This window comes from Solanum dulcamara, chromosome 9 (assembly GCF_947179165.1).
Source record: "Solanum dulcamara chromosome 9, daSolDulc1.2, whole genome shotgun sequence".
NCBI lineage: Eukaryota > Viridiplantae > Streptophyta > Magnoliopsida > Solanales > Solanaceae > Solanum > Solanum dulcamara.
The window spans coordinates 8,169,572-8,313,750 of record NC_077245.1 but is presented as its reverse complement, the minus strand read 5'-3'; the positions used below and the strand labels follow the sequence as shown (position 1 = coordinate 8,313,750).

The 144,179-nt window shown below is 32.2% G+C and overlaps 8 protein-coding genes across 9 annotated transcripts; 3 read left to right on the top strand and 5 right to left on the bottom strand.

Moving 5' to 3' along the window:
- Nucleotides 1–19,135: 19,135 nt before the first annotated feature.
- Nucleotides 19,136–22,208, bottom strand: LOC129902867 (transcription factor bHLH96-like). Its single transcript, XM_055978301.1, has 3 exons — nucleotides 21,245–22,208; nucleotides 20,132–20,590; nucleotides 19,136–19,623 (listed from the first exon to the last, which is right to left on the bottom strand). The coding sequence occupies exons 1-3, from the start codon at nucleotides 21,734–21,736 to the stop codon at nucleotides 19,528–19,530; spliced, it is 1,047 nt and encodes a 348-aa protein (XP_055834276.1). The 5' UTR covers nucleotides 21,737–22,208; the 3' UTR covers nucleotides 19,136–19,527.
- Nucleotides 22,209–37,436: 15,228 nt separating this feature from the next.
- On the top strand, nucleotides 37,437–41,810 carry LOC129903491 (uncharacterized; the record flags this gene model as incomplete). The annotated part of the gene is made up of 9 exons (XM_055979059.1): nucleotides 37,437–38,234; nucleotides 38,688–39,143; nucleotides 39,267–39,443; nucleotides 39,611–39,721; nucleotides 39,857–39,952; nucleotides 40,080–40,543; nucleotides 40,626–40,761; nucleotides 40,924–41,498; nucleotides 41,585–41,810. Coding segments are annotated over 9 exons (3,039 nt in total), but the record flags the coding sequence as incomplete, so codon positions are not given.
- Nucleotides 41,811–42,553: 743 nt separating this feature from the next.
- On the bottom strand, nucleotides 42,554–44,664 carry LOC129904162 (uncharacterized). Its single transcript, XM_055979706.1, has 3 exons — nucleotides 44,490–44,664; nucleotides 43,763–44,373; nucleotides 42,554–43,004 (listed from the first exon to the last, which is right to left on the bottom strand). Exons 1-3 carry the CDS (start codon nucleotides 44,650–44,652, stop codon nucleotides 42,570–42,572), a joined length of 1,209 nt encoding a protein of 402 aa, XP_055835681.1. The 5' UTR covers nucleotides 44,653–44,664; the 3' UTR covers nucleotides 42,554–42,569.
- Nucleotides 44,665–52,369: 7,705 nt separating this feature from the next.
- LOC129903187 (E3 ubiquitin-protein ligase ATL15-like) lies at nucleotides 52,370–53,895 on the top strand. Its single transcript, XM_055978690.1, has one exon. It carries the CDS (start codon nucleotides 52,536–52,538, stop codon nucleotides 53,730–53,732), a length of 1,197 nt encoding a protein of 398 aa, XP_055834665.1. The 5' UTR covers nucleotides 52,370–52,535; the 3' UTR covers nucleotides 53,733–53,895.
- Nucleotides 53,896–54,984: 1,089 nt separating this feature from the next.
- On the top strand, nucleotides 54,985–56,380 carry LOC129904497 (putative clathrin assembly protein At4g40080). Its single transcript, XM_055980063.1, has one exon. It carries the CDS (start codon nucleotides 55,099–55,101, stop codon nucleotides 56,119–56,121), a length of 1,023 nt encoding a protein of 340 aa, XP_055836038.1. The 5' UTR covers nucleotides 54,985–55,098; the 3' UTR covers nucleotides 56,122–56,380.
- Nucleotides 56,381–62,656: 6,276 nt separating this feature from the next.
- Nucleotides 62,657–73,452, bottom strand: LOC129902204 (protein DETOXIFICATION 27-like). Of its 2 annotated transcripts, none has more exons than XM_055977299.1 (8): nucleotides 73,001–73,451; nucleotides 72,106–72,647; nucleotides 71,785–71,871; nucleotides 71,252–71,308; nucleotides 63,903–64,141; nucleotides 63,678–63,796; nucleotides 63,030–63,119; nucleotides 62,657–62,906 (listed from the first exon to the last, which is right to left on the bottom strand). In XM_055977299.1, exons 1-8 carry the CDS (start codon nucleotides 73,286–73,288, stop codon nucleotides 62,844–62,846), a joined length of 1,485 nt encoding a protein of 494 aa, XP_055833274.1. In that variant the 5' UTR covers nucleotides 73,289–73,451; the 3' UTR covers nucleotides 62,657–62,843. The 2 variants fall into 2 exon arrangements, 1 of the variants encoding a protein (XP_055833274.1); XR_008770060.1 differs by having other exon boundaries at nucleotides 62,749–62,906; nucleotides 63,030–63,106; nucleotides 73,001–73,452.
- Nucleotides 73,453–83,435: 9,983 nt separating this feature from the next.
- On the bottom strand, nucleotides 83,436–94,670 carry LOC129904533 (protein DETOXIFICATION 27-like). The gene is made up of 8 exons (XM_055980091.1): nucleotides 94,386–94,670; nucleotides 93,460–94,001; nucleotides 93,174–93,260; nucleotides 92,931–92,987; nucleotides 85,520–85,758; nucleotides 84,247–84,365; nucleotides 83,669–83,758; nucleotides 83,436–83,553 (listed from the first exon to the last, which is right to left on the bottom strand). Exons 1-8 carry the CDS (start codon nucleotides 94,644–94,646, stop codon nucleotides 83,491–83,493), a joined length of 1,458 nt encoding a protein of 485 aa, XP_055836066.1. The 5' UTR covers nucleotides 94,647–94,670; the 3' UTR covers nucleotides 83,436–83,490.
- Nucleotides 94,671–104,112: 9,442 nt separating this feature from the next.
- Nucleotides 104,113–119,164, bottom strand: LOC129902260 (protein DETOXIFICATION 27-like). The gene is made up of 8 exons (XM_055977413.1): nucleotides 118,743–119,164; nucleotides 117,521–118,062; nucleotides 117,335–117,421; nucleotides 117,194–117,250; nucleotides 116,723–116,961; nucleotides 116,341–116,459; nucleotides 116,120–116,210; nucleotides 104,113–104,587 (listed from the first exon to the last, which is right to left on the bottom strand). Exons 1-7 carry the CDS (start codon nucleotides 119,034–119,036, stop codon nucleotides 116,124–116,126), a joined length of 1,425 nt encoding a protein of 474 aa, XP_055833388.1. The 5' UTR covers nucleotides 119,037–119,164; the 3' UTR covers nucleotides 104,113–104,587; nucleotides 116,120–116,123.
- Nucleotides 119,165–144,179: the final 25,015 nt, after the last annotated feature.

The window sequence follows — 144,179 nt, the reverse complement described above, 5'->3', positions numbered from 1 at the left end:
TCTATCTATCTATCTATATATATATATATATATATATATATATATATATATATATTGAAAAATATGTTATTTTAGAGGACCACCTTGAGAAGGCCCCAAAAAATATTGGGTGTTTGTCCCGATTTTATTAGTATAATTGGGTTTTCCTTTTTCTAAAAGAAAAAACACAAAATTTTCATAAATTTGGCTAGTCCTTTCTATAAATAGAGACTCATTCCTTCTAACATGATAACATTCACAATGTATTCCTAACGGGATTTGAGAGTTTTGCGTGGGGGGAGAAACTGTAAGACACAAATAATACATTATCACTTGTGTGAACCTCTTTTTCTTACAAGTGAAGTATGAGGTTATTTCTCTCGATATTTTGTATTTTCATATTTATAGTGGATTCCTCATCTTCTATTGTGGATGCAGGTCGATTGACCGAACAACGTTAAATATTTGTGTCTCTTTTGGTATATTTCTCATTTGTCTTCTTACTCGTGGTCTTTTGAAGTTTGCTTTGCTAGCTTCCGTATGACACCTAATTATTTCGGTCCTAACAAAAAAGTCCAAATCAAACCCAAATAATTATTACTAAAATGAAAAAATTAAAATAAAACAGAATATATTTTGGTTCTACTTTAATATTTTTTTAAAAAAATTAAAAAATCAAACCAAAATTTAGTGGAATAAAAAAAATTAGGGATTTCTTAGATTTATATTTTTGCATTACTTAAGCATCCTTATCCCTAAGAAGAATTTGAGCCCACCAAAATCTTTCAACTTAAAATATTTCTGTAGGTCTTGTTTAGTTCCAGCTATGAGAGTTGTATTGCTATCTGTGACAAGCAAATCATCTACATAGACTAATACAATAAGTATATCAAAGTCAACTTGTTTAGTGAATAGTGAGTGATCATGATGACTTTGAACAAATCTCAACTTGACCAAGGACTCAATTAGCTTTAGGTTCCGCTGCCTAGGAGATTGTTTAAGACCATACAAAGATATATGGAGTTTGCAGATCTGAGTTCTATTTTCCCCCTGTCTAGCAAATTCATCAGGGATAGACATGTACACTTATTCTAAGAGATCTCCATTAAGAAAGGCATTGTGAACATTCATTTGGTGAATAACCCACCCTTTGGAGGAAGCAAGAGCCATAATTGTCCTTACAGTGACCATGTGAGCAACAAGACTAAATGTTTCACTATAATCTAGACCTTCAATCTCGCCACCTTACCTGTAGACTTATACTTCACCTTGTACACCCACTTATAGCCAATAAGATTCTTACCAGGGGTAGATCAACCAAGGACCATGTATTGTTATCTTCTAATGCAGCAATCTCCAGTTGCATATCTTGAGCCCACTGAGGATCTGAAGGTGCAGCCTTATATGATGTAGGTTCAGTGGTAGATGTGTAGGCCACAAGACAAGGTTCATAAGATGGCGAGAGATGATCATAGGACAAATGATAAGACATAGAAAATTAATAGGAATTGGATTTAGGATGAATAACAAAGTCTTGAAGCTAAGAAGGAGGTTTAGTAGCACTAGATGATTTCTTAATAGGGATAGAAGCAGTGGGTGAAGGTATAGTAGAAGGCACAGGGGATGAATTAGTAGTATGAATAGGAGCAAGACTATGTGACAAAGAAGGAGAAGTAGAATGGGACATTGGAGATGAATCTAGGAAATCAGATGAAGGGTTAGAAATATGAAGGGGAGAGGCAGGATCAGGTATTACTAGTGTGAGAACAGGAAAGATAGGATAAGATGACATTTGCATGTCTCTGAAAGGGAAAATATTTTCATTGAACACAATATGTTTGTTAACAAACTTTGACTTAAAATAAAGATCATATAGAAGTTAACCTTTTTTAGTGGAAGAATAACCCATCATGACAACAGGAATAGCTCTAGGAGAAAATTTGTGTTGAATCTTTAGACAGGTAGCATAGCATAAACAACCAAAGACTCTAACATGAGATAAGATAAGAAAATGTAAATAAAGCATCTTAAAGGCATACTTATAGTGAAAGACATAAGAGGGGATTCTATTAAGTATATAAACTGCAGCTAAAACATATTCTCCCCAAAATGTCAAAGGGATAGAAGCTTGGAACCTGAGAGCCCTTACCATATCTAATATAGTCATGTATGTTCTTTCAGCAATCCCATTCTGTTGGGGAGTGTATACACAAGTGCTTTGGTGAAGTATACCAAAAGTAGATAGCAGTGATTGAAAGGCATTGCTAAAGAACTCACTACCATTGTCAGTCCTTAGTGTCTTAACAGTAGTAGAGAATGAATTCTTTACTTGTATAAAGAAGTGTCACAGAACTACTATGATATCTGATTTAGATGCTACAAGAAACACCCAAGTAAATCTAGAATAGTCATCAACAATAGTCAACTAGTATTTCATTCCATTATGAGAAGGTATCCTGTAGGGACCCAGATGTCATATTGAACTAGCTTAAACACAGTATGTAAAGCATAAGAACTTACAGGAAAAGAAAGTTTAGTCTGTTCAGCAAGTTGACAAATAGTTTAAGGAGATTGTACTACATTATCTACAACCTCAATACTTGATGACTTCTTTATTATATCAACTGGAACATGACCTAGTCTTTGATGCCAAAGTGAGAGAGAATTAGATTTGCTATTTGAAGGAGAGCTGCAACTATTTGCTGTATGAGTAGAAGATAAGTTGGTGACACCATCTTGAAGAATATAGAGGCCCTAATCTTCTTTACCAATACCCTTAGCCTGACCATTGAAGAGATTCTGAAAAATGCAGAAGTCAGGAAAGAAGGCTGCCATATATTGTAACTCTTTGGTTAGTTGGGACACTAACAAAAGGTTACATTTAAAATTAGGAACAAATAGAACATTCCCAAGGAGTTCATCACCAAATACTTTACTGTTATGAACATGTGAGATGGACACAACATTTCCAGTAGGTAGTAGCACATGTCTTCTTTCAGATCTTGGAACTGACTTACAACTTTCTAATACATCAAGTTTATAAGTCATATAGTTTGTAGCTCCAGTGTTAACTATGCAAGTTTTATCTACATATTTGGACACTAAGAAAGATAAGACACTACCTGCAGTAGCTGTCTTGGCTAAGTGTTCTCCTCTACTTTCACCCCTTTGGCCAGCATTTTCATGATCTACTGATACTGATTCTATGTGAAGAAGGCTGCAGAAGTAGTTAGATTTGCAGGACTTTGACCATTCTATGATATACCTACACACTGAGTAACTTCAGCCTGATCACAATTAGAACTGGAGATAGAGTTTCCACTCTTTTTCTTTGATTTCCATCCAATTGGATATCCTTTAACCTTGAAGCATTGCTCTTTGGTATGTCCTCTGTAACCACAGACTTCACATAGAAGAAGTTTTTGTTGAGATTTTTGTGGTTTAAACTGATTTTTATAGTGTCCTCTTCCTGGATTGCCATCACCTCTTGGTTGATGTCCAAAGTTTCTACCACTATGGTTAGGACCACCTCTACTCTTCTAACTGAATAGAGTAGTACTTTCAATAACTCTAGGTAGAGCACTCTCATGAACAGTACTAGCTAAATTCCTTTGACTCTCATGATTTATGACTAGAAAAAAGGCTTGGTTCAGATTAAGAGCTAGAGTCTGCATCAAAATCTGTCTTCTAGCAGTTGAGTAAGACTCATTTAATCCCATTAGGAATTCAAACAACCTCTGATATTCAAAATGCTCTTTAAAATTCTTCGACTCATCACAAGAGCATCTTGGACAAGGCATAATAGAATCAAACTCATTCCATAAGCCTCTAAGAGTAATGTAGTAGTCTATTACAGCTATGGTTCCCTAAGTGAGATTATGAATCTCCTTATGCAGTTGATACACATATGCACCATTGATCTTATCAACCCTCTCCTTCAAATCACACTACATCTTGTGAGCATCTCTACTATAATACTACTCAATAAACCAGGTCTAACAACATTCATTATCTAGGAAAGCACTATAGCATTACATTTTCCCCAAACATCAGACAACTCAGCTGCATCAATAAAGCCTAACTTTCTTTGGCCTAAGAGTCTAATACACATGGATCTACTCCAGATTGCATAGTTCTCTAATCTAGTAAGTTGAAGAGAGATTAAGGAGCTACATGGAGTGTCATTAGGTTGTAGATACAATGGATGATTATGATCGATGATTATAGCTATATAGCTGGTTGGTCCAACAACTGTTTGTGTCGTGTTAGAGTTCAAGTTGTTAGTTCCTAGTGATCCAAAAGCAATTTCAGCTGTAACCATCCTTGTAGTCAGCTTTGGACTTCAATATCTGGAACTGATGCTTACTCGTGATTCGATTCTAAACTTCAACTTCAAATCTAAGCAGTTAGGACTCCTAAACTAGAACACACACTTTTCTTCTAGCCTACGATACTACTAGGCTCTGATACCATGATAAATCCATTAATGGAGATTGAGCACAAGCGGAAGAAAGAAGACTAAACAGAGAATAAGAAAAAGATGCAAAGAAGAAGAGTTTGTTTATTCAACAAGTGAAGGAGTTAGTTACATCTTACATAATACATCTCTAATGAGTTGTATTTATAGATCACATGTAGCACATGTAGGAGCACATGTAGACTAACTAACTTCTAACTACCTTCTAACAAACTATGCCACATCTTTCAAGCCAGATATCGAACCCACAGGGACCTTGATTAGGTAAACAGTTTCTTTCAAATGCCTCCACTAATTATAGTTATGCAATGAGGTTGAGATTGTTTGTTACTAATTTTCGGAAATATAAACACTTTCTCGAAGTGAAGACAATGCAATAATTATGTATATTAATCGGGCTTTAAGAGATTTCAGGGCTATAGCATAACGTGAAATCAAGTTTACTATCATTCAATCTTAGTTTCTGATGGGTTATTTAATTACTGATAAAAAGGGTTAATAATCCAATTATGGTTTTCCGACCTATAGTTGCCTATCTTCATTGCCAACCTAACTACATCATTGAGCGGTGATAGGTATGAAACAATAAAAATGCATTTAACTATCATCCTTTATCATAACCAAATGTGGTAAATAGGTATGTGTCACAAGCATCCTATCTACTAATCATGCTAACGTATGTTAGTATGAACACATTCCTTCCCTTCTTTGTTCTATCTACATGTCCTCTTCCGAATTCAAGATAAACAACATATATATCTTAATGCTGGCCAAACATCAAAATCATAATCACAAGAATGGAAGAGTAATTAGAATCAACAACCCATCTTCCACCAAGTTTAAATGCTATTAAATCATGTTTCGTAGCTATAGCCCCGGAATTTGGGTGTTTAGCTACTCATATGTAAATAACAACAACAAGGAATCAATTCCAAATACATTAGAACACACTAAGGTAAGAAAAGAACCTAAGATGTTTTTGTGCTTCTCTTCTTCTTTCGTCTTTCTTCTCTTCTCTTTCTGCCTCCAAAAACGTCTCCCTCCCTTGCCTTAGCACACCCCACTATTTAAAGTGTTCTCTCCTTTTAATTATTGAAGGGCAGAATAATAAATAATTGAAAAAGTTAATGGCGCTGTAGTGGCGCATCGCGCCACTATCGCGCCCAGAGAATTTCTGAAGAATTTCGCTTGGCGCTGCAGTGGGGCATCGTACCACTATCGCACCCAAAACATGCCTCAGTAGTTTGCATCCTGGCGCGTTGCACCACTAAAGTCTGTGCAGGTTTTGACGCTGCAGTGGCGCATCGCGCTACTATAGCGCCAGGACCATTTTTCCTGCCTTTTGTTTTGCAAAATTCCTGCATATGTTGGAACTCATACCTTATTTCACACTTGCTTGATATTCATCCAAAACACGACATTTGACTTCAATTATTTCTCAGAATGCCACACAACAATGGCCAAACATAGTGCATGGGCTTATAAATGCGCCCAAGAGCAATAGCTATATAGCTGGTTGGTCCAACAGCTGTGTGTGTCGTGTTAGAGTTCAAGTTGTTAGTTCTTAGTGATCCAAAAGCAATTTCAGCTATAACCATCCTTGTAGTCAGCTTTGGACTTCAATATCTGGAACTAATGCTTACTCGTGATTCGATTCTAAACTTCAACTTCAAATCTAAGCAGTTAGGACTCCTAAACTAGAACACACACTTTTCTTCTAGCCTACGATACTACTAGGCTCTGATACCATGATAAATCCATTAATGGAGATTGAGCACTAGCGGAAGAAAGAAGACTAAACAGAGAATAAGAAAAAGATGCAAAGAAGAAGAGTTTGTTTATTCAACAAGTGAAGGAGTTAGTTACATCTTACATAATACATCTCTAATGAGTTGTATATATAGATCACATGTAGCACATGTAGGAGCACATGTAGACTAACTAACTTCTAACTACCTTCTAACAAACTATGCCACATCATTTAACCATGATAGCTTTCTAACTCTACACTATGGTTAACACGTTAGCTCAATAAGATTAGTAAGGTAATGCCTAGCCCTCCTTGCTTGTACTTTTCTATTTGAAGTCCTTTTTCTTTATTAAAAAAAGCTAGTCGTAGACACACCTTGCCTAGCGGAATTGATTTAAAAAAAGAACAGAAGAGTCAAGAGACCTAAGACATCCCTAAATTCACCCACTTGCAATTTGAAAGGTTCAAAATTTTAGATAAATGTTGAATCCAAAATAGATTTCGATATTTTCTTCTGTGAATTCTTTTTTCCTGCAAAGTTAAGGATCAAAATATAATATATCAAAAAGAAAAAAGAAAATATAAAGACCTTAACCGTGCATGAGTTGTCATGTTATATGCTTCATGTATACACACCTTTTTCAATTATTATCGTTTCTATTGAATCGAGTTTGCATGACCACCTTATATAGTCTAGTTAGTATGCTCTATTAAAATTTCGTGAATAGAGAAATTACTTGTAATAGATCACTATAATAAGGTGGCAAATAATATGTATTCTTGTATTTTGTGAAAAACTCTAGACATAGACCCTCCAATAGAAATTTGGTTCACTAGTACCCCTTTCATTAAACTTTTTGCACACATTTGCCTCTATTGTTTACGAAATAGTTTACTTATGCCCTTTTTCACTAATGCGGAATAATTGAAAAGAATAAAAAAATGAAAATGTCCAAAATTGCCTTTCAAGTTTGCGAAATATTCACTATTTCCCCCTTTTTACTAACGGCTATGTGTTGAATCTCAATTTGTGTATATTTTAAGCCACAAAATGATACTTTTAGAAATTAATTGAACCTTCACTTATTTACTTCCCCTCTGAATTGGTTAAGTTTAACATTGTTATTTGAAAAGAAAAGGGAGCAAAATTATTGTCACCAGTATAAAACATAAAATTAGCTACCAGAATATCGATAATGTCCATCTAATTCATCGCTAAAAAACTTCTAGCTAATTAATTTTCTTTTTATTCATTACAATTTTTTTTAATAATTCTTTTCCCCTTTCTCCTATATTTCCCCCATTTCTTCAAATCGCTAAAGTAATTGCACCATTATTGTAAACATCAAAGATCAATAGTGATGACGGAGCTCGTCGAGCGATATTCAAGCTTTGCTCGCCAGAGAACCTAAATGACAAACTAAAAAAAAGTGAGGGAAAAGGAAAGAACGAGGACGAACGGATAAGCGGGATTGCCATTAATGGAGGTCAACTAAGACGACGAGTACTCCTCTTAGGGAAGATGAGGAAGAGCCGATGATGCATTTTATGTCATCGTCGGCAGTGTCAAATTTGAAGAGAAAAAGGTTATTCACCATCGATTGAACAATTAATGAGATTGACAACATGTGAATTCTGAGATGTAGTTTATTGATTGAGATTTGAGAAAAAAAAATCTCTTTTTGGTTTCAATTGGATTTGATGTAAACCCAATTTGATTTTTTTCAAATCTAATCAAATTCTTTTAGGGTGATATAAATACATGCCAGTTTATCTATAATTGACTTTATTGGTTTTACAAGTTTTTTAAATGAGAGTTTAAAAACTTGTGTGAAATCAACAATGGTGAAGATGGTGGTGACTAAGAGATGCACTATGAAAAACTGTCCAAAAAATTATGAAAAAAACAGCGATGGACTGCGTCGCTCAAAAAAGCAACGGAATTTGAGACGTTGTCCGTCAGTTTTTTTTTTGGGTGAATTTTTGCACCATATGTAAATATAATTAAGAATTAATTATAAAGTATAAATAGTGATGGAGTCCGTCGCTTTTATTACATTTTATTGATCAATTTTTTTTAAAATAAGCGATGGACAGCGCCTCCTAGTCCATCGCTTTTTTGGTCAAAATGGCAGTCAACTATTTAAAATTTGCGACGGATAGGGCGACTTGTGTGTTGCTTTTTCTGAAATAACATCTCAGTACGCGAGATTTCTTATTTTCTGCTCTCTCTCTCTCTGTAAAACCCCCTCCTCCTTCTCTCTAAGCTCCCAACCACCCGCCCCCTTCGCCGACGCCACTCCCTCCTCTGTCTCCATTATTGCCGCCGCCACTTCTCTCCGTTAGCCTTTTCTATCATTGTTAATAAGGTTAGCTAGTTAGGATTTTAATTTTGAAAAAAAAATAATTTGTTGATTTGCTAGTTAATTTATTTCATTTAATTTGTTTAATGTATGTTATTAACATAGTTAATTTGTATATGTGATTTTGAATTGGTGAATGTTAGAAATTAAATTTTGTGTCTTTGCTTTGATTTGGTTTTATTTTTTTGAATTAAATTGTGAATTGAATATTTTTTGAGTTGGAATTAAAGTGTTCTTGATGTTCAAATGTTATTAACATAGTTGGTTAGTTCTTGAAGTTAGAATGTGAATGAAGATTTTGGGGCTTTAGTTTGAATTGTGGTTATTTTTAATTAGATTGTGAATTGGGTTTGTTTTAGTTGGACTTGACGTGTTTTTGAAGATAAAAATTAAGGTTAGAACATGAAGTAATTAGAAGTTAGAATTTAGTTTTTTTTTATGTTTGGAAAATATTCAAGTTAGAAAAATATTGGGTTGAATGATTTTTGATGTTTGGTAGATATTCAAGTTATGAACTTGGACATTAGAATTTTTGAACTTAGATTTTTTTTTGGTTTGTATAAATTGTGAACTTTAGACTTTGGAACTAATTGTAACTTAGATACTAGAATTTTAGGATACTTGAATATAATATAGAACTTAAACTTAGAACTTGAATTTTGAACTTGAACTTAGAACTTTGAACTTGAAATTTTATTGACTTTAGAAATTTTGTTGAATTGTAGTCCTTATGAGCTAATTAAGCTAATTACAGTTAGACGATATTCAAAGTCATGAACTTAAACTTTAGGAATTTTGAAATTGAACTTTGAAATTTTTAGGTTTATATATGTTTGAACTCTTTAAACTTTAGAAGTTACTAGAACTTAGAAGTTCTTGTGGTTATTAACTTGAGCTTTAGATACTTGAATTTTAGGAATTCAGAACTTTATAAATTATTTTGGTTTGGATAAATTTTAACTTTTAAACTTTAAAACTAATTAATTAGAACTTTATGTTGTCATGAACTTGAAATTTAATTAGATATTTGAATACTCGTATTTTAGAACTTTAATTGTTTATACTTGAAACTTGTAATTTTGTTCTTATTTAGCTTAGAACATCTGACTTAAGTTAATTAGAACTTGAATTTTTTATAATTTGAACTTAATTATAAGTTGAATTAACTATAAGTTGAACTTAATTATTATATGAATTAATTAATTATAACTTGAATTAATCATAACTTGAACTTAATTATTATACGAATTAATTAATTAATTTTTTTTTGAATTAATTAGAATTTGAACTTAATTATAAGTTGAATTAATTATAACTTGAACTTAATTATTATATGAATTAATTAATTATAACCTGAATTAATTAAAATTTGAACTTAATTATAAGTTGAACTAATTATAACTTGAACTTAATTATTTTATGAATTAATTAATCATAACTTGAACTTAATTATTATATGAATTAATTAATTATAACTTGAATTAATAACACGTGTAGTTTTGATGAATTGTAGTCTTTATGAACTAATTAATTAAGCTTGAATATATGTAATTTTGTAGATGGATCATTGTTTGTGGATGTATAACATCCATTATGAAGTTGGTGGTGGTTTGAAAGCTGAATATACTGATGGTGTAAGAAGGTAAGTATTTTCTTTAAAGATTTATGTTCTGAAAAGTTGTTGGAAAGTACTTTAGATAGGATGGACGAAAATATTTCTGTTATTACTACAAAGCTGGAGAAGATCTTTCCATGTGGTTTTTTTGATGTAATGGAACATCTTTCGATTCATCTTGTAAAAGAAGCCCGCCTTGGAGGTCCAATTCAAACAAGGTGGATGTATCCATTTGAGAGGTAATATTTTTCTTATATAAGTAATTAAGTTATTTTTCTTATATATACTATAATTATTAGTATAAAATATATTGATATATATATTCAGAAAAATTGAAAGTTGCAAACAACAATTAAATAGAGAGGGAAGATCGAATGATCAATAGTTGAAGCTCATATTGCGAGAGAAAGTAGTGACTTTTATTTCTATTACTTTGGGGATGAAGTTCCATGTAGGAGAAATAGGCCTAATCGTAATGATGAAGGTGATAGTGATTCGATGTTTTCACCGATTTTAATTTTTAATTAAAGTGGCCGAGGATATAAACGGCGTGAAAAATGAGGCTTCACTACTATGGAAAGACAATCAGCTGTGATCCCTATTCTTCTTAATTGTCCAGAAATTCAACCATATTTTAAGTAAGTAGTAAATTATATTATCAAATAACATAGCAATAAGTGATTATTAACTAATTAACAACATTGTACATATCAATATCTCCTTGTTCGTCAACACGTGGAACAACGAAGCCATATATACGAGGTTTTCCAAATGGCTAAATGAATATGTATGTGTTAAAGCTTATATTGAATCAATAGGTATAATGTATTCATTTTATAGTAAATTGTATTATTTTGAGATCAATGTGGAACATTCGCCATTAGTGTGAGAGAGCGCACTTGGGCCTGTAACTCAAATTCTTAAAATGAATAAATATTGTGTGAATGGTTTTAAGTTTCAAACTAAAAAAGTTTCTATGCACAAGAAAATAAATAAAAGTGTGTGTGTGTTCAAGGTGATGTCAATGGTAATAGCCAAACTGTTGAATATGATGGTGTCATTCAAGAGATTATTGAAGTAGAATATTCAGGTTGGCCTAAAAAAAGATAGTATTATTTTGTTGTAAGTGGTTTGATCCATCACACAGAGGCACAAGGGTGGACCAACATCATAATATAATTGAATTTAAGCACACGAGATAATACAGAAGTTATGATCAGTTTATCATTGCCCAAAATGCTAAGCAAGTCTATTTTGCTCCATATCCATTGCATAAAGATGTGGGTTGTTATTAAGATCAAGCCTGTGGGAAGAATTGAAATTGAGAATATATTAGATGTGGCATACCAAAATGATGTTGCACTTGTTCAACAACAAGTTGATGTTGAGTTGGAAACCATACTAGAACATCCTCAACACATACTTGAAGAGGTTTCTGATGATGAACTTATAATGCAAAATGTTGAGGAAGAAGTAAACGAGAAATTGAATCATTTGAGAAGGAGGAATGGATGACAATGAATATAAAACAACTGAGGATGAGGAATGAAAGGATGACAAAAATGAAACAAGCGAGGAGGAATAGAGTGGTAGATTGTAAATAGTATGTAAGTTATTTATTTCGCTATCCCTAAATTTATTTAATTTATCTTTTTTATATATTGTATTGTTACTTTACATACAGATATCATCTGGTGATGGTGATAAACCCCGAGAGTATCTTGGGATTAGCCATTCTGGTAGGAGTAAAGAGAAGTCTAGAAGACCTATTGATCCTAAGGATATCCTAGGACATATTTCTTCAGTGCCAGAGATGCAGCACAGCCGAGCTAGTCCTACACAAAATCATGTTGTGCCTTTTGGGATTATGAATCCTTTAGTTTACCATAGTCATTTTCGCCGACCACGCGACGTTTTATTTTTTCATAGGTCAGAGATACTTCATATGATCAATCCTACTAGCTACCCACAAAGGTTATTGCTCGACTCGAGAGAGTAGCATCTTCGTCTACTCCATCTCTCACAGTTCCATCTCTCGAATCTCAATCTCCTCACATATCTACTCTAAGACTTAGAGATTCTAGTGTTGAAACTGACACTTCTACAGCATCAGCTTCACCTTCTTCTGTAACTATGCCAGAGACAGCACATGATGTGCTTGGATTAGTTACAAGGCAGAGTAACAGACTTGGGAGAGTCATGATTGAGCCTGATGGATCCTCATAAGTTTAATATTTTATTTATTTATTTGTGCTACATTAATAAATTATTCATTAACTAATTACATGTTTATTATGTGTCTTACAGGTGGAATCCTTCGAAGGAGGCTGCTAGGGCTCTTCAGAAGTGTGTTAGGAGACTATATACTGAGCCCTATCATTCTTGGCGGGAGATTCCAGACAGTATTTGTCATGCGATGTTTAATGCATTCAAGGTATATATATGTTTAAATCTATTTTTAAGTTAAGTTTAATATATTTAGTATAATTTACTTAACTAATTATTTAACACAATTTATTTTTTTCATACTTTATGTACCTGGGAGCCAAAATACAATATGGTCATTGTGACCATTTTTGAACGAAAAGCGAGTGTCAGACTGTCTAGCTGGCTATAAAGAGCTAGGGATGATCGGGCACCTTCGAGTTGGATGCTGACTCATATATTTAAAAAATTATACCGGTATTGGAATATCGAAGAATTCAAGGCTTTGTTCGATAAAAAAAAAGCTACAGTTAGTCTGAAGGGTGGCTCGGTGCACACCAGTTAAGTTTAAATTCATTTTCTTAAATAAATTATTTGAAAAAATATTATTTCATTAATTGTATTTCTATTTATAGGAAAAAAAATTGGAATGCACTTTCTATCGTCATGAAATCTTTAAAAAGACTAATGTGAAGAAAAAGACTAATGCGTCGGATTCGGATGAGTGGATGGAGGAAAGGGCTGAACGAGCCTATGTAAATTATTTAACATAATGTATAATATATATTGATTATAAATTTTATTTTCTAATATGCAACACATTTATAAGCAGTACATACGTGAGATGGAAGATTCAGTCTAGCTAATGCATGAATAGTCCATCAAATTTGGACAGAAAAAGTGGTTGGAGGGAGCCACAAGGACCGAATATATGGAGTGAGCGCTAAAAATGTTGTACGACGACTCTAATCAGGTTTAGAAGGTATTGGATCATCACGTCAAGCCGAGGCCGTTGACGGAGTTTAGATAGTTACTATATCTCAGCAAATTGCAGAACTTACACGCGCATTAACAGAATCTGAGGCAAAAAGGGTTAACGAGCAAAAAATTATGAATCAACAAGTTGAGCAAATCAAAGAACAAGTGTTCAACCTCGCCCGTCAGACTCCGCCCCGTTATTCAAGTGGGTCCACTCCGGAAGACTCTGACGATAGTGCTGAATTCATAGCAAAGAGTCTTAATTAAGTTCCCTATGTTAGTTTATGAACATTTGAATTTTTTTGTTAACTTTGAAAGACTTTAAATCGTTCTAAATTATGACTTTATTCGTTTTAACTGTTTAATTATGTTTGTTATTATGTATTTTTCCTGTTTTGTTTGTTGTTAGTTGTGTTGGAATGAACTGAATTGCTATAAAGTGAATTGAATTTTGATTACAGGTGGGCAGCAGAAACTGTATCTGCAGTAAAAAATATTGCAGGAAAGCGACGGACAAGGTCCTTTAGTCCGTCGCTTTTCTGCAAAAAAATTTAAATTTTTTTCCTAGAAAAGCGACGGAGAGTGACCTTATGTCCGTCACTTTTCTAGAAATTTTTTAGAACACCAAGAACAAAAAAGACGGACGGAGACCATTAATGCGTCGTTTATCTGGAAAAAAAATAATTTAAACATAAAACAACATAGTCCGTCGCTTTCTATTAAATAATTAATTTTTTAAAAAATAAAATGACGGACTCCATCATTTTTTTATTTATATTTTTTAATTAAAAAAAATTAGGGGTGACGCAGTCCGTCGCTTTTTGCGATGCTGTCTGTCACTTTCTTAAAAGCGTCGAGCAAAAAAGCGACGAAAGTGACTGCGTCGTTTTTCTGCCGAGTTTGACTAAGAAAGCGACGCAGTCCATCGCTTTTTGTGTCATTTTTTCACAGTTTTTTATTAGTGATGGTGAAGGAATTTGGTCTTCCTACGAAGATGAAAGATAATAAATAAGAAAAAGAAATTAAAATACATATATTTATGAAAAAAGATATTAAAAATAAAGTTTTAATATTAGTGTTTTGTGCTCACTCTCTCAAAGAGAATGAAATACACTCACATTACTAGCTAAGCATTTAGGAAGGTAACAATTTCAGTTTTAAACACTCTAGAGGAGTAATAGGACTCCGGCGAAGTTAGAGTATGCGGTTGAAAATTAGGGTATAGATTATGGGGGCTTGGCTATTTTATCTACTTTTTTTTTTTTTGGTAGTAAACTGGTCAAGTTCAAGAATTGAATAGTAGTAACTTTTTACTTCAAAAAGCGTTAGAAAGTTGGTCTTGTATTCAGAAGAAAAACAGAAAAATACATTATATTATAGTATTATATTATGGGGAGAATTGACAGTTTCGAGAAATGAATGAATTATAGGGAAACTGGTTTTCTTCACGTTAAAAAGCTGAGAGCTAGGAAGGTGCAAACTGCAGAGAAGAAGAAATTTTAAAAAGGTAATATATATATGGAACATTAGCTACTTTTTCACAAAGAGTTCTCACTTTTTTTGTATTCCCTATAATATAATACCCCCTAAAGCTATGACACAATCCTCTACGTGTTACAAATATCAAAGCATTAACGTTTCTTTCATCCTTACATCATTTTTTTTATTATTCTTTTGTGATGTTTAATAAGTATTTTATTATGTTTGCTCACTCCTAGACACGAGCAATTATCGAAATTTTCATTAAGCACTTTCAAAATATAAAAAGGTAAGCAGATATAAAATAATAATAAAAAAAAATTAACATATAGGAGTACTGTATATAATAATTTTAATTTTTTAAAAATTTTCTACCATTTGAAAAAATTATAAAAATCTCTACTCTCTCCTATTCTCGAATATATCATTTTATGCGATGTATAGATCGGATGGGACGTCACACAACTTATCGATCGAATACATCACAAAATGTGATGTATTAGTCAGATACATCACTTTTTGCGATGTATCAGGACGTCGGATACATCACTTTACGCGATGTATCGATTAAGACATTTTGGGATGTATCCGAATTCCACCAAATTTAAGAAATTTTTGTAATTTAGAAAAGAATAGAAATAACATGTAATTAGCGCTGAATACTTATCAACTGCCTTTCCTTTGAAAAAAACACAATTGTTGGCACTATTTACATATAAATTGTGTATTTAAGTAATTTTATTAATTTGAAACAACTTTTAAGAAAAATATTTATTAAGAAATTATTTAACTGTGTTAATTTTATTAATTATGTTTTGAAAATGTAAATCTAACTATTTACGTATTTATAATGATAAAAAGTGGAATTAAAAGAAAAATGATAAATATCTCTTGATTTAATAATTAAGTAAAAAAATAAACTATTTTTTAATATAAGACTCAATAGCGAATAAAATTTTAAGAAAAAACTTGAGTGGGATAGAGCTTAATGCTCTCACTTGAGTTACCACTACTAAAAAATCACAATTTAAATTTCTCATTACAAAATTTAGGAGATTATTTTATAGATATTTTAATTGAATTGTTACACCATAAATTTTTCAGTGAGCTGATTCAATAGAAATGAAATAAGAAACTTATATTTTATAACAAACAATTTGTCAATATCAATTAAGTTAAAGTGATATTAATCTTTATTTTTAATAATGTACTACCATGCGCTACCAAGCTCTATCGGCGCAACTTAGTGCCTTGTAGAAAGAAGAATTTTTCTGCAAAAACATGTCGACATATTTATCTATCTTTCGTTTGGGTGTTTCCACGCTTGATGAAAAAAAAAAACACTTGGAATGTATCACCCAGGAATGAAGAATTTTTTGGAAAAAAAAGATTTTTCATTTTTATTTTAGTTTTTATAGATTTATTATTATTATATAAATAATATTAAGCAAACGACCTTTTGCGACTCAATCAGTTGATATGCTTTCCGTCTCAAACAGGCGGAAATTTTCTATTTGCTTGTAATATCGGCTGTTCGCCTTTAGTTAGAAGTAGAGGTAGAAGGCGTCTTTTTTTCCACTCTTTTGAAAAGTAAAAAAGTATGGATAAAGTTAAAAAAGAAGAAGTAAATAAGGGGTGAGAAAGAAAAGCTTGATTATGAAAATTGAAGGTTAGGCCGACATTTTAATAAGCGGTACTAAATTGAATCTTTCTTCTGAAAAAGATGTTGTAAATTTATAACACCCTAATAATTCGAAATCGAGATAAAGTTATTGTCTTGAGTCTTGCCCCGATCCATTTGTCATCCCTGGCTTTGATTGCTTTTATAATAGAGTGAATTGGTCCCTCATGCATATCTCAAAATTCAAATAACATATATTCTCATGTATCACCATCGACCCCTCATTTAAAATGACGTCCTTGTAATTAACCATTAATGAGCAAAAGAGAAAATAGAATTTGGGGCTTTAATTGTAAAGCATGTGATTAAAAGAATAAGGTTAACTTTTTGTCAAATCCAGATTCTTCTTTCTCGTGAACTATCAAATGCATAGTTCAAACTTCATTTCCTTTTTTCAATCATTTTTTAATTTGACTAATGACTTAAAGATTCTGTTCTTTGATTATATGGGCTGTCTCCTTTGGTACCTTCCTAACATTCCTTTAACTCACAGTATATAGTACAGTAAAATTATATAATTACGTAATTACAATAATTAAAATTTGTAACTATATAAAAAGGCTAGACCTTAGGCTTGTTGCTGGCAACATCGATATCTTTCTACTATATTAACTTTTGTTTGTTGCACTAATCAGGAAGTGTTTATTTTCAAAAAGTAATTATGAATACATATTAGCCCTATAATCCAAAACGTTATGATAAGTGATTCAAAATTAAGAAGTGACATTAATTATATTGCATCTTCTAAGAATTAAGAGTTTGCTATCTAGTTGTTACTTTTAAGATTAGACAGATATCTTTGCGAGGAGAAATTCTAAGAGCTAACTAATTTAAATAGTATTAATTAAATAGATGGAAGTATTAAAAAAGGGCTTGAGAATTTTCTATTGTGGTATCTCTTGTAGTAGTATAGTATTATTTTTTTGAAGTTTAAGGAGTTGCACACTACTCTACCTGTATATTAATTAATAATAGCAAATGTATACAAGGTAAATATATAGAAATGTGAGAACTATCCTTATGTGATCGATATGAAAGTCAAAAGGGAGTCTTGCCATCCACAACAACACATTGAAGGATTTTGCAGGAATTATTTAGCATTAATAATATAATATAAATATTTATAATCAACAATTTATATAAATAACGTTAAGCACTTTAGCAATTTTAAATATAATAATATTAACTCAATAGACTTTGTCGGCTTTAAAAGGAGAAAGGAATCGTGTGGTGGATTTCAACTTTTTTTTGTATGACGTCAACTCGTCAAAGAGGAATTAAGATGAGATTTCTTAATACCAATTACCAATACACCTATTTTGTCAAAATTATAGATTGATTTAGTCTCCTCCTTCAAGTTCTAATCCACAACTTGGACAAGTAAAGCAAATTCACAGAAAAAGTGAAATTCTTATCTAATCGATCAATTACTATATATACATAAGGACATTATTTTAAAAAATATTTTTCTAAATGGTAAAAATACATAAGTTCGGAGTGAAATTAGTACTCCTATTCTAGTTTGAAGTGAAAGTGTGTAATCGAATTTTCAAATAAATTTGAGGTGAATTAATTTAACGTGCTTTCAAGCGAAATTGACGCAAGCTGTAATATTATTTTGGATGTATGCGTTTGTTAATTAGTTTGATTGTCTTCGTTGTTGGCTGCATACAAACAATAGAATTGACATTCATCTTCAATTGGAATGGAGGAACTTTCCTTCTTCTTTTTTTTCCGTCAGTCTTAAAATTGGAATAGGGAGGAAGAAATGTCTGGCCTTAAAAAGGCACGTTTATATTTGCGATAGTTATCAAACTTATTCATTGACATTGGCTAAAATATACCAAAATTTATATATGAATTGGGTATATTAATAATATGTATAGTTATATTTAAATATACAAAATCTGTAGATATTTATATATAAATGGATTTGTCAGGGTAGCGGCTGTAGATTTTTCAGGAGGCTCCAAAAAAAGATGATACCTATCATTCATTAAGTGATTAAAAATAAAGATCGAGCTGAAAAATTGCACCATTTGGCCGTTCATTTTTCATTGGAAAAACTACATAATTAGATTTATTTCACTATCATATATATTATTATTAGTAATTGTATATCCGGAGTTATGATTTACTCTAGCTATTTAAAAAAAGTTGTAATATTTGGGAGTTCATTATTTCTAGTAGGCTGTCTTTTGCAGTGGGAACACTAGGGTCAGGTAGTATTTTTATTGTCGAATATATATAATATCATAGACAATTTTGACTAAAAACATTTTTCATTTGCTATTTTGGAGAACAATTAATACAATAATTTCGCAAGGTGTACCTTTTTTAGGACACTTATTTAATAAATTATCATCTTTTTAATTTTTTTAATTTGTAATTTACACATCATTTAGATCACGATCCAAAGATCAATCTTTTTTGACAAAAATTTTTTTATGAAAAATTAAAACATTAGGCCAATGTCAGAATTTTTTGTAGATGATAGACGATGATTTATTGTTATATCAACAAAGAAAAAAAATTTAAATAATAGCCTGAAAAGGGACATTTGAGTAAATCAGCCTAATATACTCTCAAAACCAAAAAAGATACTAAGTAAATGAAGTAATTTTTATTGTCTAATTCATTCCTAAACCACTGCAGATTTACTTGAGAACAATTACAAAGTACACTCATAAAACTTTCAAAAGCTAGCTAGTTATACATGGACATTGTTAATTTTTTCTAGAGCCATAGTAGCATGTTAGGATCTTGTACAAGAACTCGAATTAACTCAAATAAGAAAAAGCAAATTAAATGAAAAAAGAGTGAGGACATTTTTGAGAAAGATTAAACCCTTACTCCTCTCTGCATCCACGAGATAGGAGTAAGGTCTACTGATAAACACAACTTTCCCCATATCCCATCTTATGGAATTTCAGTGGATATGTTATTGTTGTTAAACCTCATACACAATCTAACCGATTTTTTATTTTATTTTTTCAATCATCAGCTTGAAGCAGCTTCCTCTTGGATTCTGCCAAGCAATTGATTAACAGAGTCAGCAATTTCATCTGCAGTAGTTAGCTGGCAACCTTCCTCTAGCTGTTCCATATTTGAATTCCATGCACACAAAATTCATAATTAGAGATATAATCAAACATCATAAAACCACAAAAAAAGGAGAAAAAAAAAGTAATCTGGACTTAATTGGAAAGGAATCACTTAAATATAACCCCCCAAAAAAACATTTTCATATTATTAATGATAGGTTTAATATCTTAGGTTTTAAAAAAATTTCTCCTTTTATTAAATTTTGTGCCTAGTCAAACAATGACAAATTAAGTGAAATGTCAAGAGCACATTATTAGTGTAATATAACATTTGTATTGGGTTGTACTCACACTTTCGTTTTTTGTCACCTTTCTATACACAATTCGAAATATCAAAGTTTTTTTAATTTGTTAAACTATATGTTGAATCAAACGAGGTCACATAAAAGTATATTACTATTTATTATGAGCAGTAATATATACTTGTCTTTTAAGTGACTTAATAATATAATACTGTTACATATAAGTTAAATGACTAAATGAGGAAATAGTGTACAAACCTTGAGACTGAGGGAGTAAAGAACCATATGGTCAACAGTGGTGACATTGAGATGCAAAACAGTGAGCCATAGACACTGAAGACCAGCTACTATTTTCAAGAGCTGTTTTGGCCTTCTCTTTGATAGTATCTTGAGATTGGCATGACTCTCCGCCATGCTCACTTCAATGTCCGCCAACGCTGACATTTTCTCCGTGGCTAGTGGAGAGTCACGTGATCCGGCAGCAGCAACAGATGTTGTTGCTGGCGAAGAAATACTCTTTGAATGGGTTGAGTACTGCGGAAAAGTGAAATAATCAGCAAATAGCGGAGTTGAGCCATGAGGATCCGAGTGTTCTTGTTGTTGTTCTTGTTCTTGTTTTTGAAAATGACTTCTTTTTTGAGCTTCTAGGGTTTGAAGATGGTGTTCTAGCTCCTTCACAAAGTTTATGGCTCCTCCAATTATTGATGCTTGGTCACCCTGATAATATAATTAATTATTTCCTTTACTTTCACAGTAATTTAGAAAAAATGAGAAAAGAAAAGGACAATTAAGAAAACCCCATATAATTTAAAAGCAGGACGAAAAAGGTTCATCTGAATTTACTATCCAAAAAAATTTACACCATAGGAGTATATATAATGTATATATGTTGGAACCTCTACATAAATAGTAGTACCATTAAACATTTTTCATCTTTACAAAGTACATTAAGTAATAAATACAAAAAATCAAGGCATAAATTTTTTGAAAAACAAATCCAAAATCCGCTTCCCTTTGTATGGAAACTTTCTAAAATTTACTAGTAGTTCAATTAATTCGTTTCTTTTTAGGGCAAAAGACAATTAAATTTATTTAAAATGGCGAGTAGGTGACAATCATTTTCATGTTTTTCTGTCCTTTTACATTTACAAAAAGTTCATCAACTATATGAAAAAAGTAAAAATAAAAATTCATTAAATTAAATTTATTAAAAATGGCTAGTAGGTGACAATCATTTTCATGTTTTTCTGTCCTTTTACATTTACAAAAAGTTCAACTATATGAAAAAAGTGAAAATAAAAATTCATTAAATTAAATTATAAAAAAATTGAAAATATATTCGAAAGAAAAAAAAGAGAGAAATATATATACCCTTTGAACGTACGAAGGTGGCATTAGAGATCGAATAACAGCAAGATACTCATTCATCTGTTTACGGCGGTTTCTTTCCACCGCAATGTGAGTCATTCTCTGATTCTCCAATTCCTCTTTGTTTTTACAACTTCTCGTCCTTCTTCTTTTCCGGCGGCCGAAGGTGGCGGCGGATCTGTTAGCCGCCGGAGACTCTTCCATAAACAGCTGACGATCTTCTAGGGAAGAATTTGGATCCCAAATGTTGTACTCTCTCGCATTGTTGTTGTGCATCAGTGCTGGTGATGAGGAAGATTCCTCTATATTATTATTATTATTATTATCTAACAAACTTGTAAAACTCATTTCTCCTACTTCTTCGCCTTGTAATAAATCTAACTCATAATTATAATTAAAATTACACAAATTATTATTACTAGCTGGGATATTATAGTACTCTTTGCAACCGTACCCAAATGTTTCTTGGTTGTAAATCACTGTCTCTAATGCCATAATTTTTTTTTGTTTTTGAAAAAAAAAAACTTAAAAATTAACCCCAAATACCCTCTTTCTCTTTACTTTATTTTCATGACATATATATATATATATGTGTGTGGACAAGAAAAGTGGTTTGAAAGGCCAAGAAAGAAAAAGAGGAGCAACAGTAAGAAAGGAAGAAGAGAAATAATAATGTTTGTTCCCAAGAAACCTATCTTTAGATTGGAAGTATTTAAGCAAAAGCACAAACACTAGAATTCTCAAAGGACCAAAACAAACATAACTTTTTTTCTTTCTATCAGATGAGCTTGTTATATATAAGAGAAGAAAAGAAAATCACTGAATTTAACCTAACAAAATGTACCCAAAATTATGTCACACGTGACACTAAGCAAGTTGGAGAAAGAGAGAATATGGTGGGGGTGGTGGGATGTCCGGAGGGGCGGGGGTAGTGAATAGCTTAGCTCCTGAATATGTGTACTGAGAAACTCTGATGACTAAAATGGTCCCCTATATAGATTCACCAAGATGATGAACATATAATGGGACCCAAACATATAGGCCAAAGACAAATGACATTAATAGTAGAAAAATAATTAAACAGTGTACATCTTATATGGTGTCAACAATTTTGTTCTAGTACTACTCACTTACACAATATGGTTTGGATTCCAAGTGAGTATAGGGTCGTTTGGTACAAAGGGGTAAGAAATCATAATTTAGGGATAAAATGTTGAATTAGTTTATTGTGTATTTAGTTAGGAATATTAGTTAATTATAAAATTATTTATTTCATTATTTTGTATCATAACGATGGAATAACTATTTCATGAAATACCTTTATTCATGTGATAATTTTATTTATCTCATCATATATCAAACGATTCCTAATATTATAATATACATGAACCCTTTAGTAATACTCCATCATCCCAGGCGGAGCAAGAGTGGCTTTGACCAAAATTCTATAATTGTGTTATGAAACGTGTAAATAATTTATTCAAAATATGAAAAGCTACATTTTTAAAATATAATTTAGTTCCCTAAATTCAAAATACTAGATCTTTGCTTATTCATAAATATCCTAAAATTTTAAAAAATACAAATGTATTCTCTCTAGTCCATTTTAGTTGTTGTGTTTAAAAATAGTTGATCCTAATAGTTGTTATTTTAGAAAACGAGACCATTAAATTTTTTATTCACCTTTATTCTTACTCAATAAGTATGGAGAGAGATCAATATTGTGAAAAAGAGAATAGTAATGAATTAAGATCAAAGCGCAAATAAGGATAATTTTGTTGAATTTTTAGTCATTATTTTCTTAAGGAACGTGGAAAAAAAATTATGATAAATAAGATGGACTAGAGGGTGTACTATATAAATAAGGTTTAGGTAATACACATGTCTACATAATTGTTATTTAATATAATATCAGGTCACTCAAAGAATATCTATATAACACAAGACTCCTTGAAATAAATTTATAATTTTAAAAATAAAATAAATTATCTGCTAAAATAAATAAAAGTATTTTGATAGTATAAAAAAAATTTACTCTTAAAATATATACACCTTAAACTCTATAAAATATACTAGCACCTAGTGCTTCTCTTGGTAGTAAATTGTAGAAACAGAATCATGGAAAACTAACCAAAGCCTTCCATTTTACTTTGTGACAAATAATATGGTGGGGATGGAAGTAAGAACAAGGTTTAAGAAAAAACTTAACCTTTCTAATACTGTTCAATTAACATATCCATGGTCACTGATTATGTTAGTAATACTTTTTAAAAAAAATTAAATTAAAATTGGGGGCAGAGTTTAAGTAATCAACCAACTAAGCTATTAAAAACACTATCTGATAAGGTGGAGTTCAGGCAAATACTCCAATTTAGTATATAGTAAATTAAAGTACTATCCAACATTAACTCATCTAACAAAGAAAATATCTAAGAATGATATGGCATAGGATTTGATATATTGATCTTGACCTGATGAATTAGCCAAAGACTAACTATGATTAGTAATAATGAAATTATGTGTACAAAAGAGGGCATTAATTGAAGTGCATTGTCAACTATGTACAATCAAACTGAAATTAAAATTGGGACCAATGATATCGTCATTTAATATCCTAAAACTTATACCCAAGTGGGTGCATCGTATGATATATGCTGAAAACGTTTGGCTAAATATTGCATAGCTTTCGTTTTTATTTGGTCATAGTTGGACCCTGTCCACATAACCAATGAAAGAAATCAAAAAGAAAGAATCTAATGCTGACAAAAAGTTGATGATAGCTCAGAGATTCTATCAAGATCTGGAAAAAAGTGTTCTCAGCATCTAGGTTGCTTGCTTGTGTTTGAGTGTCTATAGCATGTAACAGACAGAAAAATAAAGTGGAGTCAAGATTTAAAGTCTGTAATTGAATTCATAACTCGTCTTAATAGCTGTGTGCGCAATTAAATATCGATACATATTTAATAAATTTTTTCATACAAATATAAGGTGGAGTTGAGGATTTGAAGTCTGTGATTTCAAATTAATAACCCATGTTAGTTATTGAATGCACAATTAAATGTTTATACATATTTAATGAATTTTCTCATACAAATATAAGGTCAATATTGGTTTTGTCCGATCCATGACTAATGATCTAGCTTTACCTCTATGTTTTATGAATTTTTATATTATTAGTGCAATTTCATTGATTAAAACAAATTTTCACTTTATTTCAAATTATCTTATCAAACTTGATGAGTTGTTTTACTTTCTTCGTCTCAATTTATGTGATATTTTTTTACTTAGCATGGAATTTAAGAAATAAAGATTTATTTTTTAAATTTATAATCTAAAATAAGTTATAAATATTTGTATAACTGTATATCATCTCATTGATGATAAAATAAATATTTTAATGTTAAATTATTACTAAATACAAAAAAATATGTCATATTTTTTGTGACTGACTAGAGAAATAAGTGGGTCAAATAAATTCAAACATGGAAAGTATATGATAAACATTAACGCACGGAATTTGAACCCAAAAAAGGAAATAGGAAATAAGAAATTACTACTCCCTCTGTCTCAAATTAATTTTCATGTTTTCAGTTTTGAAAATCAATTTATCTCTTTTTTAAGTTAACCTAGATCTGATTAACTCAATATGATAAATATTACAAGTTGCAACTTTTCATATATTAATTTGATGTAAAATATACTTTAAAATATTAATCAAAAAAAATTCAATGAAAAAAAAAGAGAGTAATAAATAGTAGTATGAGGTGGCTCAGGTTGGTTTTTGGAATATATATCAGTTGAAGCAGAGGAATCCATGTGACTAATCAACAGAAACAGAGTACTCTGTTTATCTTCTACGATGATGTCTCTCTTTCCTTCTTACTTTCCCAAGACTCCTGTCCTCTCTTCTTTCTTCTATCAAAATAATTAATTAATTACACATTACATTAATTAATAAAACATTCTTTAGATTTATTTTTACTAATTCTCTTGTCTTAACAAGACATTCTCTCTAGGGTTTCATGTTTTCCTCCTCTTCCTCGATTGCCCTTTTCGATGGAATATTTATTTGGCTCATTTGCTCTCTCTAAGTTTACGTTAATTAATTCTTTTTACATTCCTTTCACATCTTATATTATTTAATTTAGGGACACAATTTGAAGAATAAAACCAAAATCCCCAACTGGCAAATACTTCGAATGTATCATTAAACAAGATTTTTAGTTGTTTAGGGTTGAAGAGGTGATTAGAAAGTGTGATTAGAGAATAATTAGTGCAACTTGATTTAGGAGTTGATTTTTTTTTGAAAAAAAATAAATTAAAATGTATTGTGTATGATTCCTTTGTGATTTTCTATGACGAAAGTCATTTGGATTCTTTTCTGGAAAATTACTCTTCCTCGTAGCAGGTTTATGTCCTTTTCCTATTATTAATTATGAGAAAATCGTACTTTTGTAATTTGTGGCCTGGATCACTGTCCTTTTTTTTGGCACAATTGCATCTTTTTTGTGAAATCACTTTTACCTTGTCACAAAAAAAGATAGTAGTTTATTTTTAAAATAAAAAATAAAAAAAATGTTGTGAACAAATTTCTGGCAAGGCATAAAAATAGAAAAAAAAAAAGTGAAAAATGAAGAAAAAAGAGACAGAGAAATAGAAATGGCTTCTGAAATGAAGGGGACTGAACATGAACCAGAGAGATTTACAGTTTAATGGACTTGCAATAGCAAATATGAAGTAATAAGCTAAACATTAGTGATTAGGTCTGTTTTGCTTTGGAAACAACAACAATAATAACAACTTTTCCCCGTGTAATTTTATACCAAATTTGAAAAAGGTAAGGCAGATATATTATTTTCTAATAGATCTTTTTGCCTTACAAAACGTTCAATATATTTTTCAATAAACCATTTATATGAGAAAATGACTTTATCGATAAGTTTATCTTTAAATTAAAGTTGTAAGTTTGAGTTATCAAAAAGTTAAAATGGAGAAAGCTCCTAAAGATGAGTAAAAAAATAAAATAATTTGCGCTACAATAATGCATATAACTTAAACTAGGTCACTTATATGTTTTTGAATTAGTCGAGGCTATTTATGAATTATGATAGGTATTTGGAAGCTGATGAATTATCTTGGATCATTATATGTATGTCAATTTACGAAGAAAAATATATTATTTTTGGTTTGTCATTCTTCCTATTTTTCTTCCAACATACTCATTTTACCATTAATGATAGTTTCTTATGAAAATAACATAAAATTTAAAGAAGATATATATTTGTTATGTTATAAAGACTTTTAAGTCAAAATCACAAAATTTAAAATATTATTGATAATCTTAATTTGTGTCAATCAAACTGAAGCATATAAATTGAAATGGGGGAGTATATGAGAAAAGAAAACGACTCTTAAAGACTGCAAGAGTCCTTAGGCCCCAAATGGATTAAGAGATGATATCCTTTTTATGCTTATTAAGCATCTAAGTACTAGTCAAATTTAGATTTATGTTAAAAAACAAAGACTATAAAGGAAGTAAATTAGAGACAAGTAGCATGTTGTCTCTAATTTGTGTTATACATTAGGGAGTCGCTGATAAACTGTCTGTTTGAGCTATTTTACAAATTATCTGTTTAAGTTATTTATAAGTTGTTTGCTTTATTATAAATCTGAGTAAGTTTCTCAGAAAATTAATTGCAAGTTGTCTAGTGTTTGTTATCAATTCCAAACTTATCTAAAAAACTGTTTACGTCCACAATACAATATATTTATAACAATTTGGCACTTTTTTATGGATAGAGTTATAATACTAAATTAATATTTAGGTTCTGTCAACCATTACAAACGCTAATAAACCTAGCCTTCTTTTCATGTCTAAGCTATATGTCAACCATTACAAACACTACTAAACCTAGCCTTCTTTTAATGTCTAAGCTATATGTATCTCTTTAATTGTTAATACAATAAAAATCTTAGCAGCTTTTCTCGGAAAAAAAAATACAATAAAAATCTTAATTGTACGTATCATGTCCTTGATATGATTACAACTCATCATCTAAGAAAGCACCAAAAGAGACCTTACTTTAAGAATCAATTGTTAAACCCAAATAGCATGTGTTGTTAGCGCAAAGCACGGTCAAGGCTTGAAACTAATTAAAACCTGCATGGTCATGTGGGCACGTACATATAATCTATGAATTAAATAGATTTAATTCATGTGTTTAAGCTAATTAATACTGTATTAGCAAGAATATAATATATAGTTCCTATGTACTAGCTGAAGAAATCCTCAAGTTAGGAGCCTCAAATTCTGGGAAGCTGCTTGTTTGCTCTTTTGTTGGCATCTGCATGAAGCATATTCTTTGTTAATTACAAGAAATAATTAATTAATTAATTACTTTAATTGTGTCATGGGAATGAATAGAAATGATCAGCTTTCTTGACCTTTGAGTTCAACTAGGTTTTTTTGCAAATTAAAAAGGTGGCGTGCAAATAGCATAATCAGGGTCCGGATCTTGAATTTCTAATTTATGGGTTTTGAATTCCCCCCCAAAAAAAAGTTTACTATATTCTAAATAACTTGTTTGGATGTATTTAGCGTAAATCTTAATATGAATATAAGTTTTAACTATCGTAGCTAAAAGTCTAGTTTCGCTTCTGAGCGTAATCTCAATAATCCAACTAGAAAGGGAAAAAATAGCCTAATGCATTCTACTTCATACCGATAGTCAAATGAGAGGAAAAAGAATTACATAGTTCTTTTTCTTTCTGTGTTTATGTTAATATAAGTTAGGGCTATGGGCTAATTAATATACTTTCGACAGGGTGATCAAAGGTCCTTTTTAAATGATGGAATTATTAACAGTTTAAAAGTTTACTCAAAATGTCGGTGATAAAAATAAATGCTATTTCAGAAGTATTAGAAAAATGGATACATATTTTGATATATTTTTTCTTTTATATGGTTTTGTAACATGAATCCTATGATCTTAATATTCGTTAATAATGTTCAATCGGAAAAAAATGTTTTGGTGAAGTAGCGAATGTTTTATTGCATGTTGAACACGAATGTTATATTAAGCTGTCCATTTATTAGTTTAATTTATTTAGCCAAATTTATTTCAACCGTCAAAATTTGATATATAGTCCAAACAGACCAATGAGAAATTAATCTTGTCAAAATATTTTTTAAAAGAATTTTTTTTTTTAATTTGATATGTTATATATGGTCATAACAAAGAAAAAATAATAATTTTATTAGGTACTAAAAATTAGAGATAAGTATCAAAAATACACCTAAACTATTCTCTTTTTTTGAGTTGCATACCTAAACTATTAAAAGTGTGAGTTTCATACACAAACTATCACTTATTAATTTAAAATTTTTACTAATACCTAAATTTAAATAATATTAATACACCCATTCAAATTCTGAATTCGCTTCTATTCTCCAATTAAGTTCGAAAGAGCCCCATTATCACAAATCACGATTCACGAGTCAATTTGTAAGATTCACATTTCTAGTGAACATTCGTTTCCAAGCTACCTTTCATGACATGGTGAAGGTAGTAAATGAAGCCCCAAATGTCATTTACTTCTTCTATTCATATTAAATGAATTTGTGAGGCAATACAAATCTATTAAAAAAAAATTTTAAAAAGAAAAACATTCAAGAACAAAAATTAAATCATATTTTTCACTATTGCCCTTTTGTTTATTTTCAAGTAGTGCAATTTATCTCGTACAAAATATAAAATTTCATTAAACGAAAAGGCAAATATGAAAAAATAATTCAAACATTTTTTTTGAGTTTTAAACAATTCAGTTATTTTAAACAATGAAAATAGACCCAAAAATGTAATTAATATGAAATAGAGGGAGTATTGTTTTCTCGTCCCATCTTCGAACAACTGTTCTAATATTAATTGTTGGGCTAAATTAATTAATTCAAATATATATAGGAGAAACTATCGTAGTAGACATACATTCATACCACATATACTAATTGTACAAATAATCACGTATTTTACCATTAATTAAGAGTTTTCTACCATATATTGAGAAAGATACACCTAGATACATTTATTTTTGTTATCAGATAAACTAAAAATAGGGAAAGAGGTGGGTGAAATGGGGATGGAGGCGATCAAGATAGTAATGTATCCCAGATACATATGAATCATATTAGATATACATTAGATACATGTATCTGGTGTGATTCGCATATATCTAGGATACTAGATACATAGAAAAGTGGCAAGCGAGATTTGTTTTTATATATCCCAGATAAATGTGAATTCATTTGAATACACTATGTCTAAGACAAACTACACCTAATTTTGACCTCATGTATTTCAAAATACTTATATTTGGATGTATTGGACTTACCAAAATCTAGTAAGATTTTGTATCTAAATAATTAGCTCTTAATCTAGTGAAATTTATATAAGTTTCCCATATATATAATCATAACATAATGAGATATTGTATGGTTCGGGCCAAGCCCGCATGATATAAATTTACCTAAATTCTATAGTGATTCTTCTCAATTATACTCTATTCCTAATTTTTTAAAAATTACCCAAAATCCCTTCTTTTTGGTAGAATACGAATACATCACGTACGTCATGATATATCACGTAAAGTGATATATCCGACAAGCTAATACATCACATAAATGATATATTCTACCAATACATCACGTAAAGTGATGTATCCGATCGACACATCGCATACAGTGATGTATCAGAGAATAGGAAATAGTAGGAATTTTTATAATTTTTTTAAATAATAATTTTTTTTTAAAAAATATAATAAAATAAGTTGTGTATTTAGGTAATTTTTCAATTTACTTCATAGGTACACACAAGCATTCTAAAAGGAGAATATATACCAATTGTCGAAATTATTCCTTTTGCAGAACAACTTGAGATTTATTTAGCAAATACTTGAAATCAATATACAAACTGCATCCATCATTAAAGTCGATTATTCATTGAAGGCAAATATTCTCTAGAGAGGAAAATTAAGGCAATGAAGTGATGGATATGATTAATATAAAGTGAAGACTAGACAAAGACACAACTATGCAATACGTCATTGATTAATTAGCCTATGGGTTTGGGAGAATGGGATTTGACTCCCTCCGTTACATTTCCCCCCTATTTCTCCAAGTACACTTCTAGGTAACAATTATATTACATTAACAAATATTATAACCATAATTAAATCAACAAATTTTGAAAAACTATTCTCCAAATTTGATAAGAACAAGATATTCCCCACAAATTTGATATTCATTAATATCATTAATTTCTTCTTATATTTTTATATTCAAATATTAAAATGTAGAGCATCTCTAACGAAGTTTTTATTTAGCGTGATAAATAATAATTTTTAAAAATATTTTGGCTTTAAAATAATTTTTCAAGATTTCCCGAAAAAAGGAGATAAAGAGTAATTTTAAAAAGATATATATATTTCTTTTTTTAATCTTTCAAACACTATAGCCACCCTTTATCCTTAACTTTAGAATGTTGATATTTCACATTTGCAATTTTGATAACCTCTCGTCTTTTTATTTTTATTTTATTTTATTTCGTGTTCTTTTATTTTATGATTTTGTCAACATTGATAAGTTTTCACCTTCTTTTTTGTTTCTCAACATAATATTTTCAAAAATAAAGTTTATTGGTAAAAAAAATTCTTTAGTCGATCTCACATTAAATATCGTATAATTAATATTTTAAAAAAAATATAAGATGAACATAATGGTATTAATGAATATTAAAATTTATGGGAAATATCTTGTTCTTACCAAATTTAAAGAGTTGTTTTTTCAAAATTTAGAAATGCACTTGAGGGAAAGTGTAATGGAGGAGAGAGCCAAATTCAGGAGAATACGTAGTATAATGCTGGAATAATTGAGGCCCAAATGGGAATAATTAATAAATAATAAACCTAGATTAGACTAATAAATAAATGAGTTTGAGTGAGAGAAAGTCATAAAAAGTTGCAACAAATTCAAGCATCCATAGATTTTTAAAATGTATTCTTATCCCCAAAGTTTGAAATTATTAGATGTTGAAGAAAAGGCAGGCTTTAATTTGTATCTCTAATATTCTTATATTAATTTCCAAATTCTCTAATGTTTGTCGTTATGTAGACATGATGAAAAGGCTATAAAATAATGTCTCTAAACTAAAATTATTATCCACTTTCATTGAATCTGACAATCTATTCCCTCATAATTGATCATCTAATCAACATTTTTGTTCTTTCCTTTGAAAAATCAAAATAAAAAAGGAAACTAAGGAGAAACAGCTAGAATTGTCGTAATCTTGCACTTTTTAGAACATGAAATAAATAATGTCCTCTAAATTCTCTATCAAAAGTGATTTATGGGTGTTTGGTATGACAAAAAATATTCTTTGGAAATAGTTTCACACGTTTAATTGGAAGTGAAACATATTTTCGGAAAATAATATTTGTTAAAGATCGATAATAATGTTAACAAATATAATCAGATAGTTTTCTAATAAAATTTATTTGAGTTATTAAAGATTAGTAATGATGACGAAATATTTATTAGATAGAAAATGTTTTCTTGGAACTATTCACCAATTGGTTAGATTCGATTTTATATATTATTGATTTTGTTTATTAGTTTTTGATTTATAAAACAAATAATCAAACCAATAAGATATTGATTTATCGATTTTTGACTCTTAACGGTTCAGTTTTGATCTAACCAATAATAAAAGGCGAAATCCATCGGTGGCCCCCTAAAGTTGGCACCAACTTAAATTTAGACACCTAAATCAGGAGATGTTCATTTTAGACAACTCAAATAAGGGTCAAATGTGTCATCTTGACATTTTTTACACAGTTGGCACCTCGCGTGTTTTTCACCTATCTGAGGCGCGTAGAAACTGTTTTTTCTTTAATTTTTTTTTGTTATTGTTCTTCTTTTTCATTTTTTAATATTGTTACATGTATCCATCAGTATTTACAGTTACTTGTTTTAGTTCTTGTTACTTTTAAATTCTTAAGTTTATTTTTTATGTCCGGATTTCTGTCAAGATTTCCGGCGACTTAACCATCTTCCGGAAAAAAAAACTCGAACAAGGAATTAATAGCTCCTTAGCTCCGATTTTTCGGTGACTTCTCTTCGATTACTGCCGCCTGATCGGATCTCCTCGCAGATCCGTTTCAACTCTATATTTCTAGTTTCTTATTCTTGTTCTTCTTTTCCGGCGACTTCTCTGTGATTCCGGCGACTTCTCCGGCATATTTGTTTGGAGAAGATAGGTTGTTTCTAACGGTTAATATTCTTATGAATACAAGTTACCACAGTAATTGAAATATTAAATCCCTAAAATTGTGCCGATTAAAAATATGACTGAAAATTTTATTACCGTAAAAACTAGTGGGCATCTCGATTATTTCTTTTGGCTCTTGATTGAGCTTAGGTGGGGTTGGGGTGGGTGGTGTTTGAAGAAGATGACGGTGGGGTGGGGAAGGGATTGTGGTTGGGGTGGGTGGGGGTTAATAGTTGCTAATTTTTATTTTTTTGGGATGAAAAAATGACACGTGTCATCAAATTATTGGTCATTTTTTTAATTCAAAAGTCATTATTTGATAATTATTTTTGATATATATATATGCCATGTGTCTTTATTTAATTCGCTGCTTTTGACACGTCAGGCGAGTGTATTACACACACTTAATATATTCTGGTGATTGTCAAAAAAGTGTCAAGATGACACATTCGACCCTTACTTGAGGTGTCTAAAATGAACATCTCCTGGATTAGTGTCTAAGTGAAAGTTGGTGCCAGATTTAGAGGGCCACTGATGAATTTTACCATAATAAAATGCTCATAAAAAATATGTGACTTTTCCAATAATTTGGCGTAACAGGACAATAATGTAAACTTTATAGAATACTCATAAAATAAAAATAGTAGTAACTAATATGAAAAGAACTAAACAAGTGCAATACAAATAAAAGAGTTTGTTTCTTGTGAACTCAAAGTAATTGTGAAGTGTGAATTGAAGGTAAATGTAGTAACTAATAAGGTAATGACATTAATATTTAATATTTATATAGAGGTAAGTAGTAAATTACTATGGTCTGAATTATTGATTTAACCAAACCAATAATCCAATATTAAAACAAAAAATGAATCGATAACTCAATAATATTTTTCATAAAATCATTAAAAACCCGTTAACACAATAACTCAATAATAATAAATTAATAATATTTTTTCAATTCAATTTATTGATCGATTCGATTTTTGCAAAACCTTAATCAAACTTAGACGCCACAAAATGCGCCTGATTTAAATATTTTTGACAAATATTAAAAGTCATTATGATTGGTTAAAACCATATGCAAGAGAATTTGTAGGATGCAACAAATTGTACACGAATATTAGCATTTTTTTCCAAAAGAAAGGTTAGCTCTCGTTGGAAAATAATTAGAGAGATGAAATAGTACTAATTAAAAAAGTTGATTAATGACTATTAGTTCAACGACAACATAAAGTGAAAATATATGTTGGAAAATGTGAACTTACAAAAACAAAAATATCCTAATCACATCATTAATTAGAAAGTTGAATTTTAAAAAAAAAATAAAAATTGCAAGGTTATGCAGACCAGATTTTCCAAGTGTATTCTCAGTTTTGCAGAATAGCGTTACCAACAAATTAAAGTATTTTTGTGTTCGTTGTAAATTTGTGAAGAGGAAATACATGGTTGTTGGACAAAGTTTATAGAAATAAGGTTCATGTTGAAGAAAAAAATGCAAAATTTAATTAGACAGAGTTTCTTTTTCTAAATAAATTTTAGTTTTAGTAACCTACTCAACCATATATATATATAGTATATAAAGGTGGTGAATTTTTTTACTACAAAATCATGTTTTTTATCATGTTGTGCACTCTCATTTAATCAATGAAAATAATATATTGAAAATCTAGAACGACTTTAATTAAGATTATTGAATTTTGGTATCAGAATATATCCAACTCAACTTACCCACATTTGGAGAGATTGTTGGGTGCATATTCATTGGCTGATTTTGACCATAGTAGAAGTTAACACATCAAAAAGATTGGATCAATTTAAACTAGATAATATCTAAACTGGCCATAGAAAAATCAAAACATGAACAAATATAAAGGGACAAACAAACAAATGTAAGAATGATTTGAGTTGGCGATTGAATTATTAAAATATACTATTTGGTAAAATTGATCTATCAATCTTGATTCAACAAGAAACTTGTACATAAAATATTTTAATTAATCACATGATAAAATATCTTTATTAAATACTTTTAGAAAAATTGTGCAAGTTACTCCATCTTTTTCAGTTAATATTCTCAGGAAAATAGAACTCGTTTAACCATGAAAATTTTTAATCTTTCTCCAAAAAATTTCCCACTTTATTTGAAACTCATCATATGACCATAAAATTTTAAATACAACTTGAAGTTGTATTTAAAATTTGAAAAATACCAAAAATCTTGTTCGTACTTTTTTCACTTCTTCAAATTTACCCTAATATCTTTATTTTTATAAGATGACTCATTAAAATTATATTTCATATATATATATATATACTAAAACCTCGATAAAGTAATAATCTCGCTAAATGAATATTTTTCTCCAATCCCGACTTGGGCCAGTTATATTAGAGTAATATTTTCGTTAAATACATTAGATGATAATTAAAAATAAAGTATTAAAAGCTCAAAAAAATTATAAAGTAATAATTACTAGAACAAATCAAGAATTTATATATATTTAATCAGTCGATAATACTAGACCAATAACTATTTTTTTTTAAAATATGAATATATAGTTGATTATTTTTTCTTCCACAACAACAACAACAACCCAGTAAAATCCACAACGTGGGTCTGGGGATGATAAAGTGTACGCAGACCTTACTCCTACCAAGGTAGGATGACTGTTTTCGAAAGACCCTCGACTCAAATAAAGCATATAAAGAGGTCAGATAAGACTAAGAAATTCAAAGCGATTTGTAAAGCAAATAACGAAAACATTTTTTTTCTTTCCACCAAAACCAAAATTAATCTCATCTAGCTTTTTCATTTTATAGTTAACATAAAATCTCTTTATATTCTATATACATGAATACAATTAGAAACATTAAAATTCACTAAATTCGTTTAGCTTTCCTAGATTTAAATAATAAATATACAAAAACTACACTTTTTAGTCTCCTAGATTTAAACTTTTGAAATTCTTAATTCAAATATTTTCTTTTCTTTCTTATGGTACATACTGCAAAATATTCTCTAAAATAATAAATATTTATTTATCGATAAATAAATATTTTATGCATTACCAATAAATTAATAATCTCGATAAATAAATATTTTTTTTGATCCCAAGCATATGTATTTATAGAAGTTTTACTCTCTCTCTATATATATATATTTTTTTTTTTAAAAAAATATACATTCAAATTCTAAATGTTTATTACAAAAACTATAATAAAATATAACTTCAACTTTAAATTTTTAAATATTTTTTTATTTTCATGGGCCCACTAAAATCATGGATAGTAATGTACGGACATCAGGTCCGACAAGACATGTCTGGTAGTGGGCCAGTACTGTTCCTCCTTTGGCCCGTTAAAACAGGTGTTCTTCCTCTTTTGCAATTGGGCCTTTGTTGTCTTCTTTGGTGTGCATATTAATTAGGGCAAATTACCTTTTTACACAACTTCCCCTAATATATTTACTTTTACTCCCATATACACCAAAAAAATTCCAAATTCCCTCCTTTTCCTTTCTCTCTCTAAAATCACTGATACATCCGCCCTATCCCTCTTTTCTTGCCCTAATTTGCTCCTTCAAGTGTTAATCAGGTTCCAAATAAGGTAATGTATCAATCTTTCCTTATATGAAACTTTAATTCATCCTCATTCAATATGATTTCTCCTAAAATTTGTATATTTTGATTTCTTCTGAAAATCTTTTGATAAATCTTCTAATTTTTTATCATTTGCTTTCTTCTGTAAATCTATCTATTTGTGTTTCTCATACTTTAGCTTATACATATGGATTCCGTTCATGGTCTCAAACAGTCCACTAAAAATCAACGAATTCTTGTTTCTCCCGGGTCTGATTCGTCTTGGGAAGGTTACGACGAAGTTAGATCAAAACATCGTAACGATCCAGCAGTGATGAATAAGCTACGAGAGAATTTGAAGTCAAAAGCTACAGTTAAACATGCACCCAATGAAGTAGTCAAAAAAATTGAAGGGGTTACAACACGCCCTAATCTCCCAAAGGTATGTGTTCAATTAAGTTTTTTTGTTTTAGAATGCATTTTTTGTGAAGGTTTTAATGTTTCTGATACATATCATTTATGTATCAGATACATAATATCTTTTTAAAAGGAAATCTTTTGGAGGTTTTTTATTTCCGATACATCATGTTTAGGTGTCTGTTGTTTTAATTTTTAATGATTCTGATACATATACATTTATGTATCAGATACATATTATCTTTTTCAAATGTATTTTTTATGGAGATTTTATATTTCTGATACATCATTATTAAGTTTTAGTTTCTGTTGTTTTAATTTTTAATGACTCTGATACATATATATTTATGTATCAGATACATAATGTATTTTTCAAATGTAAATATTTGAGATTTACTATTTCTGATACATCATGTTTTAGTCTCAGTTTATGTTATTTCAAGTTTAATGAATCTGATACATCTACATTTATGTATCAGATACATAATGTATGTTTCATATGAAATTTTTTGAGAATTACTAATTCTGATTCATCATCTTTAAGCCTCAGTATTTGTTATTTCAAGTTTTAATGATTCTGATACATATATATTTATGTATCAGATACATAATGTATTTTTCAAATGCAATTTTTTTTGGGATTTACTATTTCTGATATACCATGTGTAAGTGTCATTTTTTGATGTTTCAAATTTTAATGATTCTGATACATATACATGTATGTATCAGAATATAATATATAATTGTTTCTGATACATCTTCTGTATGTATCAGAATCTCATCTTATGCATCAGATATCTTAATGCATATGATACATCGTATCCATGTATAGAGTTCAAGTTGTATTTAACTATTTTTATGTCAATGCAGGGAATGAAATACGTCATCAAGAAGATCCCGTCACACCCATTGAGATTCGGAACGGCATATAGGGCTAATTTTCTTGATGATTTTGAATCATCAATAGGTGAAGAAGGTATAAAGTTATTTAGGCAATCTATATTTGGTCACTACTTAGATATGCCAAACTGCAACTTTCAAGGGCAAATCATCAAATGCCTCTTACTTCTTGAGGTAGACCAAAAAAACAAAGAAGAACTGCACATTCGTCATGTGCAGGGTAATATACTGCGATTTACAATAAATGATTTTGCTATCATTACTGGTTTGCGATGCACCGGTAATATGAATGACTTCAAGTATTCTGATGATCAAGCAAGTAGATTATTGTCTTTATATTTTCCTGGTGCCAAAAATGGGGTCAACAAAGCTCGTTTCGTTGAGCGTTTTCTGGTTGGAGGATGGAAAACAAACGAAGATGCCGTTCAGATGGCCATTCTCTATTTCATCCATACTTTTGTTTTTTCTCAACTAGGTGATGCACCTATATCAGTTGATGATTTCAAGATGGTAGAAGATGGTAGTTATGAGCAATATCCATGGGGGAAATTAGCATATTCAAAATTGATAAAAGGAATGCGTCAGGAGTTTTCAAATGCCAAACAAATGTATCGTCTAGGCGGCATGCCATACGCTCTGAATGTTTGGATATATGAATGTGCATCTCAAGTTCCCTCTGAAATTGCTGTAAGAGTGGGTAATAAAATTCCCAGAATTCTTAACTGGCGTGTTGTCGCCGTGAAGCCAAAATTTGAGACATTCATGTCTACCATCTTCAGTGAGGTACATGCTTTGAATATTATTCGTTTATGCACTGATTCATTATACATAAAATCTAAGATACATTATATATCCATGACCTTGATACAGTATAATTTGATTCATAAAGTGGATGTATCAGCTCATATATTTATGTATCAGGATATAAATGTATCAAGATATAATGTATCTTATACATATACTTTATATAACCTTTCTGATACATATAATGGTATGTATCAGAAAGGTATTTACAGCTCATGAAAACTCATTTATCAGTATTTACAACTCATGAAAACTCTATCTTATGTATCAAATTATAATGTATCTAGAATTACATCTCATGATACATCTGCATGTATGTATCAGATAATGTTGTTTTTCTATCAATTTAGCATGTATGAAGGAGTAATGTTTCTGATACATCATGTCTATGTATCAAAATTAACATGTATCAATTATTCAATTTTTTTGCAGTATCCATGCTCCAACATTGTCCAATCTCAACATGAAATGGAATCTATTGTCGTTCATGACAGCCAACAGAAACCTGAAGATTCAACATCGGCTGCCAAGGTCAATTTCAGAAAACCTCATGAAGTCACTGGATTTGAGGACTTCTCAACAACACCACCCACTGAATTTTTAAAGAGATCCAGGGATGTCGCTGAGACATCTTCTCCACCTTCTTCCAAGAGAATGAAGACTTCCCCTGCTAAAAAGCCAATTCAAGTAGAAACAGCCAACATGCACAAGGATTTCATACCACCAAATGAATCAGAAAATCTTGTTTCTCCTGACAATGAACCGGGGGCAAAGTCACCAAAGGAATCAGAAAAGCCTGTTTCTCCTGACAATGTACCAGGGGCAAAGTCAGCTTTAGGAGGTGAATCTTCCGGTCATTCGGATCGAATTATTCATATGCAATTCAAAGCATTGAAGAAGTCCATAAAGAAGTCTCTAAAGAGATACGTAAGTTATTACTTTAAGATGTATCACGTACAATATACTTTTAATTAGATGATACATTCTGATTTTTCATATACATGTATCAAGGTTGACCGGAAGTTCAAGCGTTTGGAGAACAAAATGGATTCAAATCACATTGATCTTTTGAAAGCCATCGACAGTATGGCGAACCGAATGACTGGCACATCATCTCAAGTTAAAAAAGATGATTTTGATCAATCATTCCATGTGGTTGAACAACAAGAAGCACCTACTGGATTGGAGGTGCACAATTTTGCAAATAAATCTGACCCACCCCAAAAAAATGACAAATCTAATGTCCAGGAAGATATTAAGGTACATACATCATGTAATATTTGATATTTATGCTTTTAAATTTCTGAATAATTTTCATTGTCATGTATCAATTGTAAATGTTATTATGTTTTCAGGGACCTGAACCATCCACCATGATAAATCAGGTGGACAACATATCGGAACAAAGCATTTTAGCAGATGTTCCTGAATTATTTGATCAGCAAGTTTATTCTGATACATTAAAGGTAATGTATCAGAAACAAATTGATGAATAATTTGATTCTGTATATATATTTTGTATAAGCTCTACCTCTTTAAATATATATATATCTAGACATTTAGTACATATATATCATAAGTAAATGTTATTATGTTTCCAGGAAGATGAACCATCCGTCAAGGATGTATCAGCACACCAAATGGAACCACAAAGAGCAGATACTGATCAGCTTATTGCTGATTCTGATACATTACAGGTAATGTATCAGATTCTTTATTGAGATAAAATCAACATTATTAATTTTTTTAATGACTTTATACATTACGTGTAGAACACTGTAAAGAAAGATGGAAGAGTAGCTGATGATAAATCTGCCAAAGTAGAAGAGCAAGTCGAGGAGATTGAAAAAGAAAAAAATCAAACCAAGCACATCAGAATCCAATACTTCAGCACCATTTTCGTCAGAAACTCTGGATGTGATAGATGCTCTAATATACGGACTTCCATTACCAGCCATGCCATTGACAGCTGTTAGTCATGAGCAAGTTCAGGATGAATGTCTATTACGCGATAGCCAGCTACCAACCACTCTTCCATCAAAAGCTAATGTATTGTCTGACGATGCGAAGACACCATCTCGAAGAAGCAGGATTCCTTCGAAGATCTTACAATCGCCGTATCTTTCAAACTTTGGGTCGAGTGAAAAGGGAAAGGAAAATTTGTCAGATGTTACGCATCAGACACACCCTTTTGAAGGTTTTGGTATATGCTATCAACCCCCTTCCGAGCTTGTCACAGAATACTCTGAATGGATAGATAAAGGACTTCTAAAATCACATGGCAACAAGTAAGTATGACATATTCAACTTATACCCATACAAGTCGTGTATTATATTTGTTATGTTATTAAACTACAAGTTTCCATTCAGGAATTCGAAGGAGGATCATTACAGATCTAAGTGCTCTTCATTCGGATTTGAAAGAATGGACTTTGTTGTGGCATTTCCTAAAGATAAGAACTGGTTCTACCTAATGTCACAGCCGGACAGATGCTGGAACGATGAGGTAAAAATTTCATCATAAATAATATGATACAACTCATACTAACTACCTGATACATACATATTAATGTATCTGATACATAGATAGATAAATGTATCTGATACATACATAATCTGATATGTGATGCTAGTTGTTATATAACTAATACTTTCTTAAAATGTGCAGCACATCGATGTAATATTTTACTACCTTCGGAAGAAATCGAAGATGCAGTTGAGCAATCAGTATCGATACACAACGACAAATTGCATTTTCAAAAATTACATCGAATATGCACACACACGCTACTATCACCTTCCACCTAACATTTCTACACAAGAAGATATGGCAAGGGCCACTGTTACAGCTCATCAAGAGAGATCCGTGAAGAACATAATAAGAGGTTTCTCAATACCAGCCGGTTTGCCCTGGCATTTGGTAGATGAGGTATACATTCCAGTAAACTGCGACATGGATTTTCATTGGGTTCTTGCGGTAGTTGTGTTGAAAGAGAGGTTGATACGTGTGTATGATTCATCGCCTAGACGAAGAAGTAGCAACCCTTTCCAAGAGATCCAAAAGATAGCAGCAATGCTACCAACATACCTGCAAGATAGTGGTTTCTTTGACAACAACGAACGTACTGATTGGTCGTCTCTTGATTCATACAAGGACAAATCAACCGGTAATATGCTTGAACCACATCACCCATTAGCAGTTGAGTATGTTGAAGGAATTGCGCAACAGGGAAGTGGCAGCTTGTGAGTTTTAACATCGGCTATGTATACCTAAATCATTCATATGTCAATTTTACTTTTTTTAAATTCCTGTATTCCTTTATTTGCAGGGATTGTGGAGTTTTCCTGGCCATGTTTGCTGAATATCTTAGTGATGGAATTTCTATTCCAAGTACCGGACTAAACGCTGAATTCTTCCGTTCAAGATATGCCGCACTCTTATGGAGATATGGTTGTCAGAAGGCCATGGATGGTTATGTTAGCGATAACGACGATCCAAAAAAACCAAGGAGAGACATATCTCCAAACCAAGGAGAACTGATTGATGTTCAATAAATTTTTTTTGATAGTACACATTTTAGGTGATTCTGATTCTTCCAATGTATCTGATACATAAACTGTAATGTATCAGATTTAGTATATTTTAATATTTCCATACCTCAGATTTACTATGTTTTTCTCTGGTATCAAAATGGAATATAAATTCAAAGTTTATGTTTTATACTCTACTGTATCAAACTTGTATCGAGTATAATATTCATAAGTGTCACATTTTGTGAATTCTGATACAGGAATCAAGTTTTTTTTATTATGATACATCATGCACATGTATCAGATTCTCATTTCTCAATATTTAATGATTCTGATACATTAATTTTTTTGCATAAGAATTCTGTCTCAAGATTTAAAGTATATGATACATCTTGCTTATGTATCAGATTTGCATTTATCAAGATTTACTGCATATGATAATCTACAACCTATATCAAATAGGATCTTATGTATCACCAACAACTTTTGTGTAATTATGGTTGTCGAAAAGACAAGAATGTTTATGTTTGGGAAAATAACGATCCAAAAAATAAACCATGTGAGATTTGTCATTAATCCAAGTCATGGCGAACCGATGGAAGTCCTGTATTTTATTTTAAAAAAATTGTAGCAATAAAATGTTCTAATCTTGATACATAAATAAATTGTCACTAAAAGATTTTTATATTTATGTCACGTGTCAAATTCAAATATAAAATATAATAATAGATGTTATTTTATGATTCAATTAGAATGTACACCGAGATACCACAAACATCATATCTATTTAGGAATGAAATTACAAGTCTTTCTGTTGTGGCCTTCGTGGCCACAACGTCCACAAGAATTTGTGCTACTTGTTATTTTCTCATTAGCAAACTTTTTTCTCCCTTTCTTTGGTCTTCCTGGCATCCTTTTGTATATTGGCGGCAAGACAATTTCTTCCAAAATTTCCTTCGGAGCAGTCCAGTCTTTCTTATCTGGCATTGGAACCATTGGTAATTCATAAGTATTTGCCAACGCCTCTGGTTTGTAGTAATCAGAACAATATGGGTGCAGGTCAGTAATGTTCTTGCTCTTCAACACTGCAATTGCATGTGGACATGGTATCTCGTCTAGTTGAAATCTACCACAAGTGCATGTTTTTCTCTCTAGACACACAATGTATCTTATACCTAATTCGTAAACAGAATAAAGATACTCTGATGAAGCAACAACCTGCAGGAATTATATTTCAAATTTATGTATCAGTATTGCTTCCTCACATACACAACTATGTATCAGAACTGATGTTAAAGGGTAATAATTATCACAGGATATACATATCAGGTGAATCAACAATCAGCAAGAAATAAATTTCACATATATGTATCAGAAAGTACGTATCAATTACAGAAATGATGTATCAGAACTGATGTATCAGTATGTATTTTAAACATGTTATGTTTATATGTGTCAGTACTTATGTATCAACTACACATTTTGATGTATCTGAATTGATATATCAGTGTATAATGAACACAGGCTTTACTTGAATGACGAAGCAACAAACTGATATAAATAAACTTCACATATATCTAATAGTACTTATGTATCATCTACACTAATAATGTATCTACACTGATGTATCAGTATATATTTAGAACAATTTATGCATAACTGATTAATCATCAGCCTGAAGGAAAATAATCTTTACATATATGTATCAGAACTTATGTATCAAATATAGAACTTATGTATCATAATTGAAGTTTCATTATTTAATTAGCACATGTTATACATAACTGATGAATCATCAGCCACCAAGAAATAAATAACACATATATGTATCATAAAGTATGATTCAATTACAGAAATGATGTATTAGAACGGATGTATCAATATATATGTATCAGAAAGTATGTATCAGAAAGTATCTATCATGTATCTACACTGATGTATCAGTATATATGCGTCAGAAAGTATGTATCGTGTACCTTCATTCTCGAACACTTGATCGTGTTTGAAACTAGGATATCTTCGAATTTTCTACCCAAAGTATGTTTTGTATAAGATGCTATTTCTCTATTTTTGCAGTTCCAAGAACCAAATAACATTCTCGTTTGCTCCAAAAAGTCAATTATAGGCAGCTCTCGTGCTTCAACAAGACATCCATTGATACATTCTGCGATGTTAGAAGTCATCATTCTACCTCTGTTGACAGTGGCATGAACCCTTGACCACTTTTCGTATCCTGCATTTTTTAAATATTGTGCCACCCGTTGATCGATTCTTTCAACTTTGGCCATTAATTTATCGACTTCATCTTTTCGGTATGCCTTGGCCATTGAATAGAAGATGTCACTTAGTACAGCTTTGCTCCTTCTGTATTTAGTACACACATTTTTCCATATATGCCATATGCATGCAAAATGAGGAACATTGGGAAATACCATGCTTACACTCTTGATTATGCTTTCGTTCCTATCTGATACAACACACATATTGTCCCTCTCTCCAAATGCATTCTTGAAATTCTGAAAAAACCACGTCCATGATGAATCATTTTCCGTATCAACAATACCATACGCCAACGGCAATATGCAACCTAATAAATCAATAATAGCGATACAATAGTTATTAGAATTCATCAGAATCACAACAAACGTGAAAAATGAGATGACACACTATTATTCAATAAGACACAGTATAAGAAAGTAATACCTGCCCCATCAAGTGTGCTAGCTGATACAAACGTCCCTTTATAAGGTCCATCAAGATGTGCACCGTCAACAACAACTACTGGTCGACAAAACTGAAACCCCCTCATCAAGGGCCTTAACGCTATGAACAAATACATGAATTCATCAGTTGATGACTTGTGCATACTTATGTACGAATTTGGATATACGGTTTTTAGAATATGTATATATACAGGCAGCTGTCTATATCCATCAGCAGGTTTTCCTCTTAACATCTGCAAAGCATGCTCTTTTGAACGCCATGCCTGTTGATAGGTAATATCAATTCCATACGCTGATTTAATATCCTCTCGTATATCATTAGGGGTGACAATTCTCTTATGATTAACCAATTTAGGGGCTGTGAATGCACTAACAAAAGCCTTTGTAGCATGAACTTTGTTGAAAATCCTATCTCTCAATGCACATGAATGTTCACTATTGAAATATCTAACTTTGAATATATCCGTTTTTTTCCAACATGAAGCTTTCATTCTCCAACAACATCCTTCTGAAAGGCATACTATCACATAACTGCATTTGTATTAAAAAAATGACATGTATCATATCAATATTTTTTCATTTATAATATGAACAAATACAGTGACATACTGATAGGAAGTGTGTCAACCCATGTACTTGATACATGCTTCTTTGTATGTATTGTTAAAAAAACATCTGATACATAGAGTATTATGAACCTGATACATACTGACAGCATTATTATCATTTTTTAACTGAGTTACAGGAATGTAGTTTTGATGTATCATGACATGAAAAATTATTTTATTTTAAGAATGTATCAGATACATACAGTAATATGTATCTGATACATACTGTTGGATACTATCCAACATCAAAATTTCCAAATGCAGAAATGGAGTTTTGATGTATCATGACATGAAAAATTATTTTACTTTAAGAATGTATCAGATACACACAGTAATATGTATCTGATACATACTGTTGGATACTATCCAACATCAAAATTTCCAGATGCAGAAATGGAGTTTTGATGTATCATGACATGAAAAATTATTTTACTTTAAGAATGTATCAGATACACACAGTAATATGTATCTGATACATACTGTTGGATACTATCCAACATCAAAATTTCCAGATGCAGAAATGTAGTTTTGATGTATCATGACATGAAAAATCATTTTACTTTAAGAATGTATCAGATACACACAGTAATATGTATCTGATACATACTGTTGGATACTATCCAACATCAAAATTTCCAGATGCAGAAATGTAGTTTTGATGTATCATGACATGAAAAATCATTTTACTTTAAGAATGTATCAGATACACACAGTAATATGTATCTGATACATACTGTTGGATACTATCCAACATCAAAATTTCCAGATGCAGAAATGTAGTTTTGATGTATCATGACATGAAAAATCATTTTACTTTAAGAATGTATCAGATACACACAGTAATATGTATCTGATACATAATGTTGGATACTAAACAACATCAAAATTTTCAAATGCAGAATATGCGCATACCTTTTACTGTCGGATCTTTTAACCTTGAAATTAAATTCATTATTGATTTTGTATTTGGCCATTACATCAACTAGAGTTGCTTTATCCTTATAGAATTGATTCTCCTTCACTTCCGCACCATTTGTATCATCTATGTAGTTCGTCAACTCCGATTCTGCTATATAACAACTTGCAACTTTACCAGATTCTTCTAAACCAAAATTATGGAACTCATTCGCATTTGATTCGGCACAAACGATTGCTCCAGATGTACTGTCGAATGATTTTATCTCACATCTTTTTATATCAAAGCTTGATATGCAAAGGGGATAATTCACGAAACCAGGCTCTTTCTTCTTCAACTCTACGTAAAGATTAACACCCATATCATTACGAATATATATTGGCGACGAGTTACCTTCAACTATGTATCGGATTTCAATTTCTTTCTCTGATTCATCCACACTCAATTCAGCAGCGATTGCTGCTTTTAAATTTGAGTAAGATACATTGTCACCGACAACGATTCCATCACTTTTGTATTGTTCATAAGTAATATCGGATTGCCAAACTCCAGAATGTCTCAGTAGTATCGGGATATTCATATCGATTAATTGATGAAACGCGAAGTTTGCTTTGAATTGATGCTCTGTTGTTTTTCTTGTACTCGATGCTCTGACTTTTGACTTCAAAATTCATCTACATAACTGTCGCCTTCTTTAATAGATCAATAATTGATATAAAGAGCCAATCTTTTATCCATAAATAGCTGATGTGCATTAACTATTATATAGCTAAAGTTATGTATCAGATACATAACCTATGTATCAGCAAAAGTTGAAAAATAAATGAAATCAACTTCGGTATGAATTGATGCTCTGTTTTTTCCATTCGAGACGACGCTGTGTTTTTTGGCTTGAATCTTCATGGACATAACAATTGTTTTTTTTAACAATTGATGTATCATATACATAACTGATCTATCAGATACATAACCCAAACTGGAAAAAAAATGGAAACGAAATTGGTTTGTTTTTATGCTCTTTTTTTTTTGGCTTAAATCTTCAACTGCACAACCGTTCTTTTTTGGGCCAAATTAATCCCATTAATTAGATCACTAATTGATTTGATACCAATCATCCCTTATATTAAGATAATATCCATAAATAGATGATCTTCATTAATTACTGATTGGATAATTGATGTATCAGATACAAATCTAATGTATCAGAAAAGTTGAAAAAAAGGGGATATCGGGTAATTTTGATACAATGTGGGATGTATAGTAATTAAACTTTTCCATTATGGGATTTAGGTAAAGTTTACTATTAATTAGTACTCGTTGGTTTTAATTTTTTTGTCATATTTTTTTTAAAATTCGTGTCAAAGAAAATATTGCATAAACATGCTATAATTTTTCATGCTAACATGTTTAATACCATGAGATTAAAGAATATTTTTGATACATTTTATATAGGCATATTGCATAAACATGTTTTTTAATTTAACCTTTGTTATATTTATGTCATCTAATTTTGGGTGTAAACAACCAGACACTTATAAATAAATAGACACATACATCTCACGTGACAATTCACATCTTACGGTGGCGTTTTATATGTATTATGCCACATAGGATATGTGTGTCTACTTGTTCAACCTTATAAAAGTTTAAACGTATACTTGTGCAAAATTAAAGTTGAAAGGTATAAATATTAATTGAGGTAAAGTTAAAAGCCACATTTATATATTATGCATTCTTTGTATATCTTTAACTTAAGATTATAAAATTTAAAAGATTTTTTTTTTATTTTCTTAAACTTTGTTAAAGTCAAAAATTGAAACAAAAAAGTTATCAAAACAGCTACGTCCTTTTTTTCTCACTGTGTTGTTATTATTTGTGGGTCTAGGAATGATTTTGACCGGTAGTTCATCTGAATTTTATGCTGGCTGATTTGATCGCGGTACTCTCATTGCTGGATCTTTAACATTTTTAGGTAAAACGACTTTCACCCATCTAGTTGTTATTGTCATCTAGATACACTGTATCTAAGTAAATTCTTATCTATCTGGGATACTCGACAAATCTCACTCACCACTCTCATATGTATATGGTATGCAAGATATATGCGAATCAGACTAGATACATGTTTCTAGTGTGATTCGCATGTATCTAAAGTACATGACTATTTCATTCACCTTCCTCCTCATCTTGCTCGCCTCTCTCGTTATTTTTAATGTATCTAGTACCAAAAATACATGTATCTAAGTGTGTCTTTCTCAATATATGATCGAAAACTCTTAATTAAAGGTAAGATACGTAATTATTTGAAAGCATAGGTAAAATTAATATATATGTTATGGATGTAGGTCTAATACGGTAGTTCTGTCAATACCAATAAGGATTGTGGCAGGAAGTATAGAAATCCTCCGGCTTTAACTAGAAATCTCGAGTTCAATCTTGAAGATTGAAAAAATTCTATTCGAAAACATTTTCCCCTCAAAATTGTCTTACGCTTTCTTGGTAAAAGGAGAAAAATCATTTACTAAAAGAAAGAGTACAATTGTTCATTGCCTGCCAATGAAGTAAAAATGTACATAGGTAAGTTATTTAGGCGGATGTAAAAGACCTCAATTAAATGGTGGAAGAAATGTGTTGTTGTGAATACTGTGTGAAGAATGTAGGATTTAGGGTGAAGAATTGTCAATGGGCTTCCAACCAAAACAAAAATGTGTTATTGTAAATATTGTTTTTGAATCCACAACATTGTGTGATAAAAGGAATAGTTTGGGGAACAGAAATAAAGAGCTTATTTTTAGACCACATATTTTAAAAGTTTTTCTACGTTATTTAAACGTTATTGTTTATATCCAATTAAAGAACACTTATCTTTATTTTCTTTGATTTCTCATCCGGTGTCTAGTGCCTGTATTAAAATCCGACTAAATATGGATTTGCACCGAAAAATCCCATATTTGAGATAAAACATTTCCTAACAAAAATAATTTTGATCCATATTTAAAAAAAAATGAATTTGAAATCTTTAACTAAAAATAAAAGAGTACTTTCCACTTTTGAGTCTCCGATATAACCCTTCTCGGTAAAGTAAACCTATCAAAAGGGAGGAGGGAGTATGTAGAGTAGGAGTAAAAAGTATATCTAGATTGACACCCAGACAACCCAAATCAAGAAAGACAAGATTTTTGATCAATTACAAATTTACAATGGCGAGTATCATTATGGTCCTATAATAATAATAATATTATTATTATTAGGGACCTCTTATTATTATTGTTATTAAAGTTTTATAGGACTAATCAAATATGGGAGTTGGGCTTGAAATGCAATGGATTCTATGAAGAAATCCAACTGGAAGATGGTAAAAGCCCAAGCGATGTAGGATTTCACTGTAAATCCATGTATGCTATTGGAGTTAATTAAGAATGGGTCAAAATTATTTTCCTCCCGAAATTTGTTTTAAAAATCAAACTCCACCTCCTCTCCAACTTTCAATAATAATTATTTTTCCTGTTTTATCCCATGAAATATCTATTTTGTCCTTGATTTTCTATCTTCCATCACCTATTTATACAAATAAAAATAATAGGTTATAGTCTATAAAAAAAATTAAATTTCATTATTAACAATCAAAAATCATTTATCTATTCAGACATTTAAGAATAAGAGAGAATTGAAACATGCATTTATATACATATACATATTAAATGCATGTAATATTAAAATAATAATCATAAATAATAACATAAATTTTAATTACAAACTGATAAACAAATTATTCTACTTATAATTTTAATGTGCTTAAATAAAAATCTATAAATACTTAGATTAAGAAAGATAAATAATATGCATTAGAGTTTTGATTATTATTAAAATATTCACTTTTTACTTTACTCATTTATTTCATTATAGAACATCAATAATTTATATATTCAATTAGGATTTTTTACTTTAGTTTTTTCGAATAGAAAAAATAATTTTTGTTTTTAATAGAAAATTTGTTACCTAGAATAAAAAAATATCATGATTTTAAAGAAGTAAAAAAAAGAAGACAAAGGTTGATAATACAAAGGGTAAAATAGGCATTTTGAAAAATTAATTAGGATAAGGGGTAAAAATGATTATTGTTGAAAGTTGGAGGAGTTTGATTTTTAAGCCAAACTTGGAGGGATGATTTTGTCCCAATTAAGAATTAATCCAATTTCATTGAACTGTTATTTTGATTAATGTTCCCAACATATCTTGAAACTTACAATGTATGACAAGCTCAATTATTAATGATGTGTTATATTAGGAAAATCATGATTTACCCTGTCACCACTCTCTTACTATGTTGATAAAAAAGGTGTTCCCATATTTTGCTTACTTAAATATTGCTAACAAGATCACATCTTCTTCATATGCAAAATTATAATATCATAATACTTGAAGTACAACTAGAATAACAAGTGATCAGTACTTAATAATCATTTGATTAATTTCCGCTTATTCATCATAAAAATAGACACGGTTAACGCTAATTAACTTGCAGAAAGCTAGCAAGCGAATTAATTCGATGATTATTAATGCTAATGGTTTTACTTAATACAGAGATTAAATCAATATGGCTTAAATGGTTAATCAGTTACTTAACAATGATTAGATTTATATGTCATTAGTCATCATAAGAGCATCCATGATTAGAATTCTATTGTAATACATATGTTAACTTAAAGAAGAGAAAGGACTTGAAGTAATCTATGTTAACGTTAATATAGTTACGTGTCCGATGTGAAAGATAAAAGGATCAGACTTACTCAATAAGCAATCTTAAATTGAATGATTTGGTGAAAATAATTCCTTAATTTAGTAAAGGGTAGTTATTGTCGTAATCAAAGGCTTTTATTGGACCACCAACAAATATGCTAGGATGAGTGAGATATCTCAATTCGTAATTAGGAGCGGTGCGCTCGAGCTTTAGATGAAAAGAAATTTCTGGTAGAAAATACATTTCTTTCAAATATAGACCCTACATGGTGTTAAAATTGGATTAGTCGGGGGAGAAAAACATACTGATACCAGATGATGATTAAATCAACAATTATTATCCATTTTTTTTTGTCAATTACATATTGAAACATAGCTAGCGTAGCTGTCAAGAACAATTTTTTTCAAACATTGTTACTTAAAGGACTAAAATCGATAAGTGTATAGTTCAGGGCCTAAAATTGGTAAGTGTATAATTAAGGGACCAAACATAATAAGTTTTTGAATAGTTAAAGAACTAAATCTAGTAAGTGTATAATTAAGGGACCATTTTAGATCTATTTCCATAGTTAAGGGACTATTTTTGATATTTTCTCTTTTTCCCCCTAGCTACAAAAGAAGGGAGATAAAGACTAGTCAGTCAAGTTCAATATATAACTTTGTTTTAATCATCTAATTTGTTACTTGTGTTTTGGTTCTTGTAAGTTCAAGTATATGATTGAAGGCGTTTTCCCATCTATTCACCATTGAATTACAATACCTAATCTTATTTTACCAAGATTTGTCGAATTGGTTTTCAAACAAGTAGCGGCAAACTATAAATACGTGGTTCGTGTGATGAGAATAGTAATTTTAAAATAAAATATGAGATTAACTTTATCTCATGTTTGAGTTGAGGTATTAGTTAATCTTATGATTATTTTATCATATAATTTGTACTAAAATAATAAAATTAATATCTTATATAGAAAATATGAAATAAAATAATCCTATGAGATATTCTTACTTATTCATTCCGCTTACTAAACAACCCCTAAAGTAATTTCTTTGTGAAAATGATGGAGCATGCCCCCAAATACTTGACTAGAATAAACAAATTGAAAAATCTTTTTAAATCTTTAAGTCGTTTAATGATTAGTTCTACCTAATTAGTAGGAAACATGAGTGCCACGAACCAATTATTCTTTGTTGCTCTTCCTTCATTGTCAAGACCACTAATGATTAACTCTTCTCTTGTAGGATAAAATCAGTAGAGTTTTTTTTCACCCTTAATCACTAGCAAAATTAAAACTTTTTTCTTAAAAAAATTAAATTATATATATACAAAAATGTAAATAAAGGTAACAGGAGCATATATGTGCACAAAAAAGGCTTTAGAGTTGGAAATTCCAACTCTAAACAAGTATAGTGAAGTCACCTTCAATCTTGATTTATGTTGCAATAGAATAATTAATTTTATATATAATATAATTTTTCGATGAAGAAAATTGAGTTGATCGTTATGCCCTATTTGCCCTCGCGCCACCAACTCACTCAACTCGGTCAAAAGAAGTCATTATCTTTATCTCCCTTAAAACAAACGAAACCTTCCAGCCCCACGTCCTTAACTAAAATGCCTCAACTTGTATATATATATTCTTCGATCCACGTCCGGCACTAAACTTATAACCTATAATCAATCTCCTCTAATATGTCACAATATTAAGTATTACCAAATGAACCTTTATTTGTCGATCATTCATCTGATTATTATTTTTTTCTAATGAAGAAATTAATCGAATTCAGCCATGGCCTCTGCCTCATTTTCCTCTGTTTTTGTCTTATCGCGATGCGTGCCACATCACAATCAGAAACAACACCATCACCACCACCATCATCATTTTCATTTGACACGAAAATAAAAATCAGCCCACCGACGGCCATCATTCTAGTTACACTTATCAGTGTTTTCTTCGCTATGGGCATTGTTTCAGTCTACGTCCGTCAATGTGCCGAGCGTCGCTTCGCCAACGACTTCGAATTCGGAGACGAAGATTCTGGACGACGCGGCGCTCGAGCGCGTGGACTAGACCCAGTCGTAATTGCCTCTTTCCCTATGTTTGTTTACTCTGATGTTAAGGATCACAAAATTGGGAAATCAGCATTAGAATGTGCAATTTGCTTAAACGAATTCGAAGATGATGAAACTCTTCGACTTCTTCCTAAATGCTCTCACGTTTTTCACCCAAATTGCATTGACGCTTGGTTATTTTCTCACATTACCTGTCCTGTTTGTCGTGCCATTTTAATCCTGAACCCCGGCGATTTTAAAATCGCCGTTCCGGGTCACTACCCAAATTCTGAGTCATCCGACACAGAATTCGGAAACCCGGTCCATGAGATAAATGACTCAGCAGTCATAGATATCAACAACATTGCTTCACCTGAAGTGATAAATATAGCGCAAACACCTGTACTTAATCGTCCACCAAGGGCAACTTCAAAAATTACTGGAAAATTTCCGAGGTGTCATTCGACGGGTCACTCACCGGTTCAACCCGGTGCAGATTGTGAGCGGTTTACTTTAAGGCTACCTGAGGAGTTTCGAGAGAAATTTATTAATTCAGGTTCAATTCGAGCACAAAGCAACTCGTTGTTTCCAAGCGAAAGAAGTATGACAAAAGGTTACAGAAGTAGTAGCGTGGGTACCGGTTCAGCCCGGATTAATCATGAGAATTATGAGCGGTTTAATGAGGAAGGCCGGGCAGACCGGTGGGGGTTTATAACAGTTCCACCTTTCTTTTCGAGGGGCGGTTCAACCCGGTCTTCTAAGGATGGTAACGGAGTTGGAGATGATTTAACGGCAGTTTCCAAGAATTTGTTTAAGTCCGTTAAGTCGCCGTTTGATCGCATTTTTGAGAAAGATAGTAGCGGTGAACGATCGTTTAATAAACTTAGATCAGGTAGTTCAAGTATTTGAGAGATACTTATATGATATTCTTTTTAAACATTAATTTCGTTACACTAATTTTGTATATACTCAAATTTAAAATATTTTTTTATGATATTATCTTGTTATCATTTCAATTTATATGACAGAGGAAAAGAATAGAAATGAAGAAATTTAATTGTTTAGGGTCAAATTTCCTGCTTGATGCATAAAGGCCAATGAATTATTACTACGAACTACGTTTCTAATCATACTAATCAATTTGATTATTTTTCTTTATTTTGGCCTTATTCATCAAATTGATTATAACGATACTTTAGCAACAAGCAAAATGTCTATCATATTAAATCTGCAACAACTTTATATATTTTATTTTGAGATTTCCTTTGAGTTGGACACACTCTTTAGGTTAGTGTACTTCGAGCTCTTACTTTGGGTTTGCACTAACAAATCCTTTTCTTCATTCTAGTCATTTGTAAAAATTTCAATGAATTGATACTTTATTTGAATGTTGTTATTCAATTTGTATTCAATTTTAAAAGTTTTTTTGCACGTCTATTCATTTTAAAATAATTTTAGATATATGGTGTTCGAAGTTACATATAAATGAAGTTCAGGGCAAAAATGTTGAAAACTTTAAATCTTCAACCATATGAAAATTTTAATTGTACAAGCTTGAACTTTAAATCCACGTATCTGAAATTATTTTGGAGTGAATAAGTTTGTAACTTTTATGCACTAGAAATATGGCTTAAAGTTTATATTCATTTTTGATGAAGTTTCTTTTACATTTACAACAACAACAAAGGTAAACTTAACTTATTGAAAGTGTAATTTATTTTGCAGTTTCCATCAAGTTTCTTATAAATTCAATCAAAGTGGTAGCATCTAAATGAAACATGATTATATATGAAAGGTCTTCTAGTTTTTCAACGCAAAATTGTGGACTTGTCACTTGTCATGTGGGGCCAATTTTAATGAAAAAGTGTTTCAATAATTATTCCACAAATATTAAGGTCAAGGTGGCTCCTTATTAAGATATTAAGAGGTACAAACAGTTGCCTATGGAAATGGTTGGTTTGGTTTTTTTATTTTTTTGGTCCTTTTGAAGTATTCATCCTCTCATAATTAATTAATCCTTTCATAATTAATTAATTAATTAAATAAAAGTCACATGTCACTTTCTTACTATGTATTAATTCAAATTTCAAACACGGATATGTCGACAAATTTTGAAACTTCAAATTAAAGCAATTCACAACGTTTCAAGAAGCTGTTATTTATACACGCCTTATAAACTCCTTTTTCCATCCTCTTAATTCCCTTCTCTTTTTCTTCCATTTTTTTCTTTCTCTAAAAATCCCCCCCAAAAAGGGGGCCAAAAATCTCCAAAACTATGAGCAGAAAAAGAATACTCAGGGACATTATCGGTATTTTCAAAGACAAAGCATCCCTTATCAAAGCCAACTTTTCAACAAAACGCAGCGTTTCATCAATCCAAGTCACCGTCATACGTGCCACCACACACGCCTCCGCATCTCCACCGCGGAACCATCACATCGCCGCCATCATCTCCGCCGGGGACCACTCCCTCCCGGCCATTTATGCGTGTATCGATGCCATCATGAACCGGCTTCATAGTACCCGTAATCCGTACGTTGCCTTAAAATGTCTATTCATTTTTCATAACATTATGGCTAAAGGTTCAAATTTATACAAAGATCATGCATCATTTTTCCCTTCCTCCGGTGGCCATAATTCGCTCAATCTTTCGGGATTTTACGATACATCCGACGTCGAAACACGACAACTTTCGTCGTGGGTACGGTGGTACGCTAACGTCCTTGAACGTAACATGATAACGTCTAGGAAATTGGGTTCATATATTTCTCCTTCGTCAAGATTATCGATAAATTTCGATAAAATTGAGAATCATAAGGAAAATAATATTGGTTTTTCTAATTCCGTAACGGAAATGGAATCATTGGTGTGTTTGGTGGAAGGAATTTGTGAAGCGCCTGAGTCACAATATTGTCAAAAAATTGACTTAGTTCATGAAATTATGATATTAATTGCGGAAGATTATCGATCGACTCAGTACCATATAATGATACGACTCGTTGAGTTATCGGACCGAGTTTCGTGTTTGAGTTACCTTGATTTGTCCGAGTTGATTTTGTGTTTGTCAAGGCTTGAGGGATGCAGGAAAAAATTGAATGAATTGTTTATAAGAAGAAAGAATGATTTGTTTTGGGAAATGGTAAGTCAAAAGAAAATGGATATGGAAAAGGTGAAATATGAAAGGGAAAAACAAAGTTTATTACTATGGAATGTTGATGAGAATTCTGATGAGTTAACTTGGTCATCACAACAAAGATTTGCAGGAAAAATTCAACAATTTTTGATTGCTGCTGCATAGAAGTCAATTGGGGACAGGTGGGCCAGAAGCCTAATTTTGACCGTTAGCCTATTTGGAGTTTTCTATGTTTGAAATAGTTGTGAATATGGTTTTCATATGTGAAAAAGGCTCATTTTTGTGTATGGAATGATGGCAGTCCTGTTGTTTGAAACTGATGATGTTCTGTACTCAATGTGAATACAAATAAGTGATCTTAATATTCCTCCGTTCAAAAATAATTGTTCATTATTGATTTGACACTTAAAAAATAATAAATACTAGGGGTAGTATTATTATATTGCTCTTTGAATATATTAAATTTAATGTTTTGGGAAATATATTAGATATTGAATAATAGTATCTAATAGCAAGGGTACAATGGACACAAATAGATAAATAATACATTGATTTTTCAAATTGAACAAATATTGTTATACATCTATTTTTAATATAGTTGACAAGTAGAGTCGGACATAAAGAGTATTTCTTGTTCCAAAAATGTTTGATGGGTATAAAACATTAATGTAGATGACTGTGTCTGCTAGTTTTTTGTTGCAAATTTAATAATATATATGAAATTCACAACATGATAGATTAGATGTTTTTTTGCACAGGGGACTACACACTTTTGTATGGTTTGGAGTGGATCTAGAATTTAAATTTTATGAGTTTTAAATTTTAAGATAACATTATTTAGTAATTAGATTCTAAATTTGATATTTGTACATGTATAAATAGTAAATTTCTTAATATAAATACAATATTTGAAGTAAAGCTAATAAGTTTGAATGAACCCGTATGTCAACTTCTAGCACTTGCTCCACCCACCCTTATATGCCGACAATCTCATTCTTGTTTATAACATAAAGACTGAAGCGTCAATAATATATTTAAACTATCTATTTTTTTTAGTTTCACACTTAAACTATTCAGAGAAAATACAATTAAACTATCAACATAATGTTCACAAACATAAAAATCTAACTTATGACACAAATTACGCTCACTGTGGACCTCAATGATAGCAACAATTTGGGAGAGTGAGTACTATAAAATTCCTGCTAATTCCAAACTTACACCTACTCCAACATGACTAGCACATCTCCTAATCTTTATCCTATAAAGTTTTTTTTGTGTGTCTGTCTGTGGCTAACTCATTTGTCTTTACGGATTAATCTATCACTAAAGAGACTCACACACTAGTACTGAATGAAAATTTATCTAAAAAAAAGGGGCAGAAATCAAACAAAGTGCGACTTAATACAAAAGATCATATTTAAAAAACCATTTCATATTCATATGTTTTACAATTTTTAAGTTCAGATATTTTGTATTAGAATTGTGACCGAGTAATTATACCTATTTTCAACTCCAAGTTAAGGATAATTAAAAGGGGACTCAAAAATCTGTATAGACAGACAGTTGTAAGAGAGATTACAGCTAGCTCCTAAGTTGCATTTTTCGTAATCTGAATTTTATTAAGGTTCACTGTTTTAGTAAAAGTTGAAACATATCCTGTAAAGATGCAAGTCATATTTTTTCATCCTTCTGAATTGAGTGCTTTCCACGTAAACATATAATATTATTACTTTACTGCTCTTTATATTCAGCAAAATAATCTTAAGATCATGCTAAATATCATGAGCTTGTCATACTTGATTAATTATTAGTCACACTAATGTTGGTTTATTTATACTACTATTCATTGAACAAAATTCTCTGGCACAAAAATAACACGATTGTTTCTCAAAGAATAAATAGCAAAGAAAATTATCATCTATGATTGACTAACTGGAGGTGGCTCCGTCCACTTTTCAACTTGCATTGTAGCTTTTCTAGCCTGCCAAAAAAAAAATTGTACCACTACATTAATTCTTATTATTAAGATATTTACGGTTTCATAAAAGGATGGGGTGGGGGAGATGGAAAAATAAGCTCCAGAATTTTGTATTTTCATGGAAAACAAACAAGATAATGTATTAATTACTAGTATTAGTTTAGTACCTCTTTCTCCCAATCACAACGATATGTTATAAAAGTCAGTATTATCGTCTGCAAAGCTGTCCCTCCAAAAATCATTCCTGCCCACATGCCCTGTAATACTATGTAATTCAGTTGTCTATATATCTCCCTGTTGTATCGAATAATGATAGGAAAAAGAGCGATTAACAAAGTGATACTGAACTATCCTTATTCGATGCCCTGTCCACACTGCCTTATTCCACCTTCTCACGAACAAAGTGATACTGAACTCGTGTGTGCTTTGTACTTGAATGAAATGCTGGATTCTTTGCAAGATGCAAAGCGCTCTGACTGTCACAAAACAGAACAACCTTTCTTTTATTTGTGCCCGAGTTCCTCCAGTAACATCTACATTCATATAGCCTCTTTGCTAGCTTGTGTAGCTGCTACATAGTCTGCTTCCGTCGTAGATGTAGCTATGATAGATTGCAGTTTTGAAACCCAACTTACAGCTCCTCCAACAAGAGTAAACATATAACCTGTGGTGGACTTGCTTTTATCAAGATCACCTGTATAATCTGAATCAACATAACCTTTAACAGTAAAGTCTGATCCTTCATAACACATTGCAACATCTGAGGTACCATTGATATATCTCAGGATCCTCTTAACAGTATTTCAATGCTCTCTACCAGGATTAACCATGTATCGACTAACCACTCCCACTGCTTGTGCAATGTCAGATCTTGTACATACCATGGCGAACATTAAACTTCCCACTGCTGATGCATACGGTACTCGAGACATTTTCATCCTCTCTGCTTCATTGCTAGAACTCATACTTGAGGATAACTTGAAATTAATAGGAAGTGGGGTAGAAATTGACTTACAACCTTGCATCTTGAAGCGTCTCAAGATTTTCTTCAAGTAATTCTTTTGAGAAAACCAAATCTTCCTATTATTTCTGTCTCGGTGAATTTGCATCCCTAGAATCTTATTTGCTGGTCCCAAGTCCTTCATTTCAAACTCCCTAGCCAACTGTGCCTTTAAATTTGTAAGACAATCTTTGTTGGGTCCTGCTATCAATATGTCATCAACATACAACAGCAAAATAATAAAATCATCATCAACAAATCTCTTGTAATAAACACAAGGATCTGAACTATGTCTGTTGTATCCAAGGCCTATAATGAAGGAATCAAATCTCTTATACCAACACCTAGGCGCCTGTTTGAGACCATATAGAGATTTGTTCAACCTGCAAACCAAGTTCTCCTTTTTCTGTTCTTCAAAACCTTCTGTTTGGAGCATGTAATTTTTTTTTTCAAGTTCTCCATGAAGAAATGCAGTTTTGACATCTAACTGCTCCAAGTACAAGTTAAATGTAGCACACATCGCCAGGACCACTCGAATTGTTGTGAGTCAAACCATCGGAGAAAATATCTCATTGAAGTCTATACCTTCTTTTTGAGTGAATCCTTTCACCAACAATCTTGCACGATATTTCTCCACTTGATCATTACCATTGCATTTGATCTTGTAGATCCATTTATTTCCAATGACCTTCCTTCCTTGTGGTAATTGAACAAGATCTCATGTTTTATTTTTATGAAGAACTTCAATTTCTTCTTGCATTGCTGCCACTCACAGAGATGATAAGCCTTTGTATTGATTCTTTATATGTTATTATTATTTTTAGATCAAGAACAAGCTAAACGAAATCGAAAAGGGAAAGCTCCTACACTTTAGGGTGGTCAAGTTTACTTTCGAGGTAGATGACAGTTTTGTTTCCCGTATGTAATTCATGTACTTGTGAAATTACTCCATTATATGCATATGTGTATATAAATAGGAAAGAATGTTATGAATCATGTAAAATGATTACTTACTAGCCATGACTTATGATGAACCTATTCTTGGTAGATATGATAGGATTATTTGTTGTGATTATGGCTCACTTGTATTCTTGGATCAGGTATCATGTTCCAACACACATTTAAATTGGGTGTCACGTTCCAACACACATTTGGACCGAAAGTCAATTCCGATACAACTTTTGGACCGAGTGTCACATTTGGTCATATATTGAGTGATGTAGGTCCAATGAGATGAACCATATGTGAAATTACATAATATTGAGACTGTGGACTGTGATCATGCTGAGTACTAATTTGAGATGAAAATGGTTAAGTTTATTCTGTATATATATGTGCTTCATGTGTTGTGTTTATTTATCCATGACTCGCTTACTGGCTAGCTACGTGGTCCTACCAGTACACTGTTGATTTTCTATACTGATACTACACTTGCTTTGTCTTTATTGAGTACAACGCATATTCAGTTAGCTGCGGAGAGACATAGATTAGAGGATCGTTTGCTGCTTGAGTTCAAGGGTGAGCCATTTCTTTCAGACTATCGTGAACTCTCCTTATTCTAGTCCTTCTACCAGGACTCAGACTTTAAACACTGTTAATTTATGACTTGTTGGGGTTGCATCCCCTTTTTTAGGCTTGTTGTCTATTTAGAGTTTTGGTACTCCGACTTTCAGGTTCTAGGTGTTAAACTTTCGCATAGTTTGAGTTGTTGACTAGATTTTGTTGAGTTTATGGGGACTTAGCCTTATTTCTTTAATTAGGCTGCTTCCGCATCTCCAAATTCCTTATCTCTTGTGAATGTTGTTATTTTGAGCTGTAAAAATGATTCTCCCACCGGAGGTTAGTGTGGGTGCTAGTCATGACGGATCACCATCTAACTCATCCTATAAAGTTTTTAGTTTTGTAAAATAAGTAAAAATACTGAAATTTTCATGAACTACAACTTAAATTCTCTTGAAGTTGAAATAATTTTGCTCCATTTGTCTAACCTAACTTATCTTCCAGGTTAGACCACAATTTTTTGACATTTTTTGAAGTAAAGAACAAATTCAATAATTTTCTTGAAAAATGAATTAAGCAACCATGAGAATATCATGTTAATGCACCTTATTCATGCTTTTGAAGGATTTTATCAGTAGGAAAAATTAGAGATTCATCAACAAAATCTAATTTATTTTTAGCAGAAAGAGTAATAATAATAATCCTTCTCCAGCCACTACAACTCCTACCATCAAAAATAATGGAGACAAGGTTCGTGCTTGGATAATCAGACGAGTGAATGTAGAATGCATGTGATTAATCTATTGCATTAGTTGCAGGGATTGCATCACCTTTTTTAGTTTTCTCATCATTTTCAAAATCAAACATATTAAAAGATTATGACACAGAATAAGATAAGAAAGAGTAAGAAGAAAAGCAAAATGAGAAAAAGAAAAAGAATTAACACTGCTCTGAAATCATGTTAAAATAAATAAAGCAATGTATAAAATTTCTTCTTGTATTTCTGAATGAATCAACTATACAAAAAACCCTTATATTTTGGGACAATTTCTAATATATATATAATAAATTAATTAGTTACAACAAACATAGCTATGTTTTTTTTACATAAAAAATAGTAAAAATCATAGGAAATATATAGTGACGACTATGCAATATAGCTTGTCAAAAGTCATAGAAAATATACATTGACTATACAATATACATTACTTATACATTAGTTATACACTGCATTTACATTATGATACACTCTATACATCTGCATATATATGAATATACACCTAATATACATCAAATGACTATTTTTTTTATAATTAAAATGACAGAATGACCATCTTCTTTAATTATCCCTTTATAATATTCAGTAGTTAAATTCTAAGCTTATTTACCTAATAAATAAAAGAAGAAAAATATTACATACACCTAAAAAAAATTAATAATCTCTAATATACTAAAAAAAGAATATTATGTAATCATTGAGATTTTGTGTAATCAATATAAAATTTTAAAAATATAAAATTAATTTTTAGATAACAATATATTGATAAGGTGTTGTGTATATCAAAAACTTGTGGTGGAACTGATTAATTTTGTTTATTAAATTGCTGATGGATGTATGAAGTTTGATATTTAATTTAGTCGCAATTTTGGTATCATTTTGTGTCAGCATAAAACCGCAACTCATATTAGTATGGACTATCTTTTTTATTTGTTGTTGGGAGTGTCGGGTGTTTGCCCTGATTTTTTTAGTATAATTAAAAAACAAATTCTAAAAGAAAAACACAAAGTTTTCATATTTGGCTAATCATTTTTCTCGTAGGAAAAGGTTTATGACTCTACAAATATAGGTTCATTCCTTCTAATTTGATAGCATTCAATATGTAGTCCTAGGGGCTTTGAGAGTTTTGTGTAGGAGGAGAATTTGTGAGACACAAATGATACGTTATCACTTGTGTGAACCTCTTTGTATTCTGAGTGAATTATGTGAGGTTATTTCTCTTAATATTTTATACTCTTATATTGATAGTGAATTGCTCATCTTTTCTTGTGGACATAGGTCAGTTGACCGAATCATGTTAAATGTTTATCTCTTTTTGTATATTTCTCACTTGTCTTCTTACTCGTGATCTTTCGAGATTTGCTTTGCTAGCTTCCGTATGACATCTGATTATTTCAGTCCTAACAGTGAGTAATGATCTTACTCTATACACCCAACAACATTGTCCATCCAATTATACTATTAATTCATATTATGACTTTTAAATGTGTTAAAAAATGACAAAGCCTCTATTTCTATTTTCTCGAAACAAAATTCACTGGCAAAAGAAAAAGAGTGTTTTTTATAGAATAAATAGCAAAGAAATAAATAAAAGTTAATCAACTTTATCAGAAAAAGAAAATCTTCATCTACGATTGACTAACTGGAGGTGGCTCCGACCACTTCTCAACATGCATTCTAACTTTTCTGGCCTGCCAAAAAATTGCACAACTATATTAATATATTTGCGGTTTTATAAAATGGGGAAAAGAAAATGAAAAAATAAGTTCCAAAATTTTGTATTTTCATGGAAAAAAAGATATATAGTTTAGTACCTCTTTCTCCCAATCACAACGATACGTTATAAATGTTAGTATTATCGTTTGCAAAGCTGTCCCTCCAAAAATCATTCCTGCCCACATGCCCTACAATTTTCATTTTTCACTTATAACCACAAATAAATTTTAATTGGAATTATCACAACCCTTACGTAGGAGAAAATTAAGCATGAAAAAAAATAAGCCACACAATTATTTTCTTAACATTTTCCTAAATATATGAATGAGTTTACGTTTAATGCATTAACGAATATTAGATAGTGTCCAACCACGAACTATTCTACTCATGCAAGTCTAATTCATATGGATATAAACAACCAACTTGATTATAGCTATGAGTCTTAATTATAATGCAACACTATGTAATCCAGTTGTTTATATATTCTCCTTGTTGTATCGAATAATGATTAGGAATAAGACCGATTAATTTTTAAGGAAATAATTTCTTGTGCTATCATGAGAGCAATCAACAGATTCGTCGTACAAATCCTCGAGCATTATGATCAACTGCTTAAAAAAGTAGTATATATATAATCAAGTCACATATAAGATAATTACAAATTCATTTCTATATATAAACATTAATTTATAACTATATGATAAAAATAGTAAGTAAATTGTTAAGAAAGAAAGAGACCAACATACCTCAAGACCAGTGTGGAAAACCATACCCATAAGAATTCCAAGAGGGACTCCAACAAGGTAATAACAACCTAGATTAATATAAGCCACTTTTGACTGCCATCCTGATCCAACTGCAACCCCTGTGTATCAAACAAGGCATCTTTCTATTAATTTAATTTCTTTTATAAGTTAAACTATTGTATATTATACTTGACACAAAAATAATAATAATAATGTAATAATTACCGGATAAAATAGGTTGAACACTGTTCAGAAGAATGGTAAAAGCAAGAAGGTAAGAGATTTTCTTGACAGCTTTTAGGACATCAAAGCTTGATGAGAAGATTAGAGCAAATTTATCTTGATATATCATTATTAGCACACAAAATATTAACCCTATCATGGTAGATTGTATCACTGATACCGCTGTTGCGAATTTTGCCGCCTTCCCTCTTCCAGCACCTAGCTCATTTGCCACTCGCACTCTGTAAAAAATAATTTAGCGATCGACTTTAGTATAATAAAATTAAATTTGAGTACGAGAATATGGTATATAACATTAACCTAATAATTATAGCACAAGCAAGCAAGAATGTTGCCAACTTATTGTTTGCAACAAATTTTTGTAGTGCTGAAAATTAACTGCAATCAAAATAAATAAAAGAAAAAGTAATTTTATTGATGAATCTTTGTGAGTACAATTCCGTTGTTCTCTTGATTCTTCTCTCCTAATATGTTTCCGTAATTTGATGGCCGGCAGTAGTGTATTTCTCGAATGCAGGAGGGTGTAGACTTCTTTGAGATGTGTTTGATTTCCGGGAACGTCAGAAAGTACTTCGTCGTTTCAAGTTGATTTTCAGGAAGAACTTCGTTGACCATTCCTTCGAAGAATTATGTACTTGGTGTTGTAGATTTTTTCCAATGCTTGCAGAATATCCTTAAAAAATTATGTAACCGTCCTATTTATAGTTGTAGAAGGGAGACAGTCCAAGTGTGGATAAACTATTTGTTTTTTGCCTTCTTCTAATTGGTATTGTAAGTCTTCAAACTTATCACAAATACTATATGATAAGGTTGCTTTTTCGTTGGTTGTTAGACTTTGATCAGGATCGCCACATCACACGTGACATCCTCTTATTAGTCTTTAACTTGACTGGAATGCCAAGTCATCTTGACACGTGGCATGAGCTTGGGTCTCAAGATGAAATGAACTTTGTACTTGAAGTTAATAAAATGGACTCACGCATTTGTGAAGCCCAAATTAATTATTTCAATCCAAAACGTATGAATTTAATACAAATTTGATATGATTTAAATTCAATAAAATTTATGTGTCTACGAATGCCCCTACTTCAAGACTTGTCAAAGTCGATGACGGGTCTTGAACTACTGTTGATGAGCACATCCAATATTGTCTTGCAAAATGTTTTGGCAAAACCTGCTCATCCATTTCATGCACACTTGACCAAGAGGTTGCTTTAAAATAATGGCAAAAAATTCTTATGATCGCCTCTTCCTTTAAGACTGGAGAACATATAGAAATAGGTCTTTGAGTCCGAATTTTCACCTTTGAACTTTTTTTTTGGCAGGAAGATACCAATTTAAACACTTTTCTATAATTCATGGCAACGTGTGACTATGGAGTAACATTATCCGATTCATGTCTTCAAAGAAAACTAGGATTTTGACTCCTATTATATAATGGAATCCAAGTCCTTTGCGAAAACAAATTCTTGAGCAGACTTCTTCTTGAAAGCAAATTGGATTTTTCCATCTGTGAATCTATATAAGGACATCCTAATCACAACTAGAATATAATCAGGTCACTGCCAGGCTAACGAACAAGAACTGAAGTTCACTGCAAGAGTTTTCAAGAAGCAAAACTGCAAGAATTATATGGAAACGAACTTCGGCTCACTACACGCTAGTTGTATCAACTTCGCACAGGCTCACGAAAACACTTCATATTTTGACTTAGGAATATCAAAATCACACGAGCGTTTTGCGGCGCTGAAAAATACACTCAAAGGGCTATGTCTCTCGTGAAAACCACGATCAGATTGTTCCTAAATTATCTCAGGTATATTTTTGAAATCAACCCTCAAGTTCTGGTTCACTGGCCACCTCTGTTTTACGCGGCTTCATTAAAAATATCGTATCTTGACTTAAGAACATCGAAATCAAGAGCAGTTTGTGGCATCGAAAAGTAGACTCAAAGGGCTATATTTCATGTGGAAACCACGTCAGATTGTATATATTCCTCAAATGGCGAAGCTTAATGGAGACTCCTTGATTTCCCTTCTTAGACACCTTGACAGCGGCCCGTTGAACTTTATTCTCTTCTTTTGAATCAACATCAATTGGGTCCACAAGTGCAGGTTTCTCCATATTTGATTTACAAGATTCTAAATAGAATTTTGCATCTGTAAAATATGACTTAGTCTCGGTGAAAGGATTAATGTCTGCATCAATTTTGACGATTTCTCCACTTTTCATGTACTTCATGCACTAATCCAAAGTAGATGGCACCACTCCATATTCATGAAACCAAGGACGTCCTAGCAATAAGTTATATGATGTTTTGGCATTTATAACAAGAATCAAAGTATTCGATTCCACGTCACCAATGAATAATTTTACGCAAATCATTCCTATGGCTCGTTGCCCACCTGATTGAAACCTTGGATCGTTAGGTTACTTTTGGACAACTTATCAATGGTAATTCCCAACCGTTTCAGCACTATTTTCGGAATGATGTTGACTGCCAAACCATCATCTATTAATATATGATTGAGACGTTGCTCGCGGATAGCTCCCACAATGACCGAAGGCTTGTTATGTGGCTTAGAACCTAACAATAAGTCATTATCAATGAAGACAATTGCAGCAAAACATGGGGCGAATTTTCCATTAGCATGTCGTTCTTGTTGTATCGTTAGATTAAACCCACCTTCACTTTTCTTTATTTTGTCAGTGCTAGAAATCGCATGTGCTGAACTAATTTGGCTGTCTTGAAGGAATTTTTCAGGAAAGAATTCATGCAATGTAATCGTCTTTAGAATCTTCGGTGGAAAAGAACCATTGATCTTCTTGCTACTTTAAGATCGAATAATTTTTGGTGATTGTGCTTGATCCATATCATTCTTCACAACTCTTGGCTTAGGAAGTCGTATCTTTAGGACTGCTTGATGCCTTCATTTTTTTGTGAGAGGTCAGAGTCCAACCGTCATCTATATTGTCTTTAGGCTTGTCCTCCACTTTTAGTGCACATTTAAAAGTCCTCTTTGAGCGATCGACTTCAACGGGTGTGAAATTATCGAATTGCAAAAATATGGTATTCAGCATAACCTGCGACTTGGAACACATATCCAACTTGGATGCTACACTAACATGATTTGCTTCTGCTGTTTCGTCCATGTCAATGATGATTTTCCCTTCACTCACTAGCATCAAGATTTTCTCCTTCAAGACAAAGCACTTTTCCGTAGGGTGGCCAATGACGTGGTGAAACTTGCAGTACCTAGGATCACTAACTTTGTTGTTTTCTACGGGCCTCTTTGATTCAGGAAGATCAACAACTTTCTTGGCTAGCAACTCATCAAGAATCATAGGTATGTATGAGTCGGGAAATGGGTAAACCTTTGCCTCCAGCTCCCTTAATGTTGGACGACGTTTCTCCTCTTTTGGGTATTGCCTCGGGCCTTTTTCTTTCTTCAATTTTTGCTTGGTTGTGACCTTTACAGAAGTCGCTTTCACTGCCATAGAATCTTTAGTTTGAATCTTTGAGGTCATGCCTTTCTTGAACTCCTTTTTTTTGTCAAATCAGTAAAAGGAAATATCTTCCCATGACATGCGATGCTCAACTCCATGTCATGTGCTCGCGTAGCGAGTTGTTCAAAAGTTCATGGTTTGATCCCTTGTAGAATGTACCGAAAATCCCAATGCATTCCTTGAGTGCACATTTCCACCGCAGATATTTTAGAAAGATGATCTTTGCAATCCAAACTCAACGCTCTCCAACGATTTATGTAATCCACCACAGGTTCGTCAAATGGTGTAGAAACGATTGAGAAACTCCTTTTCGAATTGCTCCCAACTATCAATAGACTCATGCTCTAGATTGATATACCAGTTAAATACGTGGCCTTTCACCGAACGAAGAAATTGTCCTACCAAAAGATCACCATGCATTGCTACAAGTTTCAACAAAGTGGGCAATGTGTTGTCTCGGGTTTTTTTTGCCATCAAATTGTTGATAGTTCGTTGGTATAAGGCTTGGTGTAGTACAATGAATTTTGTGGTGCTCCACAATATTCAGCCCTAATGGTGTTGGATATAATGTCTTGCAACTGTTGAACAGATAACGCTGCAATTGAAGCAGAGTGTTTCTCCTTTTGAAATTTGGACCTAGCAAGTGACTCATTAGCATCCTTATGTTGTGGAACAAATCCAAGTGGACAAGTGGGGAAATGACTCGACTCTCCAGGTGCGAAAGCCTCCATCTTGTTCATAAGTTGAGCGATTTGAAGATCTTTATGGTTTGTTCCATCAATGCAAACTTCTTGTCCAGGTCAGTTGCATCAGCCATCAAGGCATTAACCTTAATTTGAGATGGAGAATCCATTGAACCCTCAGATTCACTAAAGCTGAATTCAGTATGAGAGAGTTCATCAAATAACACGGACGCAAGGTTAACCTAAGAGTCCCAATTTCAGTCGTCATCATAGATTTACTCTTTCGTGCAAGATCCAAGGAAGTGAAGTATTCAGATCTATCCAAACCACTAGTTTTGAATCTGCGTCTAGTGATGGGGCCAGCATGGCTAAAGTCAACAAATATGGTACTAATTGAGTCCTTGCATGAAGCATCATTGATTTTTCCAATGTCCATTGTTCGGAGTTTTTAGATGTGCAGGAGGAAGAGATGAAAAGCAGAATTGATCCCATCGGATGTGCTAAATTTGTTTGCAACAAATTTTCGTAGTGCTGAAAATTAACTGCAATCAAAATAAATAAAAGAAAAAGTAATTTTATTGATTTATGAGTACAATTTTGTTGTTTTCTTGATTTTTCTCTCCTAATATGTTTTCGTAATACGAGGACCAACAATAACATATTTTTCGAATGCAAAAGGATGTAGACTTCCTTGAGATGTGTTTGATCTCCGAAAACGTCAAAAAATGCTTCGTCGTTTCAAGTCGATCTCGAGGAAGAACTTTGTTGACCACTCCTTCGAAGAATTATGTAGTTGGAGTTGTAGCTTTTTCTCCAATGGTTGTAGAATATCCTTAGAAGATTATGTGACCCTCCTATTTATAGTTGTAGGAGGGAGGCAATCCAAATGTTGATGAACTCTTTTTTTTTGCCTTCTTCTGATTGGTTCCTGTAAGTCTTCAAGCTTATCATAAATACTATATGATAAGGTTGTTTATTGATTGGTTGTTGGACTTTGACCAGGATCGTCACATCATTTGAACACGTGGCATCCTCTTGTTGGTCTTTAACTTGACACGTGGCATGAGCTTGGATCTCAAGATAAAATGGACATTGGACTTGAAGTTAATAAAATGGACTTATGAATTTGTGAAGCCCAAATTAATTATTTTAATCCAAAAAATATAAATTTAATCCAAATTTGATATGATTTAAATTCAATAAAATTTATGTGTCTACACTTATAATCAAGGGCGGAGCCACGCATCCGAGTTTTTCACTATGCAAGTACATATATAGATACATAATGTGCAAATAAAATTATATATACCAACTGAATGCTAGGTCATCACTTGCTGAAGGTATCACTTTTCTAGTTAAGGCCAGCATTTCAAATCATCCTGGAATTATATTTACATTTACTAGAGACCTTATCAATTAAATCGGTGACCTTCTTCGTAATGGAATTTTAATCAGCACTACAACAAAAGAGATATTTATTGACAATAGATATTATTTTTGACGGTAATATTTATTGCCATAAAAATACTTAGCGTTAATTGAGTTAATGTCATTACATTCAAAATCGTTAAAACCTTTAACAATATTTATAGAGTGTTAATTGTAAATATTTGTATTATATTATTATCGCTAAATATAATATAGCAATGATTAAATTATTATCATTAAATAATTATCTCAAAATCTTATACTTGTCGAAGTACAGAGTAGTTGATCTACACTACGTTTGTGACTACTATAGTAACAATGTATAACTTCTATCTCAACTTCAGTACGTAGTAGTAATAATATATGCACACAGGTGTGAAACGAACGAGTAGGTATACTTTAATTTTCGTTTATCCGATGGAATTTAATGAAGACACGAAAGAAAACACGAAAGAAAACTACAGAATTGTACACCTAATAATACTCGTGTGTTTGTATCTTTCAGGCTCAGTTGATCATGTATCATATTTATATAATTAACCTAACAGATGATAGGAAATTCATCTCCTCCTCTTTTTGGTTCAGATATAAATACTAAGCTAGCGTTTTATCCCAAATTTTTAAATATTCTTGACAAATTATTTTTTGGTGAAGTTTTAATGAAGTTTTACTATGCGTTTGATCATAAATTTTTTCAAAAATATTTAACTAATTCAAAAAATATGATTTATACATGTAAGTTCTTAAAATTATTAAAAATACACATAAGTTTGTATTAACATTTTATCATTAAAAATATATTTACTCACTACATTTTTCAAAGATATTAACTTCATATTAATAAATTTAAAATATAATAAAAAGAAAAAAAAATCCTCCTTGATTTATCAAAAATAATAAGTAAAAAAAAATAAATTAAAAAGTATTTGATAAATAAATAAAAACGGAAAAAATATATTTGCCGAGGTATATATGATCAAACACCCCTTTCCAAATTTTTTCAACAATATTTGTGACCATGGGCACTAAATACGAGGCCATGAATCGCTGAGTTTATCAATTCAAATTAATTTTAATGCGAATACATTATTATTATTATTAAGGCTCAAAAGCAAACCCAATCACTGAAGAGTCTGAGACGGACAAGTAATAAATAGTCTAATCGTCACTATCGCTTTGTATATTCCACAAACCAAATGGTACAAAGAGACAACAACATCATTTTCTAAATTTGTTGTTTTTCTGTCAATTGTCATGCATCACAAGTTCACGACAAATAAGGACTACAAGTTGTGGTAGTAGGTTTCTAACCTTCAAAAATGAAATTTAAGATTTTTTTTTAAAAATTCTAATTTAAAACAACTCATAGATAATTATGTGATTATAAATTATTTTAATAAGGATAAAATAAATATTTTAAAATTAAATTATTATTAAATATAATAATAATCATTTTTTTAGATTTAATTAAAAAAATGAGTCATTTAAATTAGCACGGGGGAGCAACACTTTTTTAGGCACAAAAGGACTTCCTATTTTTCTTCTTTCTTTTTTTGAAAAAAAAAAAGAAGAAGCTGCCATAACGTTCAGATTAATTGTATTAGACTCAAGAATCTCGAATATCTAATTATGAATCTGCCCAGAGATAATAGAACACGTAAAATGGGAAGACGAGGATATATATAATTAAAAGAAAAGAAAAACACTAATTACCCGGTGGCAGCGAAGAAAGCAAGTGGTATCATCATCTCCCAACCATTAATATTCATGCTGCAATAAATTCAGCCACAAATACAATAAGAAATTAAAGGAAAGCATAAAAACAAAAGAAGGCCATTCAAAGAAGAAATTTTGCACCTCAAACTCGGATTAGATTGTTAAGTTTACCTACTTTATAGGCTCAATAAATTATTCTTTCTATGACATCGATATTTATAAGGGTTACCAACCATTTCATTAAGAGTAGGGAAGAAAATCAATAAGACCCAACTATAACTAAAAACAAACTCTATATTTTTTGAAGCATTTCGTTCTTTTGTTGCTAATACTCGAGAGAGATGCTAATGAAACTGTTTTATATAAATCAATTTCTTCTTCTATGAATGATTCTTAATTATAAAGAAAATCCTTCCGTTCTAAGTAAAAATAATAAAATAAAATAAATTATTTTTAATTATAAAAAATATCATACTTATAAATTAGAAGAAGAAATAATAATATGACAAAAGAGACGACGAATGACATACCAGATGGACAACGCATCAAGAGCCAGCGTAGCATTCTCCAAATATCCTGTCATCAACATCAATATCCTATAGTACCAGTTCTCCAAGCTACAAAAAAAACTCCAAATAATAATAATAATAATAAGATTAACAAAATAGAATTTGGGTCCTATTCATTATTTTTGTCTTTAATTTTCTCAAATTCTTATTTGAATTAAGAATACATGTCATTGTTTAAAGTTAGGTTAGTTATGAATTATTTAGGAATAATTTGTGAATTACAATAACTAAATCCAATTTCTTATTTGTTTTTGTTTAAGGAATTACTAAAATTATGTTTACCAAAGCATAACACCAGAAGCAGCGGAGAGTCTAAAAAATTCCCAAAGTCCCGAAAATGCTTGTGTCGAGAATCCACTCCACGTTTCTGGACACCCACCGCATGCGGCATATGTAAACAACCCAATAAACACCAACCACCACGATATGTCCAGTGCTACGGCGGCTCCCACTATTCCCAAATTCAGTTTGTACACAAACAACCAACTAATAACCGTGTGAATCGCCAACACCGTCAGTGAAACCCAGGCGATAACCGCCGTCTTCAGCTGGCTCTGCAGGAACCTCTGTATCGGAAACTGAAATGCAAAGCTGAAGTGCAACGGAATAAACCACAACGCCACTACTCCTGACAGCTCTGCGACGTCGTCTGGTTGACCTAAGGCTTTTAAAATTGGGGTAGCAAATATGTACATCGGAAGCAGAAGGAAACAACAGAGGATTAAGACGATCCATGATCTCTGCATGTATATTCCTAACATATGGTGCTGTTTTGCTCCATAAGCTTGCCCGCATAAGGTTTCTAATGCACTCGCCATCCCTAACTACATTTACAAGACAAAAATTACACAAAGGAAGTCAGTAATTTTGACGATGAAGATTTAATTGAACTAATGTAACTCTTTTCCCTTTTTAGTAATAAGAAAAATTGAAGGTAGAAAAAGAACTTTTCGTAATGAGAACTAATGTACACAAAATTTGAACTTGTAGCTTGAAAACAACTTTTGGAATGTTTTTTCTTGTGTTTCGTAATGAGAACTTAACGTATCCTAAATGCTTGGTGAAGTATAATTTTTTTAGGAAGAAGATTCAATTAATTGTCCATGTTTTTTGAATGTGAAAATAAGGAAAAATAATAATGTAAAATATGAGGGAGAGAATTGAAGAGGACACATACAAGGAGACCAAAGTTGAGGCCAACAATGACAGTATTAGAAATGGAGATAGCAGCAAGTTCAACTTCACCAAGGTGACCGGCAAAACCTTGAGTGATAATGTTCATGGTGTAAGTGGCAATACGGCTGAAGATGGCTGGACCAACGATGTGCCATAGCTTTTTGGTTTCAATCCATACTCTTGTTTTCAGATCCTTATCATCTTCATCCTCTCTTCTTTTAATTTTATTCTCCGGCAACCCGTTCGCGGATAACAATGGTTGCCGGTTTTCGTCGATAAAGCTGCCCATTTGTAACACTAGTACTAAAATCAGGCAGGATAAAAGAGGTGTGTACCAAAATGGGAGCTGTATGGTACGATTTTTGTAGAAGAATGAAAAGGGAAATATGATGACTGCGCAAGTGTTTACACTCGGTGTAATTGGATTGGTTCTTCTGTTTTAAATTATTCATCAAATCCAGACCCCTCCTAACCGAATTTAAAGCCAGCCATGTGCTTACGTCAGTTGTCAATTTAAATTATTACTTGGAATTTGGATTACTTCGATTGCAATTTGATCACCCTATTTTCTTTCAATAAAATTATACTTCATTCGTCCGATGATGCTGGTTTATTATTGACTTGCATAATTTTAAAAAAATTATAAATAAAAAGATAATTTTATCATATCACTTTTTAAATATAATATTTTAAAAAATATAATATGAAAATAACTATTAATTAATGATAAAAATAAATTAGAAACTAAATTAAAATTATCTATTGATTTTATAAATTGAACAAATATTATTAGATATTTATTTTTAGTATAATGGACAAGTAAAAATAGACAAAGGAGTAATATTGGTCTGAGGGTGTGTTTGGTAAGAAAAAAAATGTTTTTCCTATTTTTTTTTTTTTTGGGTAAGTAAACAAAAATATTACCATGTCTCAAAAGAATGTAATATGATCTAGTTAAATATTACTATTTGAGGGGGAATCTAAGGCCACCTACGTGCCTACATCAGTTATCAATTTGTATTGTCATGGGTTGTTTCTTTGGATTACTTCAATTGCAATTTCATCAGCAGATTTTCCTTCAATAATATTAATTAAAATTAAACTGATCTTAGGGTGTGTGTTTGGTAGAAAGGTAAATTTTATTTCAAAAAATAACTGATTTTTTTTTTACCGTTTCTTACATATTATATTTAAATATATATTATATTTAATATATATATATATATATATATATATATATTTACGCAAAGGAATGGAGGTTTTGGTAGGTGTAGGGGTGGTGAGGAGGGGCAATGTGGAGTGGGTGGATGTTTTGGAGGGTTAGAACTTAAAATGAAACAATTAATTCAGAATGTCAGTTATAAAATTTCTTTTTTATGTTATTCAAAAAATGTCTCAGAATGGTTAAAAACGATTAATATAATTTATTTATTTTATGTTATTCAGAAAAGGTCTTTGAATGGTTAGAATGGTTAATCACGATGGATTAGTATCTTTAGCTAAAAGAGATTTTGGACTTGAAGCGGGTACATTTCTCATTGCCACGAAGTTAAAAAAAAAATGACAAATTTATGATGAACACATGTATGATAGAAGAGTGAACTAGAAAAGAAGCGCTTCGAACAACCAATATTTTTCTAACTATATTTTTATTAAATAAAACAAGTATTTTTCAAAAATAATTAAAATCAGTTGAGCAACTTTATAGATGAAAAATAAAGAAGCAGAAAAATCCAGAGAGATAAAAATCAAATCTAATTAAAACTAATTCAGGATTGAAAAACGTTTTCTCAAGAATATTTTCTTCTGTGTCAAACAAACCCTTAGACTGGTCTATTTATGTGATTAAAAGCTTGGATGAACTTTTTTATTTTAGGTAGGTTATAAGTTGAAAACTGCTTATAAGTTAAAAATAATAATTTGGTGCAGCCTTAACTTATTATTATTATTTTTTGACTTATAAATTATTTTCAACTTATAAATTACTTAAAATAAGTTAATCCAAACAAACTCAATTATTCATTAAGACTTATTTTAAGCATAAAATAACTTTAAATTAACCAGCTAAATACTCAAAAAAGTTAAAAATAACTTATAAGCAGCTTGTAAGTCAATCCCAACGGTCTCTAAAGCTTGTAAAGTGAACAAGAGCAATTAATATTTGAAAACCGGTAGTTGTTTTATTTTCAGTAGTATTTCAGTAAACACAAAAATCTTTACTAGCTAATTTATTTTTATTTTATAACTTAAAAATAAATGATTAAAACTTATTTTATTTTATTTTATACAAATATTATTTTAAAAAAATTAAAAATTATTTTTTAAAACTCTTAAATAAATCAATAGAAAATACTTCTTAACTTAACAGCCCACCAAAAGAAGATTACAATGTGGATTTTGTAGATAAGACATCCAGAGACGTATACCTTTTGTATTTTAATTTTGACAATTACTTGACTATGACATGGAAGCGACATCAACGGCTATAAATTCAGATAAAAAGCAACTATAACACTACCAAATAGGAATTTTAACAAGATTACAATCACTAACGATTCAAAGTCAGCTAACTATGGACTCCTTGATAGCATGCTAGATTCATAAATCTCAAATCTTAAGAAATAATGTCAAAAAAAAAATAGCCATTACATACCTTAAATTGAACTTGAATAACTTGACGAAGATAATCAATTTTATTTGAGTGATTGAATATAGCATAAAATTATTTTTTCCACCTTAACTTCTTCATGAAAGAGTACGTATATATACAACCGATGAAGAGTATGAAGTGAACGAACCCAACACTTAAAAATGAAGGCCATAATTTCACTTGAAGAATATATATGTATATAATTGATTTTGGTAGAACTCACCAATCTGCAACATATACTATGTCTAATTTTTGTACTTCAAACATATATATATGTTCTAGTGACAAGTGGCAGCATCTCAGTCCTTAGGAGGACTTGTTGACCACCCACTTCACTTCCACGTGGAATGAAGCTGTCCACCTCAACAATATATTTATTCTATTGTATAAGTACTCATATGCTTTTTCTCTTTACTTGGTGTTTACTTCTCTGCATCTTCATGAAGTAATTTGCTTTAATTTGTAGGTTTCTAAATGATTTAATATTGTAAGAATTTTGTTAAACTCTCATGTTTAAAGAATTTGGAAATTATGGTTCGGATGTCCATTAATTAAGTAAAAGTTGAAGAGTAATAATTTGACGCCAAAGTTAGGTGTGACAACAAACACACAAAAGAGGTATTGATATATCTGCAACAGTAGAACTTACAAATGGAAAGAAAAAAATATTGTAAAACTATTATATATTTTTTTGGTTCAGATAAATTGACCAATTTACCTACAAACTGACTCAATTTTTTATTTTTTATAATATTTGTAATTCTATTTTAAGTCATTCTTATTTGTTTTGAACTATTGTGATATTATATATAGAGGAGGTTGGTTCTTCTTCTCTCCTAGTACACACCAGGAATGATGTGACGCTATATGTGTCACTTTTTTGTTTTTTCTTCCTCTAAACATTTGATATTTCATATATCCAATTCTATCTTCAATTTATTTAGTTGAGAGATGTGAACTGGCAACCAAAGAATACAAAATGAAAATTAAAAGTTGAGATACCACATGTGATATCGCTCTGTGTGAACAAGAAACTGCAACTCACATTAGTATGGACTACCTTTTCTTATTTGTTGTTTTAAGTAATGATCTTACACTATACACCCAACAATATTGTCCATCCAACTTTACTATTACTGTAGCATCCCCTTTTAGAAGAATGTCATTTACGAAATAAAAACTAATTATTATTATTATTTTTTTTTATTTTACCCTCTAAAAAAAACTTATTGAAATACGATATAGGAATTTCATTTAAAAAAAAAACTTATTTTCAATACAACAATACTGCAAGTCCATAAAATCCACAAAACTTCAAACTAGTAATTATCACAAAAATATTATCTTCCTTCGTGCATAATAAAAAGTCAAAATATAACCTAGTTCATTGCATAACTTGAGTTAAAAGCACACTCTAAAATAACAAAACTAGTCACTCGGTTCAAGTTACAAGCCTTCAAAATTCCGTACATAAGTGTCACACATGTATCATGTACAAGTCCCCAAAATAATATACAAAAACTAGATGTATATGTATATGTGATCTTCACAAGAGCTCTCGAAAAGTCTACTCCACATGGCCATCTTCATATCCCATCTCGCACATCACCTACGATAGGAAACAACTATCGTTAAGCATAAAGCTTAGTGGTGTATAACCTTTGAACTTGGAGCCATTAAAAATTCTCCAATTTCCTTGTTCATCATAAGCGGTTCAATACAGTAGCAATAAATCCAAGTGAACAAGTATATCAAGTATCGAATACAAACCTTGGAGAGTTTCAAAGGCTTAAGTACCAAGGATGCTTATAATTCAATTCAAAAGAGTAGTCAAATAATCAATTTCACCTCATATGTACGTCATGCCTTCACACTAAGCACAATTAATATCAAGACGGACCGAAGCCCCGAAATCAAGAAGTGTCCATATCAAGAAGGGTCGTGACCCAATATCAAGAAGATCAAAGACCATGTTTAAAGTGGATTTTCACTCGTACTCGAAAATGGACGAAAGTCCATCGTCAAGACAAAATGTAAATTCAAAGTCAAGATGGGCAAGATCTGAATCGAGAGGCATGCCAATATCGATGACAAGTCACCGTAACAAGAAGGACAAAGTCCCAACAAGAATGCAAAATGATCAAGCAATTCGTACAAGTGGGCGATTTAGCGAAAGTTTTTCAATACTTGAGATAATAGTCATACCAAAATACAAAATAAGGAGTAAGAAAACAATCCAACAAAATACTTCAAATTTCAGAAAAATAAAATATTCCAAGTTCAATTTTATACACAAACCTTGGCGTTTTAGCACACAACAAGTTCTACCACCACTCGAGGAGTTCAATTTCTCTATGCCATAGACCAACCAAAATCCACTTCGTCAAACAGTTCCTCTTAGCTTGTATAAGAGAATATACACCTTAAATACACAATCAAATATCTACTTAAGTTTAAAAGTTTCAGAATATCAAAACTAAACATAAAATCACTGAAAATCAACCCAAACTATCAAAACGAAAATTCTGGGCAGCACTACTGCCTTGTATTGCTGCTTAGTTTCGAAGGGGTAAATGGGCAAAATAGGCTTTGTGTCCTCAAAGAAAGTTATAGCTATATGTCTTAGGGTCACATACAACTTCGAATCACCCCTACAACAATTATGTACAACAAGATATGCTCAAAATACCCACAACAGTCCATGTAAAATTTTTAAACCAAAATCTGGACAGCACCTCCACTGTACTTCATCACCCTTTTTCGAGTCAATAAAAGCCAAACTGGGTTTTGGATCCTAAATAAAAGTTATAGCCTTATGAAATAGCTTTCCAAAACATCTTGAATCACTCACAACTAAGCTTTACACAAGGAGTTATACCACAATTACTAACATCAGTCCCAACCAAAAACGGGTTTGCAAACAAAGTTTATTCCCTCAATTTCGACAACAACTTAACAACAACATCAACAACAACATCAACAACAATATCAACAATCATTCTACTTCATAACTTAACTAATTTCACCCATTTAATCCAACCAAAACAGCCCCTAATTCATAAGTCTCAATAAAGCAACAAATAAGTTTATAACACTTCTTCCTCCGTTTTAATCCGTTAAATCTCTAAACAAGCTTGTTAACAAGGAAAAAAAACCTCAATCTTACCTTAAGTGTAAGGCAACCACTTTAATACAGTCCTTCTTCTCTAATTTTTAGCTCAAAGTGAAGACAACGCAACGTGCAATGTTTTTCTCTTCACAAGCTTCGGAATTTGGGACTCGGATTTGGGTCGAAAATGGCTTCTTAGCCTAGAAGTTCTCCCCCCCTCTCTCTCTATATATGGTGTTCTTGAAGTTTCTGGTCTGAAATGGAAGGAACAAGGTCGAAATTATCCCTTACAAGGTAAGAAATATGGGCCTGACCCGACTTGGAATCGGGTTGGGCCGAATTTTCCGTCCATCTTGACCCATTTGTCTTATATTGCCAATAAATTTTTATTTCGATGTCATATATAAGCCCATGACCTATGGTTGGAAAGGTATTTCAATTATCTACAACTTTCATTTTAGGAGTTTTTCCAAATTTCCAAATTTTGAGAGGGTTATGACCTCTCTAAGTCAGATCATCCAAAACATAAAAAAAAATATGTTTTTCTTCTACAAAATAAAACTGGGGTGTTACAATTACGCGATTTATAATATTAATTCATTCTATGACATATAAAATTACAGAGCCTTTTGTCATGACCCGCCACTTGATCATGAAGATGGGGGAAAGATCTAGAGTCTTGGAGAGGTTAATAGAAGACTCTAGAATGTCCAAGATAATTCTAGAAGAAGGTAGAGGAATCTAGAGTCTTGGAGAGGTTAATAGAAGGCTCTAGAATGTTCAAGAGAAATCTTGAAGAAGGTAGAAGAACCTAGAGTCTTGGAGAGGTTAGTGGAAGACTCTAGATTCTTATAGAAGCTTGTAGAGAAGTCTAGAAAGACTTGGAATTCTCTAGAGTGTGTGGAGAGTTCTAGAGTAGGGACTTCTTTGTAAATATGGGAGGACTTGTATAGTAATTTTTATTTACACTTAAGCCCCTTAGGAGTAGTATAAATAGAAGGGGCCATTCATTTGTAAACCATCAAGCAAACAAGTATTCTTCCAAGCAATACAAAAGCCTTCTTCATAAAAGCTCTCTTGTCTTTCTTACTATTTAGCATTCCCTTAGCGATCTAGTCTTAAAGGCTTACTTGAGCTTACAAGATCGTGAAAGATTCGTGAGTAAGTTGTCAAGTGCCGCACGGAAGTCCTAGTAGAAGTCTAAGTCCGTGACAACGTGGTATCAGAGCGAGGTTCTACTAAGGGATATGGCAAGTGAGGGAGACATCAATGCCACTACCGCCACCAACGTCAAGCAAGATGTTGGAAGGAAGCACCGCAAGGGAAAGAAAAACTCTAAGAGAAATGAGGAGGTGCCGCCTGAGCCTACACCAAGCGAGGCCCTAACATCCTACTCACCCTCGGCCACTGAGGTGAGTGACGATGAGCGAGGCGAGGAGCCCGTGGACGTCACACCCGGCATGGAGTGGATTGCAAGGGTAGATGCTGCCCGGCAAGCAGTGGAGATATTAGGCAAGCGCTTGAACAAGGTCGACGGCAAGTTCAAGTCTCTGGAGGAGTTCACCCTTGAGGAGAACGACAACATCCGGAAGGAGTTGGAGGTGCGCAAGGCTGCCGAGTACGAGATGAAGGAGGTGATCACTTCCTTAGAGTGTCGGCTCATGGACGCGCTAAGCACGGTGGAGACCATGAAGGCCGAGATGGCAGCACTCAAAGGAGACATAGATGCTGGGAGATGCATGACGTCCAGTGCGGACCGGGAGGCCAAGATTGAGGCTCCCAAGCCACCAATGTTCAAAGGTGCTCGTGATGCACAAGAGGTGGAGAATTTCCTTTGGCACTTGGAGAATTACTTCAAGTGTAACAAAGTGAAGAACGATGAGACGAGGATCAACACAGCCGTACTATACCTCTCGGAGATGGCCATGTTATGGTGGAAGCGCAAGGAGTCTGAGATCGGGAAGGGTCTATGCACCATCAACACCTGGGAGCAGTTCCGGGACGAGTTCAAGAAGGCCTTCTTCCCCAACAATGTCATCTATGAGGCCAAACGCAAGTTTCGGGAATTGAAGCAAACGGGTAGCATACGGGCCTATGTGAAGGAGTTCACTACTCTCACACTTCAGATTCCCAACCTCACGGATGAAGACATGCTCTTCCACTTCATGGATGGACTACAGAGTTGGGCCAAGACAGAGTTGGAGCGTCGCCAAGTCAGCACCATCGATGAAGCCATCACACAAGCCGAAGCTTTGACAGACTTCAGGCATGACAAGCATGACCGAGGAAGAGGAGACGAGACGAGAGGTAGTCATGACCAAGGTGGGGGAGATTGTGAAGAGAAACAGCCTCATCCCAAAAACTACGACTACTATAAGTCCGATGGTAAGAAGGCTAGACGACAAGGCGATACCGACAGAAAGGCACAGAATGCGAAGGGGAATGGATGCTACATATGCGGAGGGCCGCATGGCTATGCAAGGTGTCCTGAACTGAAGAACCTTGGTGCCATCCTACGGGAATGGAAGGAGAAAGATGCACAAGGGCAAGAGCAAGGTTCAGACACAACGCAATTGGGCCTGATTGGACTATGCGGAGCTATCGCAAAGCAATCAGGAAAGCCGAAGGAGTACGGCGCACAATATGTAGACATCATGATCAATGGACGACCCGCTCGTGCAATGGTTGACACAGGTGCAGAGGCCAACATAATGACCAAGTCAGCAGCTATGAAGTTGGGGCTAAGTTATAGTCCAAGTGACGCCTGCCTCAGGACGGTTAATGCACCCCTTACACCTGTGTGCGGAGTCGCTCAAAGAGTAGACATCACATTGGGCAAGTGGCAAGGTAAGACCAACTTTACCGTCGCTCCCTTAGATATCTTTGATATCGTTCTTGGGCAGGAGTTCTTCCAGCGATGTCATACGGTGATCGATCCCTACCTCCAACAACTCGTGGTTATAGAGCAAGAGGGATCATGTATGGTGCCCCTAGTCAAGGTGCCGAAGACGGAAGGACCAACCCAACTTTCGGCCATGCAGCTTGAGAAGGGCCTAGAGGAGGGAGTACCTACGTTCATAGACACCATTGCGAGTTTGAGTGAAGACAATGGTGCTAGAGAGGCATTGCCACCTTGCATAAAGAAGAGCGTGATGCCGAAGAAGTTGCCAAGACACTTGCCTCTAAAGTGCCAGAAAGAACGGAGGCTAGTGTTGACTGAACCAAGCAGGAATAGGGATAACAGGCCACTGTCATTTTCCTCGTCCACTAGAAGGGACAATCTCTGGAAGAGGCCACATAAGAATGGCATGAAGACTTGTGGCAGTTTCAAGACTAAGTCTGGAGGCTTTTGTAGCAGTAGTGCGCCGAGGTCGTCGCCATATCAGGTGGGGGAGAGTGTCATGACCCGCCACTTGATCATGAAGATGGGGGAAAGATCTAGAGTCTTGGAGAGGTTAATAGAAGACTCTAGAATGTCCAAGATAATTCTAGAAGAAGGTAGAGGAATCTAGAGTCTTGGAGAGGTTAATAGAAGGCTCTAGAATGTTCAAGAGAAATCTTGAAGAAGGTAGAAGAACCTAGAGTCTTGGAGAGGTTAGTGGAAGACTCTAGATTCTTATAGAAGCTTGTAGAGAAGTCTAGAAAGACTTGGAATTCTCTAGAGTGTGTGGAGAGTTCTAGAGTAGGGACTTCTTTGTAAATATGGGAGGACTTGTATAGTAATTTTTATTTACACTTAAGCCCCTTAGGAGTAGTATAAATAGAAGGGGCCATTCATTTGTAAACCATCAAGCAAACAAGTATTCTTCCAAGCAATACAAAAGCCTTCTTCATAAAAGCTCTCTTGTCTTTCTTACTATTTAGCATTCCCTTAGCGATCTAGTCTTAAAGGCTTACTTGAGCTTACAAGATCGTGAAAGATTCGTGAGTAAGTTGTCAAGTGCCGCACGGAAGTCCTAGTAGAAGTCTAAGTCCGTGACACTTTGTTTCTATTTCGTCGAAACAAAATTCACTTGCAGAAAAATAACATGACTATATTGGTGTAATATAACACAAATATAATAAATTATAGTTGAAAAATAAAATGAACAAATGAATAAAAATATATTCAGAGGCTCTGTAATACTCTTGACTTATCCCCTCCAGAATACAAATTAGTTGAAGAGTCAAAAGCTCCACATAAGAACACCTTCCTTTAATATATAATTATTATTTTTTGTATAGTGAATATAGTTGAAGATTTAGAATAATTTCTTAGTCTCAACTCTCTCTTTCGCTACATTAACCTCAATATAAATACAACATAAACTTCTCATTTTTTCGTACATTTTTTTTGTTATTCATATCTTGTACACAAATTCATCACTATTTATAAGTGAGAAATTCTTCCTTGCAATGAATAAGAAGATTATGGATAGTAAATTGGCTAAATGAATGGCCAAAGGTTACATAAGTTACGAGAATAAAGAGGTAGAATAATGGTGAAATGAAGAGTTGGTGGTTACAAAAGGTAATAACAACTAATAACCACATTCTAACATCATTGATGAGAGTAAAAAGACACAAATATAATATCCACCAATTAACATAACATAATACATAATGTGACATGTTATATATTTTTATTAATATTAAAATATCATACTATCAGATTGTTTCTTAAATAATAAATAGCAGAGAAATAAATAAATAAAAAGCTAAATCAACTTGATCAGAAAAAGAAAATCATCATCTACGATTCACTAACTGGAGGTGGCTTTGACCACTTTTCAACATGAATTCTAGCTTTTCTAGCCTGCAAAAAATATTAAGATAGTTACGGTTTCATAAAATGGGGAAAAGAAAATGAGAAATCATGTTTCAGAATTTTGCATTTTTGTGAAAAAAAGATAATAGTATTAATTTAGTACCTCTTTCTCCCAATCACAACGATACGTTATAAAAGCCAGTATTATCGTCTGCAGAGCTGTTCCTCCAAAAATCATTCCTGCCCACATGCCCTGAAATTTCCATTTTTCACTTATAATCACAAATAAACTCTAATTTAAATAGTCACAACCCGTATGTAGAAGAAAATTAACAATAAATAAATAAGTCACACAATTATTTTCTTAACATTTTTTTAAATATATGAATGATAGTGTCCAACCACTAACTATTCTACTCGTGCAAGTCTAATACTTATGGATACTTACAACCAATTCGATTGTAGCTATGAGTCTTAATTTTAATACAATACTATTTAATTCAGTTGTCTATATATTCTCCTTGTTGTATCGAATAATGATAGGAAAAAAAGGGTAAATTTTTTAGTAAATAATTTCTCGTGCTATCATGGTATCATAGCAATTAATGGACTCGTCGTTCAAGTCGTCGATATATAGAATCAAATCACGTATAAGATAATTACAAATACATTTCTATAAAATAAATATTATTTGTAACTATATGATAAAAATAGTACTAAGAAAGAAAGAGACCAACATACCTCAAGACCAGTGTGGAAAACCATACCCATAAGAATTCCAAGAGGGACTCCAACAAGGTAATAACAACCTAGATTAATATAAGCAACTTTTGATTGCCAACCTGATCCAACTGCAACCCCTGTAACAAACATTTTTTTTTACAAACCGTTTAAGTTAAACTCTTATATATTATACTGAAAACAACAACAACAACAATGTTAGATTAAGAAAGATTTTGATGATTGACAAAAAGAGGAACAGATGAAAGAAACAGGCTGCTACGATATATTCCTTTTAGACCGAGTTTGACTGGGATAAGGAGAAAGTCAACCCACACGAAGCAGAAGTACTAAGACGGTGGATGGAGCACTTTTATGACCGGTCCAGTTGCATAAATTTTCCTTTCTTAAGAGGATTCCTACAAGAAAAGAGAAACAGTAAAAGGACATCGACTCCAACTCAAGGAAGGAGAGGTCTTACAAATCTACAAGAAAAAGGAAGCAGTAAAAGGACACCAACTTCAACTCAAAGAAGGAGAAGTCTTGCGTCTATAAATAAAGAAAGGTTTTCATAAAGAACCGGACGCACTTACATAGAGAGAATCAAGCAGAACGAATTCAAGTAAGAGAGAGTTCATATTTGAGAGAGCTCTAATTGAAGATTCAAGTGCAGCCAACGCAAGGAAACAAGATTGAAGAACCTGATCCATAAGCTTATGCTTTATAGTTCTTAAGTCAAGTTTGCTTGTACTGCATTTTCTCGAGTTGTATTTTAAACGCTTTTTAGATCCAGTGAGTTATAAACTGGAGTAGGAATATAGTTTTCGAGTTGGGCAACTTGAAGACTTGGGAACATAGACCTTGGGAGGTTTGTGTTGAAGTTTAGGGATTAGAGTTAGTTTCTAGGATTGCAGGAGTTGTAATCTGAATCCATAACTTGAAGTTGATTCAACAGTCACGTGTGATTGTTGATTCATAGGAATTAGAGTTTATAATTCCTTAGGTTACATAGGTTTGTAATCTTAAACTGTTGAGGCTCAGCATTTAGTGAAGTTGAAGTTAAATCCTACAGAGGTGTAGGTCGTATTTTTTTTTACCCTTTATGAGTCGGGGTTTTCTACGATAAAGTACTGTGTTACTACTTTATTTGCTTTTCATAACTTAGTTCTTATAATCCGCAAAGGAACAGATAGAATATACTTATTCCTTAGACAAATATAGGGGTAAGAATTCCACCAAACAACAACAACAACAACAATAATAATAATATTATTAATAATAATAATGTATTTACCGGATAAAACAGGTTGAACACTGTTTAGAAGAATGGTAAAGGCGAGAAGGTAAGAGATCTTCTTAACAGCTTTTAGGACATCAAAGCTTGAGGAAAAGATTAGAGCAAATTTATCTTGAAATATCATTATTAGCACAGTAAATATTAGCCCTATCATAGTAGATTGTATCACTGATATCGCTGTTGCGAATTTTGCGGCCTTTCCTCTTCCAGCACCTAGCTCATTCGCCACTCGCACTCTGAAAAAATTATTTATCGACTTTAGTATAAAAAAATTAAATTCGAGTACGTGATCGTACATGAAATTATAATTATAACACAAGAAAGTAAGAATGTTGCCAACTTATTGTGTAATTACAAATATTAGTAACATAATGTGCGAATAAAATTATATACACTAAATGCTAGGTCATCACTTGTTGAACGTATAGACTTTTTGAGTTAAGGTCAACTTTTCAACATACTGAAAATATGATTTACATTTATTAGAGACCTCTAAGTTATGTGTATCGATAAAAATAGAGAATGAAATCGGTGACCTAGCCTGCATAATTGAAGTTCAACTAGCACTACATCAAAAGAGATATTAAGTGATAATAAATTTTAAAAATATTATACAGTAATTAAGTTAATGCCATTGCATTCAAAGTCTCTAAAATCTTTAGCAATATTTATATAGAGTAATGATTATAAAGAGATAAAATCTCAAATGATCACTCAACGATGAACTTTTCTCTCAGATAATCACTCATCTATGAATTTTTCTCTGAGGAAGTCAATCAACTATGAGCTTTTCTCTCACAAAGTCATTTTTTAATTCAAAAATCACTCAATTATAAAAGTTTTGCTTACAAAATCACTTAATGTATTTAATTGATTTTTTACTTTAAAATTTATTAATATGATTTTTTTAATTTAAAACCAAAATTTTAAGAAATAAATTAAATTAAATATTTTCATATCTTAAAATTTTGGTTGTCTACGAAATCGTGTCAAGTAGAGTCTTTTATATGAGTATATAGCACACACTTATAACGAGGAGGCTATGAGACATTTAGAAATTGTTTTCCATTTTTCATATTCCAGATCGTACAATCGAGTCGTCCAAAATAAACTCATTCAGACTTCCTGCTACTCTAATTTCGTTGGCTATGCCTTAATTTCAAAGTGATGACATGCTTAAAGCTCATATTTCTAATAGTGCGATCTTTTCATATTTAGTCATCAAAAAGGGTACGAAATTTACACTAGGACGACTTAAGAGGAGTCTGTTAGTGCATCAATGTTTATTGGTTCAAGTGTATGCCCTTATTTTCATGAATCTTTCAGTTAAAATAACGTAGGACGGGTGTACATGTGTTCTCATAATTTGATCTAGATGCCAGCTTAAGGAAATATATCTATCTATCTGAATATTGGGTTAATATTTTCACCCGGGATAAAATATAAATTAGGGTATTGTGACCCATGAGTAGTGAGATGAATCCAGAGCTTGAAATGTGGAGTCATAAATTTAGAAGTCTAAGAGTGGGAGTAGAAATTGATCGGAGAAGATAGCGAGAATATTGAACCCATTTATTGAGTGATGGAGGTGGTACGTCCTTATGGTGTTGGTTATGGTCTAGCAAGATTAGAAATTTTTTATGAAAGTCCATAGAAAAAATGTGGTTAGTTAAGCTATTTTTAAGTTTATTTGAAACAAGAAAGGAACTCTTGAAGAACAGGCGTAGATAGTGAAAGGAAAAATAGGGTGTTAAAAAATTACTAGTGTAAGTTTCAATTTGTGATTTTGGGAAGGAACTCCTTGTTGCTTAGAATTATAAGCACAACTTAAATGTATGTATGAGTAGATAGATGAGATGTGAAAAAGAAGAATGTGCTAAAAAATTAGAGTGTAAGATAAATTATACAATTTTATCATAAGGATTACTGGACTGGTGATCCTCAAATTATTTTTAATAGTTGCAAGCTGGTCTAATAGGAGAGGAGGTGTGTAGTAAATTTTATGGTGTAGTAATGTTGTGAAGTAAATGTGTGTGTAGGCCATAGTTATGTGAAATTGAAAATTTAGATTAATTTCTTTATCAATATTTTGATGAACCAATATAGTATGTAGAGGTTCCATCGGTAGTCCATTATTTGTAGTAGACACTAAGTTTAAATTCTAGATGTTGATTGTGGTGAAAAAAAATATTTAAAAAATGATGATATCAATAGGATGGTAGAACAATCTGTGTGAAAATGGATCTAGTAGCTAGATGTGGTGTGAGGAATAATTTAAGTTGGTATCTCTTGAAAATCTTTAATATATGCGCATGTTTTTAGTCAGGACTAGTGTTGATGTAGTGAAATTGGCTAAGTCATTACATAAATAAGAGTCTTAAGTTTGTAAGAATATATTCTACCTAAGGTATAATTCTGTTAGATAAGATTTTAAATTTATAAGTATTATGTGTACCTAGTAGTATTCTGGATTTGCTTCGTATGAAGGAGGCTAGGTGGTTAATATATGGTGCTCATTAGAGTTGAATTGAGGGAATTATAATTAGAAGATGTGAACTCTTTGTATAGTACTTAATTCCTTTGAATTGGAAGGATACAAAACTAGAAGTTTAATGCAAGTAGACTAAGAATGGGAAAATAAATTGGTTAAGTGTTAAAGAATAGGGATGTTTATCCCATGAGAGTTAAGTTTTAGGATGATGACAAATTTGGTATAGGTGAGGATTGTGTCTCTGAAAGGGATGGCCTAGAAAGAAGTCGTTACTTTCCAAATATAGTATTCATGTGTATAGAATTACCCGTCGGATCAAGTATTGTGCTTATAAATCTATTTATATAATAAGTCCCGCAAAATAGGATGCTGACCTTGGAACTAAGAGGGAGATGATACGTATTGGACATGGCACGCCTTAAGTTCCATAGAGGGGTCTATTAGGGTTGTACAAGACAAACCGATAAACCGCACCAAACCGACAAACCGAACCAAACCGGAAAAAAAACCCGACTAGTGGTTTGGTTTGACTTGGTTTGGTGTTTGAAAAAAAAACCCGACCATTATAGGGTTGGTTTGGTTTTAACTAAAAAAAGTCAAACCGACCCCAAACCGACCCGATTATAGATATACTACTTTTAAATTATGTTATACATAAAAATATTTATTAAAATATAATTTATAAATATTTTTTAAAATTTTTTCATAATTTTTGTTTTCTTTCTTACATTTAGATTTGGACTTGAGTAGCCCATCTAAATAATATACAAAAAAAACTTATCTTATAAAGTTATATTATAAAGTTAAAACTTCAAACAGTGTTGTGCCTCCATCTTATATGTTGATATTTTGTACTAAAACTCTTTTTAAGAAGCACTGCTCTGTGCTTTTTATTTCATACTATGAGAAACCCCAAAAAATTCGGAAAAAACCAAAAAACCCGAGAAACCCGAAAAACCCGAAAAAACCCGAAAAACCCGAGAAAAATTGATATCGAAAAACCCGATTTTTATTGGTTTGGTTTGGTTTATAGATTTAATAACCCGACACAAATGGTTTGGTTTGATTTGTAAAAAATCCGAACCAACCCGGTTCATGTACACCCCTAGGGTCTATGATGAGTTCCATAGGGATCTCTTCTTATTTTAACGTATCCTTTGTGCCAATGTTTAAGAAGAGACTCTACCATGTTTTATTCATCATAGCTCATACTTCAACGACTTTTTTAAAGAAAAATTCATAATTGAGTGACCATTTTAGATATTTTTTTTATTATAAATATTTATATTATATTATTATCATTAAATATAATATAATAACATGTAATTAAATTATATCTGCCAAATAAATATCGCAAAATCCTTTGATGTAGTATAGAGTAGTTGATCTAAACTGCGTTTGTGACTATTATATTAACAATATATTACTACTATCTCTACTTCAGTACGTAGTAGTAATAATTTGTGCATTAGTGTGAAACGAACGAGTAGGTAATTTTAATTTATCCTGTGGTATTTAATGAAGACATGAAAGAAACCTACAGAATTGTACAGCTAATAATACTCTTGTCTGTTTGTATCTTTCAGGCTCAATAGATCATCATATTTATACTATACTAATTCATCTCCTCTTTTTGGTTCAGATAAAAATATTAAAATACGAGGACATGAATCACTGAGTTTATCAGTTCAAATTAATAAAAATGTGAATATATTATTAAGGTTCAAAAGAAAACCAAATGACTGAGAGAGTCTGAGACTTACAAGTAATAGTCTAATCGTCACTATCCCCTTGTATATTTTACCACAAACCAAATGGTACAAAGAGAGACCAACACGTAATAACTTCCTTCACTAGAGACTAGGACTACAAGTTGTGATGATAGGTTTCTAACCTTCAATAAAAAATTATACTCGTGGATGACCGACCGAGGATTAGGTGGGGTCGTTTGACTCCGTCTAGTGCCCTAGAGATGGGGGAGAAGCTGATGGCTATGGGGGCGTGGGATAGTAGGGGGGAGGCGAGCAGTATGTGGGATAGGACGGCCAGCTGCATTAGGGAAACAGCTAGAGAGGTGCTGGGGGTCTCACGAGGCCGCCATGGCGGGCACCGAGGGGATTGGTGGTGGAATGGAGAAGTCCAGGAAAAGGTAGAAGCAAAGAAGCAGGCATATGCAAAGTTGGTATATAGCAAGGATGATGAAGAGAAGCGAACGAACAGGAAAAAGTATAAGTTAGCGAACAAGGAGGCGAAGATGGCAGTTTCGACGGCCAAAACGGCAGCCTTTGAACGCCTTTATGCAGAACTAGAGGAAAAAGGCGGGGATAAGAAGCTATTTAAGCTTGCCAAGGCGAGAGTGAGGAATTCACGCGACTTGGATCAAGTGAAGTACATCAAGGACGAGAATGGTCAAGTACTGGTATAGGAATCCCGCATTAGACAGAGATGGCAGTCATACTTTCACGAACTCTTGAACGAAGGAGGGGACAGAGACTTTGTGTTGGGAGACTTGGAGCACTTGGATAGGCATCACGACTTTGGGTATTGTAGGAGAATAAAGGTTGAGGAGGTTAAGGGAGCTGTTCGTAGGATAAGCAGGGGAAAAGCGACCGGACCTGACGAGATCCCTGGGAATTTTGGAAGAATGCAGGTAGGGTAGGATTGGAGTGGCTGACTGCGCTGTTTAATGTCATTTTCAGGACATCGAAGATGCCGGAAGAATGGAGGTGGAGTACAATCATTCCCGTGTACAAGAACAAGGGAGACATTCAAAGCTGCAACAACTATAGAGGTATCAAGCTGCTAAGTCACACTATGAAAGTGTGGGAAAGGGTGATAGAAATGAGAGTGAGGAGTAGTGTATCTATTTCAGAGAACCAGTTTGGATTTATGCCGGGGCGCTCGACTACAGAAGCCATTCATATCTTAAGGAGATTGGTAGAGCAGTATAGGGAGCGGAAAAGGGACTTACACATGATATTTATTGACCTAGAAAAGGCCTATGACAAAGTTCCAAGGGAGGTCCTATGGAGATGCTTGGAGGCGAAATGTTTACCTGTGGCATACATTAGAGCGATTAAAGACATGTATGATGGAGCTAAGACCAGGGTAAGGACGGTAGGGGGGACTCGAAGCACTTTCCTGTTACGATGGGGTTGCACCAGGGATCGACTCTTAGCCCGTTTCTATTCGCCCTGGTGATGGATCAATTGACTAGACAAATACAAGGTGAGGTGCCTTGGTGTATGTTGTTCGCGGATGACATAGTCCTGATTGACGAGACTCACAACGGAGTTAACGACAAGCTGGAGGGCTGGAGACAGACGTTGGAGTCTAAAGGATTTAAATTGAGTAGGACCAAGACAGAATACTTGGAGTGCAGTTTCAGTGGCCTGCCGCGTGAGGCTGACGGGGAAGTGAGGCTTGGTACCCAGGCCATTCAAAAGAAAAGAAGCTTCAAATACCTTGGGTCTATTATACAGGAAGATGGGGATATCGACGACGATGTTTCACACCGCATCAGTGCAGGGTGGATGAAATGGAGGCTTGCCTCCGGAGTGCTGTGTGACAAGAAAGTGCCACCAAAACTCAAAGGCAAGTTCTACAAAGTGGTGGTTAGACCGACCCTATTGTACGGGGTGGAGTGTTGGCCAATCAAGAAACTTCATGTCCAGAAGATGAGAGTCGCGGAAATGCGAATGCTGCTGTGGATGTGTAGGCACACTAGGATGGATAGAATTAGGAATGAAGATATCCGAGACAAGGTGGGAGTGGCATCGGTGGAGGACAAGATGCGGGAAGCGAGACTGAGATGGTTTGGGCATGTGAAGAGGAGAGACACAGATGCTCCAGTGCGGAGGTGCGAGAGGTTGGCTATGGACAGTTTCAGGAGGGGCAAAGGGAGGCCGAAGAAATATTGGGAAGAGGTCATTAGACATGATATGGCACAGTTGCAGCTCTCCGAGGACATGACCTTAGATAGGAGGCTATGGAGGACTCGGACTAAGATAGTGGGCTAGGTGGCCGATCGGTTCTCCATAGTTGTCGTAGTCGCGCTCATCTGTCTTAACATATGATTTTGCATGGGATTACTGCTTATATTAGTTGGCCCAGTCTACTTTGGGTATCCTATTTTATCTATAGTAGTTAATGCTCCTCTATCCCCGATCTTTCCTACCCTGACTTTATCGCTTTATCGCTCTCATTATTCATATCTTTATATTGTCTGTTATATGCCTGGCTTTACTGACCTATGTCTTGTTTTTCCTTGTTTCTCCTCCCTTGTTTCTTCTCTCTTAAGCCGAGGGTCTTTCGGAAACAGCCGCCCTACCTTTTAAGGTGGGGGTTAGGTCTGCGTACACTCTACCCTCCCCAGACCCCACATGGTGGGATCACACTGGGTTCGTTGTTGTTGTTGTTGTTGTTAGTTTGACTTGCTACGAAATTTAAAAAAAAAATCTTTAAAAAATTTTAGTCTAAAATAAGTCATAGATGTTTGTTTGACTATAAATTATTTCGATAAAAACGAATATTTTAAAATTAAATTATTACTAAATATAAAAATATATCATATTTTTTTCATTTCAGAGCTCAAACATGAAATTATTTATTAAAGTTAGATTAATTTTATCAATCTTGTCACATCTGTCGGTGATAACTGATAACTACTAACTACTAGTTATAACTAAAAGTCTAAAAGAATATTTGTAATGGAATGTAAACGATATTTCCTTTCTTTTTTTCTGTATTCTAAATTCTTTTAAAATTGAACTTTTTTTTGTACATATTTGATTTCGTTTTTATACTCATTTCAATCCAATTTTTAGACTTATTAATTGTATTAGACTCAAGAATGTCGAATATCTTATTACGAATCTGCCCAGAGATAATAGAAAAGAAAAATGGGTAGAAAAATACCCGGTGGCAGCGAAGAAAGCAAGTGGTATCATCATCTCCCAACTATTAATATTCATGCTGCAATAAATTCAGCCATAAATATAAAAAGAAATTAAAAATAAATAAAGGAAAACATAAAAACAAAAGAAGTCCACTCAAAGAAGAAATTTTGCACGTGAAACTCGAATTAGATTGATAAGTTTACCAACTTTTGTAGAAGAAATAATAATAATAATATCACAAAAGAGACGACGAATGACATACCAGACGGCCAACGCATCAAGAGCCAATGTCGCATTCTCCAAATACCCTGTCATCAACATCAATATCCTATAGTACCAGTTCTCCAAGCTACAAAAAATTTCCAAACAAAATAGATATAATTAGTAATTAATAACAATAATAACAATAAACCGATGATAAGATTAACCAGATAGAATTTGGTTCCTATTAATGTCTTTAATTTCTCAAGTTCTTATTTGAATTACGAATACGTGTCATTGTTTAAAATTTTGTTAGTTATGAATTATTTAGCTAAAATTATGTTTACCAAATCATAACACCAGCAGCAGCGGAGAGTCGGAAAAATTCCCAAAGTCCCGAAAATGCTTGTGTCGAGAACCCACTCCACGTTTCTGGACACCCACCGCATGCGGCATATGTAAACAACCCAATAAACTGCAACCACCACGATATGTCCAGTGCTACGGCGGCTCCCACTATCCCCCAATTCAGTTTGTACACAAACAACCAACTAATAACCGTGTGAATCACCAGCACCGCCAGTGAAACCCAGGCGATAACTTCCGTCTTCAGCTGGCTCTGCAGGAACCTCTGTATCGGAAACTGAAATGCAAAGCTGAAGTGCAGCGGAATAAACCACAACGCCACTACTCCTGACAGCTCTGCGACGTCGTCTGGTTGATCCAGGGCTTTTAAAATTGGGGTAGCGAATGTGTACATCGGAAGCAGAAGGAAACAACATAGGATCAGAACGATCCATGATCTCTGCATGTAAATTCCTAACATAGGGTGCTGTTTTGCTCCATAAGCTTGTCCGCATAAGGTTTCTAATGCACTCGCCATCCCTAACTACATTTACAAGACAAAACTTAGGCAACGGAAGTCAGTAATTTTGACGAAGAAGATTCAATTGAACCAATGTAACTCTTTTCCCTTTATGTATAGTAATAAACAAATATTGGATATTGAGAGTGATAACCTTCAGGTTGTTAATAAACTGAACTAATCCGTTGCTGCTAATAACTAATTTTTATCAGCGACAGACAAAAATGTCATACACAAAATTTGAACTTGAAACAACTTTTGAATTGGTTTTTCTTGTGTTTCTTAATGAGGATTTAACGTATCCTAAATGCTTGGTGGAGTATAAAAAAATTCAATTTTTTTGAATGTGCAAAATAAGGAAAAATAATAATGTAAAAGATGAGGGAGAGAATTGAAGCGGATACATACAAGGAGACCAAAGTTGAGGCCAACAATGACGGTACTAGAAATGGAAATAGCAGCAAGTTCAACTTCACCAAGGTGACCGGCAAAACCTTGAGTGATAATGTTCATAGTGTAAGTGGCTATACGGCTGAAGATGGCTGAACCAAGGATGTGCCATAGTTTTTTGGTTTCAATCCATACTCTTGTTTTCAGATCCTCTATTCTTTCAATTTCACTCTCCACCAACAACAATGGTTGCCGGTTTTCGTCGATAACGCTGCCCATTTGTAACACTGATACTAAAATTAAGCACGATATAAGAGGTGCGTACCAAAACGAGAGTTGTATGGGGAGGAAATTTATAATAGAAGAGAATGAAGGGAAATACGATGACGGCGCATAGGATGAGAAAGGTAGGGTCCACATATTTTTTTTTTTAATTAAAAAGTGAGTAATTCCTTACCTACCAAATCATATTTGTGACTCTACCACCATAAATATTTTCCTGTAATAGGACTAATTTTTTTGTTTTAAAAATAATTTATCCAATCCATCTCCACGGAATTTAAAGTTAGCTACTTGCTTACGTCAGTGGTCAATTTAAATTGTACGGGCTGTTTGCTTGCAATTTGGATTACTTCAATGGCAATTTGATCACCATATTTTCTTTCAATAAAAATATACTCTTGGTAGGAAAGAAAAATGCTTTCCCAAAAAATAAAATTAAAATGGATGTGTTTGAAAAGAAGGAAAATAATTTATTTATTTTTAGAAATAAGTGATTTTTTTATAGAATAGTTATTTTTTGTAAGTAAGCAAAAAATATTATATCAAAAGAATTTGATATAATCTAGATAAATATTACGGAATAAGGTCAAATATATGCTTGTACTATCTGAAATAGTTTATATATACCCTTCGTTATACTTTCACGTTATACTTTCGATCCAAAAATTTTATAAATCAGTTGATCAACTTTATAGATGAAAAATAAAGAAGCTAAAAAATCCACATAAATAAAAATCAAATTTAATTAAACTAATTTAGAATTGAAAATCGTTTTCTAAAGAATATTTTCCTTGATTTCAAACACACCCTTAGACTAATCTTTTTCTGCATATTTTGTTAATTTAGGCTCATAAGAATAATTTGTAACATATTATAATTTTTCAAATATTTATTTATGTGTGTGTAAAATTATAATTTTTTTAAATAGCATTTGTATAACTGATTAATCCAAATATTTTTGATTTTTTGTTTAAAATTAAAATCAAATTAAATTGTAGTACTAATTTAAACTTAGAAAATATTGAGCTTTTTTTATTTGATTCGATTTATCTGAAACATCCATAGATATAATAAACTTTGGAGGAATGTTAGATATTAGTAACAATTGAACTCGAAAAATGAGATTTATACATCACGAAGTCATGCTAAACGACAATTAAATTAAATGAGAAATATATGCAATATATTCACTTACATAACAGATACCATTTGGTACAAACTTCACATATATGGTCCAAATGAATTAGGGCCTGTAATTACAGGACAAATTTAAAGGACCTGAAATTATAGGACAAATTAAGTAAAGGGAAAACTACATCAAATACCTATAAAGATCGAAATAATTATCTGAATATACCCCTATTTAAACTTATTACACCAAATGATCATTTGATAGTAAATAATTACCCGCATAGGCAGTTGACAATTCTTAGCTAATACTTTATGATTTAGCTTTATTTCCTTTTTGTCATTTCTTTATTTTTTTCGTTCCCCTCTAACTGATTTAATTACTTATCCTTTTAGCTTCTTTTTTTTATTAATTATTTTCTTTATTTTATCTTCTTCCTTTTTTCAAAGATAAAAATAAATACAATGATAAAAAGATCGCTAATTACTTTTAGCCTAATAAAAATATAGAAAAGAATAAATACTTAAACTACAATACAAGTTTTCTTTTGTTTTCTCATTTATTATTTTTGTCCTATCATTAATTACGTTTGTTCTTTTCTCATTTATTATTTTCATTGTTTCTTTTATTCTTTTCTCATTCATTATTATTATTATTTTACCTTTTATTAGAGATACCATTTGGTAATATTTTTATTAGGCATAATATATAAATATGCCCTTTAACTTGATCTTATTTCACATTTATGCCCTTCAACTTTGGGTGTGCACAAGTAGACACTTAAATTTGTATAAAATTGAACAAGTAGACACACGTGTCCTACGTGGCACAATACACGTAGAATGCCACGTAGGACACAAAATTGTCATGTAGAACGAATGTGTCTATTTGTTTAAGTTTTGGATAGTTAAAGTGCCTACTTGTGCACTAGTAAAGTTAGAGGTCATAGTTGTGAAGCCAAGTTAAGGGTCATATTTATGTATCATGCATTTTTATTACTTGTTTCTTTCTTCTTCTTTTTCTTTTGTCTTTTTCCCTTTTTTTTTGTTGGTTTATCATCGTTTAATTTTTTTCTCTCTTTTTATATATTTGCCTTTTTAAGAAATAAAAACAAATACAAAAAAAATAAATACTAACTAACTACGTTGAGATTAATAAAAAAATAACTAGACTATAATAATAAATAAATAAATAAATAAATAAGAAAAATACAGAATTACGTTACTTTGGGTCTGCATAAACTACATTTGACATTTAGTGTGGTTTTTTTTTTAAAAAAAAATACAGAATTATGTGACCTTCGCCGTTGTACTTTTTTCCTACAATATTTGGTATTTGATTCTTCTGCTTCCGACTTTAATGATACCATATCAATATATGATGTGTTGTGATGATATCAGTGAGAAATGAGTTAGTTATACATGAACTGTTGTAGAAAATCTTAATGATACCATAATAGTATTTGAATATATTAAACAATCATTAATGATAACATGTCAGTATATGATATGTTATGATGGTATCATTGAGAAATGAGTTGGTTGTACATGAATGGTTGTAGAAAACATTAATGATATCGTAGCAGTATATGAATATATGAAAATAATTCTTAATGATACCATATCAGTACATGATATGTTGTGATGGTATCATTGAAAAATGAGTTGGTTGTACATGAACGGTTATAGGAAACCTTAATGATATCATAACAGTATATGAATGTAGTTATGGTATTATTAAGGAATGAATTAAAGGTTTTGTAAATGAATGAATAAAGGAAATCTTAGTGCTACCACAACAGTATATTCATATACTGTGATGGTATCATACATGATCCGATGAGTGCTACCAATAGATGAAATAGTCTTTAATGATACTATATCAGTATATATGTTGTGATGGTATCATTGAGAAATTATGAGTTTCTTCCTTGAAGGACTACTCATTAGTCAATGATATCATGCTATTATATATATAATGTGTTGATATCATTAAGGAACGAGTTGGTTGTACATAAATAAACTATAGGAAACTTTAATGATGCCATATCAATATATGTATATATTGTTATGATATCATTAATGAATGAGTAGTATTATGAATGAAGGAAGGAAACACTAGTGATATCACAATAGTATATTCACATATTATGATGGTATCATGTATGATCTTATGAATGTTATGGATTATATGAAACAATTCTTAATGATATCGTGCAAGTATATGATGGTATCATGGAGGTGTCGCTGAATGATTGAAGTACACATCAATGATACCATGACATTATATAGATATACTATGGTGATATCGTTACGGACTGAAGCAAATTTCAATGACACCATGTCAGTATATAGATAGACTGCGATAGTATCATAGAAGTCTCACTAGCATACATCAATGATAACATAAAAGTGTATAGATATATTGTGATAGTATCATTACAAACTGAAGCAAATGAAAAAAAAATCAGAAATAAAAAATGAAAAGAAAATTAACTGAAAGAAAAAAATAAAAAACAAAATATAGAATGACAAAAAATATGAAATTAAATTGTGGTGAAAAATAAAAAATATCATGATTTGAGAAAAAATATGAATGAAAAATAATAAAGAATAAAAAGATAATCAGAAAAAAAAAGGAGAAAAGGAAAGGAACATAAAAATAAAATAAAGAAACTAAAAAATAAAGAAAAATACAATAAAAAATGAAAAAATGAAAAAATACCAATAAAAGAGATAAAAGGAAAAAAAGGAGAAATATAAAAGAAAGAGAAAATAAACGAAAAAAGAAATATATGAAAAAGAAGAAGAAAAGGAGTATATAAAATAAAAAATGAGTATGAATTAGATTATGGTGTAAAAAGAAAATAAAGAATAAAATAATTGGAAAAAAATAAAAAAATGCATAAAAATAAAATAAGAAATAATAAGAAAAAAAAGTAGAGAAAAAAATAAATGAATAAAAAAATAAATGAGAAAAAATGAAAAAAAGAGGAAGAAAGGAAGTCTTGAAATAAATATTGCGAATAAATGAAATTATTGTGTAAAAAGAAATAAAGAATAAAAAAAATTAAAAATCAAATGAACAAAAAAACAGAAAAAGAAAAAAAAGTAGAAGTAGAGAAATAAAAAACAAAATAAGTATAAAAAAGCTAAATAACTAAAGCTAAAAAAAAGAGATATTTATTGTAATTAATTAGTGGTAATAAATGTAAGGAAATATATGTCTGTAATTAGTTTGTTTTCCCATAAATATATATGGGAAATTTATATAAATGTACTACATTAATAAAATATTTATCATTTATAGTAATAATATTTTTTTCACTGAACATTTATAATACAATTATAATACAATTTTAATACATATTAGCGAGAATAATTTATAAACTCATATAATATAAGTTTTATTCATGGATAATTTATTTATCACATACTTTAATACACTTATAATACATTGTGTCAATTTGTTATCAAACAAGTATAATATATTTTAAAATACTTATAATATATTTATATTGCGTACATAATTCACTTTTAATACATAATAAATATATCATAATCTTGCTATATATTGCTATAAATGATAATAAATAAAAAAAATATCGTTAAATTAGTAATTATTTATTAAAAAGTAATTTTTTAAGTAATTTTTTCCAATAAATATCTCACTAATGTGGAACCCAACTGACACATTCGCCGCACAATTGTTTTGGCCACAATGGCCCCAGTGTTGTAATAAAGCCTATTAATATTAGAAGCAGGTTTCTTTTTGACATTTTTACCCTTTTCTTTTACATTTAATTTTTTTTCATTAATTTAGATATTAGCTATTTTTCAATAGATGGGGAACTTTCCCAATACCTGGGAAAGAATGTTTTTCTTCTTTATTCAATTATTGACTACCACTTCAAAAATATTGGCCATACAAACAAAGAAGAATAACGTATAACCATTTTAAAGTAATTTTATTTAATTTAAAATAAAATTAATTCTAAGAAATTTAGAATAACTGGACATTTTTAAATTTAGAATGATTGGACATTTGAAGTAATTTTACTTCAATAATTTTGTTAACATTCCACTTTTATTATTTATCAACAGACAAATAAAATTACTTAATTAGACAAGTAAAATTCTTAAAATTTCTAGTCATACACATTCTACTTCAAAAACTTATTTTTCTGTTGAGTTTCTAGCCATTTCACTTTTCGTTGTCTTTCTTAAAAACTTTTAATACAAAAAATTAGGGATGGCAATAGGGCGGGGAGGGACAGGTTGAGCTCAATCTTCAATTTTTTTAAACCGCTCCGCCCCGCATAGATTCGCCTAGCATTTTTTTAAAAATTGAGTTTAATATAAAAAAAAAATCATATTTTTTTCGCTAATCAACATCAACAACTAATTAATTGTTTCTAATTAACGTTTCAACAATTATTTCTTAATCACTAATTTATTATTTCTAATTAATATTTTAACAACTAACAATTCGTTGGACGTCTAATTTAATTTATTTTAAAAAAAAAAACGTTAAAACTAAAGTCAAAGTTTAATATAAAAAGTTTATATCCTAGATTTTTAGTAATTACAAAGATTTAATTTTCTTTAGGTTATTATTTGGTACCGTAAACTCACATAAACCTGCAACCCTCCCCACCCCGCCCCGCATTAATTTTAAAAATAATTACTTCAACATGCCCCGCATAGCTCTAAGCCCGCCCAGTACTCGCCCCTCCCCCACCCCATTTCCATCCCTACAAAAAATAAAAAATGCATCAGCACCTGGTGCTTTAATTAAGCTAAAGTAAATATCAATAACACATGACTACTAAAATTAATCATGCTTTCTCATAGGTAAATTTTTATTTTCATGATATATGACTTAACACGTTTATATCGATCTGTTAATTCGTAAATAATTACTTATATTTGTTATTAATATGATCCTAATTAAATAATGTTTCATACAATTTACTAGAAAAGAGCGAGACTTAACTTTATTTCTTTACTAGTAAATTTGGCGGCTCTTTGCACTATCATAATAAATTTTGAATATGATAACTATGATTAAATTGTAGCATTTTTTGTATTATGCTCACAAAAAAGTTATAGTTAAACACAATTGTAACTCCACAACTCTCCTTATCATCCATTCACCTATTTCTTGATACCGATTATAACAATAAAAAAAAATTAGTGGCTTTTATAATAATATCAATAGTTAAAAAGCATTTTATTAACACTTGTGACATTTAAATAGATTGAGATTATCTTTTCAAAAGATTGCTTATTCTCAGAAACTTTAAAACTCTTAGTAGCCTCAAATGTAAAATAGTATCTTGATCCAATTCAATTGTAGAATAGCAATAAGCAGAATATAAGTGTCCTTTAGAAGAAAAAGCTAACAAATTACTAAACTATGTTTTTGGTATAACAACAATAATTTCTCTTTGAAAACGCACATTGACAACAAAAAGTAGGCAACTGGAATATATTAAGGCCAACTACTCTCGTGAAAAATTGAAAAGGCGCATCTTAACAACAAACAAATAAACTATGAACACAAAAGCTCTTATCGACTTCCACACATCTTTTGGTATAACACCTAATCATCTACTTTCAGCCACACTATCAACAGAAGGACCATTTTCATCCATATTAGCTCTTTATAACCATACATTGAAAGAAAATCGCATAAAACATATGTTCAGTTGTGAGTTGACGATTTGGTCAAATCAATTTTCAAGAGATGATGTTCCCAACTTCTTAAGGATTGATGAAGCCTTAATTTTCTGCAAGAGCTTCAAAAGGTTTTACTTAAGAAGCAATCGATATAATGTTGAAAAGGAGAGACACTATCCTAGAAGAAAAGAGCAAAGGGTTTTTATACTCAGAGAACATGAATATGAAAAACATGTGAGATATTAAGGTTCATCCAAGCTCTACCTCCATAGAAGGAACCCTTGGGAACTTCAGGCTATGTGATCTAATGCTTGGCTCAGACCAGCGATGGGGTTGGCTATGCGATATTCGCAATCAAGGGGCTGAATCGCTCATTCAGGTATTCAGTTATTCTCTGAACAGAAATTTTAGACTACCAGTTTTTTTATCAACGAAAGTCAGTTGTCCAATTTTTCACGTAATTTCTCAGAATCACCTACTGATATGTGTGTGTGTGCACGCTTTGAAGGGGTAGATATGAGTATTTCTCAGTTGAGGAGTAATCTCCGATACCTTTTCTTTTGGTGCACCCATGTAGTTCCTTGTTGTATAGAAGATTGGGTATCGTTTGTAGAGAATCATATCTTTTATAGATTTTCTTTTATTTTGGGTATACTTCTTGTATGTGGCCTGTTGAAGAAGTCCCATCGGTCAATTATGAATGGGTGGTCTGTTTATATGGTTTGGTCAATCCTCACCTCTTGGTCTAGCTTTTGGTGTTGAGTTAGGTCAAAGATTCATTTCTTTACGTGGTATCAAAGCAGGACCCATCCCAATTCCCGTTCACGATGTTGGGCATCCATATTAAAATTGCCCACACTCTAGATGTCTAAGCCTGGGCGTGAGGAGGGGCGTTGAAGAAGTTCCACGTCGGTCAAATATGGGATGGGTGGTTCTTTTATATGGCTTGGGAAATTCTCGCCTTTTGAGCTAGCTTTTGGGGTTGAGTTAGACCCATTATCGAATTCTTTACATGACTATTTTACCATTTCATTAATCAAAATATATTTACTTGATTAAATGTATGTATATATATATATATATACATACATATATATATTGTTTTTTTGAGCCGGGGGGGTCTCTCGGAAACAGCCATCCTACCTTGGTAGGAGTAAGGTCTGCGTACACTTTATCCTCCCCAGACCCCACGTTGTGGGATTTCACTGGGTTGTTGTTGTTGTTGTATATTTCGTTAGTTATATAGACAAATTGAGTTACTGACTTAAAGCCCGTTTGTCATTTCTGTTAGGAGGACAAAAACACTTATTTTGAGATAAAAATATTTTTTTGAAAAATTAAGGTGTTTGACTAATCAGTAAAACTGTTTTTAATTGGAAGCAGAAGGAGTTTTTCTACTGTTGGAAAGAAGCTAAAAAATTCTGTTTCTTGAAAAAAAGCAGAAGCAGAAAATTATTTTTTCAAGACCAAACTAGTCTTGCCATATATAGATATTTATCAATATATCTCTTATATTTATTTAATTTTGTAATGAATTTTCATATGTGGTGATTTAATTTGTGGAATAACTTTTAAATTTATTTTGCTTGATATTTTTAATTATATTTAAATTATTAGGTTAATATTATATCAATATTTAATTAATTTTTTATTTATCTATGTATACTATTGATTGGAAATTTGAATATGTGCATTTTAATTTAATAAAATAAAATTTTAATTAAAATTTCTATAATAGATATTAAAAATAATTTTTTTTTATAAAATAATATTAATATTAGAAATGCATTAATGCTTGTCCTTTTTTGTAATTTGCTAATCAAAAACACTTTTTAAAAAAGATTAGTCAAATACAACATGCTAATCAAAAATATTTTTCAAATGAATTACCCAAACACAATTATTTTTTTAAAAAAAAGCTATTTTAAAAAAGAATTTCTAAAAATAAGAAATTTTTAACAGCAATGTCAAACATACTCTTAATGTGCTCCAAATTTGAGAAGATTGAGAATTGCTAGTGCTTCACCTCAAAGAATAAGGATAATTTTAAATGAAAGTCTAAATATATAGGATGATTTTGGAATTTTTCCTGTGAAGAGGAAGCTAATGCTCAAGTACAAGTGACTTCTAATCTTGGTTGCAAGTAGAAAAGGATGAAGAACTTCTAACATACTGACCCTAAATTCAAAAGGTTGTATCTTCCTTGTCACGACTTATCACAATTTTTATCACAACGACATTGTCTATAGATCAAATTATTTCGGGGTTATAAATTAGTTGATTAGTTCAATTAACCCTTTCTGCCTATCTGGCTAAAGTTTTAGTAAACCCAGATTTGCTCAAATTTCAGAAATATTTACGAGTCATTGATTTTGCTAAACCTTTCAGGTAACATTTCAATTTATTATATAAGGTAATTTTAGAAGCTCATTGAGATAATAATTTTTAAAAATACTTCAAGAGGATGTTTTCGATAAATTCTTCGCTCAAGTAAAACATATTAAACAAGTAGGAAAAAATACAGCAAAGAATACCAGTGGTAACAACCATCCATATCCTCATATCTAGAGTCATGTCTTCGGTAAGTTTTAGATGTATCTTATTCTGTCCAATCATCCCTCTCATACTCTCCTAAACCCAAAAGAACAAAAAATAAAGGGGTAAAAAGAAGCAGCAACGCTCTATCAGAAATTTTATATGGAAAATAGAACATATGTATAACCCCAAAGAGATAACTATGTCTTTGACAGGTATAAGATAACCACTTTCCATTACCAAATGAATAATCAAAACTAAAGAACTAACTACTAATCATTTGTCTCGTTCATCTAGTTCTGATTCTCTAAGAAAAGATCACATTCTCTTTCAGAGATAGACATCATAATTATACCAGAAGTTGTACAAAAAATTGAATACATTTATGAAAAACTGTTGCTAATTCTCTGTTCTTTTGATTCATTTCTATACCATATTCCTCCGTCCCAAAAAGAATAAAGAAAAAAAAACAGTATGAGCATGGTCAGACTGCTGCAGAGTCCACATGACAATAAGCATCTAGTTCCATGTGACAGATCCCATCGTCGAGCACATGAGCAATTGGAGGGACTGCTCAAGTGAGTTTCGAATACCTATGATTAAACGGGGAAAACAACAAGAATTGGAAAAAAGATATTATACAACACAGAAATGTTACACCAACAAATAGCATAGCTATCTTCCAACATAAGCAGATAGCAAATTTTCACCATGCCTGTGAGAATGAAACCTTTTGTCAATGAGCATTAAAGAGTCAAGAGTATTAATATGAGTTTACTGTTTTCGTAAACTTTGGTTTTTGTTTTTCCTTTTCCAGTTTCAAGTTGTCTAAATCTGTGTGCATATAAGGTTTTCGAGTAAGAGCTCATGTTGACGGTGTGGTGTGGAATAAGATTAGGAGGTGATGCTTTTTATATATGAGAAAAGGGGTCAGTTGAAAAAAAGGGGGTCATTACAGTAGTATGAGGTACCTAGGGAGTTATAAGGTCCACTTCGATATTTAACCAACTCTGCGATTCAAAGACCATGATTTCTGTTTGGGAGTACTAAACGAGCTCCATTATTGCAAAAAATTTAATAAGCACAATGCAGCTTCCGCAAAACGAAACTAGAAATCACTGATCCGAATGCTCTCCCTTCTCTCTAGCTTCTCTCTCCTACTTTCAAGATGCAATCTCCTGACCTCACCCCAGCTCCCCTGACCCACCGCCAAAATCCGACGGGAAAGTTCATGAGCTGGGGTTTATTCAGAATTTAGTTATAATAATTGCCACGTGGAGAGTCGAGATTGATCGAGAGTTATTGAGCTTCAAAGGTTGGGATTGATCAGCCTTGCCAGCTCAGCCACTTGGATTACACAGTATATGTAACCGACTAACAGAATAGAGGGGGCATGGAATTTGTATAGTATCTTCTTCTCCTTCTTCCCAATTTCTTCATTCTCAATCTCTTCTAAATCTCTTCAATTCTTCTTTCATTTATGTAGATCTATCGAGCTACTATTCCACATTCTCATTTTCTGTTATTAGCTTAGCTTCTATTTCAATTCAGTTACCAATATATCGAAAATCGTCCCAAAAGATACTTCGTTATTTCAATTCTATTTGAGATCATTACAATGACCTGAACTCCACTAACGGTCCTTTTCCAACGAATCTGTCTTCATAAACCTGCAAAACTTCCCCTTGAGCTGATCACTCTAGTCACCCAATATCTCTTCACAGAACCACCACGCAAACACTGCTGCTGCTGCCGATTCTAGCCAGGAAAAGCAAATTGACCCTCAGGAAAAATCTTCAACAATCATCAAGAAGGGGAGCCTTGGAGTAACTGGTAAAGTTGCTGCCATGTGATCAGGAGGTCACGGGTTCAAGCCTTGGAAACAGCCTCTGGCAGAAATGCAAGGCAAGGCTGCGTACAATAGACCCTTGTGGTCAGGCCCTTCCCCGGACCCCGCGCATAGCGGGAGCTTTATTGCACCGGGCTGTCCCTTTTTTTTTTTAATCATCAAGACTCTCCACCACAACCCACAGTATCTCCCCCACTAAAAATTTCTACAAATTTCGACAAACCCTCCCGTTGGAATCCCCATAGCTCAAAGGATCATAATCAAATTAACTAGATTGACAATAGAATTAATGATCCTCAGACCTCTAATGAAACTCAAGTCCCCAACAAAGAGGAGAACAATATGCAACCTTTAAAGCCCCTAATCAGAACGAGTAAAAATACAGATCAAAATCCAACGAAATCGTCTTTTGCTGTTGTTGTTCAAGTGAACCTCCATGAGCTTAATAAGGTACTATCAACTATGCAAATCTATCATGGAACACATCTAGGTAAACCTGCTGTCTACTTTTCGGCTCAAGAATGTTTCATGAATTTGGCTAGTGAATGTAGGCTTACTTTGGTAGGAAAATTCTATAAAGGAAAACCTTCTATGGAGGATATCAGGATAACTTTTGTTAGCAAATTTCACCTGAGGGGGAACGTGAAAATTGCTTACTTTGACTATAGACATGTTTACATTGATTTCACCAACGAAACTGATTACAACCATATCCTTTTTAAAGAATATGTTGATATTGGTGATTCTACTATGAAAATATTAAAGTGGATTGTTGATTTCAAGCCCGAGGCTAAGACGACTATGTTGTTCAACCTGTATCACTAAGATAGTTAAAACAATAACTTTGGAGAACTTTGTAAGAAACAACAAAGTTTAAGGAGTATTTTCAAAACTAGAAACTTAAAACGAACAACAACAACAACATACCCAGTGAAATCCCGCAAGTGGGGTCTGGGAAGGTTAAAATGTACGCAAACCTTACCACTACCTCATGGAGATAGAGAGGTTGTTTCCGAAAGACCCTGGCTCAAAAGTCACAATCCCAAGAGAGAAAAACAATATATATAGCATAATGGTAAAAAAAAAACATGAAAGACAATGCAAATTTTACAAGACAAAAACAATAACGATAGCAAATTAATGTGATAATCAAAGGCAATAACAATACCACTATAAAGGCACGCCTAGTCCTACGACCATCCTAAACCAACACACGGCAAGACACCATTCTATCCCTACTAGCCTTCTACCCTAATCTGCGACCTTCACTCCTTTCTATCTAAGGTCATTTCCTCAGTGATATGAAGTAGCGTCATATCTTGTCTAATCACCTCTCCCCAATATTTTTTCGGTCTACCCCTACCCCTCCGCATAACCCCCAAATCCAACCGCTCGCACCTCCTGACTGGGGCATCGACACCCCTCCTCTGCACATACCCAAACCATCTCATTCTCGCTTCTCTCATCTTGTCTGCCACAGGGACCACTCCCACCTTCTCCCGAATAACCTCATTCCTAACCTTATCACTCGTAATGTGTCCACACATCCATCTCAGCATCCTCATCTCCGCAATATGCATCTTCTGAACATGAGAGTTCTTTACTAGCCAGCATTCCACTCCATATAACAACGCCGGTCTAACCACCATTATGTAGAACTTACCTTTAAGTTTAAGTGGTACTTTCTTATCACACAGAACTCTAGAGGTCGGCCTCCACGCAACCCCAATGCGATGCATGACATCATCATCGATGTCCCCACTACTCTGGATGATGGATCCAAGATATTTAAATCTTTCTGTCTTGGGGATAGGTTGAGTGACAAGCCTCACTTTCATGCCCTTTTCATCCATCGCAACACTAAATTTGCACTCCAAGTATTCTATTTTGGTCCTGCTCAATCTGAATCCTTTGGACTCCAAAGTTTGTCTCCAAACCTCTAACCTATCATTAACTCTATCCCGAGTCTCATCAATCAAAACTATGTCGTTCGCAAATAGCATACACCATAGAACCTCCTCCTGAATAGACCGTGTCAGCTCATCCAACACCAAGGCAAAGAGAAAAGGACTCAGCATAAATTCCTGGTATAGTCCCATCTCAATAGAAAAATACTCTGAGTCACCTCCCGCCGTCCTAACCCGAGTCTTGGCTTCAGCTACATGTCCTTTATCGCCCTAATATACACCATCGAGACACCTTTAGCCTCCAGACACCTTCAGAGAACATCCCTCGGAACTTTGTCATAAGCCTTTTCAAGGCCAATGAGCACCATATGGAGATCCTTTTTTCTTTCTCTAAATTTCTCCACAAATCTCCGCATAAGATGGATTGCTTCAGTAGTCGATTGCCTCGGCATGAATCCGAACTGATTCTCTGAGATTGACACTCTTCTCCTCACCCTCATCTCCACCACTCTCTCCCAAATCTTCATAGTGTGGATTAGCAATTTGATACCCCTGTAATTATTATAATTTTGGATATCACCCTTGTTCTTGTATAATGCAACCATAGTACTCCACCTCCATTCATTGGGTATCTGAGTAGTCTTCAAAATAACATTAAACAACTTAGTCAACCACTTCAAACTTGCCTTGTCAGTGCTATTCCAAAAGTCCACCGGAATCTCATCGGGCCCGATCGCTTTTCCCCTCTTCATCCTGCTAATAGCACGTCTAACCTCTTCAACCCTAAAACACCTGTAGTATCCAAAGTCTCGAAGACTATGAGAGTATGCCAAATCACTCAATACAATGTCTCTATCTCCTTTTTCATTTAAGAGTCTGAAAGTAAGCTTGCCACCTTTGCTTAATAGAGGTCTTTTCCACTAACACTTCACCTTCCTCGTTCTTGATGCAATTTACTAGATCCAGGTCGTGGGCTTTTCTCTCTCGTGCGTTGGCGAACCTGTACAATTTCTTATCCCTACCTTTTTCCCCTAACTCGACATATAAGCATTCAAAAGTTGTCGTCTTAGCACTGGTGACCGCCGACTTCGCTTTTGTCTTCGCCTTCTTATAGATATCTTTAAGCTTACTCTTCTCTTCCTCATCCGCGCACTCCTACCACTCCGTATAGGCAACTTTCTTAGCTTTCACTTTGCCTTGTACTTCTCCATCCCACCACCAAAGATTCCTCTCGATACCTCTAGAACCTCGGTAGCTGTTTTTGTAATGCAACCAGCAGTCATGTCCCACATGTTGTTCACATCCCCGCTACTACTCCAGGCTCCTAAACCAATCAACTTCTTCCCCATCTCCCAAGAAAAGGCGAGAGTTAGGCCCCTTATCTAGTCGGTCATAAAGGGTCAAGAAAATAAAATCTGAATAGATTGGAATCCGAGTACATTGAATGCACAGTGTCTTTAAGAAAATTGTTCTCTGCAAGTACCCGAGGTTAATAAAATATATCCTCCCAAGGTAGAACGATATTACTCACCAGTGTATCGGTACCTAAAACCACGATGTCAGCGAACCACTCAACAACAGTAAAGTACACTTAAAATACTAGATTTAGTAGAAGAAGAAGTCCAGAAATTTGTTGTAATGAGAAGAAACCCCTCTATTTATAGACAACAAAGGGTAGTGTGATCAGGTGCTTATTATGCCTTATCGAAAAGATCACAACCTTTTTGAAAAGTCACAATCCTTCGAAAAAGTCACAACTCTTCATTTTTCATTCACACCTTTTAAACCCCAACAAACTATAGTTCCGGTTTGGATCCTTATCCACAAGCTTCCATGGCATCTATTTAAATTGAAAATTATCTCCAAAATTATACAAGATATTGGAGTTGTTATGACCCCTGATCAAGCTACTTACTCTAAATCTAGGGGAAATGTTGCCAAGGTTAAGGTGGAAAATTGATCTTCTGAAACCTAGGCTGGATCAAATTTGGCTTGGTTTCACTAGGCTTGATGGATCTGAGGATGGAAAATGGCTAGAAATTGAATATAAAAAAGTTCTGAGCTACTGCCTATATTGCAAAATTCAAGGTCACATGGAAAATCAATGCAGAAACAAGACTAGCGAAAGACTCAAAGCTCAGAAGGAAGAAGAAACAAGAAAAGGATCAAATGAAAGATGATGATTTTTAGACCGTCTGTAGAAGAAAGAGACCAAAGTTTAAAGATACCATCATAAGACAACAACAATATAATCAAGAGTTTGTGAACAATGCCAAGCAACAAGGCGATCCTACTCAAAGAAAAAATAGATACAATGGCATCTCTATCAAAGAACCTTCCATGAAACAGAATAAACATATCCTTGAAGAAGTTGAAGAAAAAGGGAAAGGAGTTGCCAATGAAGAATTTGGAAATACAAATCTCGAAGATGATATGTATCAAGGAAACAATATTAATCAACACAAAACAAGTACCTCCAACACTGGAAACAAAAGAAATAGGAAGAAAAAGTACAACCAGGGAGAACAAAAGCAAGACATGGGTATCCTGACAAGTCATGAACAAGGAACACATCCCAGGAAATTAGTTCTCACAATGACACTAACAAAGGTCAGGTTAACAACCATCCCAATGAACTCAACACCACCAGCTCTCAAAATGGAGGCGAAAATGTGTCAAACAACTTGGATATGTGATACGACTACTCCTTTATCTTAGTTTCTTTGTTTTAAATAGGTCAAAATATATAAGCAGTAGTTATCTATAGTAGTTATAAGCATCAGTTATTATCAGCAACAGTTATCTATAGTAGTAGTTGTTTCTGTGTTAGGAGTTATCTTTATGTTGGTATAAATATATGTATTTAGGAGAATTCTGGAAAAGAAGAAAAGTATTGTCATTATCTTTGTATCTGGAGATTTGTCTACTCCATACAAACATAGTTATTAGTTAATACGGTGTTTAAGATTCTTGCACTTTATTTAACCAGTAAAGTTTCATTCTCATCTCGTTTCATCTTTAGTTTCTATCAATATGACTAACAAGAAGGATCAGACTGACAACCATCCCAATGAAGTCAACACTACCAGTTCTCAAAATGAAGGGGAAAAGATGCAAAACAAACCTGGTATCACCACCAATACTATTAAAGGATTGGCTCAGGAAAATGCTCAGAATATTCACTCTCAAACTAAACATGGCATTGATCCGAAAGTCGTATAGAACAATTACCTGAAACTTATAAGTGGCACTAATCTTGAGGAAGGACATACCACTAGTACGGAGATTTCTAACCAAGATGTCCAAGAATCTAGAACCTCTGAGGGGGAGGAGGATTCCTCCTAAGACATGGATTATGCAGATGACAAAAGTTCAGATGCTAGTGGAGACTATGAAAGTGTTGACAGTGAACCAGACAATGATGAACTTGTGGCCAAGCTGATCAATACTTCCAACCCTCAATCACTTAATGATGTGACAGTCAATTTTGATATTGTTAGAATAGGATATATTTCTCACAGATATCAACAAACTCAACAACACTAAAGCACCTCCTAGGGCCAGAGGAAGAGGAAGAGGAAGAAACAACAACGGAGGTGGTAGATCCACTACAAGAGAAAGAGGAGGCAAGACAACCAATCAAAGGTCTACCAAGACCTCTCTTTCACAAATATCATCCGATTAGTTAGCTGATTAAGTCTCTATATTGGAATATTAGGAGCATCAAATCTGATGGTGCACTAGAGAGACTTAAACAAATGATCATCTCTAAGAAATTTCCCATTATTGCTCTAAGTGAACCTTTCTACAAAGAAGAGAAAATCAATAAATACAAACGAATTCTGGGATATCATAATTCCTTCTCCAACTCCAATAGTCAAATTTGGATTTGCTGGGACTCCACTCTTGACTGTCAGATTATGGATAGTGATGAACAACAAGTTTCTTGTAGTATTAACCTTAATAGTAACTTTATGATGATTACCTTTATTTATGCTAAGTGTGATGAGAACCTATGGGAAGGACTCTCGAATAAATTGAGGATGCTCAGTAGCAATAACAACCTTGCCTGAATGGTCACAGATGATTTTAATTGCATTATTGATCCTGGTGAAAAAAAGGAGGCTCCCCTAACAGAATGTCTAAAAGTATGGCATTCATTCAATGTATTATAGAATGAGACCTTATAGATGCTGGGTACTCTGGTTCTCAATTCACCTGGTGTAATGGTTGGTCTCCTGATAGAAGAGTTTGACAAAGAATTGATAGAGTGTTGGTGAATCATGAGTGGAGAAATCTTTTTGACTCTACAAATGTCACTCACCTTGTCTGATCCACTCTCCCCTTTTGATTATTTCCAAGAAGACCACTACAACCCCTATCAAATACTTCAAATTTCTTGATTTTTGGACCAAGGAGGTGGATTTTCTTTCTATTGTTGAACAGGCTTGGAGTGAAGATCAACAGGGATCACCTCTCTAGAAGTTCTATCTCAAACCCAAGAACACTTGTAAGAAGCTATCAGAGTGGTCTAAGAACTCCATTGGAAACATTTTCAATAATATAAAAGCTTTGGAGGAAAAGGTTGCTGACCTTGAAAGCAAAACCATTATAGACAACTCTAGTGGTAACAGAAGTGATTTAAATCAAGCTAATGCTGAGCTTATTATGGCCTACAAAAAAGAGGAAGCTTTTTGGAGACAAAAATCAGGCATTAAATGGTTTGTGGAAGGGGGAATTAATTCAAAATTCCTTCACTCTGTGGTTAATGGGAAAAAAAGAGGCTCACCCTCACTAAGATTAAGAGAGATGATGACACTTGGATTGAGGGAGATGAAAATATCTCTCGAGAAGCTATTCAATTCTTCAAGAATCAATTTTTCAAAGATGATTATCAAAAAGACCTCACTGTGTTGGACTGTAGCCCAACTCTAGTGGGTCTGATGATGACAAGAAGCTCATTGCACCTTCTTCTATGGATGAAGTGAAAGATGTAGTATTTTCCATGAGCTCTCAAAGTGCTCCTGGTCCTGATGGCGTCTCTGGAAAATTTATCACTGTTGTTGGGATATTATCAAACATGACTTATTATTAATGTCCTTGATTTTTTTGCAGGTACACAAATGCCAAGATCATTCACTCGTACTTGTCTGGTCATGATCCCCAAAGTAGAATGTCCTCAAGAGTTCACCGACTTAAGAGCAATAAGTTTGGGAAAATGTTCTTGTAAAATTATCTCAAAGTTACTGAATAATAGACTTGCCCCTTTGATGCACAAACTGATATCCCCTTACCAAACTGGATTTATTAAGAAAAGATCCATTTTAGAAAACATCATGCTCACCCAAGAAATTGTTCATAATATCAATCAATCTCCTCTTTTGAGCAATGTTTTTATGAAATTGGACACGAAAAAAGCTTAGATGACCGCCCCCCCCAAACAGGTACATCTCGCGGCCGCTATAACTATCCAAGAAGACACTCGAAATTGGAAGGATAAACAAACCCACCTGGTGGACTACCTTGATTGGGATTATAATGTCTAATGTTAAGAAAATTGGGCTTCTCAGAAGTTTGGATAGATAGAATATGGATGACCATTTCTAATGTTTGGTACTCCATTAACATAAATGGTACCAAGGCTTTTTCAAATCCACTAGAGGTGTCAAACAAGGAGACCCCTTGTCACCCTCTTTATTTATCATTGGAGCTGAATTACTATCCAGATTACTAATGAAACTTCCTGAGGAAGGTTTCATTCCTTACTCTCTTGACAAAGGTAGCCCATTGATCAATCACTTGTGTTATGCAGATGATACCATTTTATTCTCGTCAGCTGATCCTAATTCTATCAAAATCATGATGCATAAATTGGTTTCTTATGAAAAGATCTCTGGGCAAAGAATCAACAAAAAGAAGAGTGACATTTATGCATCAGCCAATTTATCTGATGACAAGATCAGGGAGATTGAACTCATATCTGGTTTTAGTCACCTTCAATTCCCTATGCAATATTTGGGTTGCCCTATTTATCTAGGAAGGAAAAAGTTATTTATTTCAACAAAAAGGTCCCCAAATATGCCAACAGACTTCAGGGTTGGCAAGGTAAGTTATTGTCTTATGGGGGTAAAGCAGTACTAATCAAATCTGTTTTGCAGGCTCTACCCATTCATCTTCTGGCTGTATTATATCCCCCCTGAGAATGTGATTACTCAGATAGAGAAAATCACTTGCAACTTCTTCTGGGGACAAAAAGAAGGAAGTAACAAGCACCGTTGGAAAGATTGGACTGACCTCTGCTACCCTACTCTCGAAGGTGTGGTGCTGGTTTTAGATGTTTCAAGGATATATGCAAAGCCTTCTCTGCAAAAGCATGGTGGAATTTCAGAACTCATAAAGGTCTTCTCAAAGAGTTTCTTGAAGCCAAATATTGTAAGAGAATACATTCAGTTTGTAGGAAGTGTTCTTATGGTCAATCTCATAATTAGAGGAGGTTGATGGATATCAAGAATGATATTGAGAAAATAATACTATAGAAGATTGGGTATGTCATGGCTTCATTCTAGTGGGATAATTGGACTGAAAAGGGAGACCTCGCCAATTTTGTTCAGAACCAGCATACTCCTAAGAAGACCAGGGTTCATGAATTTTTTTTATTGTGGTAATTGGAATGCCTCTAAACTCAGAAATGTCCTACCTGAGTATCTTGTCAACACCATCCTTCAAATAGATATTCATCAGGGTAAAGAAGATTGGCCTATTTGGACTATCACGTCTAGTGGACTTTTTTCTAGTAAAACGGCTTGGCACATTATTAGGAAGCACAAAAATACTTCCTTCGCTACTAGGATGATCTGGCAAAAACAGCTTCCCTTCAAGGTCTCTTTTTTTATGCTTAGAACTCTTCATAATAAGCTTCCCACAGATGATAACGTACAAAAGCTTAATGTGAATCTCTCTTCCATTTGTTCTTGTTGTAGTAATCATAGTCAGGAGACTATAAACCATTTATTTTGTGATAGTCTTATAGCCAAACAAGTCTGGAACTATTTTGGTTATAGTGTGGCACTTCCATTAATTTTGGGAGCATTAGACAAGTCCTCATGTGCTGGTGACTATCTAAACACAAGAATCATGTCCATAAAATCAGTCTTCAGTGCCTTCATACAGTTATTTGTTGGGAGTTGTGAAAGTGTCGATGTTCTGCCAGCTATGACAATATCAAGATGATTAGCAAGTATATTATTCACCAAACTTGAAAATATATGTCTATGATTGTTTTCCACTAACTGGTTGAAATTGTCCTTCTCTACTTCTTGGAATGAAATCTGTCATTATATTGAGAATCTAATCCAACAACATACTAGGCAAGTTGTTTATTGGAATAAGCCTGTGATTGGCTTTCTAAAACTCAATGTTGATGGATGCGCTAAAGGAAATCCGGGAAGCTTAGGTGGCGGCAGTATTTTAAGAGATCACACAGGGGTTTACATTTTTGCATTTGCAGATATTTATGGTCATTCCAGCAACAACAATGCTGAGGCTAGGGCCATCTTGTAAGGCTTGAAACTTGCATTTATAAACAATTTTTGAACGTTATTGTGGAAACCGACTCTCAAGTGATGGTGGATATGATTAACAAATAAAATGAGGCTCCATGGCATGTAAAACATATTACGGATCAGATCACTCATATCCCCGACTTTGAAAACTTTGTTTTGTCCACACTTTTAGAGTGGGGAACACAGTAATCACTTAGCTAGCATTGGAGAAGTCACCGAAAGTCAAGCTATCTACTATGATTTTGGCTCACTGCCTAGTAAAGTCAAAGGCATGGTGAGGCTTGATAAACAAGGCGTCCCACACCTCAGAATCAGGCAAAAGCAAAATCATTTTGTGATTAATGATGTTAGCAGTTCTCACATATAGAGTTGGTACAATTCTTTCTATTTTGTGCAATATCTCACTCATTTGTACCCACCCCAACTTTTACATTAGGTGGGACTTTTTTCCTCCCATGTCTTACAGTGCTTGTAACCATAGGTACATAAGAATGAAATGTCTCATTCTTCATTTGGCTTTGGAGGCAAAGGTCTATATCCTCCTCCATGTACTTGATTTTTTTGATAATACAAAGGTTGGGGCAGTACCTTAACCCCCAACCATTGGTGAAAAAAAAAAGCTCCATTATTGCAAACTTAAGGGACTACTAGTGGCCCATATAATATATAAGAGATTATTTTGGGTCTAACCTCAAAGATAAGAGATCATTTTGGACTTTTCCTCTCTTATAGGAAACTAAGGTGAGGGTGAAAGCTTTTAGCTACATAGAGAAATTGAAGGGAGAACTATCTAGTTTAATATTTTACCTCTTTATATGGTCCATTGACATCTGATGGTCATAATCGCTAATATCAAGGTTTGAACTACTGTCCCCGTGATCATACCGTACCATAAGCCCTGCAAATTTGCTTGATTAATTCATCTCCAGTAAACATTTGAGTATAGTAGTTGTAGTCGCTTTCACCACAGTTAATATTATAAAGAAAGATGGATTCTAAGAATATCATGTTTTACTATTATCACATACCGTTAATCCATAGTTTAGTGACCATCCAATAAAGATACCAAGGGGCACTCCTACTAAATAGTAACTGCCTAAGTTAACATATGCCACGTGTGCCTGCCAACCGGATCCAACTGCTACGCCTGAGAACATTGTAACAGAAGAGTATTTAACTACTATGATACATGGCTTTTCATATGAAAGTATGTAGTGGTTTGAGATGGATTTAACTTATACACTTTAGACACTGACCATGTTAAGTAACTTTATATTATTAGAGTATATAACTGGTTTAGCATATAACTTATTTTTTAGGTTACTAATTCCTCTCTTTATGGGCATTTATCTTTTAGTATGTGATCATGTTGAAACAATATGTAAAAGTTGAACTACTGAAATTTCTCACCTGAAAGAACTGGTTGAACACAATTACAGAGAATTGTGGTTGCCAACAAGAATGCAAATTCACCCACCATTTTAATGACAGGAGTGTTTGAGGTGAAGATCATAGAAAGCTTATCAGGAAAGGCCATAACAATTGACCAAAACAAAATTCCCAATGCTAAAGTGTTTAACAATGCAACTTTTGTGGCAAACTTTGCACGGTTTCCATTTCCAGCTCCGAGCTCATTTGCAACGCGTACCCTGTGTTTATAGAAAATTTTGTGGTCATGGGATGAAACATTCTTACAACACTATAGCCAATGAAATCGCAATTGTATAAAACAAGAAATGAGATATGCTCTTTTATCTTATTAATAATTCATGTACCAGATGACACATAAGCCAAATTGCCACTGTTTCTTAATGTTGGCAAGCCAAAAGGAAACACCCGTAAGACAATAGAAATGGACTCAAAATTATTTGATGAACATACCCTGTTGCTGCCAAAAATCCTAGTGGAATCATGGATTCCCATCCGATGATAGTAATACTGGGGAAGAAACAACATCAATTACTTGCAAAATCAAGCAGAAAAAACATTTACAAAAGCTGAGTATACGATATAAAGTCGAACCAGATAGAGAGCGCATCGACTGCAACTTCCGTATTGTTCATGTGCCCAGACACTATAACTAGCACTCTAAAATAAATATTCTCCAACCTGAAACATCAACTTCTATGCCTTAAAAGAATATTAATCTATATATCAATGTGACTACGTTCTTGATAACAGAGAAACATAAGGAATAAAGAAGCATACAATAGCATCACCCCAGAAGCCACAGCGAGCTTGAAAAAATCCCAAAGGCCAACAAACGCTTGCATAGAGAAACCAGTCCAAGAATGAGGGCACCCACCAAAAACAATATAAGCAAGAAGCCCCAACACAGAAATCCACCAAGAGAAATCAAGAATAAGGGCAGTCCCAACAATACCAAATCCCAATTTATAAAGAAAAATCCAACACAAAACCACATGAAGAGCAAGTGTCCCACCAGAAACCCAAGCGATTACCACTGTTTTTAGCTGGCACTGCAGGAACCTTAACAATGTAAATTGAAAAGGAAAGCTCAAGTGCATAGGGATAAGCCAAATTGCAACCTTTCCAGTCAATTTAGCCACTGCTTCTGGCTGCCCCAGAAGCTCCAGTATAGGCTCAGCAAACACAAAAAGAGGAAATAGAACTAGAGAGCTGAGGAACAATACGACCAAAGAACGTTGCAAGTATACACCCAACAAGGGGTATTGCTTTGCGCCATAAGCCTGTCCACACAGTGTCTCCAGTGCACTTGCCATTCCCAACTGACCAATCACCAACACTAGTTACACTACCACAACCTCAACAAAATTTTAACCAAAATGTTCACATAAAGTAGATGATAGTTTCCTCTATATTAGACTTATGGATCTTAATTAAGCTTCTTACCTCAAAAATTATTTCTTCTTTCTCTTATTATTTTGGAGTTTTAAGTTATATACATGAACAAGGTAGAAAATGTACAATATGACTACTTATGAAATAATTATGGGTAAATATCACTGAGGTGCATTAATAGGTACCCAAAAATGATAACTAACATATAACAATAGGTTAAACTACACAAACCATGTTAAAAATTCTACACTCTGAGCACAAGTAGAGCTAGTAATTAAATCTCATCTGATATAAGAAAACACTAGGTGATTTTTCACATCTGTCTAGTCTTAGTGGACAGAGTTACCAAATATATGATATTGATGAGGGTGACAGGTAACTCCTGGAATTAGCAGGTGTGCGAAATCTTGCCGGAACTCCCCTCAAGAGTTCGGCAAAACTAAGTAGTTTTAGGGCAAATCATGTATTTGTCTTAAAAATTCACATTTATCAATAACATGGTAATTTTCTTTTCTATAATCTAGAACACATAAACTCAAACTCCTAGCTCCGCCTATGACGACTATGAGTGCATATAAATTATAAATCTTTCAAAAGTAAGACATACCAAGAATCCGAAGGTAATGGAGATAAAGAGGGTGGTGGCAATGGAAATGGCGGCGAGGTCACGGTTACCCAAGTGTCCGGCGAAGGATTGAGTGATGACAGTAAGAGAAAACATGGCCAATCGGTTGAAAATGGAGGGTCCAGCTATTTCCCATATATTTTTTGATTCTTGGCATGTTCGTTTCACCAAATTTTCTGATTTTGATTCTTCCTTTTCCTCCAAGACTGTGTCTTCTGTGGGTAAAAGGGGCTCATTTGGTGCGGTTGAATTCATTCTTCTATTGAGTGACAGCATCACTGCGGACTGAAAATACTGTACATCGGCCGGCCGGCCGGCCGGGAAAGACTAAAAAATTGATCGGAAAAATATTGATTACTAGCTGGATTGGGAAGTAAGGAGGAATTTAAAATGCTGATCCAACTTTTTGCCATTCGCTTTAAATAAAATCTTTTCATTATTTTTTAAATAATTATACTACTATTTTATTTTAATGATATTAAATATTGATTCTAATATAAATTCTAAAATAATTGGCCTATTTAATATGATTTGGGCAACTCTTAAATATTTTATAAAAGATTTTATTTATCAAGAAATCCTAAAATACTGGCAAATCACGATAGAGAATCCTAATTTAACATGAAGTCCAAGTGATATTAACTAAAATTTTGCTTACTGAATCTTGTCTTACTTAAACTACAACAAATAAGATCTTAATATTTTGGACAAAATAAATAGATTATACTTTACCATATATAAATCCTTTTAAAATTAGAACAAATTGCTATGTTCGAAAAAACAAAAAAGAATCCTCTTAGCAATAATAGTCTAATTTTAGAAAAAATTATCAATGACATGAAGTAGATTTCAATTAGAATAAATCATAAAAGTCTTTTTTTTAAAAAAAAGAGAGACTACTTATCTGTTGTTTTCAATTGTCTTCAATTATTTCGTATATCTACAAACGAAAAGGCCATAATATTACAATGGTTTTATCCGGATGATAATGCACACTCATGTCATAATCCTTGAGGAGTTCAAGTCATCTCCTTTGCCTTAAATTGATATCTGTTTGAGTGAACACATATTAGAGACTTTTGTGATCAGTAAACATATCTACATGTACCCCATAGAGGTAATGCCGCCAAATATTTAAAACAAAAATAACAGTCGCTAACTCAAGATAATGGGTAGGGTACTTACACTCGTGTACATTCAATTTTCTAGAAGCATACACTATAACCTTGCCGTTTTGCATCAAAGCACAACCCAAACCAACCCTTAAAACATCACAATATACCACGAACCCTTCTAAGCCTTCCAGTAGAGTCAAAATAGGAGCGGAGATAAGTCAATCTTTCAATGTTTGGAAACTCCTCTCACACTCATCCGTTCATAAGAACTTTTCTTCGTTTGAGTCAATTTCCTCATAGGAGATGAGATGGAAGAGAATCCTTTAACGAACCTTCTATAATAACCGGCTAGACCCAAAAAACTCCTAATTACCGGAGATAATGGTCTAGGTCAATTCCTTACTGCCTCCATTTTCATAGGATCAACCTTGATCCTATCACCGGACACTATGTGATCAAGAAACGCCACATCTTTCAACCAAAATTCACACTTACTAAATTTGGCAAATAATTACCTATCTCTCAAGTTTTGAAACAAAACTCTCAAGTGATCCTTATGTTCTTCCTCAGCCTTAAAATAAACCAAGATGTCATGTATCAAGGTAGTGTTTAAACAACCTATTCATTAGGTCCATAAGTATCGTTGGTGCATTCGTCAATCCAAACAACATATCTAAAAATTCAAAATGATCATACCTTGTTCGAAATGCCGTCTTGAAAATTAGGCTCTTAACTTAATTATTTGAGCAAGTAATCTCGCAAATGTCATATTACGGGTTGATAATAAGCACACATGTGACCATCTTGTAGATGTATCTATTAAAACCATATAGTAATTAAATGGTCCACATGATGAGTGAATGAGCCCACGTATATCACCCTGTATACGCTCTAGAAATGCTGGGGATTCAACTCCAGTTTGATTACTGATGGTCTAGTAATTAATTTGTCTTGAGAAATGCAGCACAAGAGAATTCTTTAAATTAAAGAATCTTTTGGCTCTTCAAAGAGTGTTCATGTGAACTCTCAATTATTTTGCACATCATATTAGAATCGGGATGGCCTAACCAGTCATGCCAAATAATAAAATTATTTGAATTAGTAAACCTTTGGTTACTATGGCATATGTTTTTCAACCATGCTAATACTTGTGAAGTATAAGCCGGATGAAAGAGCGGGTAACTTTTCAAGTATAAACTTTTTGCCCGACATCATTGTAGTAATGTAAAGATATTCATTATTTTCATCATTTGTACTCTCAATATGATAACCATTTTGACGAATGTGTTTGAAATTTAATAAATTTCTTTGAGACTTACTACAATATAATGTTTTATTAGTAGTTAAATTTGTTCCTCCGATAAGTACAACTTTAACTTTTTCGGATTCTTCAATTAATCTTGTGCTATCAAATATTGTATTAACATTAACTTCTTTCATAATCAAACAAGAGAAATATTTCTTATCTCTTAAAATAGTGTGTGTTGTGTCACTATCAATAAAACACATATCATCATAATTGATTTTGAATCCAACTGATGACTGAGGAATTTTCTTATTCTTCATAAACAAAAAGATATATTATAAGAACGTGAAAAACTAACAACATAAGAAACTTTAAGAAATTGCACATTAAGAAATATTTTTACGGAGGACAACATAATATCAAATATAATAAGAAAAATAATAACTATTTATAATATTTATCCCCAATTAGATGGTCAGTTCTTCAGTCAATATTCATAAAATATTCAGCTTCCAAATGAGTAATATATGATAGACCTTCAAAATCATCATTTTTATAAGCAAGATTTGCCTCAATATCTCATATTTATTTGAGGGGGTTGCTTCATTATCATCATTCTGAAAATTCGAGTGCACCTCTACATTATTATCTCATCTTTTGAGAGAGACTTGATAAAGTTTCACAAACTCTTCATACCACACCGGTGACAAATATTGAATTTACCTCTTAAAGGATTATTTTGAGGAACTTTATTGTTCTCATGTTTATTTCCATTATGATGACGATAATTATTTCGTCCTCTACCACATCCACGACTACGACCACAGCTACGGCCGCGGCCGCGATAATTATTTTGTCTTGATTCATACTGATTATGTGTTGGGGAATGGAGCAGACCCAGTAGGACGGACTTCACAATTTTTCATTAGCAGAGTATTATTCTGCTCGGCCACAAGTAGGCATGTAATTAATTAAGAATATTTTTTAAATCTTTTTTCACGATATTGTTGTTGTAGCAACATATTTGAAGCGTGAAAAGTGGAAAGAGTTTTCTCAAGTAAGTCATCATCAGTGATAGTATCTCCACATAATTTTAACATGGAACTTACCTTGTGAATAACAGAATTATACTCTGTCACAGTTTTTAAATCTTGAAATCGAAGGTGTTTTCAATCATATCGAGCTTTTGGTAACACCGTAAGTTTTAGATAGTGATATCGATCCTTCAAATTAGTCCATAATTCAAAAGATTTTTTCACAGCTAAATATTCAGTTTTTAATCCTTCATTAATATGATGACGGAGAAAAATTATGGCATTTGCTTTATCTTGGCTAGATGTTTTATTTTCTTGTTTAATAGTATCACCAAGACATTTAGCGTCAAGGTGAATTTCAGCATCGAGAAATCATGACAAATAGTTTTTTCCGCTAATGTCAAGTGTCACAAACTCAAGTTTTGATAAATTTGACATGATAAAAGGTGAGATAGAAATTAATTTAGAAATAAAAAGACAACTAAAATTAAATTTTTTCAGTAGATATACCTGATATAGAAGTTAATTTATCTAGAAAAAATTAGTGTTTCGTGCTGATAACGTGTTATAAAATAAACTAAACTTAGCAAATTAATAAGAAAGAGAGATAGTAAGAAAAAAAGAGAGAATTGAGAGATTTTAGTGTGTATTATTTCTCGAAGAATTGGCCTTTTTATAGTCAAATTTCTACATAAAAAAGTAGCGGTGGGCTCTAGGCACATGGGCAGCCACCATTACTTTACAACAAATTTCATAATGTATTATAATTTGCCTTTTAATTTTAGTTTTGTTGATCGAATTTTTGAATCTCTTTTTTTAAGTAAATTAATAAAAGTATGTAGGTCGTCACTCGGACCTTTTTTTTGCTTACATGAAATCTATTTCGGCACTTCTCTTTTTAATTTAATTTATATCTTTTTTGTATTTTGAAGTTTTTTTTTATAATCGTCAATTTAAGTTCATTGATTTAAGTATTCTTGTGGTTAGTGCAATTTGTATGCTTGATATGTTCTTTATTTTTAATTTATGTGCGTCCAATTGAAATTTCTGTAGAAGAAATAGTGCATACAACTCTTGAACCTGTTAATGACCTTCAATGTTGTTTTGAACGCAGTGCACCCACGAGTCCATCACCATGAAGTGAATGAGACAAAAACATCAAATAGATGAAATTATCGACATCGAGGTTTGTAAACTTCATTTTTATTATAAGGTAAATATAATTATTTTTTAAGTCATGCATTTATTTTTAAGCAGTCTATATAGATGTTATAGTAGTCATTATGACATTTTCATATGATATCAATAAAAAAATAATATAGGAATTCTACAAATAAAGCATGAGAGATATATGATATGTATGACAGTAAGGAGATGTGAGAGGTTGAATATAGTGGATATGAGGAAAAGCAAATGTAGAACGATGAAGTATTTGGAAAAAGTAATTAGATAGGATATGACACAATTTCATATTATCCAGAACATGACCTTAGATAGGAGAGTGTGGAGCTCGTAGATTAAGTTAGAAGGTTAGTAGATAGTTGAACTTTGACTCACGTTTTGGTGGGTTTAGACTTACAACTTGTTTGGATGGTGGTTTTCTACAGTATGGTATGGTATGGTTAGTAAGAGAACCGTGTTTGTTTTGATTGTTTCTTTAATTACATGGTATGTTATGGTTTGGTTTCATGGTTTTGTAACCATGAAAACCCCTACTTTTTAAAACCATCAATTTGGTGGTATCCCATTGTTTTCTTATTTTTTCTTCCAATTATACTCATACTTAATTTTAAATAATTATAATTTATCCTTTAATCTTTATTAAACGTTACCCTAATATATCTACTGCTTTCACCGTCATATTACTCATTCTCCTCCGCAATAATTTTTGAAGCTTTTAGGGATTTCAAATTGAAATTTTCTCTTCAATTATTATTAATATCTATAATAATTAAGGGTATTTTTATAAATTTATCAATTACGATGTAGTGACATACAATCAAACCAAACAACAAAATTATCATTAAACAATAGCAAACCATACGGTCTATCCAAATATAATATTGTACTATATAGTACCGTACTATACAATACCATACTATACCGTACATTATGAAACCATGGGAAACCACCATTCAAACAAAGTGTTAGTGGAGGTCTAGGAGCATCGTATTTATTATAGTATTAGCCTTATACATTAATTTTCTTATATATATTTTTAGTGTCAATTGCTATTTTTCAACAATGTATTCTTTTTATATATATTAGTGTTAATTAACTGACACGACATAAACACGTTTAATAACACACGTATAGTAAAATTAAAAAAAACATTTTTTCATTTAAATACATATATTATTGTATATATTTCTTACCAACTTCCATTTATAATTTTTCTTTTCCTAAACATTGTACTTATGTCAACACAACTACTCTACTTCGATAATTTTTATTTATTTTTATAACTCAACTCAAACTCCAAACACCACAGTAGCTACATGTTATAGAAAATATTTGGGTGCAATTCCAAGTTGCTACATTTTATAAAATATATTTATGAAAAATTGATGGACAAAATTTACATGTACAGTCTGTCGATTTCTTCAAAAAAATTTACATCGATTTTTTATTTAAGAAAATCACCCCATCATTTTCTGATATAGTCGAGCCCTTGGATTTTGGATCATAGACAAAAAAAATATCAACGCTTTCTGTCGATTTTGACCCTCAATTTTTAACATTTTTTAGTAGTGATATCTTATCCTTATAAATTTACACTAGTTGTCAATTATTACCCCAAAAAAAGGAAAAAATTATGCAGATAAACAAACATATACTAGTTAATTAACTAACATAGCTATAGTTTGAATTAACTATGGCTCACGGCAAACATCTAGCTGTAATTACAGTTTGAAGTTTGTATAATTCGCGCAATTATACAGTTGAGTTTTATATAATTCACGCGATTATACAAACGCTGTGCGCGAATCGAATTGTATAGCGAAATAAATAAACACTACAACTTGTATAGCGAATTATACAAACGTTGTGGATGAATTGTATAGTGAAATATACAAACATTATACAAAAACTGCAAATTGTATAGCGAATTAGACAAACGTATACAAATGTTGCCCGAATTATACAAATATTGCTATAACTATAGCTACGAATTATAATTAGCAAACTATAGCTATGAAGCATAATTAAGATATTTTTGAGTGGCTATATGTGAAAATTCCCCAAAATAAAAAAACCTCCTTTTGACACTCCCTGCCATTTAATCTAAAGCTGTGATAGAGCATTTGTAGTAGTGGATCTGCCACTTAATTTGCTTCCTCCATGTAGCAGTGGGGGAAGGAAACTTCAGCTTGATCAGTAGTGTCCTCCCCAAAAGTTCCCATATTGTGGTTGTTAGTATATATGCTTCCATTTCATCATTTCCATAACAACCAGAAAGTCCATTTTTATAGTGCACAATTTGTCCCTAATCCACTGACTTGGCCATCTGAGAAGTATAATTATTTCAAGTATACTAGTTTGAATAACTATTTACATCTTTTTGTTCTATTCATTTATGATCTAACATGGTCGATCTAATCATGATATTAAAGGAGGAAATCACAATACAAACATCATTTTTTTCATTCATTTTATTTAAGAAAAAAAATTAGCATAGACCACAGACACCACACTCTCCATCGCTTAATTTTTATTTTTATTTTTATGTATATGACAATCAAATCAGTGAATCATTTGGCCCTGCACTCAGTGAGAGTGGGGATTTGGTCCGCTTCGAAAAAACTCGTCGATGTCTTATATAAAATAATACATAGATTCTCTTATAACTTACACATGCATGAATTAGATATGCGGATTTCGAACTATCAATCAAACGTCGTACTGATTTTATAAATGAATAATTTATTTTCTATTTATCTATCAAATATCGTTTAAGTTATATAAAAATTAATACATGAATAATTTGTTTCTTATCCAGCTACCGACCCCATTTCACATTATAATCTGCATAGTGTATATTTATTTAAACTTCTAAAATTTGTTTCATTTATGAAATATTTTTTATTAGAAGTATTTTAAAAATCAGACAGTCAAATTGGAAAGGAAGAAGTAATTCATTTCCCAACACACTTTTCCAAATAATTGAAACACGGAAGATTCGATCGAGGAGATAGACCATAACTCTCCACTAGTAATTAATGATCTCAAATATATTTCTTGTCTTTGCAAATCCAAGACTCTCTCTATTGCACTTATATTCAGTCAATATGAAAGATAAAATTCCATCAATAATTTAAAGACAAGATCAAAGAAGCACCAATGCCTCTCTTTATGTATCAACGTTATTCACGAGGATATGTATAAAATAGGTTTTTCTAGTTACAACAATTGATGAAGCCGTTAGTACAAAAAAAAAAACATACAATATTTCCTTTTGTTTTTTTCGATACATTAACTTTGGCAATATACAAAAGAAAAGTAGAACTGTTGAGATTTTCCGTCTTGTACAACGAATATTTGACCAAAAAAATGTCAAAAGAACTTTAGATAATAAGAAATACATTGGTATCAAAGTTAAAATATTAATGAAAAGGACTTGCAACCAATGCTTATTGTATAGGTATACAATTGGAATTTTTCACATATATAATATATGTGTGTGTTGGTGTATATATATACCACAAATAATAATAAATTACAGTTGTGTTTTCACTATTATTTTTTAGAATTTATAAAATTGCAGTTGTGTTTGGTTATACATTTTGCAAAAATTATTAGAAATAGTGTTCATGTTTTAATGTACTTGAATACAATTTCAAAAGTGAAAAATGAGTTTCAAAATAGGTTATAAATTATTTTTCCAAATTTAAAATACAACATCAAATTAAATTTGAAATTTAATAGCGAAATACTAATTTTAAAATAAAATAAAAGATTATTTTCTTTAAAAAAATGAATGCACTAATTTTTATGCTAAATGGGTCATCTTTTTTTTTTGTAGTCAAAATTTATGGTCCATTGGACCAAATTTTATTAGAATATCAAAATGAGCCAAAGGCCCGAAACAAAAAAGAATCTGGCCCAAAAGTGATCCGATCCGTCAAAAACAAAGCAACAAATTCATGTTCCGACACTGTGATCTTTTACTCCTATGTTCCTTACACCGCCTCAGAATGCCGCCTCGTCGAGGACACCGGAACAACCTGTTGGACTAGTTTTGCTCCTTTAGCTCGCAGATGAATATATCCTTCCATCTATGAGCTAACTGACCTGTTTGATCGAAGATATCAGTTGAATCTAGCTCAGGTACCTGCTTGCTCTGATTATTAGTGTCTTCATTTCTCGTTGCTCTTGTTGATTTCTGCTTTACCTCGACCCATTTCAGGGATTGTGGAATCCCATCATTTGGATCTCTAAAATCTTTCTTCAACTCTAAGTGCCAATACTCCTTTGTGGTCAGTGACTTCCAACCCTGATCTCTGTAATAGCTTACTCTAGTGTAACGAAATATGTTGTATTTCCTTTGTGTTCTATGTATTTTGAAACAATGTAGAAATTTGTATGAAAGAAGACTCTTTTATTTATTAGCATCTTGTCTCACTGTTATTGTTCTTTCCTGTCAGTATTTTTTATCTTACGAGTTCTAATTTTGATATTAGGGATTTGTGCCTTGTCCGCATTCAAAATCTTTCTACATGTGATAGGTAGGTCCTGAAAAATATTGAATATCTGCTTGCCTTCATGCTAATATGTTGTATTTGCTATTTGAATCTGCAAGAGCATTTCCTTCCCTGTAAACATGTGTGACTTGAATGTTGAACATCTGCTTGAGCCTTTTTATTTCCTGATACAATGTTGCCAACTCCTATGGAACCATCCAACTCCCATACATAAAGAGTGTTTCTAGACTTAAGTTCACAATCTTTTTTTCTTCACAGACCTTTAAAGCTTCTAATATAGCTCTTGCTTCTGCCTCCATATTTGTAACTATTCCAATGCCTAAATGGGTCGTTAATATTCTAATTAAAGAAAAAAAAATGAATTAGGGTGACTTTGCTAACTAGATCGAAGAATTTGTAAACCCAATAGGTCATTTCTCACTGCTATAAGGCCTCCTCCTAATTCAAGAGAAATTTCGCAAATAATTATTATTAATTTAATTAGGCTCCGTAATTATAGTTTAAGTTGTCCCATTTGTATAATTTGGGGTTTGTATAATTCACGGATAATTAGGTTATTTTTGTATAAACTCGAAATAACGAATTTATACAAACACAAACATATGAATTTTAAGCAGTTATATAAATTATATTATACAAAATTACATTATACAAAAGTTATACAAATTTTGAATTACACAAATGCGCGAATTATACAAACTCGAACCGATATTAACGCTAAATGTTAGTGTCGAATTGTAAATTAGCTAAACTATATCTATTTTAACTAATTAACTACTATATGTTTGCTTATTCACATAATTTTCCAATAAAAAATTAGTGGCAGACAATAATTGGGTCTGTAAACAACAAATTTTCGACTCGAGAAAAATAAGTAATCAAGACCGAAAAATTGAAGTAACAAAGTGTAATATTTGATTTCAAAATATAGTGCATGTTACAATCTCTATGATAATCCTCTGATTCTTCAAATAATATGGAATATGTTGAACTTGAATTTAATTGAGATTCAAGGGCTTGAATAGCTTGATCTTGAATCTTCGTCTTCGAATTTGGATTTGAATTATTCGTCATGAACACTTGTATGGTTATGATTAATTATAAATATGAACAAGTAACTTGATCTTAAATGTCTTGATATTTGCCTTCGTTCTTGATCTTGAACTTGAACTTGCACTTTGTAGCTTTGTAGAGAATTTGCGGCCTTTAATCCACGAGCTCACTTCTTGCTTTTTGTTCTTCCCCACTCCCCCCCCTCGAGAATAATAAGGACCCCTATTTATAGTTGTAGGGAGTAGTATGTCTGTTTGATTTGATTAGTTGGTTTGAACTGACCAATCAGATTCCTTTGCTGAAGAGTTTTAATTTGGTTGGTAAAAACATGTCGCATATACACGTGACATTATTCTAGTGACTCATTTAATTTGACTTGGATTGCCATATAATTTTGACACGTGGCATGATTTTAGTGGCTTATTTAATTTAACTTGAATTTCCACGTAACTTTGACACGTGGTATGATTCTAGTGGCTCATTTAATTTGACTTGAATTGCTACATAACTTTGGCATGTGTTATGATTCTAGTGGTTCATTTAATTTGACTTGAATTATCACATAACGTGAACACGTGGCATGATTCTAGTGGCTTTTTTAATTTGACTTGGATTCCACATTGTTTGAACTATTTTTTTGAATTTAATATAATCCAAATTAATTTACAGATTTAAATCCAATAAAATTTTAATGCTTACAGGGTCATCTGCACTTTTTGCAGCTATACAATAGAATCTCTCTAAATTAATATTGTCGAAATCATAAAATATTATTATTTTATAAAAATATTATTTAATTAATAAATTAATATTTGTTAATTTTAAAAAGTGCTTGCAAGAGACAGTAGCAAATTATTTTCGACACTGCAAAATTTGTTCAGGGGAGCCTCGAAGAATTTAAATGAACCTACTTGTGAAAACGACATCCATGAACTTGAGGTCATGATTAATGATATCAATTACCCCGATAAATAAATGTCAATAGCATATTGAATTACCCGAATAAAATTGATACATGTTCAAAGATCTAGAGTTTAGAAGAAATTATCGATACCATTAGAGAATACATTTGGAATCAATTACGCGTTAGAAAGTACTTATTGTGTTTAGAACTCTTCACAATTTTTTGGTGTAGTTCAAAAAGACAACACTGGAATTTATGGATGTAATAAAAAAAGTTAGAGATAAGCTTCAATTAGATTTAAATTTTAATAAAAAATAAAAATTACTAGAATCATATTTCACTAAATTGTTTTAGATATTTTTGTAATTTTAAAGAATTAATTTATATAGTAATCGGACCATATATTTATATTGGGGTCTTCCAAAAATATATTAGCTTATTATCTCATTAAAATTGGTGATTTTCTCCACCAGCCAAGTTGAGATCGAAAAAAAATCATCTTAGAGAGTTTATTAATTTATCGAATATCAAATAAGTATTTTTGCCGACATAAATTTATATTTCTGTTTCTCATGGGATTGAATGAGGTATATACAGTGATAAGGAGCAACATTCTAATGATGAATCCACTCACTACAATGGCATAGGCCTTTTCCTTACTGATTCAAGAGGAGAAACAAAGGGAATTCAAGCCCACTAGTCGAATGTCCATGGTATCAGCCTCCTTGAATGTGAGTGCCCACAACAATAATGGCAAGAGTCCAATGAAAAAGTCTTTCGTAACAAATTATCAAGGATATGCAGAAAGCAGTTATAATTAAGTAAGGAACAACTATGCCAACAATAACAACTATTTCACATAAAGTAATAGTGGTAGGAATGCCATGGTTTGTGATTTTTACAAGAAGTCAGGACACATCAAAGACAAGTGTTATAAACTGCATGGATACCCCCAAAACAACAAATCAAACACTTACAATAATGGACAGACCTACCGACAAAACAACCAAGATTTCAAAGGCAAGATAGTGGTGGCTAATGTGCATGGTATCCCAAATGATATGGATATTAATGAGGAGGAATAGTCACAAGGAAATGGTTTTCAAAATGTTGTTATAACAAAGGAATACTATGGAAAGATTGTGGCTCTACTATAACATTTCTAGATTGAGAATATAGGGGGAGATTTAAGCACCTCATGTGTTAAAAATGGCTCTATGAATTTTACAAGTGTTGTAGTTTGCTCTTCTTTTATTGATTTTGATAATCCTTCATACAAGTGTTTTGAATCAAGTGCTGACTTATCGATCATAGACTCAGGGGCATCAAATCATATGATCTTTAACAGAACTTTCCTAACATATCCTATATAGTTTCCCTTCTTAATAGATACACAGTTAATGTAATAGAATTTGGTGATGTTTCAATCGCATCTAAGACCATCTTACATAATGTGTTATGTATGCCCTCTGTTAGGTATAATCTTGTTTTAGTTCATTCTTTGTCTCTTTTCATGAAATACAGTCTTATTCACTGATGCACTTTGTCTATTACATGGTCCTTTAGTGAAGAGGCCTCAGGTGATTGGTAATAACAGAGATGGGCTCTATTTCCCGTGTTCAAGGTGTTTGAAGAAGTTTGATAATATTACCATGAGTCCAATATGTTGTCTTTCTGACAATAGTACATCTTTTGTTTCTACTAAGAGTAGGGCCTATAACTCTTCAGTTAGTAAGTCTAGTAAGTCCTGTAATCCCTCAAATAGTAAGTCATGTCTTTTAGATAAATCTAATGACTCTCTTCAATGTACTGATTCTACTTCTTGTAATAAAAGTGCCTTATTTGATAATAATTCTTGTATGACTTCTAAAGAGAGTGTGGACTTATTGTGTCATAATAAACTTGGTCATGTACCTTTTGTTAAAATGAGGAATATCTTCACCATTCCAGCTTCTTTCTCTTCAAAGCAACCCTTCCTAGATATTATATGTCCCATGGCAAGGCAAGAAAGACTGTCATTTAACCAAATCACCAGTCAGACCAAATCCAAGTTTGAATTACTCCATGTTGACTTGTGGGGACCATACCATATACCCACATATGATAATTACAAATACCTTATTACATTGGTGGAATATTATAGTAGATCTACTTGGACACATCTTTTGAGCACCAAAAGTAATGCTTTAAATGTTCTGAAAGCCTTCAAAAGTATGGCAGGGAACCATTTCAAGACCACTGTCAAACACATTAGGTCTAATAATGTCCTAGAATTTACCAACAATGAGGCAAATCAATTCTTCCAAACCAAGGACATTATTCATCAAAAGAGCTGTCCTTACACCCCACAACAAAGTAGTATGGTGGGAAAAAAACACAAGTACTTACCAGAGACAGCAAGGGCCCTCTTGTTCCAGTCAAAATTGCCTTTGAGATATTGGGGAGAATGTGTTTTGACAGCTACTTATCCCATAAACAGATTTCCCTTAAGTCACCTCAAGAACAAATGTCCATATGAACTGTTATACAACAGAAAACCAAACTACAACTAACTAGATCTTTTAGATGCCTTTGTTATCCTACTGTATCAAAATCCCTTAGAGATAAATTTAAACCAAGAACCACTCCTAACATCTTTTTGGGATATCACTTTGGAACAAAAGGGTACAACGTAATGAGTCTTGCCACAAAAAGAATACACATCTCTAGATATGTAGTCTTTCATGAGAGTATTTTTCCTTTTTGTTTGTCTTCTAAAAAGTGTACTTTTCATCCTGTTCTTAAGTTACTAACTTCTAGTATTTCCATTGATTTTAGTGATTATATTGAATTGAGACCATATAGCAATCATGTAAATGATCATAAAAATAAAATTGCCCAAGATACTAGTTCCTTACCTCATTACAATTCTCCACCAAAACCATTTACCACTGAATATACTCCTACACAAACATTTCTTTTATCTCCTGAGAACTGTTCTCCACCACCACCACAAGTTGCTCCCATAACAGCTCAAAGAAGATTTCACAGAATAAATAAAGTTCCTCAACATCTGAAAGATTATGTTGTTTCCATCCCTGCCTTAAAAACTCCTAACACCTCGCTCCCAACACTAACCTTTCCCTTAATTCTCTATTCTCCAAACATCACCATGTTTCCCCTAATATCATTGCATCTAATAGTCAATCTTTTGTTGAAAATGTTTATCATGATAGTGAACCATCATCATATGAAGAAGAATTCTTAAGTCCTGCTTAGCAAAAAGCAATGACATAAGAGTTTGAGGCACTATATGCTAACTATACTTGGGATCTTGTGAGATTACCCGTAGAAAAGCAAGCTATTGGATGCAAGTAGGTATACAAAGTCAAACACAAAGCAGATGGCAGTATAGAAATATTTAAGGCTAGATTGATAGTGAAATGCTACATCCAATAAGCTGGAATAGACTACACAAAAACATATTCACCTGTGGTTAAAATGACCACTGTGAGAACTTTGATAACATATGTTGTAAAGAGGAGATGGGATATGTTTCAACTTGATGTCAATAATGTCTTTCTTCATGGTGACCTTCATGAAGAAGTATACATAAAAATGCTTTAGGGTCTTGATGTACAGGATCCAAGGTTGGTCTGCAAGCTCAACAAGTCCCTTTATGGTCTCAAGCAGGAAATGGTATGCCAAATTAACTAAGGCTTTGTCACTTAAAGGATACATACACTCACATCATGACTATTTTTTGTTCTACAAGAAATCAAGTTCCTTGACAGTATTTGTGGCAGTATATATGGATGATGTTATCTTAACAGGTACAGACTCCACTGAGATTGCACAACTCAAGACTTATTTAGACAATACTTTCAAGATCAAAGACCTTGGAAAGTTGCATTACTTCTTGGGCTTGGAGATACTTGACACAGCAGGAGGGGTCTTTATATCCCAAAGGAAATTTGTACTAGACTTGTTAAAGGAATATGACTGCTTCAATTATACTCCTCTATCTTCTTTACTTGATCCAACAGTCAAGCTCAGAGCCAAAGAAGGCACTCCACTATTTGATCCTACTTACTATAGGAAACTAATAGGCAAGATAAACTTTCTCACAAACACTAGATTAGACATAACTTTCAGTGTCCAACAATTAAGTCAGTTTATGATCCCAGAGTCCCTCATCTACAAGTAGCCTTCCACCTCCTTAAATACTTGAAGAAGGATCCTACCATTGGGATTTATCTATCCAATGAACCTGATTGCATAGTGATAGCATTTTGTAATTCTGACTGGCTTCTTTTCTAGATTTCAGGAGATCAGTGAGTGGCTATTTGGTTTTACTTGGAAACAGTCCTATCATCTGAAAATCAAAGAAACAGGAGACTATATCTTTATCATCAGCTGAAGCAGAATATAGATCACTCAGGTAGGGGAGTTAACTGGCTTCATAGGTTGCTTACTGATCTGACTATTCCCAATCTAACTCCCATTGCTGTATATTGTGATAGTTAATATGCCATCCATATAGCACACAACCCTGTATTTCATGAAAGAACTAAACACATTGAGGTTGATTGTCATTTTGTCTGGAATAAGCTTCAGGAGAGGCTCATCTCACTTCATCATGTATCCACTACTGAGCAGCTTGTTGACATCCTTACAAAAGCTTTAATTGGTGTTAAGCACAATGCTCTCTTTGACAAGTTGGCTGTGAGATCTTCAACACCAACTTGACGAGGGGTATTGAAGAACACACTTAATGTAGTGCTTAATTATCTTGTATAGTTAGTTAACAGTTAGTTAGCCACGTCAGCATTAGTTAGTTAGTTATAAATTCAACTAGTTTGTTACTTGTCAGAGTAGTTTGTTAGATTGTTAGTTACAGTACAACTGTCATATTTTCTTCTTGTAAATATGTCTCACTAAAGATCAAAGGCAGGGATGATATCTCATTTTAATCAAATCATCTTTTGATGAGTTCTTCTGTTCTTAGTCATGGCTTTCTCTTTTCAGTTCACTTGAGTTTTCACCATTGATGTTGAATTCTAATATCTGTAACATAATATTTCATAAGTTATATATCGAATCCTTAAGGAACTTCTGTCCCACTAATAACCTATTTGGATTGACTTATTTTTAAGCATCTTATAAGTTGAAAGCTGCTTATAAGTTAAAAAAAATAGGTGCAGGCCAACTTTTTTTTTTTTTGACTTATAAGTTATTTCAACTTATAAACTGCTTAAAATAAGTTCATCCAAATAAATCCAATTATTTATTGGGGCTTATTTTAAGTACAAAATGACTTTAAATTGGTCAGCCAAACACTCAAAAAAAGCTGAAAACAGCTTATAAGCCAATCCAAACGGCCTCTAAGTATAAGTTTAATTTTTAGAGATAAAAAAAAATTAGACAAAATATCCATTGAATTGAAACTTCTTACTTGAAATAACCAAATTATCATATGTTACACGAAATAATTATTCGACCCACTCTGTTGCAGTCGACATACATTTTGACGCACTTATTATCTAAGCTTCCAGTCATAACTTGTATTTACCAATTTTTCAGCTTTCAATGCTTGAAATATTATCTTCTGGTTAGTTTTGTAGCTTAAATGCATATTCAACACAGCATATATACACAACGTATGTATCACAATGTCTACATAACAAGATTAATTTCAGTAGAAACAATAATTTGAAGAATCATTAGACTTCACAATTGATTATTCTTCATTTCAAGTTCTCAAATTTGGAAATTCGACTTGCTGCAAATGTGAATCATTCGAGAGAAGTATATAAAAATAATTGAAACATCGAGAAGAGCTCATATCTAAATTTAAATTTTGAAAATATTTAGAGAAGATTTGAGTTGGATGTCCATAGAAATCAGCTATTGAAGAGCTTCGAAACTCAAATTTTAAAATCTGACTTGCCACAAATATAAACTGTTTTGAATGAATAATATATCAAAGGAATCAAAACGTTTAGAGGAGCTCATATTTAAAATTTGGGGCTATTGAAAGGAGATTTGAGCTAGTCGAGATTAAAAAAAACAAATTAGCTCGTGAGAAAGATGAACTACAGGAATTTATAAATATTGTATAACAATGTATATGGATGTATTTTTATTTTTTTTTACCCCCCATTTTGGAGGATTTATAGTGTTTCCACACTTCCCCTCCAGTGTGACTCGAACCCAGGACCTACCGGTCGTGGGTGGAGGTGCTTAACCAACTGAGCAACCCTCACTTGTCATATGGATGTATATACATCTCTAATACATAGTTATATATTATATATACATAGTTACACACTATTTGTACAATATCGATATAATACATATATATATATATATTGCCTCTTGTTACATAAGAAACCCTAAAAATTAATACCAGATCATTTGAAGACAACAATTAAATACCATCCGTGTGATTTACGCATCCTCGAATGATTAATCAAAGAATTTCTTATCCTTGAGACTCTTTTTTTTGAAGATTATAATTTTGTGAGAATATTTTAAACGTGATTAAAAGTGCGCATTAGTGTTTTGCTCTGATTTCGTTTAATTAGGGTAATGGTATATAGCTCCTTTTTGACATAGGAGTATTAACTAGTTGATCAAGGCAATTAATTTATCTCTTTCCTGATTGTTGGACGACTAATTAGTTTATTTTTTCCTCCACGTGAAAGAGCTAATGAAATATTTAGAATATGTCTACTAAATGTTAAAAATTAAATTAAGAAACAACCTACAATAATTTCACAGAAATGCATTTTTCAGGTAATTGTTTTTTCTTTTCTTTTTGGCAATACAATTAATTGTTTAGATGGTATCCCATAGAGCATGTAGCACAGGAAAAAATTAATTCCTCCTCCTCTATCCCATTTTAACTATCTTTTTAGCTCTTGTCATGCTCATAAAGAAAAGCAATTAGTACAGGATAGCATAATTTATAAAGTTACCCCTATTCATTAGTTCTTTGAGAATCAAGCACTATTAAAAAAGAGCATTAATTCTTTAATATTAAGAATATCATTGAAAATAATTGTCAACTTTGGTCTTGATGAATTCCTAAGTGACATTACTTTAGGGAATATACTTTTAAACTAAAACGGCAGTTAAAATGAGATGGAATTAAATAATGGGTATTAGACATAGTGGGTGAGCTAGTCAGGAATTTAATGAACGGTAACAAATTTTCTTATCATATGTATAAAGAATGTGCAAAATTAAAAGTACATTCATAATAACTAACATTTAATCTTTGGACACCACATCGTTTCAACAAAGAATGTGCAGCCGATCACCCTGTGGCTCCGCCCATGATTAGACAATCATTACACAACAACAGGGAATATTCTAAATGAACTGTACTATTTTTTTTACCCCAAAGATGAATTGAAAAGTTTTCTGTTAAATAATTATTAAAAGACAGAACGATTCGAGGAGATGGACCATAATGTCTAATTGTCTATATTTGGACAAAGACATTTCGTACATTTGCAAATTGAACTATATATGTTTCCACTACTAGGAAGATAAAATTCCACTCATAGGAAAATGAAATTCCACTAATAAGTAAAGTAAAGACCAAAGAATATTTCTACAGAAGAATCAATGCCTCTTTTATTTATCGAGTGGGTTTCTCTTATCAGAACAATTCATCAAAATGCTAGTAAAAAAAAATATTTCCTTTAGTTTTTTGATACATAAACTTTGACATTATACAAAAGAGTAGAAGTGCTGAGTTTTCTCTTGAAGAAATTTCACTCTAGTATCAACAAATATTTGACCAAAAAAGGTCAATGTCAAAGTTAAAATAGTAATGAAAAGTCGATAAGTGGACAGAATTACCACCAACGCTTATTATCTAGTGATGCTATTCTGAATCTTTTGACATAATATGTTTGATTCGACTCTGTATTTGATGGCAATACATACAAAGATTTATCAAAAACTTTGTATTTGTTTTAAAATTTTCATTTAAAAAATTATCTTGAACACACTACTGTCTTCTCAAGCGGCTCGAGAGTTTAAAATATATTATACTTGTTTGGTAAGAAATTGACACAATGTATTATAAGTGTATTAAAATGTGTGATAAATATATTATTCATGAATAAAACTCGTATTATATGAGTTTTATAAATTATTCTCGCTAATATGTATTAAAATTGTATTATAAATATATTATAAGTGATCAGTGAAAAAAATATTATTATTATAAATAATAAATATTTTCTTAATATAGTATATTTATGTAAGTTTCCTCCAAGGAATTTATAAGCCCAATACGTAGTTTTTTGCTACAATAAGGCATCTTTCTAATTTGGGTAATATCAGTCTTCAAATAAATTATTTATCACCCCATATCCCATCTTAAAATAATTTCTTTCAATATCCATTCGATCAAATTAATTACTCCCGTACCTCATTTAATTATTTTTAAATTCGCGCACTGACGTCAGCGTACACCCTACATGATACTGATAGGGTATCTTATAACGATGGAGTATCACAGAGGATTAAACTCGATCCTCTATAATATCGATATGGTATCAATATACCAACGGAGTATCACGAAGAATATATTTACTAATTAGTTTAATAAATAAGATTGTGATTTTAATAATTTTCTCTTAATTGTTTTATTTTTATTTCTTTAAAAAAATAGCTCAATCATATATGATACCGATAAGGTATCAATATATTGTTATGGTATCATTGAGGATTTTAAAAGTTTCTCATTAAGGATTTTCAATATCATGATAATATACGAATATAATATGGTATTATCATTCATGTAATATCGAATGACTTAGGAAAACCTTTATAATACCATCACAATATATATATACTATGATGGTATCATTCAACATTTGTATGAAACGATTCTTAATGATACCATGTCAGTATATGGTGGTTTCATAGAGATATAGCTGAATGATTGAAGTAAACATCAATGATGCCATGACAATATATAAATATATTGTGGTGGTATCATTAAGGACTGAAGCAGCCTCAATGATACAATGTCAGTATATGATATTGCGACGGTATCTTGATCGCGAATCTTATGCTTTGAGGGGTAGAAATTATAAATGGGCATTTGTCTATAATTATTTTACTTTTATGAGGTATGAACTTAGTTTTCCCTTAAATTTTAGTGGCTGACAATATTTCTGCCGGAGAAATTGGCAAATATTTTTTTTGGGCCTCTAATTAAGTCTTACTCACATTTCAAAATTAGTAGAAAAAATATTGGAAAAATTATCTGACACTTTTTAATAAATAATTATTGATTTTAGCGATACTTTTTATTTATTACCATCTACAGCAATACATAAAAATATTATGATATATTTGTCATGTATTAAAAGTAAATTATGATTGCAATATAAATGTATTATAAGTGTTTTAGAATATATTATGTTTGTTTGGTAAGAAATTGACACAATTTATTATAAGTGTACTAAAGTGTGTGATAAATATATTATCCATGAATAAAACTTGTAGTATATGAGTTTTATAAATTATTCTCGATAATATGTATTAAAACTGTATTATAAATATATTATAAGTGTCCAGTGAAAAAAATATTATTGCTATAAATGGTAAATAGTTTTTCTTAATATGGTATATTTATGTAAGTTTCCCTTTGTTTATTTGGACACAAATACTTTTAGGAAAAAATACTTAGGTGAACACTCTTTAATAAATAATTACTGATTTTAGCTATACTTTTTATTTATTACCATCTATAACAATACTATGATAAATCTGCTATGCGTTGAGAGTGAATTATGCAAGCACTATAAATGTATTACAAGTGTTTTAAAATATATTATGTTTGTTTGATAAGAACTCGACACAATGTATTATAAGTGTGTAATAAATGTATTATCCATGAATAAAACTCGTATTATATAAGTTTTATAAATTATTCTTGCTAATATATATTAAAATTGTATTAAAACTGTATTATAAGTGTCAAGTGAAAAAAATATTATTACTATAAATAATAAATATTTTTTAATATAGCAAATTTATATAAATTTTCCCTACTTTTATATAAACTTCGAAAACACTCCGATATAATATGCTGAAATTTAAAGGTTTTACAAGTGAAACTCTACATGTTGTAGTTGAACTTTTCCATAATTCCAAAAGTGAGGTTTAATCTCGGATGGCTCGGATGAATTTGAACCCACAAGCCGCTAATTTACACTTTTCCATATTATTATGTGGATTTATTTTATTTATATATATAATTTCTCAAATAATTTATACAGATATAAAGTAAAAGAATTTGACAAAGTCAATATAGGTCCGCCCAAGCACATAACGTCTTATCTTCTCACAATTTTTTCATCTTTTATTCTTATTATCTCTTTTATTTTTTTGAAACATAACATATGAATTACTACTTTCTTAGACCCTTCTAATTTTATATCAGAGAAAGAAAGCTAAACGAAAGAACAAAAATTCTTTTTCATCCTTGTATTATGCTAATTTTATAGTTTTAGCCACTCAATATCATACCATATGAAAGCCTTCATTTATTTCCAATTCGCATTTTTGGAACATTTAACGGTTAAACATTTTACCTCTCAATTTTGATTTGGAATTAAATAGAAATAAACGCCTAAAAGCTTAGACAGATTCCATTTTATTAATATTTACGTAACAAAGTCCTGAATATATACATTAGCACTAACACTATAATGGGGGATGGGGTGGGATATATTCTCACCGAAATAGGGAGAATTATCACATGAATTTTTATCGTGTTTGAAAGGACAATTCACAATTTTTTCGATTTGTAATTCGTGCAACAGTATATCCTGAAGACAATTCGAGATGATTTCAAAGAATTAATGCGTTTGAATCAACGATATTAGAGTAAAGAAAATTATCTATATTCAATGTCAGTAAATCTTCTATTTGTTTTTTAAAACTTTAAAATCATGAAGATATTTGTCTATTAAATCGAGTTGAATATCTAGATGGTCACTTAATTTATAGTAATCGACCATTAGAGTCATCCAACCTTGTTTTGCCTTTCAAAATTTATTTAACTTTGTCTAGTTAGTTTTCATCTTCATTCAACTTTACCTAATTAGCTTTTGTGGTCTTCACAAGTTTTAATTACGTAAATAAATCAATTTTGGTATGAAGGAAATTTTTCCATGCAAAATACTTTTTAAAAAATGTTTTTTTTTTTTTGTGTTTGATAAATAAGAAGAAATATTATCCACAAAATTATTGATATATAATTTAAACAAATACGTAGAAATGGTGGGGCGATGGAAATAAAGACTATGAAGATGGGGTAGAGATGAAAAGTATTGAAGAATGGAAAATAGATTATCAAAAAATATAATACTTTTGAAATTTGTATTCTCTATTTATCAAAGAACGAATTTAAACCATTTTAACAACGGGGACCGGGGTACATTTATTAACCCCAACTCTGCAGGACATATTTATACCATTTCATTTTAAGGGAAATTTGACCCTTAACCTTCTTAAAACCTTGATTCTTCTCAACTGATCCGAATATGATCTGAACTGCGCACATGATTTTCTCTTCTTTTTTTTCCTAAAGAAACTCTTTTTCCTTTTTCACTAATGTTCAAGATTTTCGAAAATTATTAGAGAAATCGTATATTTATTTTAAAAGCATTTTTTTATTGGTTAAACTGAAAATCGAACCGTCAAAGACCAAAAACCGATAAATCGAAAACTTGACAACAAATATCTTATTGGTTTGGTTATCGTTTAGCATATTTAAAAACCAAAAATCGATAAATCGAACAGATAATACTTAAAACCGAACCGAACTGACCGATACACACCCTAGATCTAATTCATTTTTACAAAATTTTTATGACGACAAGAGTAGATTTGACTCCAGTTAATAATAATTAAAAAAAAAGTAAATCTGAATCACTTTTCACAGTTTAGGGGTAAATATGATTTTTTTTTTAATGTTTAATCAATCATTTTGATTAATTATTTAGGAGTAAGAACGACTGTTTCATATTTTTCTGTTTATTCTTCTAACTAGTTGAGTATATGCGATGCACGTATGTATAATGACAATATAAAAGATTAGATACAAAAATAATAAAACATAGATTATAATTATAGATGAAATAATATATTTTTTATTCAAATGAAATTACATAGAATACACTTCCAAATAATTATTTTTAACTTGAAATAATTAGTATTTCAAGTTGAAGGTCAAAATATTCCCTAATTTTGTTAAGCAAACACTCACCATGAAAATAAAATAAAATTATTATTTGCAAGTTGTTAAACAATGGACACCTGAGCTGCTGTGATTTTAGTTAGTAACTTGGTCAAACTCCTCCTTGAAATGAGACACGAATCATATTATACTAATTGATTTGATGCCTTCAGAATCAAGTAATTGTATAATGGCATGAATTACTTTTCAGTATTCCTTAGCATCAGTTTAGCAATAAGTAAAGCTGATTTGCCGTAAAAAGTTAAGTTTATGTATGTATTTTTTAGCATATGGTAAGTTTATTAGGGTCGTTTGGATGAGAACGAGTTATATTAAAATTAATTATTTTGAGATTAGCTATTTTGAGATAAGATGAGATAACTTATCGCATCATATATATAGGACAACTTATCCCATTACTATGGTATAAATGATGGAATAATTTATTTCAAACTTGTCAACCAAACAAGACATCAAAATTTTATCTCTGAACTATTTTTTATCTCAAAACTATTTATGTTTATCCATTACACCAAACGACCCCATAAAATTATCGTTTCAAATAAATTTATTTACAATCTATTCAAACTCTGTGAGGATGAGGTAAGTGCACATGTGGGTTAGTGTTGAAGGGTGGAAATTAAGGAGACGAACAATGTGAAATATTACTTATAAATTTATTTTTTCTAATTTCATCAAGAAAGTCATTTTCTAATTTTAAAAAAATTCTTAGCCTAACAGAAGTATTTTTCAAAACATATGTTTTCATCCATACCAAACGCGCTTTACATCTTGAATCCGTCTTAAATCTGAATAATAGATATTTTCAACCTTCAATCGATTTCTAAATAATTATTACTCCATTCGTAATAATTTAAAGGTTTTACTAAAAATAAAGGAACATAATTGAACGTCCTTTATACCATATTCGATTAGTCTTTCATTTTTAATTTGATAATTGAAGACCAATCGAGATCATCAAATTAATTTTAGAACTTGTCAAATTCACTTGTGAAAGTTCCTCACTTTATAATCTGTATTTTCTTAGAGCCTGTTTGGCATTACTACTAAAAAATGCTTATTTTTAGAATTATCTTTTTAAAATGGTCTTTTAGAAAAGTGCTTTTGCAAAAAATATAAATTGTGTTTGACTAATTCATTTGAAAAGTGCTTTTGATAAGCATATTGTGTTTGGCTAATCTTTTTCAAAAAGACCTTTTGAGAGTCAAATTACGAAAAAAGACAAGTATCAATGCAATTCTAATATTAAGATTATTTTATAAAAATAAATTATTTAAATATCTATTATAAAATTTTTAATTAAATTTTATTTTTATTAAATTAAAATGTGCATAATCAAATTTTCAATCAATATTATACATATATAAATAAAAAATAAATTAAATATTAATAAAATATTTAATATATAATTAAAATATCAAGCAAAATAAATTTAAAAACCATTCCACAAATTAAATCATCACATATGAAAATTCACCACAGTAATAAATAAATGTAAGACATATATTAATAAATATGTATATATGACAAGAATAGTTTAATCTTGAAAAAAAATAATTTTCTACTTTTGCTGCTACTGCTTTTTTGAAAGAACCAGATATTTTTAGCCAACAATAATATCAAACAGGCTCTTAGTACTAAAAATTTTGACACTGTCTATGACTCTTTATTCTACTAAGTACTAACCATACCCACTAAAAAGTAGCTATAAAGAAAAGTATCAAGATACAACCTTATGCTTATCAAGTGCTATTAATATAATACCAATAATTAAAGGGTAGTTGTTCTTTGAGTTTATTTTATTAGGCCATTTCTACTGACATGCCATATTTATCGGGAGGCAACCATGCTGATGGATACTCTTTGCAAGTTGTGGGAAAACTTGGGGTTCACATGGCCTAACAGGAGATAATACTGTATTTCGAAATATAGGTTAAAGGGTATTTGTGTCCATGTAAAATATTAAATATTTTTTAAATCGTGACTAACACTTAATTATCAATTCAGACATCGATCTAATTTAAAAAATATAATACATACTTATACATATACTATAGATATTATTGAACTAAATGAAATTCCCTGAAAACT

What these genes read in the sequence shown, in the direction of transcription:
- LOC129902867 (XM_055978301.1), bottom strand. Translation starts at nt 21,736, where the DNA reads ATGGCATTAGAGACAGTGATTTACAACCAAGAAACATTTGGGTACGGT. An exon ending in CACCTTCGTACGTTCAAAGG is followed by an intron (nt 20,591 to 21,244) that starts GTATATATATTT and finishes TTATATTATCAG; the next exon opens with GGTGACCAAGCATCAATAAT. An exon ending in TTTACTCCCTCAGTCTCAAG is followed by an intron (nt 19,624 to 20,131) that starts GTTTGTACACTA and finishes AATATGGAACAG; the next exon opens with CTAGAGGAAGGTTGCCAGCT.
- LOC129904162 (XM_055979706.1), bottom strand. Translation starts at nt 44,652, where the DNA reads ATGCACAAGTCATCAACTGATGAATTCATGTATTTGTTCATAGCGTTA. An exon ending in TAGCACACTTGATGGGGCAG is followed by an intron (nt 44,374 to 44,489) that starts GTATTACTTTCT and finishes TTGATTTATTAG; the next exon opens with GTTGCATATTGCCGTTGGCG. An exon ending in TCAAGTGTTCGAGAATGAAG is followed by an intron (nt 43,005 to 43,762) that starts GTACACGATACA and finishes TAATTCCTGCAG; the next exon opens with GTTGTTGCTTCATCAGAGTA.
- LOC129903187 (XM_055978690.1), top strand. Translation starts at nt 52,536, where the DNA reads ATGAAGAAATTAATCGAATTCAGCCATGGCCTCTGCCTCATTTTCCTC.
- LOC129904497 (XM_055980063.1), top strand. Translation starts at nt 55,099, where the DNA reads ATGAGCAGAAAAAGAATACTCAGGGACATTATCGGTATTTTCAAAGAC.
- LOC129902204 (XM_055977299.1), bottom strand. Translation starts at nt 73,288, where the DNA reads ATGGGCAGCTTTATCGACGAAAACCGGCAACCATTGTTATCCGCGAAC. An exon ending in GCCTCAACTTTGGTCTCCTT is followed by an intron (nt 72,648 to 73,000) that starts GTATGTGTCCTC and finishes TTGTAAATGTAG; the next exon opens with TTAGGGATGGCGAGTGCATT. An exon ending in GCTTTCTTCGCTGCCACCGG is followed by an intron (nt 64,142 to 71,251) that starts GTAATTAGTGTT and finishes TATTTTTTACAG; the next exon opens with AGTGCGAGTGGCAAATGAGC.
- LOC129904533 (XM_055980091.1), bottom strand. Translation starts at nt 94,646, where the DNA reads ATGGGCAGCGTTATCGACGAAAACCGGCAACCATTGTTGTTGGTGGAG. An exon ending in GCCTCAACTTTGGTCTCCTT is followed by an intron (nt 94,002 to 94,385) that starts GTATGTATCCGC and finishes TTGTAAATGTAG; the next exon opens with TTAGGGATGGCGAGTGCATT. An exon ending in TTTTCCACACTGGTCTTGAG is followed by an intron (nt 83,759 to 84,246) that starts GTATGTTGGTCT and finishes TGGAAATTTCAG; the next exon opens with GGCATGTGGGCAGGAATGAT.
- LOC129902260 (XM_055977413.1), bottom strand. Translation starts at nt 119,036, where the DNA reads ATGCTGTCACTCAATAGAAGAATGAATTCAACCGCACCAAATGAGCCC. An exon ending in CCATTACCTTCGGATTCTTG is followed by an intron (nt 118,063 to 118,742) that starts GTATGTCTTACT and finishes GTGATTGGTCAG; the next exon opens with TTGGGAATGGCAAGTGCACT. An exon ending in CACTAAACTATGGATTAACG is followed by an intron (nt 116,211 to 116,340) that starts GTATGTGATAAT and finishes GCAAATTTGCAG; the next exon opens with GGCTTATGGTACGGTATGAT.